Consider the following 144,179-nt stretch of genomic DNA (forward strand, 5'->3'; position numbering starts at 1 on the left):
TCTCTGAGTTCTTAAAATGCTACCATTTTGTTTAAAGATGATGATTTCTTTCAAGATTAAAACAATTATTTAACTGCCAAGAATAAATAATTCCATGACTCAATACCAATATAATTATCTTCCCAGATCTGGTTTCCTAACTAATATTCATAATCAAAATACCCGTTGTTTAAGCAAAATTAAGATTTGATTGATTGCTTGACGATATTCTCATTCAAATCCATTTCTTTCCAGTCCTAATTTTGTTTCTTGTATTTGCTTTGCACTGAATTTTTGTGGTTTAAATAGCCCGTTTAACATGACCACTTTCAAACAAGATCATAAATTCTCATAAAAGCAAACTATGGAATTCATAATCATAGCTCTTGGCCGCCACCTAAAGGTTTCTTTTTTGTTTTATTTTACATAAGACCTACTGTGCATTCCATTTATAACAAAACCGTTGCCTGCAACATCACATGTTTTCACATAAGTATAGGGTAAAGAGACTTATTTCACAATGTCTTTTCACTTTTGTATACTTGTATCAGCAGCCAATATAATTATATCCACTTCTCAATCTATTTGGTACTCAAAGGCAATTTAAACTAGGGCCTCTGAGTGGTTTGAAATTTTCCATTCATTCAAGAAATAGTTTGTCCTTATTATGTATCACTCCCACTCCTAGGTCCATCTTAGAAATAAAAATATTTAAATCATGGTTTCTGGCTTCAAGAAAAATGTCCCAGATACTGATGTTTTAAGAAACTGGCTTCTCTTTTGTCATAATCTGTATTAGAATTATCATTAATTGGATGCCATAGAGTAAATCAAGGAGAAGCCTGAACAAAGAGAAATGTTTCTCATTTCCAACTTTCCAAGGTAAATGCAATTAAACTCATGTTTACTGAACAATTGCTGAATGTAATGTATATGCTAAACTCTTTGAATTCCACAGAAAACATAAATAACAGGTGTAACCTCTTGATTATATTTAAGGGTAAATAAGATATCAGAATTAATAATTGACCTGTTCCATATCCTATTCTCACTCCCTTTATTCGCCTCCTAAGAAACACCTGATTGATTCAGGCAAAATATCTCCAACTCCCTACTTGTATTCTTTTTTTGTTTGTTTTGTTTTGTTTTGTTTTGTTTTTTTGCGGTACGCAGGCCACTCACTGCCGTGGCCTTTCCCGTTGTGGAGCACAGGCTCTGGACGCACAGGCCCAGCGGCCATGGCCCATGGGCCCAGCCGCTCTGTGGCATGTGGGATCCTCCTTTACCGGGGCACGAACCCGTGTTCCCTGCATCGGCAGGCGAACTCTCAACCACTGTGCCACCAGGGAAGCCCCCTACTTGTATTGTGACGAAGTCATGTTTGGAGACTGAAATAAATGCCATACGATATCATAGTGAAAAGTTAGGTATAAGCTCTACAAACTTCTCATTTCAAAATTCATATGAATAAAGCATCTATGAACTACCCAAGTTGTTCCCAAACTTGTAGACATGTTTTATTAGCATGTATACTTACCACTATGGATTTTATGTATTTATCCCTTGACCTATTTATAGACCACTAATCATTAATTCATCAATTCAAAAAATATTTAGTAGGTGTGTCAGGCACTCACCATTGTCAGTGTTCAATAAAACAGACCTCTTTGCCCTCATGGGGTTTGTGAAGAAGATGAAAGAAAGACAGAAAGGAAGGGAGAAAGAAAGGGAGAGAGGGAGGGAGGGAGGGAGGGAGGGAGGGAGGAAGGAAGGAAGGAAGGAAGGAAGGAAGGAAGGAAGGAAGGAAGGAGCTATAAAGGAACTTAAACTTAACACACTGTACTGTGATAGAGAATAATGTTGAGGGGAGACAGACTTTCATCAGGGTAATAAAGAAAAGTTTCTAAGGGGAGGCAGTATTCAAAATGAGACCTGAAGAATAAGGAGCCAGCTCTGCCAAGAACAGAGAAAGAGGCAGAGGGAATTGTCTATGATGAGGTCAAAATACAAAGAGAGGGCCACGGGATACAGAGCTGAATGAGCAAAGGGGAGTTTTGTGAGATGGGAATGGAGAAGTAACAAGGAACCCAATCATGCAGGGCCTTGAGAGCCAGGGTAAGGACGCTGGGTTTTACTTGAAGTAGAATGGAAATCTACAGTAACAGATTAGAGAAGTAATCTGATCTGATGGCTGCATGAAGAAGGGGTTGGAATGGGCCAAGGGAAGAGAGAGACAGTTAATAGTCTATTACAGAAGTACAAATGGGAGAGATGATGGTGACATGGACAAGGGTGGTGGCAGTGGAGGCAAGAGAAATGAACACACTGGAGATGAATTTTGGAGCTAAATTCAATAAGATTTGGTGGTGTTAAATGACCCCTTGCTTCTGCTGTTCCCTCCCAGGTTGTTAACATTTGCTGATATGAATATAACTGAAATGCTGATATAGTTCTCCATGTTAGACTTAGACTTCTAATTTAGATTTTACGTCAAATGTGAGCTTTAAATTTAGTAAAAAAAATTTTAAGAGGGCTTCCCTGGTGGCGTAGTGGTTGAGAGTCTGCCTGCCAATGCAGGGGACACGGGTTCTTGCCCCGGTCCGGGAAGATCCCACATGCCGCGGAGCAGCTGGGCCCATGAGCCATGGCCGCTGAGCCTGCGCGTCCAGAGCCTGTGCTCCGCAACGGGAGAGGCCACAACAGTGAGAGGCCCGCGTACCGCAAAAACAAACAAACAAACAAAAACAAATTTTTTAAGAAAATATTTTAATAGAATGACCTATTTGTACATCAATAAACACTTATTATCTAGCATTTTCTGCATATGAGGCAATCTACAAAAATTAATTTTATGAATAATGGAAGTTTATTTACTAAAAGCACCAAAGCTTAGTTCATTTTAACCACTTAGAAGAATTTTTTCTAAAATTGTTAAATATTTCCCTGATCTCTTAAATAGAATATATTTAAAATAAGTTAAGCTTTTCAAAAACTCTGGGTCACCATGATGAAAAATAGCTGCTGTACCTAGTGGTACCCCTAAAAAAAGTGAGATATAAAAGTGGGTCTGGGGCTTCCCTGGTGGCGCAGTGGTTGAGAGTCCGCCTGCCGATGCAGGGGACACGGGTTCATGCCCCGGTCCGGGAGGATCTCATCACATGCCACAGAGCAGCTGGGCCCGTGAGCCATGGCCGCTGAGCCTGCGCGTCCGGAGCCTGTGCTCCGCAACGGGAGAGGCCAGAACAGTGCGAGGCCCGCGTACCGCAAAAACAAACAAACAGAAAAACAAAACAAACAAAAAAAGTGGGTCTCCTCTACTCTGAAAAACTGAAAACTATTCTGCTTTTAAATAATTACATTTTGTGTTATTGTCGTCTCAGCTGTCCTAGTCCTCATTGTGCCAAACTGTAGACATCCACTTCTGACCCATTCTAACACGATGCTTTTCTTTGGCTGTAAGCTCGGAAACCTGCTACTAGACTTTCATGCAAGTTAACAGTATGTAGACTTCAAGTAAAGTATGAACTTTTGTATTCTATTTTGACTGTACAGAGGCTTTGTTAACATGCTGTTTTCTCAAGTATATTTTAGGTCACTGAAGTTGCTTGATCAGCAAAATTTAGAACAGGGAAATGTCCCTATACTAGCATTTTATTTCCCACATTTTTCATGATGCTTCTTGAATATGGTATTCACATTATCACATACATTATCATTTTAAGTATCTGCAAAGGATCCTTCCTTATGACACAACTTCAACTACATCATTATAAACATTGTTTTTTTTTGTTTGATGCCAAAAGTATAGTTTTAAATGTAACATAAAAGCACATAAAATTTGACCGTAAGACTACACTAAAAAAAAATCCCAAATCTCTTGACTTGGATTATAATGTTATCTCTTTCCTTTTTTCATTTTGCCATGCATGGAAACTAAACAAACGTTCACAAAATCCCAATTAGCAACACTAATTTCAAAGTGTCTCTTGACAAATAATATGTGCAGATTACAAACCCAAAGATATGTTTGAAGCAGCTCTTCTAAATAGCCACATTCCTCTCTCTATATCACCACCTTGTTTCATGGAAGAAAATGTGTAAATGTGTAATGGAAATGTGTAAATGATTAAAGGATCTGTATAAACAAAGAACATTCTTAACACGCATAAGAATTATTTTGAGGACTTATTGAAAAATCAGATACCAGATGCCTAAAGCTGACCTGAGAAATGAGAGTCCTTGAGAGAGAGGTCTAGAAATTAGTATTTGAAACAAGAATTCCCCAGCTTATTGATATAGGTGTTCCATAGAACAATCTTTAGTTAGCATTGTCATAGACACCAGGTAATCAATCCTAAACAATCTGCCTTTGTATTTTCCAAAGATGACTGTACCAATGCATACCATCCTATATGCTCTTCCTATAAGGTGACATTGGCATCTCTTCACCAAAAGATGGGGTTTACGTTCCTTTTTCTTGAATCTGGGCAGACTTTTGGCTACAGTGGAAATGATGTTATGTGACTCCCAAGACCAATTCATAAAATGCAATACAGCTTCCACCTAATTTTCCTGGGACGCTTGTCCTTGGAATCCAGCCATCATGCTGTGAGAAAGCCAAGCAGCCACATGGAAAGGCCACATGAAGGTTTCGCAGCCATAGCTCCCACTGAAGCCCCCATTGACAGCAAGGCATCGACCACCAGACATGTGAGTGAACCTTTAGATGATTCTGGTTCCCTGCTTTTTGGCCACCACAGTAGAGCAAAATCAAGGCCTCTCACCCAGCCATGGCCAAATTTCAGCTTTGTGAATAGAATTAATGTTGTCACTGTTCTAAGTCACTAAGTTGTACGGCAGTTTTTATACAGCAATAAATAACCAGAACAATTCAAAATATTACGTGGCTTCCTCAGATGAAACATAAAGCCTCAGATAAATCTTCACACATGCCAGTTTCCATTTAAGGATTTCAAATTCTATCCAGCCAGGTCTCCCCAGGTCCCAGACCTGCTTGCTAGGTCTCGCTTTAGTTTATTGCCTAGACCTCTGGTTCTCAACCAGGAGTGATTTTTGCCCCTCAGGAGACCTTTGGCAGTGTCTGGACACAGTTAACTGTTGTCACGACTGGGGAGGAAATGCAATTGGCATCTAGTGGGTAAAAGCTAAGGATGTCGGTAAACACTGCAGTGCACAGCACAGCGCCTCCTCCCCAAAACAAAGAATTATCAAGCCTAAATAGGAGACTGAGAAACTTGCACCTAGACCTGGCCCAGCAGTGAGGTACTCCATACTTACCTGTGATTCTCTTCATTATATAGGTATGGAGTTCTCAACCAGGAGTTGAGGAAAAGGGGTGGGTGGGGGCACTAGAGTTGGAACATCAGGATTATCTGTAAAGATTTTCAACTTACACAAGTGAGCCTATGGTGCTTAAAACTGGCTACAAATTAGAATAATTTATCAGTTCTTTTCCTTTTGAAATACCAACTGTATTTAAATACCAGCTCAATCCCCAACTCTAAAGATTCTGATTCAAAAAATGCTGGAAAGGCAGTAGTATTTAAAAACTACTTAGGTGATTCTAATGTGTAGAATATTAGCCCCTTCAACTGGAGATTATGACTCCTAACTTGAGGAGAAGTATTTGCGGAGTCTAAAGAGTAAAACTGTAAAATACTTACAGGTGATTCTGCTGGCACCCCTCTTCCTCTCCCCCCACTGAGAACCTTTGGCCTAAGTGCTCTCCTGAACTTACCTGCCATGTTATGGCAAGAAAAGGACCTGTGCCAGACTCTCACTTCACTCTCCTTCAGTCCCTTCTTTGGGACTGAAGCAAATCCTAAGGCTCAGTAAATGCTTCGTAGGCCAGTAATAAGCACCACTTAGTAAATGCTGAACAGCCAATTCAAGTATAATAGGATCACTCTGCTTCACACCTCTCCACCAATAAAATCAGCTCTATTTACTAGATTTTCCATTAGAAGCCTGAGGTAGATATAAAAATATCGGTCAATATTCTTAGAATTTTACCACTTGGATGTCAAGCTACACCAAATAGTTTATACGATTTACAAAGTTCAAGATGAGACTGAAGTTGTTGATGGGATGTTATCATGCTGAGTCAGATTCATCTCCTTCTATATAGAACTTGTCTTGCCCCATCCCCCCAAAAAGCCATTAGCTAGGCAAATGCATTGTCATCTGCCTCAGATGCTAAGCAGATGAAAGTCTGCTCATTAAAAAAAATGAGTTGGGTGGAGAAGGGAAAAATGTGAAATAGGCTATTATTATAGTAATTACTTTGGCAAAAATGTGTTATTTCATCATGACAATAATCTTTTCTGAACATGTTATTATTACATTTATGGTAAAAAGAAAAAAATCAAAACTATGTTTTTCTTTTAAAAATGTATTTGTTGAAGGAAAACACCAATTGAATAAATTAAATTTCTCAATAATAATCAAGTTCTAACTTTTCTGTTTTTAATTCTTTCCCATTAAACCCAAAGCCAGAAAGAATCTTTAATGTGTTTTGTTACTTAGTAAAATTATTTTTCACCCTCCTCAAAACATAAATGTATGTGTATTTTAATATGTCCTTAAATCTTCTGTCCTTGGGCCTAAAATAGGTAAGAGAAAACCAAAACAGAGTAAGGTTTTTGGAATGAGTTTTCAAGCTCTGGGATCCTTCTAAAAGAAGTTTGTATGGCAATTATGCTTTGAGTTGTTACACCTCTCCCTTCTCTAGAGACATATTGTTAGCTATGTGGGTAAAATGAACTTTAAGTTCTTCAAACTCTTGTTATCTTCTCAGCTTGCTAGTACTCAAAAGAATACTTATAAATAGTTTCTTAAAGGTGTTAGGCCTTCTTAAAGGTCTTACTGAATACTTTATGTAAATAACAAAACCTGTTGTTGACCAGTTGTATGTACATCTTTGCTTGAGCATGTCCCTAATACTGTCTTCAGTGTCCATGATGGAGGCAATATTGTTATTTAGTTTCAGGACCTAAAACCAGCTAGGCAGGATCTAGTTTCATAAAAGTATATCTGTTTTAACAGGAGAGAAGCTGTTATAATTCTAAACCACTTCCTGCAGGCTGAGTAAAACACAGAGAGAAGAGGCACAGTGGAAAGCGGTGAGGGCCAGGACACAGAACAGGTAACAGGTAATCACTATTTGGTAAAAGGAACTGTGAAAAGATTGTCAGTAATTTTACTTACGCCAAATTCCATTGGCCATAATGTAGTTCCTGCTGCATTGATATTAAATGTTTGGTTGATGCTAAGGAAATAAAGAATTGGAGGTTGGGCACTGCCCCTTTGTCCATAAGCCACTAGTGCAGGGATCACAAAGTTAAATGTCCACAGGACTCAGGCATGTAACAGATATGAGCAAATCCTGTCTAGGTATATGAAAAGCAGTAACATGATTGGAGTGAAAAATGGTAATTGACTCTCAGAAAGACAACAGAGAATGGTGAAGACTGTAGCAAACTGGAGAGCCTGGGCTCCTTAGGGGGCAGCTAATATGCAGTTCCAGCTCATTGCCTTGCAGAAATGTAAGCCTAGTCGTGCCTAATATTCTCATTGTTCAATAGAAGCTGAAAGTAGGATTTTATGAAATCTCTTGATTTTAAAACATTTGGCAAAAAATCAATAATTTTTTAAACCACTCTATGGGCAGATAGTATGAGGGCCAAACAAAATGTGTTCATATTTGATTCTGAAACTTGTGTTTCACAGTCAGGAAGATCCAGGAAATCCAAGCAAATAATTAGGAGTATATTTGAGAGGAAAGGGACCTCAGCTAGCAGCAATACAAAAGCTCAACGATTAGCAAAGATGTGAAGCTCAGACTAAGAAGCAATTCTCAAGTTTCTTTGGCTAATCTTGCCAAGATAGATTATGACTACCTTAATAAAGCCAATCTCCTTTCCCTTGGCCATTTGACCTCCTTTAAAGCTAAATGTGTTAGATATTTTCCATTCACCCATCCAGTTCCCTTCTCTACCCTCTTTGTGTCCCAGGAAGCTAGCCAGTGTAGATTGCATTAAAGGGTTGCTTCCTCTCTGGATTACACCGTGTTTGTTTGGCCCATCTGGGGCACTGACAGGAGTTTGGAGAGTAGGAAGAGATGGACATCAGGGCATTTATTTGCTCTGCTTTTTCTCTGCTGGTTCACTGATTAGCTCCTTTCTTCCCATCTGGAGGCTCTCTATTATACAGATCCTCCATGCCCTTTGTGTGTGTGTGTTTCTTGAAATACTCCCTCTTCTTGACCCTCAAGACAAGGGTCCTAAGGGTTCCCCACTGTTATAAGGCTTAGGGGACTACACCATCACTTGTTCCCTTCCATAAAACCTGCCCTGCAGGCTTCAACTACCCAGCTTAACTCTGCTTTCTATTTCCTTCTGGGAGCCTGCCTTAAGATGCCATTTCCAAGGACACAATCATTCCCCATTTCTCTGCCCTGAGGTGCCAGCCTTTCTGGACTCCACTACCACCTGGCTTAGGGATGAGCTTTGCCAATTGTGTGTCTTGATCAGAAATCAGAGAAGGGGAAAAGAATGAAGTAGGGGTAGTTATTCTTCCTGTCCCTCCCTGAAGATGACCTCAGGCTGGCTGTGACTCTTCAACAAAGGTGACAGAACTTGTCAGGTGATATCCACACACTAAGTACTTCTGGGTTCCAGTGATGCACCCTTCTTTTGCCCTTTGAAGACTAAGGAAAGCGACGTGTCTCCCCATGGTTTCTAACTCAAGGATACAGCACTATTACAAAACCCCATCACTATGTTTGCGAATAGCCCCTTTATTGTCAAATTCTCTTCAAATTACCCAGTTTGAGCATACCATCTATTTCACTGCCAAGAATCTAGTAGAATCAAGGAGCATATTTAAGTAAACTCATTTGGGAATAATATATAACATAGAAAGATATTCCTGAAAAATCTATATTAACAAAACTGGTAAGTCCAGTATGAACAAAGCTACATAAAAATAAAACAAATGAAATTCACCATGAAAATGTAATACGTCCTTCACATTTTCTGTTATAAAAACACACTACAGGGCTTCCCTGGTGGCGCAGTGGTTGAGAGTCCGCCTGCCGATGCAGGGGACACGGGTTCATGCCCCGGTCCGGGAAGATCCCACATGCCGCAGAGCGGCTAGGGCCGTGAGCCATGGCCGCTGAGCCTGCGCATCCGGAGCCTGTGCCCCGCAATGGGAGAGGCCACAACAGTGAGAGGCCCACGTACCGCAAACAAACAGAAAACACATTACATTTTTAATAAAAAATTTCCTTTAAAAATTACTTAAAAGTGAAAGACACTTTAGATTATGCCTACAGGAATCCAGAAAGATGTAGAAGTGGAATTAGAAATAATTCTTGAGAATAAAGTAGGACAAAAGAGAAGGAAAAGGAGAAAAAAATGCCCCGCTGAGGAAAAAGCCTATGGAAAAAACAAGTAAAAGTGCTTGTACAAAAATCAGGATTCTGTTCTGTACAGCATGTAGGTGAAGTTGAGAAGAGGGGAGAAACATGCCATTGAAAGTGGTACCCAGAATGTGATTTGGGACCAGAATATTCAGGGTTTCATAGTTGAAGCTAATGGTCTCTTTCATGGCCTGCAGAGAGGTTGGGAATGGCATAAGATGAATCATAGATGGGTTTAAGAAAAGGATAACAAGTTTATTTTTATTTTCTTTAATTTAAAAACTTTTCCCTCTTTGCACAGTTTTATTTATTTTTTTATTGAAGTATAGTTGATTTACAATGTTGTGTTAGTTTTGGCTTGTACAGCAAAGTGATTCAGATATATATATATATGTATATTATAAATATATAATATATATACATATTCTTTTTCAGATTCCTTTCCCTTATAGGTTATTACAAAGTACTGAATATAGTTTCCTGTACAGTAGCTCCTTGCTGGTTATCTATTTTACATATAGTAGTGGGCATATGTTGATTCCAAACTCCTAATTTATCCCTCCCCTGACTTGCCCCTTTGGTAACCATAAGTTTGTTTTCCGTGTCTATAGGTCTATTTCTGTTTTGTACATAAGTTCATTTGTATCACTTTTTAGATTCCAAATATTAGCAATATCATATAATATTTGTCTTTGTCTGGCTTACTTCACTTAGTATGATAATCTCTAAGGCCATCCATGTTGCTACAAATACCATTATTTCATTCTTTTTTATGGCTGAGTAATATTCCATTGTATAATATATACCACATCTCCTTTACCCATTCATCTGTTGATGGACATTTAGGTGGTTCCATGTCTTTGCTACTGTAAATAGTGCTGCTATGAACATTGGGGTAAACGTATCCTTTCGAATTATGGTTTTCTCCAGATATATGCCCAGGAGTGAGATCACAGGATCATATGTTAGCTCTATTTTTAGTTTTTTAAGGAACCTGTATACTGTTCTCCATAGTGGCTGCACTAATTTACATTCCACCAACACTGTAGGAAAGTTCCTTTTTCTCCACACCCTCTCCACCATTTATTATTTGTAGACTTTTTGATCCTGGCCATTCTCATTGGTGTGAGGTGATACCTCATTGTAGCTTTGAATTGCATTTCTCTAGTAATTGGCTACGTTGAGCATCTTTTCATGTGCCTTTTGGTCATCTGTATGTCTTCTTTGGAGAAATGTCTTTTCAGATCTTCTGCCCGTTTTTTGATTGGGCTGTTTGTTTTTTTGCTTTTGAGCTGCCTGAATTGTTTATATATTTTGGAGATTAATCCTTTGTCAGTTGCATCATTTGCAAATATTTTCTCCCATTCTGTAGGCAGTCTTGTCATTTTATTTATGGTTTCCTCTGCTGTGCAAAAGCTTTTAAGTTTAATTAGGTCCCATTTGTTTACTTTTGTTTTTATTTCCATTACCGGGAGGTGGATCCAAAAAGACATTGCTGCGATTTATGTCAAAGAGTGTTCTGCTATGTTTTCCTCTGGCAATTTTATAGTATCCAGTCTTACATTTAGGTATTTAATCCATTTTGTATTTATTTTTGTATATGGTGTTAGGGAATGTTCTACTTTCATTCTTTTACACGTAGCTGTCCAGTTTTTCCAGCACCACTTATTGAAGATACTGTCTGTTCTCCCTTGTATATTCTTGCCTCCTTTGTCATAGATTAATTGACCACAGGTGTGTGTGTTTATTTCTGGGCTTTCTGTCCTGTTCTATTGATCTATATGACTGTTTTTGTGCCAGGACTATACTGTTTTGATGACTGTAGTTTTGTAGTATAGTATAAAGTCAGGGAGCCTGATTCCTCCAGCTCCATTTTCCATGCAGATGGAAAGCAAAAAAAAGCTGGAGTAGCAATGCTTATATCAGACAAGATAGACTTTAAAATAAAGGCTGTTACAAGAGACAAAGAAGGACACTACATCATGATCAAGGGATCAATCCAAGAGGAAGACATAACAATTTAAATATATATGCACCCAACATAGGAGCAACTCAGTATATAAGGCAAATGTTAACAGGCATAAAAGGAGAAATTGACAGTAGCACAATAACAGTGGGGGACTTTAATATACCACTTACACCAATGGACAGATCATCTAGACAGAAAATCAATAAGGGAACACAGGCCTTAAATGACACATTAGACCAGATGAACTTAATTGATATTTATAGAGCATTCCACCTGAGAGCAGCAGAATACACATTCTTTTCAAGTACACAGGGAACATTTTCCAGGATAGATCACATGCTGAGCCACAAAAAAAGCCTTAGTAAATTTAAGAAAATTGAAATCATATCAAGCATCTTTTCCAACCACAATGCCTATGAGATTAGAAATCAATTACAAGAAAAAAACTCTAAAATCACAAACATGAGGAGGCTAAACAATATGCTACTAAACAACCAGTGGATCACTGATGAAATCAAAGAGTAAATCAAGAAATACCTAGAGACAAATGAAAATGAAAACTTGACCATCCAAAACCTATGGGATGCAGCAAAAGCAGTTCTAAGAGGGAAGTTTATAGTGATACAAGCTTACCTCAGGAATCAAGAAAAATCTGAAATAAGCAACCTAACCTTACACCTAAAGAAACCAGAGAAAGAAGAACAACAAAAAAACAAAATTAGTAGAAAGATAGAAATCATAAAGCTCAGAGCAGAAATAAATAAAATAGAGACCAAACATATAAATAAATAAAATAAAAAAGATCAATGAAACTAAAAGCTGGTTCTTTGAAAAGATAAATAAAATTGATAAACCTTTAGCCAGATCATCAAGGAAAAAAAGGGAAGGGCCCAAATCAATAAAATCAGAAATGAAAAAGAGGCATTACAACTGATACTGCAGAAATCCAAAGACCATAAGAGTGTAGTATAAGTAACTATATGCCAACAAGATGAACAAGCTAGAAGTAATGGACAAATTCTTAGAAAGGTACAATCCCCCAAGACTGAACCAGGAAGAAAGAGAAAATATGAACAGACAAATTACAAGTACTGTAATTGAATCCGTGATTTTAAAATTCCCAACAAACAAAAGTCCAGGACCAGATGGCTTCACAGGCAAATTATACCAAACATTTAGAGAAGAATTAACACCTATCCCTCTAAAACTATTTCAAAAAATTGCAGAGGGAGAAACACTTCTGAACTCATTCTATGAGGTCACCATCACCCTGATACCAAAACCAGACAAAGATATCACAAAAAAAGAAAGTTACAGGCTGATACCACTGATGAACACAGATGCAAAAATCCTCCCCAAAATATCAGCAAACTGAATCTAAACTGCATTACAGGGTCATACACCATGATCAAGTGGGATTTATCGCAGGGATGTAAGGATTTTTCAATATCCACACATCAATCAGTGTGATAAACCACATTAACAAGTTGAAGAATAAAAAACATGTGATCATCTCAATAGATGCAGAAAAAGCTTTTGATAACATTCAACATCCATTTATGATAAAAACTCTCCAGAAAGTGCGTACAGAGAAAGCATACCTCAACATAATAAAGGCCATGTATGACAAAACCACAGCTAACATCATTCTCAATGGTGAAAAGCTGAAAGCATTTCCTCTAAGATCAGGAACAAGACAAGGATGCCCACTCTAGCCACTTTTATTCAACATAGTTTCAGAAGTCCTAGCCACAGTAATCAGATAAGAAAAAGAAATAAAAGGAATTCAAATTGGAAAAGAAGAAGTAGAACTGTCATTGTTTGCAGATGACATGATACTAAACATAGAAAACCCTAAAGATGCTCCCAGAAAACTACTAGAGCTCAATGCATTCAGTAAATTTGCAGGATACAAAAGTAATATAAAGAAACTGGTTGCATTTCTACACACTAACAACAAAAGATGAGAAAGAGGAATTAAGGAAACAATCCCATTTACCATCACATCAAAAAGAATAAAATACCTAGGAATAAACCTACCTAAGGAGGCAAAAGACCTGTACTCAGAAAACTACAAGACACTTATGAAAGAAACTGAAGATGACACAATCAGCTGGAAAGATATACCGTGTTCTTGGATTGGAAGAATCAATATTGTGAAACTGAGTACACTACCCAAGGCAATCTACAGATTCAACGCAATCCTTATCAAATTACCAATGGCATTTTTACAGAACTAGAACAAAAGTTTTAAAATTTGTATGGAAACACAAAGGACCCCAAATAGCCAGAGTAATCTTTAGGAAGGATAACAAGTTTAGATTTGTATTTTGGAAGGAAAACTCTCATAGCACTGTGGCAATGAGATGGCTGGGAGTTCAAGATAAGGATGAGAAAAGCCTGAACTAAGGCAGCAGTAAAGAAATAAAATAGGAAGGAAAAGACTGCAGACGCTTCACTAAGGTGGGATTAATAAAATTTGTTAACTAATGAAAGACAGGGGTTATACAGTACATATCTTTAAGAGAGAACAGTAATACCTAGGGCACACCTAAAATCTTGATAATATTCTTTGCTACTCTAGCTTTAAAAAGCATTCTTCTAGTGACCAAAATATCGTTTGCATTTTTTGTTGTTGTTGTGATTTCTATCATACTGAAATGTGCATCTTTATAAATAACTTTATTATATTTCTGAATCTTTAGGGGGCTAATTTTCCAGATATAAAATCAGTGTTTCAGATATTTTAAAGATTTATTACATGGTGTCAATGGATTGTAAGAAAGTTTGAGCCAATTTATCATTCTAAGATTAATGAGTTTCTATTTCAGCCTTCTATTGTTAGATTAAGTATTGTCATTTAAAAATTCTTTGAGCATTTAATGGGTAAAAATGGCATCTCAGTTTTTTAATTAGTATTTTTTGGATAGCTGATGGCACTGAACTGCCATGTTTTTAAGCATTTGTATTTCCTATCCTTGAATCATATGCTGATGCTTTCTGCATATATTTATCTATTGCAGACTAAATGTTTTCTTATCCATTTGTACGGACATATTCTGTGTTAAGTATTTTTACCCTTTTTTGAAATATTTATAAACACCTAAGTTTTAAAGAAATCATATCAAATTTGTTGATCTGTTCTTTTGAAATTGCATACATTATTTTTACATTTAGAAAGAACTTTTATTACCAACACCAGAAAACAATTGTATGTATATAGTTTTGAAGTTTTACACTAAGCTCTTTAATCCATCATGAATACATTTTGGTATAAAGTAAGTTTCTAGTATAAAATAGGTAAGCAACAGGATATATTCTACAGCCCATGGACATATAGCCATTATTTTGTAATAACTTCAAATGGAGTATAATATATAAAAATATTGAATCACTATGGTGTACACATGAAACTAATATAATACTGTAAATCAACTATACTTAAGAAAAAAAGAGAAAAAAGGCTTAGTTACAGATGGAAAAATAAAAAAATAAAATAAATTTCAAATTCATGTTGGATGTTTTCCAAATAACTCACATTGTCCCATCACTATTTATTAAATTTATTATTCTCTCTGCATTGATATTCAAAGCATATCTTATGTTATATTAAATCATCATTGATAGTAGAGTCAACAGCTGAGCTATTCTATTTACCAACTCAGTCATCTTTTTTTTTTATTATTATATATTACTCCCAAATCAGATTATAATATCTTTGAGAAAAGGGACTGGGTTTTACTAATGCTTGTATTTTCCATAGGACCTATCACTTTACACATAGTAAACGTTCAATAAATATTGACATATCTATTAAATGAATGTTTAAATTGAATATCCTGTGCCTAATTTACAAAGAATTTCCTCACCATGTTAAAAGGTCACATTCTTCAAGGTGAAACATGAAGTAATTTTGAAATTGGAGAACAGGGCTGAGAATGGAAGCATTCCAAGTATAAAAATGCCATGTGAATTTGATTAGAATAATTTAAATTTTGTAGTGACTTCATTCTCCAGAGGCGATGTGATCATGAGAAAATACTGAGAGAATTTTAGTCGTGGGCTTACTCTGAATTACTGAAGTTCAGAAAGCCCTTTAGCTGTATAATGATGTGCAAATCAGTCCACATACCACCATGGCTCAACAGATGAACTATGTCAATGGTGAAATGTTGTCTTTATAATGTCTGCTGATACCTTTATTTGGGAGAACCAGCTGTGGATCCTTAACATTGTTATACATTTAGAGTACTGAGCAATAAAGCAATGATATTTAAAACATATTACATATTCATTTCCCCTCCTAAGTATAAGTTTAAACATGCTAAATTTTAAATAAAAGGCAGTATTAAGTATGTTGTCCCTGTCATGTACAAATATGTGAAGCTTTCATATAGTTAGCTTTCTGTCAAACTATACAGGATGACTTCAGGCTGAAAAGATTGCGGAACAATCTTTTTGATTAAGGAGACATAAAACTAGGCTGTCATAAAGAATGCTAGGATTACAGGCTTCTATATAAAGACATGCTCACTACAGCTATTAATGTGGGTAAAGAATTGTATAGTTACCAGAAAAGGAAAGTTATGTATTCAGCAAAACCAAAGATATTTGATGTTATTTTTATGACAATATGCAAGTCTTGAAATAAGTATTTATGCATTTTCAATGTTGTTTACATTGTGAAATTAAAGTAACCTAAATTACCATCCCAAAAACCCTTGGGATAATGTATGGTGAATTCTAACATGTTTCATTCTCCTTTGATTCTCATAATAATCTTACTTAGTAGTGTGTGTGTGTGTGTGTGTGTGTGTGTGTGTGTGTGTGTGCACGTGTTAATAGACTTTACTTTTTATAGTAGTTTTACGTTCCCAGCAAAATTGATGGAAAAGTACAGAGTTCCCTTTTGCTCCCTACCCGCCCATATTTTGCTTCCCCCACTATCAAAACCCCATACCACAGCAGTACGCTTAAAACAATGGATGAACCTACACTGACATACCATTATCACCCAAAGTCCATAGTTTACATTAGAGTTCACTCTGGATGTTGTACATTCTATGGGTTTTAACAATTGTACAATGACATATATCCACCACTGCAGTATTATACAGAGTATAATTCTCCTGTGCTCCATCGATTTACCCTTCCCTCCCCTCTTAACCTGGCAACCATCTTTTTCCTGTCTCCGTACTTTCGCCTTTTCTAGAATATCATATAGTTGGAATCATAGAGTATGTAGCCTTTTCGCATTGCCTTCTTTTACTTAGCAACATACGTTTAACTTTTCCCCATGTCTTTTCATGGCTTGATAGCTCAGTTCTTTTTAGTGCTGAATAATATTCCATTGTCTGGATGTACCCCCTTGTATTTATCCATTCACCTCCTGAAGGACATCCCGGTTGCTTCCAACTTTTAGCAATTATAAATAAAGCTGCCGTAAACGTCCCAAGTGCAGATTTTTGTGTGGAGATAAGTTTTCAACTCCTTTTGGTAAATACCAAAGAGTGCAAGTGATGGATTATATGGTAACAGTGTGTTCAGTTTTGTAAGAAATCACCACTCTTCTAAAATGGCTGCAACATTTTGCATTCCCCCCAATACGAGTGAGGGTCCCTGTTACTCTACATCCTCACCAGCATTTGGTAGTGTCAGTGTTTGGGATTTTGGCCATTCTAATAGAAGTGTAGTAGTATCTTGTTTTAATTTGCAATTTTGGTAGCTATTTTAATTTTATCACTGTATAAATGAATAAACTCAATCTCAGTGAAGTTAAATAACTTGCCCATGATTCTACACTACTAAGTAGCAGATTAAAAATTAGTTTGTACAGATTCCAAAGCCCTTGGTGCTTTTTATTCTGCAGGTTGCCTTATAGCTAGACAAGAATAAAATTCAAATTCACACACAGAGAACACCATAGAGTAGTTTCCAGGCTCATTATTACTCGTTTTAGTTTAGGTTCCTCCAGAAGAGGACCCTGAGACAAGAAAGTATCAGGGAACAGTGGAGAAAGGAAGGAGGGAAAGGCAGTGAATGAAGGATGTTTGAATACAGTTATCCCTGTGGGCAACTACAGCTTACTCCTACAGGGAACCTAGGGAAACAGTGCTCAGTATTACTCAAAATATAGCGTGTGACAGAACCAGTCCTTGAACTGTTTAAGACGCACCCAGGAAAAAGAATATATAAAAAGTAAAAGTAAGTACTTAGAAACTTTGATAACAACTTGACATTTTTGTAACTTCCATTTTTCTTTTTTTTCAAATTTATTTTATCATTCATTTTTGTCCACATTGGGTCTTTGTTGCTACGCGTGGGCTTTCTCTAGTTGCGGTGAGCGGGGGCTACTTTTCATTGTTGTGCACAGGCTTCTCATTGTGGTGGCTTCTCTTGTTGCAGAGCATGGGCTCTAGGCATGTGGGCTTCAGTAGTTGTGGGACACAAGCTCAGTAGTTGTGGCATGCGGGCTTAGTTGCTCCACGGCATGTGGGATCTTCCCGGACCATGGCTTGAACCCATGTCCCCTGCATTGGTAGGTGGATTCTTAACCACTGTGCCACCAGGGAAGCCCCAACATCCATTTTTCTAAAAATTCGTTTTATTTTTTTCCAATCCATGATGGATTGAAAATGAAAAACTGGTCCAAAAATAGTTTGAGAAGCACTAGTATGGAACACAAGGCCCAAAATGATTCCTTTCAAGGAGCAAGGGAGCTGGGGTATTCATACCTCACTTCCCATCAGGTCAGTCCTTGGTTGAGACAGTGTCCAGAAGTGTTCATTTCCCAGCACTTCTGCCTGGGTGGAATGAAGTGGTATGCCCAGAGGGACACATGAATGTCAACAGTAGTGTCTACTACAAACTTTGTCAATGAAAAATTTCACTAAGCTAATTAATCTAAACATCATCACATCTCTATAATCATACTGATAATCAGTTAAAGGCTAAATAAGCATTAATTTGCTATGTGCTATATATAGAAGGATAACAGAAAGCTAGAATTTGACTATGCACAGATAAAATGTTTCATTCAAAAGCACCCATGAAAATAACTAATATTGTCAACCAAAGCATTGGTTAGTGGGTAGGGTAGCTAAATTAAAGCTACATCATTACCTAAAATTCAACTGTAATGCAAAGCAGTAGTCCATGGAATTCAGGATATGTGAGTAATGAGCATCTGTCACTTTACAGGGCTTCCTTCATCAACCTAAGATAATTTTGTGTCATCTTGTTGGAAAATAGTATTTTATTTTCCACTAAGGAAGCCAAAGGCAAAAAGAGCTCCTCCTTCCTTCTCTCCACTCCCAGAAAGCCAGGGGACTGGCATGTGATGAAAGTTCTGAAAATTAGATATTCTCAACCAGGATTCTGAATCTTAAGCAAGTGGTCCAAAGATGAAAGGATGATTAGAGAGCATTCTTATTTTTTGGAGACTTACTGCTACTGCTTACGCCTTCCTTGGTTTCTGGCCTTATTTAATCTTGGTCTCTCAGCCTCCTGCTAATTCTGTGAGCTCCCAATTTACTTCCAATAGTTTCCTTTTCTTACTTATGACAGTTACAGTCTGACTCTTACTTGAAACCAAAAGTCATCACTGATATGAGGTGGTGGTGAAGAATCAGAGCTCTGATTCATGCTTGCTCAGTAATTCTCTTGAAGAAGTGAGGTCAGCCTCTTCATCAACCTGGTTTTTAGTTTCCACATTTCTACAGTAGTATTAGTTCAGCAGTGTGCTTTATGTAAAATTAGTCTGTGAGATGTTCTCTGAATAAAGGATTCTTCCTTTGGAGAATCCAGTTGCATGTTAGCCTATTTAAGTTCCTAAAAAATTGTCCAGCAAAGGATTTAACTTAACTTTAACCCAGCATTTCCTAAACTTAATCATGGAAGTCTTATTTCTGAAAATATTAACATCTCACACAGTTATTCATCCATAGAATACCTTGGAAAGAGGCATTGGCTCCAGCAGTTCATTTTTCTTTGACTTTGCACCTGACACTGGAGTTTATCACTAAGCACACATGAGGCCTTTGAGGAGTCTCTGCATTAATCCATTATGGCAGGGGTTCTTAAACCACAGTAAATAAAGAAGTATTTGAGAAGTTTGTAATAATGCATATTGCTGGACATCACACCAAATCTACGAATTCAGAATCTCCTGGAATAGAGTAAGGAATCACTCTACAGGTGACTATGTTGTAGGCAGTCCTCAGTTCACAGTATGAGGAACACTACTTTCTGTAAATTACCTCCTGGTGGCTTACATTCTTTATCATTGGAAGAATCTAGAAGTCATAGTCATAATACTATATCCCACTGGCTTGATCATTCAGATCATTCATCTCCTAAAAGCTGTAGATGAAGCAAGTTCGTAGACAACTTGTGAACATCAGCTTAAAACCTCTGTATAAAACTTTGAAAATCTCTGATCCAACTTCAGAAAGATACAATATTAAAATGTGAATATGGTTTTAGCTGTAACTATGGGGTCAATAATTTGGACAAAATCTACTTAAAGGTTGAACACACACTAAAAGGAGCAGTCAGTCTCTCAGATGTCTCTCTCACTCCTGTTAACTGTCTATAGCTTATTCATTTCTCACCATAAACTATTAGTGAGAAATCAAGGTTAAAGGAGTAGTAGGTCAGAAACTTAATTCATCCAATTTTATGACTTATTAGCAACTAAAAGATTCTGATGATAGGAAGCCTGAAATGAATAGCTAAAATGTTATTTTTAGACTATCTGTGAATTTCACTTGCTCTCATTAACACAAATGATGAAAAATCACCTGTCAGAAATTTCAAAGCAAGACAGCAGAACACGAAAGAAACAAAAATTACTCAAGTCACCATCTTCTGGAACATTTTTTCTCTGTTAGAATTCTTCAGGTAATATATGAAGAGAATAATACTACATTTCTTCACAATATCCTGTACATTTTCTTACAGGAAAAAGGACGAGTTGTGGTGAAATTTTTGTTGTTGTTGTTGGAAACAAGCAAACTTTTTGCTCCTGGGCCACTAGTTATATTTACTGTAAGAAACCCTTACAGATGATTTGGAAGACTCGGGAGAATTCCCTTTTGTCTTTGTAATACAGCCCCAAATGTATAGATAATTTGTTAGTAAATAATTTGCAATCATAGTCTCACAGCTGCAATATTCTCTTATTTTATTTTGATAATCGGAATTATAACCTCTTTGCAACGGGGGAGTGACAATATATGGAGGTGTGCTTATTCTTCAACATCTCCATAAAACTGGTATACTGACAGATATTTGCATGGGCTTCATATAACACAACACAGAATTCTTTCTTTCCAAAGGGCTTCAAAATTTACAAGCTTACCGATTTACAAGCTTTGTTTTATTCCTCTTGCTACACAGTTGTTTTGGCTTAGTATATAGAATATATCAACATCTAACAATATAGAGTTTAAGAAATTTGTACATACCTTATCATATTTCACAGTTACTTTCATTATTTGCATACATTTATTTTATTTAATATTGTAACTTCCATTTACATTTCCAATACTAAGAATTAAAAATGTCATAAAACTCTGATGTGATAGTCACTCAACAATGCAGAGTGTACTTACACATACATCCTTATAGGGATTATGGATTGACCTTTTTTCTTTATTGTAGCACTGCACTGTCTCAAGGGTGGCTGCATTCCTTAGGGTTGTGAACTAATCTCTGGAGAATACACATGCTGCCTCACTGAAGAGTCACTAATCAAAGCCTGAATATGTTCCTTTTGTGTTCAAATTTCAAATCCTCATCCCCACTCCAGCCATTTTTCAGGATCCTTCCTTTAAGACCACCGAAAGCAAAACTATAGCTGTTCAAACTTGGAACTAAGGAAAGAAAATAAAAAATGAAGCTGGGCTGGATTTAATTCTATATAGAGTACATTGCCAAGAGTGGAATTACGTTTACAAGCATCAGTTTTTTCAGGTTTGGGTCATTCATTTGGTCTCTCAAAAGGACCTGCTTTGTAGATCCAGGGCACTTGTAATTTTCCACCTGCGTTCCTGGTTTGCTTAGCTAAGCCTGTGGGCCCCAACGTGCAGTCCACACCTGAAAAGGGGGAGTTTTTAATGTCGTGGTTTATTAACCAGGTACTTTCCATTCACTCAGTTAACAATTAGAAAACAGAAAGAAAGAAAAATAAAGAGCGAGAAAGCCTCCTACTTGTTTTTTTACTCCAAATATGGAGATGGAAACTATTAAACAAATAAGAAGGAGGGAAACTCCCGCATATTTCACCTTGACCTGGCTGGAATGCTCTGATGCCTGTAAGAGGCGGTGCTCTATGGAAGATATCGGGCAGGCTGCTAGTGGAAAAATGAGAGGTCAGACTTTACCACGGGGAACCTCTCCTGCCCCTAGAGGAAAAAGAGAACCATCAGCCTGTGTTTCAGATTGGAAACAGCGCCTTGTTTTCAATCCGGGGGACTGGGTTCCCTCCCTCGACGTAACGTCGTAGGAATGGGACCCAAGAAGGCGCGCGGCTTCCCCGACAGTTGCCGGGCTTAACACCCGCTCCAGGCTTGAACCGATATTTCTGAGCTGCCAACAGGCAGAACGGCCCTCCCACCTCCTCTCTTTAGTCTCACTCTTCTGCTCCGCCGCCCTTTGTAACTTCTTTGTTCCGTTTATTTGGAAGGTGACGCTTAAGGTCAAAAGATCCACCGTGACTGGCAAAAGCCCAGAGCCACCACCAGACCCTGGGAAGAGCAGGGCTGTCCACCTCAAGGGCTGAGGCTCGGAGTGGAGAAGGAGCCGTGAGAAATTTCAGCTGCAACTCCGGGTACAGCCCCTGCGGACCGGCCCAACTCTCCAAGGGTTGGGGAGACGACGGTCTCGGGGTGGGGCAAAGGGTGAGCTCCGAACTCTGCCAGCAAAGTGGGCAGTGCTCACCAGCGAAACAGAGGGTGTTGGGGGACGGGGAAAGGTGCCTGGACTCCACGTAGTCTGTGGCAGCTGCCGAGCAGTGAGTATCTCCCAACAAAGGAACGCGCAGCTTCGGGGTCAGAGGCTGGGGTTTGCGCACAGCTGCCAGTCTTGCTGAGCTAGTCTCCGCGCCACCTAGGCGAGCGTTGGGATGTAGGGATTCGGAGAGGAGGGGGAAAGAGAACACGGTGTGAGATTCCTGCTGCGCGGCTACGCATCAGGAGTTCTTGTGAACGATGGGAATGGCAACTCTCAGAGCCAAGGGGAGGAAAAAGAGCTGGAGTGAGCAAAACAAAGAGCGAGTGTGGGCCGCGGTGACTTCATGCCTCACCAATGTCCCGCCCACGCTGCTCCGAGCTGTTGCTGCAGCCCGAGCCTCCGCGGCAAGGAACTGTGTAGCGTGGGGCGGTTTCCTAGCAACTCGCAGCCCGAACGCGCCTAGCTAGCCGCACTTTGGGAGCCCCAACCCTCCCTCCCCACCCCAGCGGGGCCGGGGCAGGACCATTCCTCCCCCGCCCCTCGCCAGCCTCGCCTCCTTCTCATCCTCTCCGGGGTGCATCCCAGAGCGCGACAGCTGTCCCGGCTCCGGACGGCGGGACGCCTGAGCAGCACACTGGAGCCAAAAGGACGAGGGCACGAAGCACCCGCCCCCGTGAAGCCAGGCTCCTGCACCCCTGGGGGACCTCTCCTCCTGCGCTCGCGGCCGTGCGCTCCACTCCCGGTCAAGCAGGGAGCTGCGATGCCTCACTCGGTGTCCGCGGGCGCCGGCGGGGGCTTCTAGGCGCTCCGGGGCCGCCTCCCCCTGCTGCTGGCACATCAAGCTTCCTCCCTCGCCAACCAGGACGCTGCCTCTTCGACTTTGCCCGCTGCTCAGCTGACGAGGCTGCAAAGTTGCAATTAAGTGAAGTTGGCTTCCCTGCCCACCTGTGGAAGAAGCTCGACCTCATTGATGCGCCATCGACTTTTTTCCCCTTCGGCCTCGCCAGCGTCCCCTCCCACAGAGGCAGCATCACCCACTGAATGTACATTAGGCTGGTTTTTCCCCCCAGCTTCGGGCTTTGTTTGGGTTTGATTGTGTTTGGCTCTTCGCTAAGCTGATTTATGCAGCAGAAGCCCCATCGGCTGGAGAGAGACAAAAGCTCTTTTCTTTGTCCCAGAGCGGGCTGCGGAGCCTTTGCTCGCGTCGCCGCCCCGGGCCTTTGGCCGTCAGAGGAGGTGCTTCTCGCGGAGATCGCGGGACCAGCCGTGCGGAGCTGGGAGGGCCGCGGGGGCCCTGAAATGCCGAGCTGTGCTCAGGCCGCCGTACCTGCATCGTTTGCTCCGAGCCGCGGGGTCCGCCTGCCGGGCCTGCTGGAAACGTCCTAGCAACACTTGGCACTTCGCGCCCGGGAGCGCGAGCGCGCATCCGGTTAGCAGCCAGGCGGCGGGCGCGGTGCAGTGCGGGCTGCTTTGCATTATGTGCCGCTCGGCCCTGGCTTTTTTTACTGCCACATTAGTCTGCCTGCAAAACTGCAGGCCAGGTCCTGCCCCATTCCTCCGGGCGGCCTGGGTGTTTTCAGTTGTTCTTGGACTGGGCCAAAGTGGTAAGTTGTTTTGTTTTCTTTTGTTTTCTTCCCTTCCTCAAAGGTCTTGGGCTGTCACGAAGAGCATCCCGGCCAGGTAAGCGGCCCGGTGACAGCCTCCATCTGCAGAGAACTTCAGAAGGGTGGGTGTGTGGCGCCGTTCTCCGTTGCAGGTGGCTCGAGGGAGGCCAGGTGTCAAGCGTTTCCTCCCTAGAGGGACAGCAATAACTGATTACCTGAGGAGACCCTGTGTATTGCTGAGGGAGGCAGTAATAGCATGGAAGTTTGGGAGGGTGGTGGGCCGTATTTACAGAAGCCCGTTTAGGGGTTCTGCCCCGTCCTTGAAGGCATCCTCCTTGAAAGCATCCTCCTTGAAGGCATCCTTGAAGATGCTCCCCATCTTTCTAGTATGTGGGTCCACTAACCCCTAGCTTGCATTTGATTCAAGCCTGAGGATAAATTGGTATAATGAGAGTGAGCGTTCTGTTTTTGAGTCCATGAAAGAAAAGGATAGCTGCACACAAGTTTCCTCTACCATAGTGCTCAGCTTGAATGACTTAAACATATATGAAGAATATTCTTGCTTTAAGTCACTGTTTTTTCAGCTCAAGAAACAATTCCTAGCTAACTCATCCCTCAGTGAGATCAATCCTTGAGACCGAGACCCTGAGACAGAACCCGAGAGCAGGATTGACACCTTTCAGTCCAGGCAAGCCACTTTTGTCAGAACTACCTGATTTGGAGAGGATACTTCTTTATATAGGATATTGTCCCCTCATTTTACAAATCACAAAGAGAAGCTCAAGTCAAATAGTGTATGAAAAGGTGCTTTGGCACTTGTGAATTAGATGCAAATTTAAGGTGGCAGTACTGGATTGTTAGCAAACAGTAAGACATAAAGTAAGTGATAATAATAATCATGAATTTAGGATGAGTTCTTATTGGTATTAAATGTACGCCAAATATTTATTTTTGCCAATGCAATGATTATTGCCATACTTTTTGGAACACGTTTACTTTATCTGTGTTTGGTCATTGAGACTTAAATTCTATTAGAGCCTTTCTCTGGCCTCTCCTGTTGAAGGAGAGTTGTAATTGTTCTGTATACTAAAATGTTCTCCTATGCTTTGAATTGATGAGCCAAATTTCTGCCTGAAGCTAATTAAAACCATCAAGTCATAACCTTATAAATAAGGGTTTATAATGGAAACATGCTAGCTTCACTTATTGGTTGCATACACAGCTGTCTAATATTGGTTTCCAAAGAAGATTTATCCAACTGTGTGAAATGAGAGCAGTTAGAGTTAATTTTTATCTTGTGGCTCTTTTTTGGCTTATAAGTTGATTTCAAAATAAGTGAAACTTAAGGCAAAGGAAAAAGTAACATTATCAATTATCGGTTAAGTGACACCACTGAGCATAACTCCATCCTGTGTCAATAAGTGACAAAGTATTTTTCTGGATTTAGTAAATACATACACACGCACATACACTAGTAAGATGACCAAAACTCGTGTCAACAGAGTATATTTTGTTCCCAATACTTAGGCAAAAGAAAAAGTGCTACTTGCCCCCAGATTTTGCTAGTAATTGTGAGTTTTTAAAAAATATTCATTGTGTTTGTAAAGATTAGTCAAGTTCTCGTGTAATAGCATTGTATTTCCATCCAGTGACTGTAGCTGATTTGAAGCAAATATTATGAATGAGCTCTCTTGCACCTGCAGTTGTGAAAAGGGAATGCTTATCTGAAATCAGAACAAGGCATCCTTTTCCTAGTCTCTGTCAATATACAAAGATTTCTGATGTATACTGGTTTGCACTGCAGTTAAAAACATGCAAAAAATTTAAATTATTGCCAGTACAACTCAGAAAATTAGAGATCAGCGTAAACTGTTGTACTTTTGTGATATAGTTACAAGTCTCAAATTATATGTCTTCACAGTACAAATTAGATGCTTAAAGCAGAATAGGAATTTAGGTATCACTTACAAAGGAAATCTTGTTCCCTTGCTCAGTAGTTTACACCAAGGAAATGTTGAGGGCAATAAAGCCACACAAAAGAAACCATAAACAGCACAACTTTGGGTTTAATTTTTGAAGTAGAATTTACAGGTCCCAAATACATAGTGGACTTTTAATAATGAATATATAGTGAGAAAGGGGGATGTTATTAATAAAATCTGAACATTATTCTGATCTAGAAAAAAAATTATTGGAGTTTGTTTTTCAACTTTCCTTGGTGGAAATTACCGACAATCAGAGAAACAGTAACACTATAAAATGGTTAATGAGTAACTGGAAAACACTAGAGAATACCTAATGGTTAATATTTGAAGAGCTAATGTACTAACACTGCTGTTTCTACATTTGCTAGTTTTGAAAGGCTAAAAATCTTTTTAACCTAAATTTTTATATAGCAACATAAGAGTGACAAATTTCAGAAACTACCATTTCTTTTTGGAAAGTGGTAACTATTGCGCTGAAATTTCACCTTCTGTGCATAATCAACTATTTATTCTTTTACATAACAATCAACTGGATTAGCATTGTTTTATAAGTGTAGTATATTACCTCAGAACATGTTTTATAGAATAAGTTTCAGAATTCTTTATGCTTACCTAAAGTGAGAGGATATTTAAGAGAACCAACGCTTCATTTTTAAAAATCCAGTTTTCCAAATTATTTGCACAATAAGCATCCAAATTAATTCTATCTTAAAGCAACTGAGATACTTTCCGATAAAAAAGCTTGTACTGTATATGAAAAGGCTATGTTTGTGCTGTATATTTTCAAATCATACCAGCAAAGTAGGTGATATGATTTGAAAAATGACATAAAAATTCCTGTGCCCCTGAACAGTTCTTTCACCTGTTACCAAATTATCAAAATTTTCACCATTTAATGGATTTCTTTGGATTAAGCATGGTATTGACACTATGTTTCTTCTAATTTTTAACTTTATATTACGGACATTTTCAAACACACAGAGAAGAAGAAAGAATGGTGTAAGGAATCACCACAGACCCATCACCCAGCTTCATCAACTATCAACTGAAGCCCAACTTCTTTCATGTCTTCCCCCACGCATTTCATTTCCTTCCCCCAAGAAGACTATTTTGAAGCAAATGTCTCATATCATTTTGTCCTAAAATATATCAGTAAATCAAAATACTACTGGAGGAGAAGCACGCTTCATTAATTCCCATAACACGAATTTTTTTAGCTAAAATTTAGGGCCACAAGAACGTCCACTATCTTTAAAGGGAGGAATGCGGAAGTGAGGGAGGCAAGCAAAGGCAAAGACAGTTTCAAGTATTTGCTTCTCAGTGGTTCTATTATATAGCTCCATTAAAAATATTCTTTAAAAAGTATGCATGCATATGAAAAAGAAAAAATACAGACAAATGTAATTACTTTATTGAGTGGAATCACAGCAAGTATACCTTGTTTGAGTTTCAGTTTTAAGGAATGTTCCCCCTGTCTCTTGCACCATCAGTTTTCTCCTCTCTGCTAGATCATTTGCAGCATATGCATATCCATACATGCTGTAATAGCTCTCATCTTCTATTTCTGTCTCCTTTGTAGCAAAAATTCTTGAAAGAGTTGTCCATACTTGCTATCTCCAATTCTCCTCACCTTCTCTTTTAATCCATTGCTCAGGATTTCTTTACTATCCCTGAAGTTACACCACTCTGTTAAGATCAGTGACCTTCCTATTGTCAATCCGATGGTCAGTTCATTGTCTTCATCCTTCTTGACCTACCATCTGTCGGCGAGTTGACACTGTTGATCACTCCCACCTTTGAAACACTTCTTTCCTTGGCTTCCTGGACCCACATTCTCTTGGTTTAAGCTCCTTCTCCATCCCTGATGTTGGTTCTTTCTCATGTCCCAACCTCCAAATATAGGAGTGGCCCAGGATTCAGCCCTCAGATGTTCTCTTCTAGATATATACTGGTCTCAGGTGGACTGATCAGGTCTTGGGTATTAAATACCATTTCTATGCTGACAACTCCAGTCCTGCCCTCTCATCTCATCTCCAGAGGGTCTAGCAAACTGCCTATTCAACATCTCCACTGTATGTCTAAAGGCAAAGTTAACCCTAACATAGTCAAAACCAAACTTCCAATTTTCTCCCTCAGGTTTGCTCCTTTCACACACTTATTCATCTCAGTAAGCGATGTCAGTCTTCCAGTAGTTTGGGATAACACTTTGGCAGCACCCTTGATTTCTCTGTTTCTCCCACATTCCATGGTCAGTTCACCACCTCAATTGCCTAAAAAGCTGATTTTGCTGTGATTTTCTTTCGTCCACTCAGATTTGATAAAAGTTGAGTTGAATTAATACCATAACTTTTTTTTTTTTAAGTATAGGATATCTTCAAGTGGTAGAGCCATATATAGCACTCTGAAGAATAAGAGGACTGACCAGGTAGAAAAAGATCTTAGAATAATATTAACCAGCTGATATTTTTTTAAATGTATGTTTAAGTCTTAAAGATATATTATTTATTCATGAATATATATACCTATTAAGCTAATTAAGCCTTGATTGGACTGAAAACAAAATTAGTAACTTTAATAAAACAAGGAAAGTCAGAGGATATAGTTTAGAAGAGAAAGGGACACTATTGAATAGGATTTAATGTAGACAGTTAACAAGATAATCAGTTTTCAGTCCAATTTGATATTTTTATGAGACATAAGAAATAACATGATATAGCAACAGTATATTGCCTTTTCAATTTTCCTGTACTCCATTTTGAATGAACCTTCCTTGAAGCAAATAAAGTATTTGAGATAATCTGGTCTGTGTTTTTTAACAGCCTTTTCTGCCCCACCTGCTAAATTAGATTTATCCAGGTATAGTTTATGTTAAATTTTCACTTTGTTCACCACTCCTCTCCCCCAGGGCCATTCTATTGATCACTAGATGGATCTCAGAGGGTACAGTTTTTATCTAAAGTTCTTTAAACTTTAATAAATGGGGCCTGATATGAGACCATCCAGTTTTCTTAAAAAGTAATAAACTGTTTGCCTTGTGATATAGTCTTTCTCTTGTTTGTACTTATTAAGGAAAGATGCTCAAAGCATCCTCTTTGAAAGTGCCTGTTGTATAGCATTCTCAGTCATTTAAATGATGTCTTTTCACTGGTTTGATAGGTCTCAGTGATAGGTCTCAATGAGTAACTTATATAAAAATTATGTTATTTTTGATATTATTGAATCTTACCTTAACAAAGTGACATAAGGAAATAGTCTTTTTATATGTTCATTGAACGACCTGACAACATTCATAACCAATCCTGTATTGTTTATGCTCAGTCCTTCTTGGTCCTCAGAACTCTAGTCCCTGTTGCAGCCCAAGTCTACACATTTAGAGGAGTTTTGCCAGCATGAGGACTGTGAGGCCCTATGTATCTTCTCCAGTTATATATGAAATGTATTCTGTAAGCTATTTATTGATTATAAAAGAAGCCATAGAAAAAATATTTTATGCTTATGCATATTGCATTTTATTAAATTGAACAATTAAATACTGAGCTTCTTAAGTAGGTGACCTAACTGCTAATCTCTAAAAATGTAACTTTTCCAGTTGTATCCTAAAGATGTCATATAAGTATGGCTTCTATATGTAGTGGAAAGAAAGTGCAATGCTCATGTAATTTCACAAACAACTGGGTAGCTCTCTCTCTGTGCCATGCACTGATATAAATGATTTACCACATTAATTTAACCTTCATACTAACACTATGAGAGAGGTAGAATTGTTATTCCTGTTATAGAAATGAGGAAACTGAAGCACAGAGGAGATAAGTAACTCACTGAAAATCACCTAGCTAGTAAGTAGAAAAGATGGGATCTGAACTCGGTTATGCTGCGTCATACTTGATTTAAAAAGTTTCTAGATGTTGAAGTTATACATTCAGTGTGACTGTCAGATAGAGGACCTTCATGAGGAGGCCCATGGCATATTTGGAAAAAGGCCTTTCATTCATCCCCTTTCTTAATTGTTGGTGTGCAAAGGTGAATTGTGGTGGAAATCTGGGTGTTTCAGAGTTGTCCAGGAGGCAAGGAAACGATGGCCATAGGTAACATGCATGTGAGAGCACGGAAGCCTAGGAACAGAGTTTGGACCTCCTTCCCTGGAGATTGCTGGGCTATGCCATGTAATGCTGTTACCCTCACGGAGTAACTGCAGCGAGGAGGATAAAGATTTGTGAATCAGGGCATGGTGAAAACATACCTCCTGTGGAGGCAAATACTCTCAACCTCATATACACCTCACTATGGTTGTTTTCATATGGGAGTAAGAAAGGGCGAGAAGACATGTGGCCTTACGGGCATAAACTGGAGTGAAACTCTGCCTCCCACAGGATTTCCGATGTGTTACAAATGTGTTTGACTTGTGGTTATAAGAAAGGAAAAGAGAAAGACATTGAGCTACTAAGTAGCTGGTAACCAGTTCAGTCAGTGTTCAAAGGGACAAAATCATGGTACAAGGCATCACACCATTGATCAACATAGGGCTCAAAGCATTCCTAGCCATTTGGAGCCACTCTATTATATAGCTTGATACTCTATGTTGTTTAATATATTCATATTATTTTTTCTCCATGCATTTTTACAAAGTAAGTGTTTTTTTGGCTGTTAAATATTTACAGTGATTAGCCATAGCCGGTAGTCTACCAATATTGGTCATTTAGAGCATGGCATTTCCAGTATATGCCAGGCTCAAGGCGTCTACTGCTGTACTTTCTTCAGGCAGAAGTTTTTGCTCTGTTGTATGTGTGTGTGTGTGAATGATTTCAGTTTTATAACTATTTGACAGCAGTGGTTAGTTCACATCTATATGGACTGTCTATAGATTTCTGAAAGTGGTGACAGATTTATAGGTTATCCACATATAGAGCTTGTTTAGTGAATCTTCACCCTTGTTTCCCACATATGGATATGGTATAGGACATTCCTTATTCCTTTGGCTCAGACAGCTTTGTTAAACTTCGTGTCAATGTACACATCTGGAGTTCCCACCTCCTTCATGGCAAACTTCCAGATCTCTTTGAGTGTCCAAGGGCCATGCTTCTTTTAAGGCCTACTCCATATATGCACAGGTAAATGCTGATGGTTTATTCTCTGTTCATCACCTCATTGATGGAAGAATGGCCCTTTCTCCTCACCTCTCTTTTCCGTGGGAGCCATCCAAAGAGTGCAAGAGATTGTGACTCTTCGGGAAAGAGTTTAATGCTGAGACATCAAAGGCTCTATCTAAGCACTAAGAATACAGCAGAGAGCAAAACAAAGTCCCTGCTCTCATGATGCTTACATTCTAACTGAAGAAGACAAATACATGTATATATACATGTGTATATATGCATGATATATATGATATACAATTTATCACATGTGACATATATCATACATACACATGTGTATATATATATGTGTGTGTGTGTGTGTGTGTGTGAATATATATGGTAAAAAGAAGAAAAAATAAAGCAGAGTGAGGGAACTGACCTGAGAGGGACTGGACAGTCTACTATTATATACAGGATAATCAGAGTAGGTCATTCTAGTAAGATAACGTTAAATTTCTTAAATTTTTTTCTTTCTATGATACACGTCAGACATTTCACAATCTTTCCTATAGTTTAGCTCCTTCCTGAAAATGGGAGGCAAAAAGATACACTAGGATTTCTAAGCTGTTAGTAATAGGAGTTTTTTTCCCCTTTGCTATTAAAGGTCATCAAATTATCACTTATGGCTAGGAAGAAAAGAGGTGAAAGGTAGTGGGGGGGTGACAAGATGATAAATAAGTGGGTGATTCTAGGTAAGATGACTAAAGGAAAATGGAGATTTTTGTTTTTTAGCATCAACTCTGTCCATAATGGTTTCTCGAATCTATCTGCTCCTTTTAATACAATGCCAATAGAGTAGAGAAAGCCTGAAATAGTCTTCATTCCATGAGGCAAATCTTTTGGCAAAATCTATGAGTGTCCTAACCAGTCTCCATTATTTCAAACCTTTGTCCACACTTTACCTCCCTACTCAGAATCTTCATGGCTTCCATTGTCTTCAGGCTCCTCTGCATGGTATGCAAAGCCCTTCCAGAACATCCCATGCCTAACATTCTGGCTCCTCGTTCAAGTCCTGTCTCCACATCAACCTGTGACCTCCTTGAGAGGAGAAACTGTGCCTGTTGATTCCGCATTTTCAATACCTGGCATGCAATAGGCCCTAATAAATTATTTGAAGTAAATGACTCAGTGAATGAGGTGAGGATAATAGTGATCAGTTTTAAATTGGGCAGCTAAGCAAATAAGCCCTATTCAGCTCTAATCTTCACTAGAATTTGAACTTTAAGAAATACAGTTTTCTTTTGAATGTGAGTTCTACTATAAAAGGTTTAACACCATGAAAGGATGTTTGTTTCTGCATTCCCAGTCCACTCCAAAAAGCAGTCTCTTGACTTGATAGGCAAATCTTTAGCAAAGATCACAATAGAGACTTAGTTTTTTAATCTACTTTTTACAAATTTGTTTTGCTTTCAAATTTCTGTGATAATTATTTTCATTGTTTTTAATTAATATGAAAAGTAATCCTGATCCTTTACCCTCAGTGTGTATTTTAAAATTGATTTCTACTTAGATTATACAAACTGAAATTTGTAGTCATTTTAACCAAATACTAGAAAAAGTAATGAAAAAACAAGATATTCTAATCAATTTAGTCATTATACACTCAGATTTTCTTAAAGCATCTATAGCTTTGTGTCAGACACTGTTCTGGAGTTAAAAGAATAACAATAGTTAACATTTGTAAGGTATTTTCTCTATGCCAGACACACTCCTGTATATATGATAGGAAAATATATCCTTTAATGCCCACAACCCTCTGAGGTATGTACTCTGATAATTCACATTTTATAGGTAATCAAACTAGTTAAAGAGTCATTGAATAACTTCTTCAAGATCTCTTAGCTAATAAGTAATAGAACCAGAATTCAGACCTGCGTGGGTTTGACTCTGTATGCTCAACCTCACAACAGACTATCTTCCAGGGGTATCTTCCAGAGTCTCTATCCCGGGCCTTGGAGGGCCTTGCTCTGGCCCTCTCCACAGGCAAGGAATCCATGGGGCATGCCTGTCCAGAGTCTTCAATTCCCTTCTAGATCATCTTTAGAATTCTCTGCCCAAGCAGCCCCAACCTACTTTCTTTAGACTGTGCCACCCATATGCCAAGCCCGAGGAGAGGGGAAATAAATAGAGCTTGGGCATAAAGGCTGGAGTATCCATGCAGGTAAGTGATAGGCTATTTGCTTTGCAGAATAAACCTAGAAGTGAGAGAGAAGAGGGGCAGCTTGAGGGCTGGAGGAACAACATACACTGCAAAGTTCCCAACCAGAAATCTTAAGAATCTGAAATTCTAAATTCACACCTAGCCTTCTAGGGCACTATCAATGCGTGTTTATCAATGTAGGAAAACAGAACATATTTTACGTAATAGTTTCTTAGCCTGGGTTTTAACTGTTAAATATTTAATCCTGTTATGCCTGCAACGATTTGTATTCTTGCTCCTGTCCTAAAAAAAGTTAGGGACAGATTTGTCTAGTACATTAAATATTACTGGGGGGAGGGTGACAGACAATGAATGCACCATAGATCACTGAATAAAGAGAACTACTTTATGTCGAGGTGCTATTTGGTAAAGCTCTGAGATGTATACAGATTACACTAAATTCTATTTTCCTGAAAAACAGTGTCATACAGAGAGTCTAGTGTATACATTTTTTAATTTAGTTTTACTTTTTATTTCCCCTTATTGGTTTAAAACATGTCACAGAAAAGAACATTTTACTGACATGAATTAGCCAAATTCGGTTGAATTATTCAGCTGGCATATATTTAATATCTATAAGTAAATGAATGTGTGGAAAAAATACTGTCAGACTGCCTTTATGGACTAAAAGGACTATTTTCCAATTTAAATATCAGTCTTTTTTTTTTTCTTTTCCTACAATTCTTTTTTTTTTAATATCTTTATTGGAGTATAATAAATATCAGTCTTAATGTGACCTCCTTTCTGTTTTTACAGCAAGTAAATTACTCTAATTTACATATGAAAGAAAAATGTAATAAAAGTCAAAATGATTTCCATTGGGATTTTATAATTTAATTAAAACAGTCCTACATTTCAACAAAAGTACTAGGATCGATTCTTGCTAGGAAACTACTAATATTAAATAGATATATTAAAATTATCTTCTCTAACTTTAGGAAATTAGTTTAGGAAATACGAATAAGATCATTAAATTAAAATTGCAGTGTTAAATTATAGTGGTCTTATTGGATATATACTCTTAAGATGATTCTAAAGGACACTTTTATTTTCAATGCTGTTATTCAAAGTACTAGAAGTTCATATTTTAAAAAAGCATATAAAGTCTTAAAAAGTGATCTTTCATGCTGACCTTATCAATGAGCCAAACTATCATTACTATAGTTATTTTGAAGAGAGTTGTTACACTCTTTCCCAGGTGTTTTTGTTGTTTTAATCCACTGTTAACAGTTGTCAAAGATAGAGTCTGTTGCCATTCTAGATCAGTACTGGTACAGTTTGATTACTCTGGAGAATTGCCCCAAAAAATCACAGCACCCAGGTAGTACAGAGTGAGGAACGAGAGTAGCAACCAAAGGCTAATTCAAGCTAAAGTCCATGAGAGAGACTGAGTTTGGAAAGACTGGAAATGGGAAAGGCTGGTAATGAAGACAGGAGAATAGCAGATTAGAAATATGTCAGCTCTGAAGAAACGTGCCAAATATTTCTCATTACGTATGTGAGGTGTGCAGTAGCTTTTGGTCAGGGATGTTTTGATATTTTGGACCCAGCCTCCTTCTAGGATTGAAAGAGTTGATATGCCGATGGTAAAATACAGCCACAGTCAAGGTACTGTTGTTCCAAATATACATATGGTAACAGAGTCCTATCCTTGGAATTGAACCACAAACATTTTCCAAGGTACAAGCATGTTTCCTGATTTCAGTGGGGGCCGTATATTCAGTATAATTCCCTAGTAACTGTTGCAGGTACTAGGTAGGGAAAAGATCTTCAATCTTATAGAATGAGGGATGACTACTATGCTCTGAAGGAGCTTTAGAATATTATGAGTTCAAACAAAGAAAATAATTAAAAGAAAAATTCAAAATTCTACAGAACCTTAAGGAAGTACCTTACGGAGTGCCAGACTAGGCATTGTCTTTTTTAATTGCCTACTCAAGTCAGGCTTGGAGGTCAGGCTGGCTACGCCTAATGGTGTAAGGTATTCATTGATTGCAGTAAAACAAAGAATGCAGGAAAGTTTTGGGGTGTGCAGAAATTGCTGTAGAACTCGCTGTTCTAGTTGGAAACAAAGAACTCATTGTAGCAGAACTGAATTATTGGCTGAAAAATGACCTACCTGGTCTCTTTCTTAGTACAAGGCATACCTCCCAAGGTATCACTCTATTGTCTTTTGTGCATTTGGTTTGGATTTATATGGTGAATTGAAGACAACTGAACCATAATTTGCAAAAGAAAACCCTCAAGAAATGATACAAGAGGCTCAAGTTCCAAGAAAATTTATCTGGAAGATGATAACACTGAAAAACACACTCAAGAAGGGAGTCAGTTTCAGGCATCCTGAATTTTGGTTTAAAATGTCCCTTTTGATGAGTGTTTCAACCACAACCGTCTAGAAACAGAGCCCTAAGGTGAAGGACAATGTATATAATCATAGGGCCCAACCCCTGAGGTTGGTAATGGAAACACAAAGATTAAATGTTATTAGTACCAGTCTTTAGTTCAGAGGATATAACTTGTTTGATGCCTCTTGAAGACTTCACGGCCACACGATGCTTGGTGACATCTGATGGGACTAAGACGGGGTGTTAGAAGGGGTGAGGTGTCCTGAATAGGTACCTGTGCCCCAATGAAGACAGCATGACACAGCTGGAGAATAAAGCCCAGCACCCACTGTTAGGGAGCACATGTGTGTTAATATATATGTCCAGGGCCGACCCTTGGCTACTTGCAGGTCAGCATAGCATTGATGCCAGAAATCATTACTCTCTGAGGATAAGACTGCAGGCTAGATCATCTGGTGGTAGACTTACTGGGGTAGAAATCAACTTATGGGCATTATCAGAAGTCAGATATCAGGGCTTTTTGGACAAATCCTGCCTCTCAGAGATGTGTTTGATTTTGAAGTTAAAAAAAGACAAGTGCTGCTTCTGACTGAATTACTTGGCAGTGCAGAAATGTTTCGTCGGTTAGACCTATAACTGGATGTTACACCCCGCTTCCCCACAGGATAGACTTCTCAAATACTGCCCAGATGACATGGGTTTTTTCTCCTACACTGGGCACCTATCAATTCCTTTGGGTTTAATTTTTTTAAAACAGAAAAGCCCATGTACAGAACTTGGGTTTTCTTGGCCCTTTTACTAAATTACATACAGGCATACCTTGGAGATATTTTGGGTTTGATTCCAGAGCACTGCAATAAAGCAAATACTGCAAAAGCAAGTCACATGAAATTTTTCGTTTCCCAGTACATATAGAAGTTATGCTTACACTATACTGTAGACCATTAAGTATGCAAAACCATTATATCTAAAAAAAATAATGTACATACATTAATTAAAAATATTTTATTGCTGAAAAATGCTGTCATCTGAGCCTTCAGTGAGTCATTATCTTTTTGCTTGTGGAGGGTCTTGCCTGGATGTTGATGGCTGCTGACTGATCAGGATGGTGGTTGCTGAAGGTTGGGGTGGTTTTGGCAATTTCTTAAAATAAAACAACAATGAAGTTTGCTGCATCGATGGACTCTTCCTTTCACAAAGGATTTCTCTGTAGCATGCAATGCTGTTTGATCACATCTACCCACAGCAGAACTTCTTTCAAAACTGGAGTCAATCCTCTCAAACCCTGCTGCTGCTTTATCAACTAAGTTTACGTAATATTCTAAGTCCTTTGTCGTCATTTCAACAATCTTCACAGCATCTTCACCAGGAGTAGATTCCATCTCAAGAAACCACTTTCTTTGCTCATCTATGAGAAGCAACTCTTCATCTGTTAAAGTTTTATCATGAGACTGTAGCAATTCACTCACATCTTCAGGCTCCACTTCTAATTTTCTTGTTATTCCCACCACATCTGCAGTTATTCCTCCACTGAAGTCTTGAATCTCTCGAAGTGATTCATGAGGGTTGGAATTAACTTCTTCCACACTTCTGTTAATATTGATATTTTGACCTCTTCCCGTGAATCACAACTGTTCTTAATGGCATCTAGAATGGTTAATCCTTTCCAGAAGGTTTTCAATTGACTTTGCCCAGATCTTTCAGAGGAATCACTATCTATGGCAGCAATAGCCTTATGAAATGTACTTCTTAAATAAAACTCAAAAGTCAAACTTACTCCTTTATCCAGGGGCTGCAGAATGATCTTTTGTTAGCAGGCGTGAAAACAAATTAATCTTGTCCATCTCCATCAAAGCCCTTAGGTGATGAGGTGCATTGTCAGTGAGCAGTAATACTTTGAACAGAATCTTTTTTTCTGAGTAGCTGGTCTCAAAAGTGGGCTTAAAATATTCAGTAAACCATGTCATAAACGGATATGCTCTCATCCAGGCTTTGTTTTTCCATTTATAGAGTACAAGCAGAGTAGATTTAGCATAATTCTTAAGGGCCCTAGGATTTTCCGAATGGTAAATGAACATTGGCTTCAAGTAAAGTTACCAGCTGCATTAGCCCCTAACAAGAGAGTCAGCCTGCCCTCTGAAGCTTTGGAGCCAGGCATTGACTCTTCCTCTGTAGCTATGAAAGTCCTAGATGACATCTTCTTTCAATATAAGGCTATTCTGTCTACACTGAAAATGTGTTGTTTGGTGCAATCACCTTTATTTTAATTATCTTAGCTAGATCTTCTGGATAATTATCTGCAGCTTCTACATGAGCATTTGCTACTTCACCTTGTACTTTTACTTTATGGAGACTGTGTCTTCCCTTAAACCTCATGAACCAACCTCTGCTAGCTTCAAACTTTTCTTCTGCAGCCTCCTCACTTCTCTCAACCTTCACAGAACTGAAGAGAATTAGGGCCTTGCTCTGGATTGGGTTTAGGCTTAAGGGAATATTGTGGCTGGTTTAATCTTCTATCCAGACCACTAAAACTTTCTTCATATCAGCAGTAAGGCTGTTTTGCTTTCCTATCATTTGTGTGTTCACTGGAGCAGCACATTTGATTTCCTTCAAGAACTTTTCCTTTCCATTCACAACTTGGCTAACTGTTTGGCTCACGAGGCCTAGCTTTCGGCCTGTCTCAGCTTTCAACCTGCCTTTCTCACTAAGTTTGATCATTTTTAGCTTTTGATTTAAAGTGAGAGACATAGGACGCTTCCCTCACTTGGCTGCTTAGAGGCCACCACGTGGTTATTAACTGGCCTAATTTCAGTACTCTTGTGTTTCAAGGAATAGGGAGGCCCGAGGAGAGGGAGAGAGATGGAGAAACAGCATGTCAGTGGAGGAGTCAGAACACACTTAATATTTATTAAGTTTGTTGTCTTATATGGGCATGGTTCGTGGTGCCCCAAAACAATTACAATAATAACATCAAAGATCACTGATCACAGATCATAAGAAATATAATAATAATGAAAAAGTTTGTAATATTGTAAGAATTACCAAAATGCTGCACAGAGACATGAAGTGAACAAATACACTTGATGCAGGGTTATCACAAACGTGCAGTTTGCAAAAACACAGTAACTACAGAGCGCAATAAGATGAAGCACAATAAAATGAGGTAAGCCTGTAGATGCTTCTAGCTCTATGTTAAAGAATTCAAGCTCCAGAGTACTCCAGAATTGGGCCTTTGAGTTCTGTGGAGCTGCCATAGTGGCAAATGACCTACTAACTGGTCAATCCACTTTAGGATATTTCCTAGGGGTCTTTATTGACGAGCAGAGAACTAAAACACCCAGAAAAATCCCAAGAAATATGGAATTACCTAAAATTTGGAAGCCTACCTCTACAGCACAGTGGCACTCCTATATATGACTTACCTATGAGGAATTTGGGTTCCCAAGAACTTTACCCTTAATAGCACAAACTCACCTTTCCAAAGCTTTGAGGATGCTATACAGTAATTGGCCTAGGATAGTCTGAATTAGTTGGTTATACAAAGAAGGCTGTTGGATATTGCCCAGATATACAGTGGCCCCCTCCATCCAAAAGATCACAGGAGATACCACATGAACACTGGGAGACTGGCAGGGAATTCTAGAATCTGAGAAGACATTATCAATAATGTATATAACTTAATTTATATGTTAAAAATATATTTTGAAAAAGACCTTTCATTCATCTCCTTTTTCAACTGTTGGTGTGCAAAGGTGAAGTGTGGTGGGAATCTGGGTGTCTCAGGGTTGTTCAGGAGGCAAGTAATCAATGGCCACAGGTACACATGCATGTGAGAGCACAGAAGCCTAGGAACAGAGTTTGGAGTCAGGTTGTCATTTGTTTGGGAATAGAATACAATCTTCCAGGGAAGAAGGGGTAGATAAACTGACCTATCTCTGCACACTCAGTGGATCTGCAAAATGGGTCTGACAGGATAGAGAGGCACTCAAGAGCCTCAGTCATGGTGAGGAAACAGCTCCTATTTACCATTCAAAAATCATATTTGATTATGTATTTTAAAAGGCAGCTTGGGAGTCTTTAGCAGAAGCATAGAGGTTGAACTTGAAAGGGGTGGTTAAGTAACAGAAGACAAAAGGGATATAAGGGCCAAGGGGAAGCTGAGTAGAAAACAGAAGGGTTCAGAGATTAGACCTGGGGTGTTGTATGTTGGGGAATGATTTCATTTTTCTGAATGGGTTGCTGCTGTTTTGCCAACTTTAACTGATCCAGTTGAATGGGCTGACCCCCTGTAGCAACTTAACAGTACTGTGTGATTTTTAACAGACAGTATATATTTGGGAACAAGACAGAATAGAGATGCAATTATGTAAGAAAAGGATCTGGCAAATTCCTCAAGGAAGTTTTTACTGACCCTCCCAGTCTGCCTTTTAGGTGACATCCTCCTCCTATGGTTTGCTGCCATAGCACCTAGCCTGTTCTTTTCACAGCACACTTATTAAGGTTCTGTCATATGTTAGTTTTTGCTATTACTCTAGAAGCTTCACAAGGTAGATAACCTATTCTTAAGACCCTTCACAATGCCATGATTATAGCAGGTATTAAACAATTACCAAATAATTCATGAATGGACAAAGGCCATCCAAATCATTATAACTTCAAATTCCTTAAGAAGTGGAATTTTCTGCTGTGTTCCCAGATGATAATCTTTTCCTCTTTTGACCAAATCTCTGTCCATTCTCTTCCTTCTACTCAAGAAATCTTTTTTTTTTTTTTTTTTTTTTTGCGGTACGCGGGCTTCTCACTCTTGTAGCCTCTCCCGTTGCGGAGCACAGGCTCCGGAAGCGCAGGCCCAGCAGCCATGGCTCACGCGCCCAGCCGCTCCGCGGCATGTGGGATCTTCCCAGACCGGGGCACGAACCTGCGTCCCCTGCATTGGCAGGCGGACTCTCAACCACAGCGCCGCCAGGGAAGCCCAAGAAATCTTTTAATAATACTAACAGTGCTGCCCATGAGAAGGTGAGCAACAGTTATAGTAAAACCCTGGTTACCTACAGTGTATGTGAAATCCATGGTCATTCATAGTTTGATGCTTTCTTTTGAAAACCTTTTAAGGCTGTATTTGTAAACTTTCCTATCTTAGTAAGTACATCATTCAGACTTTGAGATTTGAGAAAAGCCTCACAGTTATCATTCAATCAATAAATCAGAAGGTATTGTTTGAACACCTACTCAGTACATTTGGCATTGTACTAGTTGCTATGGGGACAGAGGAGATGTAAGATATCATGCAGGTGGGATAGCTGAGCTTGGGAACTGTGTGAGTACGTAAAACAAGATAGTGATGTGGGGCCGAGATGGGTGGTCTGGGTCATTAGTGTTGCAGGGCTTTTGACTTCTCCGGAATTGGACAGGATATAGGTCAAGTGTGTCCTGATGCCGAGACAGAACCTCAAAGTACCTTCTAAATATTAATTTTAAATTTTCCTATGCTTCAGCAGAGAATTAAAGTGCAGAGCCTTGATTAACTGAAGGTTTCAACTACTTAGGTTTTACTATACATATGGTTCACCTTTTTAGGTACAATGTATTCCTAGAAACCATCATAAAATGCATCAACATAAAGCAAATCCAGGTTGTGTATCCCTTACCCTAAAGGTATATGTGATTACTTGCATTGTCTTTAGCTATTAGCAGAAAACTGTTAAATGAGTGTATAAAAACAGGAAGAACAGAAATATAAGGATTAATTTATCGAATGAGTAGACTAGGGATATCAAAGTGGCAAAATTCAGAGATAACGTGTCAAAAAAAGAAAGTGTTATGAGTGCTGGGGAGCAGTGCAGAATGGCCAGAGAGAATAAGTGCAGTAACAGGACAAAGCTTCCCCAAGGGGAGGCATCCTGAGCTGAATTCCAGAGTTGACTGAGAGAAGGGGACACAATTGGGAGAAAGTTAACTGAATGATGCAGAAGTAAACACATCAACTCAGAGGGAGAAGGGATTGGGGGAGAGGGCACACACGGGACATTTTGGTCAATGCAGAGGAGACATGCATTCATCTTCTCATTAAACAAATATGTAGTGAGTCTCTATAATGTGCCAGATATTGCTCTAAGTCCTGAAAATAGAGCAGTGGACAAAATAGATAGAAATATCTGCCCACATGTAGTTTATATCCTAATGGGAGGAGCCAGACCATTGACAAAATAAATAGAATGTCCAGCGTGCTAGAGGGTGCTATTTGTCTAGCACCTTCTGTAGTGAAAACAAACGCAGCTGGGGAATAAGCAGCAGTGCTCACACCTTCCTCTCTAGCACTCCTCACTCCCCATCTGAGTCTGTTTTTCTCTACAGAAAGTGCTAGACATATAGCACCTTCTAGAATGCTAGACCTTCTATTTATTTTGTCTATGGTCTGCCTCCTCCCATCAGAATGTGATATCTGAGCCAAGTCCTGGAGGGAAATATGAAAGGATAGCATCTGCCTCAGTGATACGTCACTTGAAAGGAAGAGACTGGCACTTAAACGTGAATTATAATCTAATAGGTTCTATAATTTAAACTAAAATCTAATAAGTGCTAATCATTTAACAAATAATTTTTCAACAATGACTGTGTGGAAAGCATAGTTCAAGATGTATAAGAAACATTAGGAAACAAAAGGACAAAAATCCTTGTCCTCATGAGTCTTATTATTTTGGGGGAAGAGGAAACAAAATAAAAAGTAAACATGGTTATACATAATTACATAGTATGTTAGAAAGTGCTAAGTGCTATGGAAAATAGTAGACCAGGATTAGGGGGATAGGTGGGAGTTGCCATTTTAAATGGATTAGACAGGCTAGACATCATTAAGAAAGGGGATGTCTGAGCCAAGTCTTAAGGGCAGTGAGAGTTAGCCTTGTGGATACTTGGTGGAGGGGATCAGAAAAAAAAGAGAGGCTATCAAGGGATGTAAGAGATGTGACATAGATGGGAAGATGGAAGGAGTGGAGGTGGCAGATTGTTGGTGTCAGGATCCTGGAAGTGAGTGAGATTGAAAGACAGGAGGTAGTGGTCAGAGAGGGTAATATGGGAAATATTGGGATTGTAGAGGGGTTGCAATTACTGGTAATTACAAGGTCTAAAGCTATGACCGTGGCTTAAGCAAGTAGCTAAATCAGAGTGGAGGACAAAATAACTGGAGAAGAGAATGAGGAAGTGGGGCATCTAGGTATTGCAAAGATGTTCTGCATATATACTGAAATTGCCATGAACTGAAATAGTAGTAGTATTGGAGAGTGTGATAAGCAATAAGTCAAAATTCTCTAGAAATGAGAAGGTATCACCCTGGCGTCAGTAAATGCCCGTAGTAATTCAGGGTTTTGAGTGATGTAATCTGAGTTAAGAGTGTCAAAACTGGGAGAAGTGAGAGTGCCCTGGAAGTGGCAATAAGAACTAAGGAGGGCCGCTATCTGCCTCTAGGCCCAGTGTCATGAGGGTCATGGGAGAAACAGCCATTACTCATGAGGTCAGCAAAGGAAGCGAACCTCAGGGGTGATTCAGTTTTCATTAGAGCAAGGAGTGGGAAAATTCATAGAAGAGACCGATATACAGGGAATTCTTCTGGAAATGGGCTAACAATTTTGGAGAGCACAAGAAGAGGGTTTCTGGAGTTGTAAAAGAGCGCAGATGAGGGGAGAAGAGAGATTGTGTACAGCCTAATAGGGATTAGAGGGGCATTTGCAAGTCTTAGACTCCTTGAAGCGACTGAGGTGAACACGGATAAGTCAGATTAGTCTTTGTGAACTCAAGGTAGATAGTGGTGATAAAGCTGTGAGTGGCAAGAGGAAGGTGGATGTTCTGGGGCTTGTTCTTGATTCTATGGAAGGAAGAGAAACGGTCTGAGGAAGCCTGACTTTGTACTGGTGTGAGGATGCTCACGCTACTCAATCTCCTACTGAGCGGGAGATGGACATTTTTTTTGAATGCCTTGGGCTACCTCCTCAGACAATGAGCTGGAGCTGATTATCCGAGACAACGCTTTGGAAGTGAAAGGGTTTATTGAAGACTTTCCAAACTATCTAACCTCATCTCCTCCCTGGGGGAATTTGCTTCTTGCTAAGTATATTTACAAACGTAATATGTAAATTATACCCACACTTGCATAATCTGCAACTAACTGAATAAACAAATAAAACACAACTAAATAAAATACATACAAATAACTATAATTTAATGAAGAATGTAAGAATCACAATGCAAATTCTGTAAGGACTCAAAAGTAGCGAGATAAGCCACACCTGAAAGGAACAGGAAGGAACTGATGGCAGAGATGTAAAAGTAAGATAAGTGTCTTAACTGGATGCTGAAGAACTGGAAGGACTGTAATAGAGGGAAATGCCCAGGATGACTCTTCAGGCAGAGAGAGGAGGCATACATACTGGCCATGACTAGGGCATCAGGGGAGAAGTGAAAGTGAGAGCCATTGAGTTAGATATAGGTGAATTTGTTTGAACTTGACTACTCAGCTGGTGGGAAATCATTGAAGGCTTTTTATCTGATTGTTCAGTAGGGTAGGCAATAATGTATACAGTCAACCCTCCATATCCAGGGGTGTCACATCCCTGGATTCAACCAACCACAGATTGAAAACATTCAGAAAAAAAATTCCAGAAAGTTCCAAAAACAAAACTTGAATTTGCCATATGCTGGCAACTATTTCCATAATATTTACACTGTATTTACAAATATTTACATAGCATTAACATGAAGATTTAAAGTATATGAGAGGATGCGCATAGCTTATATGCAAATACTATGCCATTTTATATTACATAAGGGACTTGAGCATCCGTGGATTTTGGTATGGGGCGGAAGGTCCTGGAACCAACCCCCTGGAGAAACTGAGGAACATCTGTATAAAGTATTTCAGTGGTAGATGCCCAAGGTAAAAGACTGAGAAAATTGTTAACAGTAAAGCAAATGATAAATGAGAGTCTAAACTAGGTTGAAGTCCAATAAGGGAAAGATGAATGCTAAAGATACTGAGGTAAAAGCAAGAAGTATTGGTGACTAACACGTTGCTGGGATTATGGCAGAGGGAGGAGTCAATGTTGACCATAAAGATTTAAAGCAGAATAACTAGGAAAATACTGTAATTAACAGAAATAGGTCAGTCAAGTCAGGAAGAGCTACTGATAGATGGGAAGATGATTTTTATTTGAGACTTGCAGCTTTTGAAGTTCCAGTAGGAACCTACGTGGAATGTCCAGAAGACTGTTGAAAATTCAAGACAGAAACTTGAGTGAGAATTTGGAACTGCAGATACTAAGTTGATGGTCATGTGCAAGCAGATGAGACTTAAAGTCATGTTAGTTCATGAAGCCATCAAGGTATAGAGTTTAGAGAGATGTAAAAACAGCCAGACATAAAAAGAGAATTAGTTGTGGGAATGGGAGAAGTGATAGTGTCCACTCACTGTTAAAAGGCAGAGCACATTTAAACATTACTAAATACTAGCTGCTAGATATAATTAGGAAATTATTGTTTGCCTTTGAGTGAGGAATTCACTAGACAGATAGAGGAAATGATCTTGGCAAGTACGAAACTCTTCTTCCTCTGAAAAGAGAACAAAGACAAATTCGACTTAAAAAAAAAGTAATTTAGATATTCTAGGTAATATAAAGGTAAGGTTGGGTCATATCTTAAGTATGAGGACTTGGCAGAAGCGTTTGGGGATCTGAAGAGAAAGAATTAGAATAGTGAATGTGAGAAACTATGATGGAAAGTCAACAAGAGATGAATCAACAAGGTCTAGGGGTTAGGTGAAATGAGAAAGAAATTTGGAAGAAACAGTGCCCCACAAAGGCAGCTTCAGATGCTAAGGTATAACCTGTTGCTTGGGATGCATAAACACTACTTCTGTTTATTTTCAACTTCATGTTTAGAATTCTTGGCTCAGGAGCCTGCCTTCTGTCCCATCCTCTGGCTCCTCTTGAATTTGTCCTTTATCCTACTTTTGGTCTTTGGGTCTAATAACTCTCTCATGGTTTCATGATCCATTGGCCCCAATAGCTCATGAGAATTCCCTGCTGCAGGCCCCAGGGATTCCCAACAACTCTGTCTAAGGTGGAGGTAGTGAGATGTGGGGTGATTTGGGTGATTTTATGGAATTGGGTAAGCTGAAAATCATGAGCAAGATAATACTTTGTAAAATGTAGAAAAATGTCTGGTGATGATAACAAAGATTGGGAGGAGCATATTAGATACGAGCTGTGAACTTTGAAAGAATAGAAGTTGACACGTTTTGGGAGGCAGAGACTGGGGGAATGGGGGGAGAAGCCTACAAACAGCTAGTGAGAGCAAGAGGATTAAAGCATTGGTTGAAGATTTACCCAAAGAATGATAAACTCTAATAAAGCTGAGTTTTGATGAAGTGGAAGCAACAGCTGGACCATTTGGGGAAATATGGAGACTATGGAACAAGAATTTCATAGGACAATATGGACTATAGATTAGTTTGTGTTATAGTATCAATATAAAATGTCCTAAATTCACCAACTCTTGGTGGTTTTATAAGAGAATATCCTTGTCCTTGGAAAGTACACCTTGAAGATTATGAGGTAAAGTACTGATCATTGATATATGTATGTAGCAAGAAGTACCTAGTCAAATTCCAGCCAATGGAAGTAAACTGGGCAATTAGTTGAAATAGTTTAGGTAATTTAAATGTTATAGAATATTAAATTTCATTCCTATAAGGTAGAGTAAGGTGAAAATTTTAAAATTATAATTCAGAATTTCCTTTTCCTGAGTCCAAAAGTAAAATGAATTTTGTAAGAGACACTGAAGTATTTAGAATCATCTTTGGCTTGAAGATTGAAGTGATTTTATTATAGAGAATGGACTATAAAATATATTATTAATGTGTACTTCAAACTATATTAGTATTAGTGCTAATATTAATACTAATTACTAAGATACTTAATCTTACACTTGGTATTAGTACACACTCCTTTCAATTTTTCATGCTGCTGAAGCCTTGCAAGGAATTCCAAGTAGAATATAAAAAATAATTTTTTAACCTGAAAAAAATTTTTATCATCTCACAGCTGAGCTCAATCTGTTTGAAGGAGCATTACAATAATTTACCCCTCGATCTGAATAGGTTATATAAACCAGGTAAATATAGTATAGGGATAAATGACTTTAGTTAACCACAAATTGATCTGTAAGTCAAAAGATTTATATAATGTGTCATTGGCATACTTTTTAAAAACCACATAAAGTAATTTAATATTTTTATATATATTCTCAAGAAAGGAATATATTTCCCCACTGTGCTCTGATTGTCCTTTATCTAACGAATAATATTCTATCAAAGTTAATTTACAATGCTAATCTTAAATAAACTTTATTGATAAATATTATATCAATAAATCAACCTTACTGATAAAATTTACATCATTTAAAGCGTCAAATGAACAGTTTTTGACAGATGTATAGACCTGCGAAACTAACACTACAAACAACATACAGAACACTTTCATCCCAGCAAAAGTTTGTTTGTACTTCTTTGCTGACAAGGTTAAAACATAAAACAATGAATGATTCCGCATTACAGACAACTGATGAGTAATTGATATATATAACATATAGGGTTGTGGATGACCTTTAAAAACACATCTTTCATATTATAAATTACATCTTAAAATGTCCGCATAAACTAACAGGACTGTACATGCTATAAAGCAAAAGTTTTCCACCAATCGTCATTTTAACTCATACTCTACTTTTTAAAGTGTTTTCACAACACAGTAGATGAATACAGCATATAAAGAGCAGGAGCATTTTCCCTACCTCATCAGCAAGGAAGCAAAACCTCAGCAAAGTTAAATTATGAAGCCAAGGTCTGAGAATAGGCAGTTAGGACAAGAACAAGTTGCTTGCTTCCCTGTTCCAGATTTGGCTTCCAGGGCAGAACTGGAAATTCACAAATGGAAACTGCAACTGCAAACACCATTTCAAGTGCTTCTGCCTAATTAGCATGCAGCCCAGAACTGTCCCCTGGCAAGATATTGGGGAAACACAGTAGTAAAAGGAGAAGCTCTCTCCCTTGCTGAAAAAGTGCCAACCAATCTGATTCAGGCACTTGGTAAGACATTCAAGCTGGGGCTTTGGTGTTAAAACTCAAAGTTTCCTTGTGCTTAGAAATAAAGTGAATTTTGAAAAGGGCACTGAAGTACTTAGGGAAGTCTTTGGCACTGAGGACAGAAAATAATCCTACTGGGGAGAATCTAACATCCTCATCTCTAGAGTGGGACTGATGATAGGAAAGTAATGACATACTACTAGTATGAAAGAATTGTCTTCAGCTACACGGAAATTATTATTGAGTCATCACTTAAGAATTAATAATAGTACTAATTAACAAGGGTTTTAGGTTTTAAATCATACTTCGGTATAATTGTCTTTCTTTATGTTTTTCTCTGTTCTATACAGGACAATGTTTAAGAGAAGAGGCTTTGTAGTCAGAATTGGGTTCACACTTGGTCTCTGTGCTTACTAGCTCTCTGACTTTGAGATGAGACTTTGCCTGAGTTTTAGTTAGTTCCTCATCTTTAAAATGGGCTTAGTAGTGCTTTCCTCATAGGACTTTTATAAATTTTCAGTGAGGTAATACATATAAAGTGCTTGGGACAGGGCCCAAATGAGAGTAATCACTTAATAAATATTTGGGGTTTTTTCCCTAATTTTATCCTATCATATATATAGGTTTGATTTTCAAGTGGCAGAGTCAACTATAGATACCTTTTTGGTCTTTGAAGTGTAATTACAGGAAAACCAAATGCTGAATTAACTAAAATTCACTTTGAGTTTTAATTTATTTTTTTACTTAGAATAAAATTCTTTACAATATAGGGTGTTTCCCTGCTGCTCTAATCAAGTGCACACCTGCAACGTGACTTCAAGATTAAAAGATACAATGAAAAAAATGTATTCCTACTATCCTGGGGCATTTGGGTTTTGACATGAATAGCACTATGATTTTTTTTTTAGGGGGGAGAAAGGAAATTCATACATGCCAAGAGTTGGAGAGGAAAATAGGAAGAGCCCCTAGAACTCTAGTGTGTTAGATTAAAAAACATTATTTAGAGGAACAGAGTGGGAAACCGGTGAATATTTTGGCTTTTATAAAAAGGGAGTGTGCCTCATAAACAGGACAGTTGGAATGTATGGAAAAGTTCCAGTTAAAACAAGACACAAAGCACATGACTAATATTGCTTTTCCAAGTTAGACAAATGCAGCTTTAACCAGAATTTGCCTCAGAGGGGCCTCTGGAGCCCTCCTTGAATCTTGAGATTTTGATCCTTTTTCAAGTTCCAAGTCTGAAGTAGGAAAGCAATATTGAGAGATGCTGTGTTTTTGCCCCTCACCTTTCTTCCTGAGTTTCCCTCGCTTTGTCACAAATTCCCACCAGGTGAGTGAATGTCAGAAGACAAACTGATATGCACAGGCAAAGGAGTAAATGCAAAACTTGATTCGAGCCTCTTCTTGTTGAACTATCTTGTTGAATACCTGCTTGGCCCACCAAAAGAAAATTCACTGTTAGGAAATAATATGAACTGCAAAGTCCTTTTCAAATGCAAATGACAAGTACTCTTTATACTCTTTTGTCTCCTTCCCATTTCAAAGAAGATATAACCTAAAAAACAATCAAACAAATTTCAGCCAGATTTCTGCATTTTACCTATCTTTCAAACCTGACGGTTTGTCCTTAATGTGAAGAGATTCCCTCATCAATAATAACTCATGGGAGCTTCCCTGGTGGCGCAGTGGTTAAGAATCCACCTGCTAATGCAGGGGACACAGGTTCGAGCCCTGGTCTGGGAAGGTCCCACATGCCGCGGAGCAACTAAGCGCGTGCGCCACAACTACTGAGCCTGCGCTCTAGAGCCCGGGAGCCACAACTACTGAGCCCACGTGCCACAACTACTGAAGTCTGAGCGCCTAGAGCCCCTTCTCTGCAACAAGAGAAGCCACCGCAGTGAGAAGCCTGTGCGCCACGAGGAAGCCCACTCGCCACAACTGGAGAGAGCCTGCGTGCAGTAAAGAAGACCCAATGCAGCCAAAAATAAATAAAATAAATTTTTTTAAAAAAGAAATAATAGCTGAGAACTTCTCAACCTGAAGAGAGAACTGGATATGCAAATACATGAAGCTTATAGATCACACTATAAAAAATAATAATAATAATAACTCATGGTATTTTATTTCTCCTTGTACATTTTCTATCACCTGAGCACGGATTGCCTTGTGTATTGTTTTTATTTCTTGTTCTACACACCAAACTACTGTGCATTTAGGGTAACCTGAGGCCTCAGCTTGCCTGAGGAGTTTCAGTTTACACCTGTTTCACCAGTGTAATTAATAGTTCCCCCTTTCAAGTTAAAATTGTTCTGGTATAGAGCATAAATTACACAATCACCGAAGATGGCCTGCAATCAGAACTTTTTCAAAGCAAAGTTGGTTAAAATGTGTGTAAATGAGTCACAATAAAAGTTTCTGATATGATCCCTCCAGACTAGCCTTCTTGATGTGGCCCATTTCAACACAAATGAGTGTCATCAGTGGCTTCACAATGGTTCTTCTTGTAAATTCCATCATGAACTAGAGTTTTGATTTATGCCATCCCAGCGTACTTTAAATACTGACTCATGTTGGGATTGCCCCAAACAGGGCAGGGCAGACTAATGGAATGTGAAGCATTGCCCTGACATTTCTTAACCTGCCCAGTGTTGAAAGTGGCTTTATTTTCCCCGTTTGTGCTCCAAAAATCTTTATGCTAGCATAAAACCCTATTGTACTCACATGATTTTCTGCTATATAACAAGGGAGGTTGAAATTTGTCCCTGAAACGAGGATTACATGTAATAAAAGTCTAATACACCTGGTTAATAAGAAGAAAAGATACTAATGCTATTTCCTAACATTGGCATTATAAGGAAGTTCCTCTCAGTAAGAAGGTACTCAACCTCATAGGGGGATAAAACATTTGCTGAAATGGAATCTGATTTAGATCTCAACAATAAGAAAAAAAAAAGTGAATTTGGTAGTTTTGCATCTGATAAATATAAAATGAAATAGCATTCAAAAGTGCTATTTCAATTCAGTATCATTCTATCACATATTCAGAGTTCTTTAGAAAGAAACTAGCCTTGCTTTAAAATAAATCAGCGGCACTGTACAATATCAGAAGACCAAATGTAAGGAAAAGAAACTTGTCACTAGAGAGTGGCATGGACATATATACACTACCAAACGTAAAATAGATAGCTAGTGGGAAGCAGCTGCATAGCACAGGGAGATCAGCTCGGTGCTTTGTGACCACCTAGAGGGGTGGGATAGGGAGGGTGGGAGGGAGGGAGACGCAAGAGGAAAGAGATATGGGAACATATGTATATGTATAACTGATTCACTTTGTTATAAAGCAGAAACTAACACACCAAGCAATTATACTCCAATAAAGATGTTAAAAAAAAAAGAAATTTGTCACTATAGGTATATTTGGTTTTTTTCACATTTGGAAACATCAAGATGAGGTCATCCAGATGTGAAACATTAAGTAAACATAGTTATATTGCCTTCTGCAATAAATAGGTTTCGGTAAGAAAGATTATTTTAAAATGCATATTCAGGAGCTAGAAAGACCTGAGAAATTAAATTGACAAATCAAACTCAACTTAGAATATCAATTAATCATCCCACATTAATTGAGTGTGTACCAGGTGCTAGGCTCAGACACTGAGAAAAGAAAGAAAATACATGTAAGCACTTGTTTTCTAGGAACTGACAGTCTAGTAGTCTTACTTTTCAAAAGAATAGCAAAACATGAAAAAACACAGTCTCTTTAGGGTGGATGATCTGTTTCATATAAAGTAATGTTATACTTAACATTTCTAAAAAAGCAGTTATATTAATTCTGCTCAAGTCTTTCTCTTATTAATTTTTTTTTCATTTTTTCATTGAGATATAGTTGACATACAATATTGTAAGTTACTGGTGTACAACAGAGTGATTTACAATTTTTAAAGGTTATATTCCTTTTATAGTTATTGTAAAATACTGGTATATTCCCTGTGTTGTACAATATATCTTTCTAGCTTTTTTTTTAATACATAATAGTTTGTAACTCTTAATCCTCTACCTATATCTTGCCCCTCCCCCCTTCTCTCTCCCCACTGGTAACTAATAGTTTGTTCTCTATATCTCTGAGTCTGTTTCCTTTCTGTTATATTCGCTAGTTTGTTTTATTTTATATATTCCACATATAAGTAACATCATACAGTATTTGTCTTTCTCTGACTTATTTCACTTAGTATAATACCCTCCAAGTCCATCCATGTTGTTGCAAATGGCAAAATTTCATTCTTTTTCATGGATGAGTAATATTCCATTGTGTGTGTGTGTGTGTGTGTGTGTGTGTGTGTGTGTGTGTGTGTGTGTGTATACCACATCTTCTATATCCATTCATCTATTGACGGACACTTATGTTCCTTCCATATCTTGGCAACTGTAAATAATGCTGCTATGAACATCTCATTAATTTATATTTTGAATCTCAGATGAAAAACTGTCTGAGGCATTGTGTTCATCTGCTAGTAAGAGGGCCTTTAAAAATAGTGGCTTAAGTAAGATTGGGGTGAATTTTCCTCTTAATGTCAGAAACAGTTCTGAGAGACAACCCAGAAAGGGGGCAGGAACTCCACAGTGATGAGCGGCCTGGGCTTCTTTACTTTTGCCATCTTTACTATTGGCTTCTATGAAAAAGGTTACCTCAAGTATGAAGATTGCTGCTGCTGTTTGAGACATCACATCCATGTTCCAGGCAGGAAGAAGCAGGACAAGCATAAGACAAAAGGGGCCTTCCAGCTGAATCAGCCCTCTTTTTGAAGAACTTTGACAGAAGCCCCATTCAGCAATTTCTGCCTCCTCATCCTAGTCATCACAACTAGTCATATGACCATGTAAGTGAGGCTGGAAAGTGTGATGTTCCAGTTCTTCTCAATGCCATCTTCAGCAAAACTAAGATACTCTTAGTAAAGAACAGGCAGGCAAATAGCAATCTCTGCCTGCTACTCTAATTATTTATCACTCTCTGGGGTAGATCATTTTAGTAGATGTTGCTGGCACCCCATCTGGAATCCTTTTATAGGTTGGCACACCATCCCCAGCTACTGTGAATTCTGGCTGTTAATGGCTCACAAATGCCACCTTCTCAGAATTGGCTTCCACCAAAGCAAACTACATGGCTCAAAGATATCTGGGACTTTAACCTACCCTGACCCCACCCTATGCCCTCCAGGCTGCCTGCAGCCAATGACTGACTGGTATGAGGGTATAAATGTTAGACCACCCTTGCCTCAAGGTGGGATAACTCCATGGTGTCAATTGGGTATGACTTCTGGGTTGGATCAGACTGAGATCAGACTTGGACTGCACCAACATCTTTGCTGAGCACCTTGTCCTGACCTTCTCATCTCACTTCCCTTCTCAAAAATCACTTGCCAAGAATCTCTCTCAGGTTCTTCCTCTGAGGATCTAAGACAATTATTTTTTCTTAGAATCCCCTCACCCTTTTTCCTGAGCCACTATATAAGAATTGAACATTATCATACCACCACCTTTTCTCCAAATACATCTTTAGACTATCAAACCTAATCACTGGAAATACTAACAGGGAGACAAGAAAGAAAGAAAGCCAAGGTGTTTTTCACTAAACATAAATGTAGGTGTATGTTTCTTCAAGTGCAAGTAGAGGCAAAATTATTTAGACAAAATGGTTTTCCCATAAAGGTACTCATTTTCATTTATATGGGCTGAATGCTTATTTGCTACAAGTTCAAAAGAAATTAAGCAGTATGTTAGAGGTAGAGGAGAAAAATTTGCCAATCTAGGCTAGATGCTGCTGCTGGAGAATAGTATTTTCTGAATTATAGTTTAGTAACAAACTACAAATATTAAAGTGAATTTTTTCAACTAATTCTATATGAGCACACTTGAAATATGCACTTGTTGCATAAAAATTATTTTAGTAGTTGAAGTTTTGCCACATAAGTATTATTATAATTATTTTAATTATATCTGCTTCTTTGTCTATTTCAAAAGTAAAATTATGTTTCATGTATCCTGAATACTAATTAAAAGAGGAAATGAAGAACACATAAATGAACAATTCAATTTTGTATTATTTATGTGAACTCCAAGGAAAAAACTAGAAGAAAAAAGAGAAATACCAATAGTTGTATTATTTCTTTGCTCTCCCTGTTTTGAGATACTGCCTCAGGCACTAACTTCCTTGTAATACATTTCTTTTTTTTTTAATATAATATTAGTTACTATTATTAGTTCTTGTTACCTAGATAAAATTTTTTAAACATTTTTATTGGAGTATAATTGCTTTACAATGGTGTGTTAGTTTCTGCTCTATAACAAAGTAAATCAGTTATACATATACATATGTTCCTATATCTCTTCCCTCTTGCATCTCCCTCCCTCTCACTCTCCCTATCCCACGCCTCTAGGTGGTCACAAAGCACCGAGTTGATCTCCCTGTGCTATGCGGCTGCTTCCCACTAGTTATCTATTTGACGTTTGGTAGTGTATATATGGCCATGCCACTCTCTCACTTTGTCACAGCTTACTCTTCCCCCTCCCCATATCCTCAAGTCCATTCTCTAGTAGGTCTGTGTCTTTACTCCCGTCTTACCCCTAGGTTCTTCATGACCTTTTTTTTTTTTCTTACATTCCATATATATGTGTTAGCATACGGTATTTGTTTTTCTCTTTCTGACTTACTTCACTCTGTATGACAGACTCTAGGTCCATCTACCTCACTACAAATATCTCAATTTCATTTCTTTTTATGGCTGAGTAATATTCCATTGTATATATGGGCCACATCTTTATCCATTCATCTGATGATGGACACTTAGGTTGTTTCCATGTCCTGGCTATTGTAAATAGGGCAGCAATGAACATTTTGGTACATGACTCTTTTTGAATTATGGTTTTCTCAGGGTATATGCCCAGTAGTGGGATTGCTGGGTCATATGGTAGTTCTATTTGTAGTTTTTTAAGGAACCTCCATACTGTTCTCCATAGTGGCTGTATCAATTCACATTCCCACCAACAGTGCAAGAGTGTGTTCCCTTTTCTCCACACCCTCTCCAGCATTTATTGTTTCTAGATTTTTTGATGATGGCCATTCTGACCGGTGTGAGATGATACCGCATTGTAGTTTTGATTTGCATTTCTCTAATGATTAATGATGTTGAGCATTCTTTCATGTGTTTGTTGGCAGTCTGTATATCTTCTTTGGAGAAATGTCTACTTAGGTCTTCTGCCCATTTTTGGATTGGGTTGTTTGTTTTTTTGTTATTGAGCTGCATGAGCTGCTTGTAAATCTTGGAGATTAATCCTTTGTCAGTTGCTTCATTTGCAAATATTTTCTCCCATTCTGAGTGTTGTCTTTTGGTCTTGTTTATGGTTTCCTTTGCTGTGCAAAAGCTTTTAAGTTTCATTAGGTCCCATTTGTTTATTTTTGTTTTTATTTCCATTTATCTAGGAGGTGGGTCAAAAAGGATCTTGCTGTGATTTAGAGTCTTCTGTGTATGTTTTCCTCTATGAGTTTGATAGTGTCTGGCCTTACATTTAGGTCTTTAATCCATTTTGAGTTTATTTTTATGTATGGTGTTAGGGAGTGTTCTAATTTCATACTTTTACATGTACCTGTCCAGTTTTCCCAGCACCACTTATTGAAGAGGCTGTCTTTTCTCCACTGTATATTCTTGCCTCCTTTATCAAAGATAAGGTGACCATATGTGCGTGGGTTTATCTCTGGGCAGGTGGACTTTGGGAGCAAGATATATTATTTTTTCCCCTTTCCCTCTTTTTGTGAGTGTGTATGTGTATGCTTCTGTGTGAGATTTTGTCTGTATAGCTTTGCTTTCACCATTTGTCCTAGGGTTCTGTCTGTCTGGTTTTTTGTTACTTTAAAAAAATTTTTTTTCTTAATTATTTTTTATTTTAATAACTTTATTTTATTTTATCCTCTTTCTCTCTATTTTTTCTCCCTTTTATTCTGAGCCATGTGGATGAAAGGCTCTTGGTGCTCCAGCCAGGCATGAGGGCTGTGCCTCTGAGGTGGGAGAGCCAAGTTCAGGACACTGGTCCACAAGAGACCTCCCAGCTCCACATAATATCAAACGGCAAACACCTCCCAGACATCTCCATCTCAACACCAAGACCCAGCTTCACTCAACGACCAGCAAGCTACAGTGCTGGACACCCTATGCCAAACAACTAGCAAGACAGGAACACAACCCCACCCATTAGCAGAGAGGCTGCCTAAAATCATAATAAGGCCACAGACACCCCAAAACACACCACCAGATGTGATCCTGCCCACCAGAGAGACAAGATCCAGCCTCATCCACCAGAACACAGGCACTAGTCCCCTCTACCAGGAAGCCTATACAACCCACTGAACCAACCTTGTAATACATTTCTAAGCTCTTGCACGTTTCCCTACTCAGATCCATCTTTTCCAAAGAGCTTCCCATGCTTCCACCTTTTCTCCCTTGCCCCTTTACTTAATCGCTATTGAAATTTAACTGTGACTTTGGTTCTGTTTCCTGTGCCTGATTTTCAAAGAAGGAGACCTAAACCACCTCCTCCCTCCCTATATTTTTGTAGGGGCCTTTACGAAACAGTTCCTCAGTCAAAACTTGGAATAAGTAGATAATTACAAGTGATTAAAACACGAATCTATTTCTTTAACTTTTATATCAAATGGTAACACATTAAATGTCGTGTATGCAAGAACTTTCAGTAATCAGGTAATGTATTTTGAAGATATCTGTAACATTTACATGACTATGATATACACCTAGAACAAGGAAACCCTGAAGTTATACTCCAAACTTTATTCTACATATACTCAGTTTGCCTGGTTTTGACTGTTATCAAAGTAGAATACATATCCATTATAACAGTGTTTATTTTGTTTTTTTTTAAAGGAAGCAATTTTACATAATTATACAAGTTTAATTTAATTAGTATAGTAAATGCAATTAGGAAGAGGATGCTGTCTGGAAAAAATGCATTTCTGCGTTTTTTACAAATCATTCTGTCTAGGAGTAACAGGAGGATCTAGGATGATTGATTCTAAATACCACGGACGATAATCTTTATCAGTTTTCGGTTCATTCTTCCAGATAACTATGGACATCCTTTAAATTTTGTTGAAATTTTGTGGTGTAGACTTTAGACCATAAAAACATTAGAAATGTTTCCTAGAACTTTCACTTGATCTGATCACATGACTTATGGAAAGCTCCCAAGCTAAACGTTGAAATTTCTACGGTCTTTAGGTTATTTTTTCCTGGTCCATTTTCTTCTTCCTTTCACTTCTGTAGATTAAACACCCTCAAAATAATATTAATAAACATATCATCTAAACAGGATCATTTTTCTTGTAGTTAAATAGACTGAGAAATGTCAGCCTTGGAACCAGGGAAGTATTAACAGAACCAAAGTCTCTGTGTCCCTTGGTCATCATCCTTAGGTGTCTGAAGTTTGAGAACAGAGGTTGGCACTAGAACTTTTAAAAGAAAACAGAAAGCAAAATTCAGAGAGAACAGGGCTTCCCTGGTGGCGCAGTGGTTAAGAATCCGCCTTCCAATGCAGGGGACACGGGTTCGAGCCCTGGTCAGGAAAGTTCCCACATGCCGCGGAGCAACTAATCCCATGCACCACAACTACTGAGCCTGCGCTCTAGAGCCCACGTGACACAACTACTGAGCCCGCATGCCACAACTACTGAAGCCCATGTGCTTAGAGCCCGTGCTCCACAACAAGAGAAACAGCTGCAATGAGAAGCCCGTGCACTGCAACGAAGAGTAGCCCCCGCTCAACGCAACTAAAGAAAGCACACACGCAGCAACGAAGACCCAACACAGCTGAAAATCAATTAATTAATTAATTTAAAAAAAAGATTCAGAGAGAACAGATTTTTGCTTATAAATTCATTATTTACTACATGTGCTATAGACGTAGGAGCCTGACTTGAACTTGAACCAGGTTAACTTAAGACAGAGTCAGACAACCATTTGAAACAAAGACCAAAGTCATAGAATCTGCAGCTTCCCTTCTAGGAGACTGCTGTCTTTTGCCACAGCAAAAGTCCTACCTATTCAGTGAAAGGCTTGCTCAACTCTGATCTGAAATAGACTTAATTCCATTTTCCAGCTGGGTCAAGCTTAAGAGTTGGTAAAGGTCAAGTTAGGTCTGCAAATGTGCTTGACTTCTAGACCTAAACTGATTTGCTTTCTGAGAACGAAACTAAAAAGGTCACTCCTCTTCTGAATACTTTAGGAATAAGCAGGTTTTACAGTTTTGGAGGATAAGCCAGATGGAAGATTTTTAGGTTATGGAGTCTTCATAGTTGGTGACCACACTATAGTAAAGAGAGCCCAAACCTTAGTTTTTTTAGTCCTTGGAATTCTAGGCCAGTGAAGAAAATTCTAGCCCAGTGCAGTGCATCTAGATCAGGGAAGATGTTTTGGATGGTGTATTTTAAAACCTGATGTAAAGCCAAGGACAAAGGATGAAGGGGACAGAAGAGATGGATAATAGAACAATGAGATGTTAAGGAAGAATGCTTTTAGCTTAACTCATTGGTACCTGGGGAAATACAGGGAAGAGTGCTCACTACCACCCCAGTTATTTCAGTTTTCAAAATACATTTTGGTCTAGAATTGCACATACTTCCCAATATCCCAATGCACCTCTCTGCTATGTTTACTTCTCTGTATTCCTCTCTCTCTCTTCACTGCCAACACCCATCCCATGCCACCTCCAGGTCAGAACCGTTTTAAGCCTGTCTTCAAGAATGTTGGGGCAAGTTGAGAGAGAAGGAAAAGAGAAACCAATTAGATGGGGATAGCTAGAGATTTTGTAGACTCTATCCCCTTTCAAACTCCGATGTACATGTGTGATTGGGCACACACACAGTCTTCTTTCATGCCTATTACATTTTTTAAAAAGAGATGAACACAAATGAGAAGAAACAAAATGAGAGGGCAAAGAGACATACTAGGTATCACTGCCTCTGGGGAGCCATCTGTAAACATGCCCTCTTCTCTGACCCCTGCCCTTCCCTCTAAGTAGAGTGAGAAGATCCTCACCATATTCCCATAGTGCATTGGTGATATTTTGTTATGCTTATCACCCTGTATTTTATTGTTTTCTTATACAGTTTTCACCTCACCTGGACTGTGAACTACTTAAAGCCAGGATGTCTATGTTATTTACTGTGAGCGTGTGAGATGGGTAGAATGCTGTGATTTCCCATGTCCTTGGGACATTTCATTGTAAAGGATGGAGTATGGGAAGCATGTGATTGTTCCACTAAAACCTCATGATAAAATAATTTATGACTCTCTCTTTATTATATTTTATGTGTTTAAGTCTGTAATATGAGCCTCTTTTTAATGATCTAAGTAGTAGCTAGAAGGATAAAGGTAAATAGTATCCAGGCACAACTATGTTATTAACACATAACAGACAAGTGTGGGTAGCTATGGAAAAGTGAATTGGTCATAATCTTAAAGTGGTCCAGTCAGAGAAACTAAATTAGGTTAACTAAAACAACCCATTCATTTTAACCACTTTACTTCTAAAATACTGAATCATTGCCATTTTGTCTGGTTCTGATATCCTTCATGCCAAAATAATCAATATTAATGCAGTCAGAATTACCAAGCGAACTACTGTGTATGTCCATCAAGAATGTTTCTCAGAAACTTCATTCACTGTGACTCAATATGGATTTACATGTTGAGATTGAGGTCTGTATATGATTATTTTTACAGAAATATTCTAGATCCAAAAACACCTCATTGGTTCAGATAATATGAACTACAGTGAAACTTTAGCACACGAAAATATTTGGAGGATCCTCTGCCATTGCAACAGAGTTTCAAACGAAACCCCAAAACCTAAAGTCATATTTTTATCACCTTCTTTTCCCTAATTTTATAAAACCAGATGATAGCTATCCAGAAAATACGGTACATATTAATTGCAGTGATCAGGTTAACAATTCCCAAAGAAATTATATATTTTTGATGTCATATACTTAAAACTATGGGTCAGCTTATGTCAGTTTTCAAAATACATTTTGGTCTAGAATTGCACATACTTCCCAATATCAGAGTAAACCGTAATGCCTCATTTTATCCTCCATTACAGAAGACAATAGATGTGCATCTTCGAATGCAGTGTCCTGCACCAAGTGCCTTGCGCTGGGTCCGGAATGTGGATGGTGTGCTCAAGAGGTGTGCCTTTTTCTTTCTTTCCTTTTTTGCTCTTTTCTCTTCTCCTTAAAGTTGACCTTCTTTCTAGCATGATTTCACTGACCTAATATTCTGTGCCTTGAAGATGCATCAGGAAAAAGAAAGATACTGCTGAGCATCAGGAAAATTTTCTTTGGTTTCATGCTTGGAAACAGCATATCTGGCTGAATATAAGTATAACCTTTTTATTAGGAAAATTATGGTAATTTTGAAATGAAGTGCAAACCATTTTATGTTTTCCATCTGTTCTATAGAGAGAGTTGGCAAACACGGATAGTAACTTTTGATAGGTCAGTAGGCTTTGTGCGAAATTCTTGCTGCAGCTTGGGGCATTAGGTTATATATCCAAGTTGGATCGTTGTCTTGTGCTTGCTTATTAAAGAAAAGCAAGCTAATTTATTGTTCCATCTCATTTGTTTTTATTTGAAATACTTGGAGATAAGTGATTTGCTCCATTTCATAACACTGTACATCAGTTCACTGGCTACTTATGCAAAATGGGATGCTTTTCTTTGACATGCGACCCTATTCATGCAATATTGTGTACATTAAATTCTGTTACATGGAGAATAACCAGAAAATGTTTATTCTTCAAAATTTATGTTTTTATAGTCAAATAAAGAGAAACATGTCCTAATAACAAACTTTATAGTAAAACGATTATAATGTGTTCCTTCCTTCTTGGCTCTAAACTTGTATTGAGTTTTTTCGTTTGTTGGTAATCTTCAATCAAAACTACCTTATATAATAAGTTTCAATGAGGAAGCCAACTGCTAATTTGGTTTTTTTTTTTATGAGATTACCTAGGTAACTTTACAATTATTTATGTAGTTCCTGAGAATTGAAACAAACAGACCTTTAATGGCCTTTTGCTTGACATGAAGAGAAATCTCTAGCTTTTGCAGCCTCTGATTTAGATGAAAAAACTGTATCTACCATTAGCTTTCCAATCTCTCCTGTTATTACTTGTCCTTTTATACATCCCCCAAGAGGAAACAGAAATATGAAAAGTAGCAAAGGATGATGGACATTACTTTCTTCTATGCAACAAGTCAGGAAAAAGGCAGGGGAGGGGATCATGAAACAGTAGCCATGTCTTCCGGAAGTAAGCAGCCCTCCTACTGACAGCCCAAAGGCTTCCTGGACATACTCTGGGCTTTATCGGTCAGAAAATCAGATGTCACTCAAAACTAGGCAGTGCTTTGCCAGAACCCATGGAGCCAGGCAATGTCATAGAGAGGACAATTCCACAGTTTCCAGGACCAATCTCATTCCCTCCTATGATCCAAATGACCAGACAGAATTCACTCTTTTCTCTGAGCCTCCCTTTCCGCATCTCTATAATCTTGAGTTTGAAGTTTACTTCCAGTTTTTCCTTGTCAGGTATGTTTAACATTTGTTGATATGTTGATATTTCATGACCCTCACCCAACACTCCGTTTTAGACCTCTACTGCATGACCAAGGAAGATCATTAGAGTTGTGAAGACTGTGCCAACTTAACTTCAGCTCCTGAGAACTTTAGTGACTATAGTTTAGAGGGATTTTCAAAAGATGGTTCAGAAACCCAGTTACCAGCTAAATGCAACACGCCAGCCATATAGAATGTCAGTTTCCAGAGAGCACCCTTCTCCATCTCACACCTCTACTGGCATGAAAAGTCTGGAGAGTCACAGTTATGGGAGGAGCAATGTCAGTCCTGCCACGGAGGAGGGATTTTGTGTATTCAGAGGAATGGGTGGTCAAGTGGAAGGAGGTAAGCCAAGGAGGAAACGTAGGGTGGCTTCCAGAGGTGTCTGCTGTTGGTCCAATCCTCAGAAGGGGATCTCAGAAAACATCCAGAAATGACTTGGCTGTTCATATCCCGAAATATTCTTCTATGTGGTGCAGGGTAGTCTAATTTATGTGTTGACAAAGCAGGCTCTGAAATGCGATCAACTTGGATTCAAATCCCAGTGCCATCCATTTCCAACTACGTAAACTTGGCCATGTTAACCTACCCACTCTGAGCCTCAGTTTTCCCTAGCTCTAAAATGGAAATAATAACTGTAACTATGACACACCGTTGTGAAGTTTAAATGAAACTGTATGTGGAAGGCATTTAGCACACAGGCATTGCTTAAGTTACTATAAGAACTATGGTGAGACTCTAGAGCAATTCATTCAGACTTAGGAAACTAAGAAAATTGCCTGTGTTAAGAATACAACGTCAGGGGAAGCAACCCATGTTAGCACTCAGTCACTGGCCATATCATTAACAGAAGGAGCTGTCCACTCCCTACATGCTGACCTGACACCACTGAAAGGAAAAATGCAATGGTTAATTTTGAAAGATTGCCCACCATTAGTCACATATGCAACTGCTGGTTTTATTTCTCAGCCAGCAAGAGAAGAGGGACAAGAAAGAAAGAGGCATTTTTTTCTCTGTTCATGATTAGAAAAGATAAACATGACCAACTTAAGCCTGGTTTGTATAATTCTCAAAGCTGGTCAAAAGTAAAAGTTCACTAGAAAATTTACACAGAGTATAATCAATTTGTCTGCATTCTTGTGTGGCATGTCAATCTGCCATTCTGTATATTTTGACTTCTCTTTCTCTCCATGCTACATAAAAGGAACTGGAAAATATTTAGGATAGACAAAATTGTATCAATATTACCTAGTTCAATGCCTCATATTCATTTTAACATATGTCAAAGACTGGACATAACATATGTGAAAAAAAAGATGACTTAACGTATGTGAAAGTTTTGAAGACTTCTCCTCCTCTTCTGCCTGATATGTCAGATACAGGTTGTGATTACATAGTCAGAAGTTTACAGGGCAGCCTTGGAGCATAATTAAACCGAAATACAATACAAAGGGCATTCACTGTCAAAAAGGAAGATGAAGGAATTCTTTCATTTCTGTACAGATTGCCATGCTTGGAGGTTAGAAAGACTCAGAAACGAGTAGGAGAAAAACCTTTTCCTATTTATATCTCCAGACTATTACATTAAATGGATGAAAGTAACAATTGATGAGAAGCCAACCAGGGTAACTTTCTAACCTGGGCTTTTCATTCTCAAATAGGTTTTAGACAGCTGGAGTATAAGTTTGCTTGAGTATTTCTTGTAGAAAAAGTAAAATATAAGAATTAGAAGACATTAAAATGACATAAAACACCAAAAGTTAAAAGGGTGTGGTTTCAAATTCTTTTCTTTTATACGGAGTGGAAAGTAGGCCACAGTGGGTAGGGGCAGCATTCCATTCTTTATTTTGATGCCACGATCTTTTCTTCCCTTTTCAAACCTAATTGTCAAATTGGCAATGTTTTTCTAACTTAGTTTTTACAGTAGAGTAAAAACAGCCATGCTGATTCAGACACTGCAAAACAAATGATGTTTTTTTGCCTATTTCAGCAAAATGATTTGACATTTAAAGGTCAAATGGCATAGCTTGATGTATAGTTGCAGTGAATTAACCACCTTCCCCTCTATATACAAATCACAAAATTTCCAGCTGAAAAGAAAAATCAGAGTTATTTGTACTTTATTTCCTTTCCTGATTTGAAGGCTTGCAGTTTTTGCTTAAATTAATTAAATTAAAGCGCATGTGGCCCTTGGTCTGTGGCCTTCATGGGAGGCATGAATGAGCATACATGTACCAAGCCTTATGCGCCCTCAGTATTCCCCAGGCTCTGGGACAGCTGAGATCCCCCATCCAGCCCCTTATATCTAGCAGTACATGCCACCTTTCTCTGAGGAGCTCCAAGTTGTTTAAAAACTAAATCTCACATTCAGAACCTCTAAGTTTTAACAACAGATAGGATAAACTTGGAAATGAGAAATTAAGGCTTTAAACGTTTTAAACTTCAGCAAGCAAGGTCAATAGCAAGGCAAATCGAATTCTTCTATTCCCATGAAGTCATTCACCAATGACACCTGGAGATCTTGACTGAAAAGAACCTATTCTCTCTTGTCTTTTTTTAAAACAAATTTATTTATTTATTTATTTATTTTTGGCTGTGTTGGGTCTTTGTTGCTGTGTGTGGGCTTTTCTCTAGTTGTGGCGAGCGGGGGCTACTCTTCGTTGCAGTGCGCTGCCTTCTCACTGCAGTGGCTTCTCTTGCGGAGCACGGGCTCTAGGCACGTGGACTTCAGTAGTTGTGGCACGTGGGCTCAGTAGTTGTGGCTCCCGGGATCTAGAGCGCAGGCTCAGTATTCGTGGGGCACGGGCTTAGTTGCTCCGCAGCATGTGGGATCTTCCCCGACCAGGGCTCGAACCTGTGTCCCCTGCATTGGCAGGTGGATTCCCAACCACCGTGCCACCAGGGAAGCCCTCTCTTTTGTCTTTTAATTATATTTATATTACAACTGTGCACCACACTCTAATTCAGGATCAGTACTGTAAAGGGTCACATAGTAAAATTTTTTTGCCACATACTATCTCTGTTGTACATTCTTCTTCTCCGTTTTTATTGTTTTACAGCATTTAAAAAATGTAACAAGTATTTTTTAGCACTCAAGCCATACAAAAACAAGGCATGAGCTGTGTTTGTCCCACTGTCTCTAGTTTTCCAACCCTTTTTCTAAATTGAGAGAAGAATTAAATTAAAATCTTTGTATGAATGTTTTTATATTGCCTACCACCATCCCATCTAATTCCTCACCAGTGCCAAGGATCTCCTTATTCATAATTAGTGATCTCATAGTCAAGTAATATTAAACGTGAATATAATCTCTTTTCTCCATAACCCTATGACATTCTGTGCTTCCCCTAAATTTAATGCCTATGATAATTACATTTACTTGCTTAATGGCTGAATTCACTGATGGTCTGTTGACTCTGATAACAGGGACTCTATCTGTCGTGTTCCAGTCTGTATCCTCAGCACCTAACAAACTACTGTCCCTGAGTAAGTATTCAGTCAACATTCTTCGATTGAATGAGTAATTGATCAGAAACCCAGTTCTCTGAATCGGTTAAACTAGATGAGGAATGACTGAATGCCAGATCAAAATAGCCACATCCAGGAAGATCACTAAGCAAATATCCAGCCCATATGTAAGCAAATATCCCAAATAATTCAGGCCAACATTATATATAATAAACTATATTTCTATACTTTTCAATACATTTCCTGTTCTTAGGAAAAAACCTGAATGGTTACATTCAAAAATAAAAATATCAAATCTTTCTCAGTCAAGATAAATTATATTTTAAGCTTGCTCCATTAATTCCAAGTTTAATGGATGGCTATTGGATTACCATCAACTAACCAGTGCTGAATGGTAATGAAAGTTCAAGATTCTGTTCAAAATCAGGAGAATTTGAGCTGCACTTTTTTATCTCCCAGCCTCATTATGAGCATCTTCCTTGGTTTACTGAATTACAGGCTGTTACGTGTATAAGAAGTCGGGGAATTTTTAGTCTAAGAAATATAGATTTCCAATTCATTCTTTTATGAATTTTCAGTACCTAATTAGGCATGTGATTTCTAAGGACTTGCTCTCACATTCCAAACATAATAGTATATAGTAAACATACCAGTTGGGTTCTTTGAGAACTGAAGCTTACATGTGGAACCACACTGAATGGTCTATTTTGGCTAAATTTTCTTTTGGAGCAGTATTTCCAAAGTAAAATATTTAGAAGGAATTAAGTTGGTGTAATTTTAAAGTGATCAGTTAACAATATTTAAAGTACTTAGTTTAAATCTCCTTTTTAATATTCATTTTCTTCTTTCAAAATAACATTTAGAAATTAAAGCTTTATTTAAGACAAATTTGCCAGTATTCTTATTGGAAACATGCAGCTATTCTTAACAGTTGTATAATTTGTACAATATTGGAAGATGGCTTCTTTGCAGTGTTCGTTATGTGGTTTTCTTTGGTTATAACTGAGATGATATGCACTAAAAACATCAGTGATTTTCCTTCTTTTAAACAGGATTTCATTTCAGGTGGATCAAAGAATGAACGTTGTGATATTGTTTCCAATTTAATAAACAAAGGCTGCTCAATTGATTTGATAGAATACCCATCTGTGCATGTAACACCAAGTGAAAATGAAATCAATACCCAGGTGACACCAGGAGAAGTGCTGATTCAGCTACGTCAAGGTATGGTTATTTTCAAATAAATCAATGATGATTCTTCATTTGAAATTATATCTAGCTTTATTTGCTCATATTTAACATTTTATGGCAGGCAGTATTGCTACAGTAGAAATAAGAGTGGGCTCAGAATCAAGAAATCAGAATTCTAGTCTTTCTTATGCCTATAGCTAGCTGTGTGGCCTCGGACACTCTGCAAACCTGACCACACTATATTATAATTATGTGTTTCCAAACTTGATCACATTGTACTGTAATTGTGTTCCTATGCCACTGCCAGCTCTGGAAGAAAGAGAACATGTTTTATTCTACTCTGTTTCTCCAATGCCTAACAGAGTGCTGGCATGTAGTAAGCACTCCATAAGTGTTTGCTGAATTTGTTAGTTGATTAATTAGTAAGAGATGTGAATTAAGCTAAGTCTTAGAGCCTGTGTGATAAGCTTGTAACAGAAAACTATAATTCATAATTATCATAATTAACTTGAGCTGATTTGGCCCCTGAGAGTAACATACGCTTTTCCTCCAATACTTCTCTCATACTTGTCCTTCCACACCACTGTATTGCACATGTAGCAGGCCACTGGAAATTATTCATTTTCTCCACTGCCAGAGAATCCCAATGAACTAACTACATATGGCAAGATAAGTTCAGGTACAAAGATATGCATCACTCAACTAGATACATTTAGTTTTAAGTGGTATGCGATTGCCTTCAAGCCATCATTATTTCATTTTGGGTGGTCTTGTCCTGTCATTAAACTTTTGAATAACCATTATCAACATATGACCTCCCAATTCCAAAGCTGAGCTATTTTTCCCAGACTCTTGGATTACCCAAATAACGAAATCCATTTCTTTCTTGGCCCTAGGCATATTCCCAGCTTCCAATTAAAACTGTGCACTTCACCATATCCAACAATTATACAGCCCAGTATGGACATAAATGAGTGACAGCTGGAAAGGGGTACACAAAAATTAAAGTAACTAGGTTGGTAAGATTATGACACTTGCCACCTTCTATTGCTGCCATAGCAAAATACCACACACTATGTGCCTTAAACAACAGAAATTTATTTTCTCACAGTTCTAGGAGCTAGGAAGTCTAAGATCAAGGTGCTGGCAGATTCGGTTTCTGGGGAGGGAGAGAGAATGACAGACAGACAGAAAAGGAGCTCTCTGTTGTCTACATATAAGGGCACTGAACCCACCATGAGGACCCCACCCTCAGGACCTCATCTATATCTAGTCATCTCCCAAAGGCTCCATCTCCAAACACCATCACATTGTGAGTTAGGGCTTCAACATAGAAATTTGGCTGGGGGCGGGCAGGGAGGGGGCAAAATTCAATCCATAATTCTTGATATATAAAATAATGTTTTCAAAAGCTATGAAATATTTTTAGAAATTAATTATATTTTATACAAGAAAACTGAACTCCAAAAAGTGAAACTGTTTTTATAGGCCAACATCTCTGAACACCTCGCAATAAAATTTAAAATCAATACAAGAGGATAAACAAATATTAAATAATAGAGAAACAAAGAAAAGATTTTCCTAAATAAGTTCTATCTCCAAGAATAAATCAAAACTCTAGTCATAGACTATTTGATAATAACAATAATAACAACACACATCATAACATAATGGTATGTGTTCAAAGTTGCTCTCAGGATAATTCAAAACTTTAAATGCTTTTATTATTAAAGAAGAATGAAGCATCCAGATAAAGGTATAGAAACAACAAAAACAAAATAACCATAAGGAAAACAAGAGGAAGAAATTCATAAGTTAAGAAAAAAAACAAAATGGAATGCAAAATAGAAATAAAAAAGTAAAACGAACGTATAAATCCAAAATCTGGTTATTTGTAAAGCCCAATGAAATAGACAAATTGTTGGCAAAGCTAATTAAGAAAAAAGGACAAAAAGCAAATGACCTGATTATACAGACCATAACCAGAGAAACAAATATTGGGTAAAAAAAAACTTTAAGAGAATATTAAAAATGGTAAAATGCATTAAATGTGGTAAAATATATAAATCGTAATAATAAAGATAATTTTCTAGGAAAATATACATGACTAAAATTGACTCAAGAAGAGGGAAACCCCTAAGAAACCTAATAAAGATACAAGAAGTTAAGAAAATTATAAAAGAAACTCCCCCTAAAAACATTAGGTCTAAAGGATTTCATGGGGAGAAATGATTTCATGTTCCCCTAAACATTTAAGGAACACATTATCCCTATGCTACATGAACTCTTCCATGGTTTTAGAGAAGGCTTAGAAGCTACTCAATTTTTACAAGCTTACCATAACTCTAGTATCAAATCCCTAATAACATTTTAAGAAATCAAATTAAACTGCATGTGATAATAAGGGCAATGTCACCATACAAGTAGATCTAACCTAGGGTAGTTGATTGTCTTAAAATTAATGTATTTTTATCATCTTAGTTTGCCAAAAGAAGAAAAATATATATTGTTATCTCAATAGATGCCAAAAATCATACAAAAGAAATTTAGTATCCATTCCTGCCCAAACCAAAATTGAAGACTACTTTTTTAATATGTATTAAAATCCTTCTGAAAGTTTTACATAAAAGCAATCAGACAAGAAAACCAAGTATGTGTTATCAACATTTTGAAAAGATAAAGCAAAATTATCATTATATTTCTACCTGGAAATCCAGGCAAATCAACGAAAACTAACTATTAAAATTAAAAATAAAAGGCCATGGCAGGAAATTTTTTAAATATTCAAAAATCAATGAATTTCTTATATAGTATTAAATATAACTTAAAAAGGGATCATTTCAAAGCAGCAACCTAAAATGTAAACTGCCTAGTGATAAACTTTCTAAAAAATATGTAGAGTCTATTGTGCTACGTAAAAGACAGTATGAATAGATGCAGAAGAATTTTATGTTCCTGAATAGGGAAACCATATTATAAAAATAACAGTTTTCTATAAATATATTCTAGTAATGTAACAAAATCTAAGTGAATCAATAAATGTAAGACAGTCCCAATCAAATTTAAATGCAGTTTGTTTAAACAAATCTTCAGTGATATTCATTATACATGTATCTATCTATATCTATCTATCTCTCCATATATGTAACAACATATTTATTTAGGATACATTCCTAGGAATAGATTTACTAGGTCATGTGTATTACCAGATTATTCACAAGAAAAATTCATGTCCAGTTAGGCTTTCAAGAGTCAACCTCACCCATTCTCATTCTTTTTAATCTCTTCAATTTGTTAAGTGTAACTAGTCTATTAGCTGTTTTCTTTTGTCTTTTTCCTATTACTAGAAAGCTTGAATATTTTTCTTAAGCTTATTAATTATCTTTATCTCTCCACTTTGTGTGTGATTTGCCCCTCCATACAAATTTGCTTATTTTTCTCACTGAATATTAATTTTCAACAGCTTACAGATGAGGCTTATCATATATTATTTACCTCTAAAAAATGACTAATAGCCTTAAAAAATGTCTTGCTCTTTTTTAAATACTTGAGATTTGAAAATTACAAGGTGCATTTTTTTATACTGGTATGTTACTTTTAAATTTATACACTTAAATGAATTTAGTCTGTTCTCTTCTGTAGACATAATGGTGGCTGAATCCTCCTGAGACTATAAATTAACAGTTCAAAAGTTGGGAAGTTATTTCAGTGCTGTAGATAAGCAATGGCAGTAATGGTAACAAGGCAGGAGAAAAATGGCCAGACTTGAGAGATAATCCGGAGGTTTCATCCCCAGGGATTGGTGATTGATGAGTATGGGAACACCTGGGCTCTGGCTCGAGCATCTAGGTGAGGTGGAGAAGGCTGCTCTTTGTGGAGGGGGTGAGTCTGAGTTCAAACAGACATCTTGAATTAAGGTAGTGACTTACCCATTAGGTGTTCTGGGGAGAGACAGAGTTGGAGATAGAGAAGCTGGAGATGTCAACATGAGGTAGTAAGTGAAGGTAGTATGAATGAGATCATGGGAGTAGGAGAATCAAAACACAAATGCTTAATGTCTATGTCAATCATTATAGGGTTTGATTTTAGTCAATTCCCCAATCCTCATGAATTTCTGTGTGGAAATAGTTACTAACTGTCTAACGTGTATGTTATCTTTCCAACATAGCTATGACAGAACTATATTTTTATAATCTGCATATATAGCAAATAATTATTAAAATAGATTTAATAAGTTCATCTAAAAGTGCATCGTGGCATCAAAGACATGCCAGCTTTGGGGCATAATATATAAAGCTGTATTTTACCAACTCCAGATATACAGGAACCTCATTCCTTACAATGTAAAGTCCTTTGCACCCTAATATATATATAAGAGTTGAGGGTCTGGTATAATGAATACCTAAGTGTAAAATACATTTATTCCCTAATATTAATTTTGATTTATTAGATTTATTTATAGATAACCACTTTATTCTTACCTGATAAAAATTCATGACCTTCAATGTAGCATTTATTAAGGATTTTAAAAAATTTTATTTTTAAAAATAAAAATATTTCCATTATATCATATACTAAGTTTTTAAAGGAATGTTAGGGCTATATAAAATATGTATATAATATATATAATTGAATATTTTAAATGAGATTTTAAAAAGATATTTACTTTTTACTTCTTAAACTATACTTTTTAAAATTTTTACCTATCAATTTTATGGAAAAATAATAACAGAAATAGGTGACTAATCCTAGTTTATGTCCCCTAAGAACAGTGAAATGAAATGAAATCTTTAGGAAGATAAGTGAGAGAAGATAATTCTCGATTTCTGTTTCAGAAGTAATATAATGTATATGACAAGGATGAGTATAATTTGTACTTCACTAATTGAAGAAAAGGTTTCAAACTTGATTCATTTTAATATTTTAAAGAAAAAAAGTTCTTTAGTGTAGCTTAATTTAAAATGTAAGATTTTTCAGGTATTCTTCTTGAATTCAAAACTTTTTTCAAAAAACCTAAAACTATAGAGTCATGCATTTTTCCTCCTCAACACCTGGCACATATCCCCCATTTTATCCCACACAGAAATCCAGAAATGTGCTGGAGTCTGTACCTTGCTGTTTCAAACTAGTCTAATTCTTGGGCCTTCTCCTTCCCCTGCTCAAGGATAATGAATAGAAATTGGCAGCTCTTTCCTCCTGCTACAGTTCTCCATATTTTCTTACGGTTTTTCAGTTTCATCTTATGCAGAATATTTCTTAGTTATCTTTTCTTAATATCCAGTCATGTTTGTTGTAGCCAGCTCTTCAGAGATGCTCACGCCATTATTTGAGTGATTTAAAACTCATTCGAACAACTTTATTTTTTTGGTCTATTCAAACCAATATTGGCAATAGCTCTAAGTAGGTCTCAACTTTCCTCCAAGTCCTCTTTCTTATTCTATGTCACAGACTCTTTTCTTGCCTTTAAAGTTAATCAAAGGAATAGGACTTGAGCCTTTAGAATCTCAAATTATGAGGATGAAGCTTTCCTGGAGATAATGTAAGTGGTGGCATAAATATTTTGGGGGCCAGATGATACTCTTTTCCTCTTATAGAGAGAAACTATTTAAGATCTCCCTAAACTATGGGAAAGAAGTTATAAATATTAGCTTCTTACTGTGGTATATATATGGGCCTTTTGAAATGCTGTATCAAAATATTCTTCCAATATAGTTTAAAGAACATTTATGAGTGGCTATGCATGTACCAAACCCAGAGGCTTCAGAGATAAATAAACAGTTCTTATCCTAATGTTGTTCTATCTAATGTTAGATAGAACAGTTCTATCTATCATCTATTCTAACATTAGAACAGATCTAATGTTAGAATCTAGTAATACTAATGGTAATAATTACTAATGTCTATATATTTACTGTGTACCAAATACTGTGGTAAATATTTTATATGGATCACTGCACTTAGTAGCTCTTACCCACTAAAAGAATCCACCCCCACATAGCTCCTTCTCTCAGAGTAGCATTTAAGACGTTGCTGCTGGAATTTATATCACAGTGGTGATGGCCGCAGATACTGTCTTATTTTTAGATGTGTTTCTTTCTCATTCAATATATTCAAAACCTCTTTAATGTCATCTTCCCTTTGAGCCCAGTGTTGGTGGCACCACAGTAGGAACTGAATGGAGATTTTATCCAGGGACATGGTATCCATGTTCCCATGAAAAGATATTTCTACTGCTTCCAAGAGAAGGTTTCTCCGTCATATATAATTATCCAATCCAAAGCCAACTTGAGAGCATAATGTGGGGAGTGTCTCAGGCTCATGGGCAAAATATGGTAATCTAAGCTTGGCCCCTTCAGCTTCCTCCTTAACAAGCAGAGTGGGGTTTGGGGTCAGCCTATGTAGGGCTGCCCACCTTAAGCTTACTACTTAAAGCTAGAACCTTTTAGGAAACTCAAGTGCCTTGCAGTTTAAAAGTAGTGATTATCATTCTCTCCAGCGATGAGTAAAAGGCCTGTGTACAGAAAGATTCTCCTTTCTCCTTTAGTGAAAACTTGTCTTACTGAGGTGTCAGCCCACGCTGAGGTCTTCAACTGACCCAGGTACATGTGCTAACGCCAGCATCTATGTAATCAAAATAAAGCTACAGCAGCCTGCACCCTCTAACCATGGCCATTTGGCCAGGCTTCCTAAAAGCCTGGCAAGGCTTCCTAAAAGCCCTCTTCTTTGCTGAGGTCAGTGAGACTAGGATTCGCTTGCTAGGCTATGAGCAGCTGACCTGTGCTGAAGGCTCCTGTGTGGCTAGCATTTTACTGGAGCTCCCTGAATAGCTCAGGCCTCCAAGGCCTGTGCTTTTGCTGATGCTATGTAGACTCTGCCTGTTGGCTGAGATAACCAACCAATAATATAACAACTCACACAACACGCTGAATATCTGGTACATTTTTCGATGACTCTATAAAAATAGGCAGCCATTCATCTTTAGACAGAGCCACCATAAACTATAATGATCCATTAAGATGAGAATACCATGTGGCCAGCTCCTAATGCCTTCAGCCATATGTCCAAGTCAACAGTTAAAAAACAACTACACAACTTTAAAAAAATTAAAAATTAAATGCTGACCCACATTAAAATTCAAGCTCCTCCACATGAACCACACTCCCCAATACGCTCCATTTCTATTTCTCATCGATCCAGCCCTATCTACCAGATTCTATCATTCTTCTGAATTAAACTTCTCTACCCAAATTGCAGGACACTTCCACATGGGCAGGATTTTTCACCAGATACTTGGAAAGCAGAGCCAAATATATGTTCACCGGAGGCAGCCCAGCTCCTAAAAAAAAGGAGTGAAAGAATTGACTGGGCTGGGCTATGCAAGCCCAATTTCTCCTCCCAAACTCTTGGGCTGAAAATCCAAGAATGTTATAATAAAGAAGTTTCCTGCATTTAAAGGCTAATTAGGAATAAGTAAATAGCCCCTTTCTCCCATAATTAATAGTACAAACCAAAAAACCTTACTATTTTTAATACATTCCATAATCTGGCTGTATAACATTTGATTTGTGAAGTAAGTTTTAAAATATTGCTATTTTTAAGCATATTAAGACTGAAAATATGATTTGATAAATTGTAAGATTCCTTTAATAAGTAGATCAGGCTACCAATTATGTATACAAATTTGTATTTATTAAAAAATTTTTTACACTCAAAATATTCCCCATGTGCAAATAATTAATGACTTACAAGCATTTGCTTTATTATTTAAAAAAGTAAAATTCACAAACTTCCTCTATTTAAATTGGTAACTTTTCATCATGTACTTTAAAAAGTTAAATACAGAAGTACTAACTCTGTAGGGTACCAAATCCTTGTATGACTTGATAATGGACAGAAAACTAAATAAAACTGTATTGCAAAGACAGTTGTCTTTTGGAGGCTCCAACAATTCTCCTTATGGTGACCCTCTCTACTCATCCAGTTTCTTTGCCCCTGTGATCCCTCTTCAACATATGTTTATCATGCACCCATTATGCATTGGACAAATGCTGTCCCCTACATTGTCTTGGTCCTCAATGTGGCAATGCTGCATATCATTCTTCAGACCACTGTCTCATTTCCTCTTACAACTAACTGTTGGGGAGAATCTAATCAAGTAACATGATGAGGTAGGAATTATTTTGAATAGCTTAATGTACTGCTCAGTACCAGAGTTTTCACATCTCATATGTAAATATACCTTAACCCAAAAGAATGAATCTACACCTGCATCCAATAAGGGGTAAATTTTCTTAGAATACCTTTCTGGCTGTCTTCATATCTAAATGCGACCTGAAAACAAGCACAGACACCTACTCTCTCTTATGATAGAATGCTGCTTGCTGTTTGTCCTATGCTTTACTAGACACTAGAAATACAGGTTCATATGGTGATAAATATATTACCTATTACATTTATGTTGAGCTGGTCTATTTGTTATTATCTCTATCTGCCCTAAAGAATTACGAGAAATGCACTGTAGAAGTTGGAGACTAAGACATTGGTATGTCTGGGATGGTACAGTTTCCAAACTGCCTTGAAATTATTCTGGAATATTCCCAATTTCATTCATTATGCACAAATTTGTGATAATTGTTCTATACCTAAAATGTGACCGGATGATTGATAGCTTAACCTGAGATGTTTAAAATGAATACTATACTATGTTTGTCTTTCTCTGAACTAGGAGCTGAAGCTAATTTTATGCTGAAAATTCATCCTCTGAAGAAATATCCTGTGGATCTTTATTATCTGGTTGATGTCTCAGCATCAATGCACAATAATATTGAAAAATTAAATTCAGTTGGAAATGATTTATCTAGAAAAATGGCATTTTTCTCCCATGACTTCCGCCTTGGATTTGGCTCATACGTTGATAAAACAGTTTCACCATACATTAGTATCCATCCAGAAAGAATTCATAATCAATGCAGGTATCTAATATTTGACGTGGACTTCCTAATGCTAAACAAATTTAAAATCTTATAAAACCTCATTTTGTTTTTAAATCAAAGACTTACTAAATTTTATATTTTTGTTTTAATTAAATGATAAATGAAAATATGTATAGAAGAAGTATGTTTCTATCTGAAAACTTCTGAGACTGAAGGGTGGCTTTTTACTTTATATTTTTTCAAATATCATTCACTTAGTTTCTATTACAAAAAACACAAATAATATTAGTAATTTTGGATAAACCTCCAATAATCAGGCTACTATATATATATATATATATATATATATATATATATATAAAATACATCTTTGAAACTTCTGTATTCCTTTTTTGATTGATCCAAATTTGCTGAATTAAGGTTTATCAAATTTAAAGTACTTATTTTGCCAGTATTGCACCTGTATTTCCATTACTGTATTGTGACTGTTTATAATTACATTGCTTATGATGTGATTTCAAACAAAACTCAGCTAGCACATGGAGGATAGGTAGGTCAAAAGAGAGAATTTGTTTGCTAGAAAGAGCCCTTTTTCTTATCATTTTGGAACAGCATATTCCCTACTATGAAAGGAAAACAGACCTTTAAAATATGAATTTCTCACACGATACTTAGCCTGTTGAATTTTCAGAGAGAACTATAAATGTGTTCAGTTCTTCCTTAACAAAACATTTCATTTTATCGTCTTCTTTCCTACTTTCATGAATTGCCCAGATCACTTTACAGCATATACTCTAATTTACCAAAACAACTTTGCTTTCTGTTGTAGAGGAACAAGACTGATGCCTCTCCACATGGAGCTTCACACACCTTCTCCCTGAATACAAATGCACCTGAGGAATGATCCTCACCTTTGGGGACATTATGGAATTCTCAAAACAATTTTAATGAATTTTGACCATGCATCAATAATTCTACACCAAGCATCACTTTAAAATTAGCAAAATATTTTAAAATATCTAACAGTAGTATAATATTTTAACTAAATTCCTAAAAACATTTCCCAAAAAGTGTTTTTCAGCTGTTCCATGGGCAAATGTGATAGGAAATCACTGTAAATTTTCATCTCCTCTTAAAAATTAACAGTGCATATTAGCATAATAAAAGCCCTTAGGTGTCCTATATTAAACATGTTTAATCTTCTTTATGTTTTGACGACCAAGGCATTATATTGCTACATGCAAAGAAATATTCACCAATATTGAGCTTTTCTCTGATTTTATAAAATACAGATTTTCTCTAATAAAATTTTCTTGGCAAAAATAAAAAAGGTATTCCCTTCTCAAACATCAACCACACACTTTTACTATGACCATGAGTAGTATTTTGGATCTTTGAAGGACGCATAGCAAAATAGAATTTGCATTTCTTCTTTACCCATATAGTGACTACAACTTAGACTGTATGCCTCCCCATGGGTATATCCATGTGCTGTCTTTGACGGAAAACATCACTGAGTTTGAAAAAGCAGTTCACAGACAGAAGATCTCTGGAAATATAGATACACCTGAAGGAGGTTTTGATGCTATGCTTCAGGCAGCTGTCTGTGAGGTAAGAAGTTTCACATTATTGAATATTTGCTCAGATGAAAAACTCTCCAAGAATTTAGGATTTTTCCCTTTGATTTATGGAGTGAAAACATAGCATAGAAGAATACATTCTTCTCCTATCTGTTATTCGTCACCAGTATTATTCATTTTGGTATGTGTTCAGGACAGAGGGGCTAAATTAGGAGAGGGTTATAAATAGGAAAAGATAAAAGGGAAAGAATAACTTATGCACTTGGAAAATCATTTCCAAAAGGGCTGCTCTTTTCACTCACTACTCTCCAAGGAAAAAAACAGAAGTAGCTTGTTGTCCTACTCACATCACAGTGGGCAGTCTGCACTTCATAAACCTGGCTTGTTCTTCCTCTGTGGAACACCAGAAGTCTCTAGCCAGGAGATAGTGTGGTCAAACGGCTGTGGAAGAGGATATACAAATAAAAGTTAATGCTATTTATGAAACAGCACTGAATTTATGCACATCATTCTAGCCTGACTTAATGTTTTAAATTTAATGTTTACTTGAAATGAAGACCATAGTAAAGATCTATGTTATTGTACAAGATCTAATTACATGTTTATTTTAAGAGTCACATTGGATGGCGAAAAGAAGCTAAAAGATTGCTGCTGGTGATGACAGACCAGACATCTCATCTTGCTCTAGATAGCAAATTGGCAGGCATAGTGGTGCCAAATGATGGAAACTGCCATCTGAAAAACAACGTCTACGTCAGATCAACGAGCATGGTAATACAGCAACAGCCTATTAGTAGTTATGACTTTTCTGGTTATAGTATAAGTTTAAATTGGCAATTCAGCTGTCCTTGTACCGAGAAATTACCTAAAGGATCATGATGCAGAGTCAGGATAAGTCATGAAAGACAAGTTACAGAACAATGCAGTCTATAAATTCTGCTCAATAAAATATAAGGCTGAAATACTTTGATAATATCTAGTAGCTGACTCTCTAATATCCTACAAAGCACTGTATAATTTATGAAAATAAGAGTGATAGAAGAGCTTACTTTTTACTCAACTGAAGGACCTTAAAAGGAAAAGAGCATATACATATATGTTAGCCTTACTAGTTTACTTATAACTACTTCTACAGGGTTAGTATTGAAAAACATATTAGAGATTAAGAAGAACGTATTTGGCTTGAGGAATCCTCGCAGTAAAATAGACAGACTCAAAGTAGAGACTAGGGGGAGAAAGGAGTAAAACAAAACCGGCTTTCAATTTTATACCTCACTCCTTCCTTCTGAAGTTTATCTATATTTAAGGGCTCTTTTGTTTAAACAGTGCATATCTGGATTGCTTCCTGAGGGTTAGTTTCGGCTCTGAATCATATATTTAAATTCAATCTCTTAGAACATCTTTCCCAGCATTAGCTATTCTTCATGTAGAAAATAACTGCATAAGGCATCATTTACTTGTGACATGACACCTACTTATACAGGCATGCAAATGTTAGAACAAAAGCTTCCAAACTTTCTCATATTGCGGTACCTAGTGTCTTAGTAATCTTTCCCCTTGTACACGTAGGCAAAACAAGCAAACAAAGAGCCTGACAGTTCTGTTTATTAAGTAGTTAGGTCCAAATAACATAACTATTTGTGTCCTAAAAACTTAGTAGCCAGTTAAAAAAATAATACACGTGAACATCAAAAAACATATGTGTGTGTGTGTGTGTGTGTGTGTATATATATATATGTATAGTTTGTCATTCTTAGTAAATAAGTTACAATGGGAACTTCCCAAGCCTTGGAATCAGACTAGATGTAACCATCCTCACTTCCTGTTCCGCACTGATTTTCATGTTGCCCAGTTTTGCAAAGATATGGCATCATCTAAAACAACAGAGACGAATGTAATGGTAAAGCTGTGAACCACCTCCAGCTAGTAGTTCATGGGTACCTGACAGATGCCACGTATTACTGTGCTTCCCTTAAAAATTCAAGATATTTTGAGGTATCCTGGTGAGTGTACTGCAGTGCTCTAAGGCACCTCATGCACAGTTTGGGAAATGCAATATTAGAAACATATAAATTATGCTGAAATGTGTGTGGTTCCCATGAGTGAAATTTAAATAGTTTAAATTTTGTTAATCTGAAACATTCTACCAGACTTTTTGAAAGTCTAGAGGAGCAACTGTTATTACCGCATAAAACAAGTTCAACCCTTGGTTGGTTTAGATTCTTGAAAGCAGCCTCAACATTTAAAGATTTTTAAAAATAACTAGAATTTGAATTTTAAATTTTAGCATTTGGAGTTATTCCCTTAGTGTCTTTCTCTTTGCTAATTCTCTTCTACTCAGCCACATTTCACTTTGGTAGACCCATCCACTTTAATTAAGTCATTTATTATCTTTCCTTCCATCCAACCTCTTTTAATCTGAGACAGAGTTCTAATTCATTTACTGGGAGTGGAGGAGAAGACAAGAGGAACTATTCTATTGTGAGACAAGTAGAAGCTTTTTTTTTTTTAAAGGGAAAATAATAATCACATTATTCTCAAATTGCATTGCATTATCGTTTTGAAGTTTTGCCAAGTCATTGAAGTCATCGCTCCATAATTGTATTTTAGAGGGTGCTGTTGCTCATATAGGACGGATTCCTTAAGGCAAAGAAATGTTCTCATACTTTTAGACATATGCCATGCCATATAACCTTATGGAAACAAATTATAATTCTGATGGAATTTTACACAGTGTTTGGGCTCTTATGATATCAGGAATTTGGACAAACTATCATGAACTTTATTTGCTCTCTTGAAAATTGTTTTACCTACTTAAAACAATGAACCTTCCACATGTCACTGATATGTATTGAATAAACCAAGGAGTAGTGTGTTTATTAATAGCTTAGAAGAATATTTTTTATCTCATTTATCCCATGTCTGTGTTTTAAGAGATCCTCTTCCTAAGAAGTTCATTCCCTTCATTTCCAGGGACACTGCCCTAAAACAAAAGAAGTTGAAGCATTTTGATTGATTCCTTCACTATGTGTTTATATACACAAGGTGTACGACTGCTCTGAAACCTCCTACATCCAAAGCTACCCTGAGCCTAATAAGCATATGTACCTGCTTATTTTAAAATGACCTCCATTCTCTCCTATTCAGCCATTATAGAGGAATTTAAAAAGGTATTATTTAGACAAGCAATCAAACACTTTGCTTCTTGGCTTTATGTCTAGCAGCCAATACCAGTAATGTTGAATAGTACCTGAGCTTCTTGGGCCAAGACTCTGGTCCTTTCATTTATAAAAGGAAATGATAAAAGATCTTTTACATGTCTAAATTACATGATCCAGAGTTCTACTGCTTATTCACCTAGGTATTTCATGAGGGTCAATGTGAATTCCAGAATTATAACATCTACCCTGTTTTCAGTTTTTATTAACTGAAACCACATATGTACATACAGTATCAGTATACTGCATACAGTACAGTGTATACAGTATGAAATTTATCTTTACAACAACTTGGTAAGGTAGTCATAGTTATCTTTCTTTTATAAACAGAAAAACTGAGGGGAGAAGAAACTAAGAATGTTGACTGAGGACAGACAGCTAAGAAGCTAATAAGTGGCAGAGGTAGGGCTCAATCCAGTTCAATCTTTTATTAAAATCTATATTCTTAACCACTTTGCCACAGTGTCTCAAGGGAAAACTAGAATAAATAGAGCAGTGAAGTTCTTGCTGTAGTTTCTGCTCTAACTTTCTAGTTACAGTCTTACTTATAGAAGAAATAAAGCAGATAATCTGGCCTACTTAAATTACATAACATGATAAAATTTTAAACAGTTTAAGCATTGTTACATTTTATATATGGCCATTGGCAAATAATATTATAGTATTAAATAAATTACCTTTTCCACTGCTTTTTCTCCAGTTGCCAGTAAGAAAAACTTGAGTAGTAATGTAGTTTTATAATTTACCAGTAATAATGCCAGCTTAAAATAAGGATTTGTTTCTAAAATGGTAGAGGTTAGTATAAAAATTGTTAATGGTGTAGAAGACAGGTTAATACTGAGGTCCTAGAATTTCACCCTGTCTCCCTACCCAGATCCTCCAGGGTGATTCCCAACTTCATGCAAAGCCCTCCTCACAACCATTCACCCCATCCTTGGCCAAGAATAACACCAGAGTCTCCAGTAACAATGAAAGGGGCCCAAAGAGCAAATATTTGGAAGAGGCACACAGGTCATGCAATGAACCATTATTAATGGGACTTTCAAATATTGCTGTGACTCTCAGTCCTGATGGAGAGATGCAAATAAGCAAGATCCTACCACACTTCTAATTATATTAGTAGCTCAGGTATGGTGTTTCTTTCTCTGAGCATTTTTTTGTGCCCCATCATATTATGGTCAGTGATTCTTCACCCCTCCTATCATTTAACTCCTCAGAATTCCTTTACTTATTTAGTCTCATGGAAATTACTGATACATAATTATAAGAATAATAACATTAAAATTCTAATATGTCAAAACTAAAGCATATAATAAAAATTTTCACCTTATTTCCTGATTCTTACTTTGTTTTTCTCTGCTTAACACTGCATAAGAAAAACTTTTTAAATTAATTAAAAAGATAAGATCAGTTTAGAGTGTTAGCACCTTTGGGTTTTATGAACATGCACCATCAGGAAAGTAAAGGGAATATCACTCAGGCTAAATGCACCCAGAAAGTTTTAAGTCCATATGCAGCTGATTTTTAAAAAAATATTGTTACAACTTTTAGTTAAAGGTAAAGAGAGAACTTCAGCAAGAGAAAAATAAAGAGTCACATACAAGGGAACACCCATAAGGCTATCAGCTGGTTTTATAGCAGACTTTGCAGGCCAGAAGGGAGTGACATGATATACTTAAAGTGTTGAAAGGAAAAAAACCCCTACAACCTAGGATACTCTATACAGCAAGTCATCATTCAGAATTGAAGGAGAGAGAAAGAGCATCTCAGACAAGCAAAAACTAACAGAGTTAATCAACACTAAACCAAACTTACAAGAAACATTAAAGGGCGTCCTTTAAGTGAAAAAGAAAAGGCTCTAACAAAGAAATAAATTATAGGAAGGGGAAAATGCCACTGGTAAAGGCAGATATATAGTAAAGACAGGGGTTCAACTACCTAAATAAGCTACTACAAAGGTTAAAAGACAAAAATTGTAGAAGCAACTAAAACTACAATAAATAGTTAAGGGATTGATATGAAGATATAAAATATGATATCAAAAACAAAATGTGGAGGGGATAGTAAAAAATGTAGCTCTTTTAGAATGTCCTTGAACTTAAATGACTATCAGTTTAAAACAAGTAGATACAGTTAAAGGTCAAAATATATGAACTTCATGATAACCACAAATCAAAAACCTGCAATAGGCATACAAAAACTAAAAAGAAAAGAGATGAGCTAAAGCACACCACTAAACTAAAGAGAGACTAAAACTAAAAAGACATGAACACAAGCATACAACTAAAGAAAATCATCAAACCACAAGGGGATAGACTAAAACAAGAAGACAAAACAGAGAAACAACCAGAAAAAAGTAACAAAATGTTAATAAGCACATACCTACCAATAATCACTTTAAATGTCAATGGACTAAATGCTCCAATCAAAGGACACAGCGTGGCTGATTGGATAAAAAATAACCCATCTATATGCTGTTTATAAGACACTCACTTGAGAGCTAAAGATACACAGACTGAAGGTAAGGGGTTGATATTCTATGCAAATGGAAACAAAAGAAAGCTGAAGCAGCAGACCCTTATCAGACAAAATAGACTTTAAAACAAAGTCTATAACAAAAGACAAAGAGGGAATTATATACTATATTATGATAAAGGGATCAATACAAGAAGAGATTACACTCATTAACATATATGTGTCCAAAACAGGAATACATATATAAAATATTAACAGAAATAAAGGGAGAAATGGACAGTAATACAATAATAGTAGGGCACTTTAACATCCCAATGACATCAATGGGGAGATCATCCAGACAGAAAATAAATAAGGGAACAGTGGCCTTAAATGAATCATTAGGCCAGTTGGACTTAATAGATATCTACAGGACATTCCATCCAAAACAGCAGCACGCACATTCTTTTCAAGTGTACATGGAGCATTCTCCAGGATAGATCACATGCTTGTCAAAACAAGTCTCAACAAATTTAAGAAAATAGACATTATATCAAGCATCTTTTCTGACCACAATGGCATGAAACTATAGATCATTTATAGAAAGAAAAACAGGAAAAGAACAAACACATGGAGACTAAACAACATGCTACTAAAAAAAACAGTGGTCAATGAAGAAACCAATGAGGAAATCAGAAAATATCTTGAGACAAGGCAAATGAAAATGGAACACAACACTCAAAAATATATGGGGTGCACCAAAAGCAGTTCTAAGAGGGAAGTTAATAGTGATACAGGCCTAACTGAAGAAATAAGAAAAAATTTCAAATAAACAGCCTAACTTACCAACTAAAGGAATTAGAAAAAGAAGAGCAAAGTCCAAAGTCAGCAGAAAGAAGGATATAATAAAGATCAAAGCAGAAATAAATAAAGACACTACCCCCCCAAAAAACAACAGAAAAGATCAATGAAACCAAGAACTTATTTTTTGAAAAGATAAACAAAACTGATAAGTCTTTAACCAGGTTCATTCAGAAAAAAAAAAGAGAGTACCCAAATACACAAGATAAGAAATGAAAGAGAAGCTACTGCTGTTATCACAGAAATACAATCATAAGAGAATACTATGAACAGTTAATGCCAAAAAATTGGACAACCTAGAAGAAATGGATAAATTCCTAGAAACATACAATATTCCAAGACTGAATCAGGAAGAAATAGATAATTTGAATAGACTGATAACTAGTGTTGAAATTGAATCAGTAATCAAAACCTCCCAAACAAAAGTCCAGGACCAAAGGGCTTCACAGGGGAATGCTAACAAACATATAAAGAAGAGTTAATACCTATCTTTCTTAAACTATTTCAAGAAATTGAAGAGGAGGAAACACGTTCAAACTCATTCTATGAAGCCACCATTACCCTGACACCAAAACCAGAGAAATACAGTAAAAAAAAAAGAAAATTATAGGCCAATATGTCTGATGAATATAGATGATTCTATCACTATATGCAGATGACATGATACTGTATATAGAAAACCCTAAAGTCTTCATCAAAAAGCTATTAGCACTAATAAATTAATTCAGTAAAGTTGCAGGATACAAGATTAATATACAAAAATCTATTGCTTTTCTATACACTAATAATGTATTAGTATTATATATTTTCTCAGGAAGAGAAGGTAAGAAAACAATTCCATTTAAAATCACATCAAAAAGAATACAATACCTAGGAATAAACTTAACCAAGGAGGTGAAAGACCTATACTCTGAAAACTATAAAGCACTGATGAAGGAAACTGAAAATGATAAAAAGAAATGGAAAGACATCCCATGCTCTTGGATTGGAAGAATTAATATTGTTTAAATGGCCATTCTACCCAAAGCAATCTACAGATTTAATGCAATCCCTATCAAATTACCAATAACATTTTTCACAGAACTAGAACAAATTATCCTAAAATTTATATGTAACCATGGGAGACCCCCAAATTGCCAAAGAAATCTTGAGAAAAAAGAAGAAAGCTGGAGGCATCATGCTTCCTGACTTCAGACTATACTACAAAGCTACAATAATCAAAACAGTATGGTATTGGCACAACAAGAGCCATAAAGATCAGCTGAACAGAATAGAGAGCCCAGAAATAAGCCCATGCACATATGGTCAATTAATCTATGACAACGGAGGCAAGAATATACAATGGGGAAAAGACAGTCTCTTCAACAAGTGGTGCTGGGAAAACTGGACAGCTACATTCAAAGGAATAAAATTAGAACATTTTTTTCCACACCATATATAAAAATAAACTGAAAATGGATTAAAGACCTAAATGTAAGACCAGAAACCACAAAAGTCCTAGAAGAAAACATAGGGCGTATGGTCTTTGACAAAGATCTTAGCACTATGTTTTTGGACCTGTCTCTTCAGGCAAGGGAAACAAAAGCAAAAATAAACAAATGGGGCCTAATCAAACTTAAAAGCTTTTACACAGCAAAGGAAACCATCAAAAAAATGAAAATGCAACCTACTGAACATGAGAAGATATTTGCAAATGATATGTCCAATAAGGGGGCAATATCCAAAATATATCAACAGCTAATACAACTCAATATCAAAAACACCCTGATTAAAAAAATGGGCAGAAGACCTGAATAGGCATTCTTCCAAAGAAGACATACAGATGGCCAACAGGCATGTGAAAAGATGTTCAACATCATTAATCATCAGGGAAATGCAAATCAAAACCACAATGAGATATCACCTCACACCAGTCAGAATGACCATCATCAAAAAGACCACAAACAATAAATGTCAGTGAGGAATGTAAAGAAAAGGGAACCCTCCAACTTGGAAAACAGTATGGAGGCTACTCAAAAAATTAAAAATAGAACTAACATATGATCCAGCAATTCCACTCCTGGGTATATATATATCTGAAGAAAATGAAAACATTAATTCAAAAAGATCTATGTACACCGATGTTCATAGGAGCAATATGTAAAACAGCCAAGATATGGAAGCAACGTAAGCGTCCATCAACAACTGAATAGATAAAGAAGTTTGTGGTACATATATACAATGGAATATTACTCATCCATAATAAAGAATGAAATTTTGCCATACGCAACAACATGGATGGATATAGAGGGTATTATGCTTAGTAAAATGACTCAGACAGAGAAATACAAATACTGCATATTTTCACTTATATGTGGAATATAAAAAATAAAACAAATGAATGGATATAACAAAACAGAAACAGACTCACAGATACAGAGAACAAGCTAGTGGTTACCAGTGGGGAGCGGGATGGAGGGGGCATGTGAACAATAATGACTTTAATAATAACTTTAGAATAGACCTAATTTTAATGCTTGTCATGCTTGCAGAAAATTACCCAGGAAATTATTTCTGCAAACAATATTTACTTTTTCTTCTTTAAAATTGAAAGCAAAAGTTTCACACAGAATCACCTGAGCTAGGCTCAGAGTAGTCTCATGTTGCTTTTATAGTGCCCCTGAAAATGAGAAAAAATATTGATTTTCCAAAGTGACTCAATAAAACCAAAAATTGATGAAAATACTTATGAAATAGACTGTTCCAAATAAATTATATGTTTGGTTAAGTCATATTTAAGCAGAAAACTTACTACCATTCTCATTGAAAAGCTTACAAAAATGGTTATTCCATGCCCCTCATTCAGTAGCAAGGATATCAAGAATGCAACTGATAGCATGTTTGGCAAGAGCCACAAATTCGAACACTTCAGGAGCCAGGTGCAAAAGGTAAATAAATGAGGCAAGTTAAAGCATATCCAAGAGCCCAGCATTTAGCCTTTAGTAATGGCCTCCAAATGTCTTTTATTAAGCAGTCTTTTATTGAAAGCTGTCTTTTATTAAGCAGCCCTGTGGTATTTGTCCCTTTACACGTAGGGAGCACCACCCAGCCTCCCAGTGAAGTGTAGATATTGTTATTACCTCCATTTTATAAATGAGAAAATGGAAGCACTAAAAGGATCAGGAACTTGTCTGTGGTCACACAGCCCTGCATAGTAGTGCCTAGGTAAATGACAAGCAGTGTGACATCAGGACATGAGCTTCTACTTACCATTAATATGGGCTTAATAATTAGAAAATGGTAAATGAAAGTCTTTACACATGTTAACCCATTTAATTCCCACCATAACCCTGAGAGGTAGATACTAGTATTTATACGTTTTACATATATAGAAACTGTATCATAGAAGGTTAAGACAGATGCCCAGTGTTACATGGCTAGTAATTGCAGAGCCAAGAGTTGAAGGCCCAGGTGGTCTGCTTCCAAGCCCCTGCTCTTGGTATGGCTCTCAACCAGAACGATTTTGCCCTCCAGAGAACATTTCAATGTCCAGAGACATTTTGGTTGTTACAACTGGGGGAGGAGGGAGATACTGGCCTCTTATAGGTAGAGGCCAGGGATGTAGCCAAGTACCCTACAATGCACAGGACAGCCTCACACCCACAACACAAACTGTCCATAGCGCCACTAATGGGAAACATGGGTCTATGCGATTATGACTATGCAGCCATATAGATAGACAAATAGGCCATTGGGAGAGATGGGGACTGACAACACATAAAATCTTCATCTCTAAATAAATCTGTGCTATCACATTGTTTTCATGCTGTCTCTGTCCTCTAAAAAGTGAACTATAAAAAGTAATCCATAACTGAATACTTTTATTTAACCAAGACACTGGTTTTTTGTTTTGTATCTTATTATGATATTCAATGTTTCAAATTCTATATTATCTTATAAGAACTTTTTATAATGAAACTCACTTTTATGGAGAATCTTAAACACTTATTTTCTTGTCACTACACAGGCACATTATTAAAATTCATACATCTCTACATAGTTATCTCTTTAACCGAAACTGTCTCCATTGAATCTTTCTTACCTCATCTTCCCTTCTAACATTTATAAGTTATTTCCCACAAATCACAGTGAAGGTGTTGGTGAAGAAGAAAAATGTGAATGGAATCCTTTTGCCCTTAATTACTTAGCAGCTGCCTTGGCACATTGCTTTCCCTTCTCCCTTCTGCCCCAGAAATGCTTGTTATCTCCATTAATTATTTTCAGAGTTCAGAGAAACAATATGTAATGGGTTAGACAGAGGGGGAGTTAAAGCTGAGGAGCAGTGACGTCACCAGCACAGGACAGCTGGCCGAGAGGGAGTGTTCCTGCTACTGAAATACAAGACATAAAAGATAAAATACTTAAAAGATACTATGCTTCATGGAGGAAAGGGGAAGGGGCTTCAACAATGGCCATTAATCCAAAATTCTCCCATCAACGATGGTTTGTTTAAACATCTATTAAACATTTGTAGTTTTAACAATCTGTCTCGAGGTACTTGGAATTTTCTTTTAAAACATTTCTTTCTAGGCTTAAAAAATGTGTTCTTTTAAGCTTAAAAATCCAACTGACCTTCTTAATGATCTTCGGAGCAAACAAGAACTTTCTAGATTTAAATTTTGTGTGCTTTTGGTCAATGTGACTTCCTGTTTTTGAAAAGGGGAAAGAGATTAAGCAGCCTCCAAAAGCTGCTTACATTTTGGACTGTTCTTTAATATTGATTTTATGTGAGTTAAATGTAAGCTGGTTAAAAACATATGGATTAAATTTTCCTGAAAATATGAATGGTTTTAAAAATTAAGAAGGGGGAATGCTTGGCAAACTGTGATTATTTTTTGTCAAAGCAAAAATATTTGAAAAGTAGTTGTTGCCCTTAAAAAAATATTCCCAATACAGCTAGACTTACCTTCTTTTACTTGTTCTCTTTTTTGTTGTTGTTCTCTTTAATTTACCAGCATTATGCAAACTGTCGTAAGTCTATTTTAAGAGTATGCATATTATTAGAAACAAGGAATAAAAATTTATCTGATAGAACTTATATTTTGGGGATTGTTCTTCTATTACTCTAAAATTATATTCTTAAGAATTGCTGTGGGTAGAATTTTTCTTATGCAAATCCATGTGGTAATACTTTTTATACCCCTTCGTAAATTGGAGTCATATCACATTTAATTGTAGTTCAAGAAAATTTTATTTGTTTCTACAAAGCAATTATAGATTATATAGAAATAAAGGATATTTGTTATGATTATTATCTTAGTCCATTCGGGCTCCTATACCAAAACATCATAAATTAGGTGGCTTATAAACAGCAGAAATTTATTCCTCACAGTTTTTGAGGTTGGTAAGTCCAAGATCAAGGCACTAGAGGATTCGGGGTCTGGTGAGAGCCTACTTTTTGGTTCAAAGACAACACCTCCTAGTTATAACCTCATATGGCAGAAGGTGCAAGGGAACTTTCTCCACTGGCTCTCTTTTATAAGGGCACTAATCCCATTCAAGAGGGCTCTACCTTCAAGACCTAATCACATCCTAAAGGCCCACCTCCTAATATTACATCACCTTGGAGGTTAGGATTTCAATGTATGAATCTGGAAAGCGGGACGTAGATATTCAAATCACACCAGTTACTCATGTTAGTGATGGTAGTTTTAAGCACAAGGCTGTGTCTTATAACTTATTAAACTTATATATATAAGTTTAATAAGTGGGTCAAAGAACTTAGGCTGTAAGTGAAACTAGTAAAATTAGCTCTTTCTAAGTTCATATAGTTGCCAAAATCCAGAAATATTAACCAAGATGGTTTAAACAAACTTTTCCCTTAACAAAAGCACAGTTAGCATTGGAGGGTGAAAGGGGAAACAAAAACTACAGCGTAATCTGAACTTGAATCAGATGATACTAATTAGGCTCAGTCACATGATCCTTGGCTTACACTACTAGGCACCAAAACCAGGTGGGCCCAACTGCAGGTGAAGTTTGACATCATTTCTCTAAAGGTATCTAGAGTTGTTATTTGAGATTGCTTTAATATCTAAAAGAGCATTTATAGAAAGAAAAATATCAAGTACTATGTCTTACTACATAACTTTATATAGCAAATTCCATAGTTGTCAGACTTCTCATATTTACTAAGTTTTATTCCCTTTCTACTCATCCCCTGCTTTCTTTCCCACTACTGCAAAGAGTGTCACAGTTAGAGCTACCTAAGTTTTATATATCAATGTAAGACAGATTTGTAATAAAATATATGTATACATAAAGGACAAAAAAGTATAATGATAATAAGTGGAAAGATCTGTAACCTACACCTTGTATAAGCTCTTGGAAATAAAAATTATAATAACTGCTATTAGCTTTGAGTATATGCAAGAAACTGCTCTAAATAATTCACATACTATTGTTATCTTTCTACTTTTGCCAGCAATCATGGAAGGCAGATACCATTCACATGTTATAGAGGATAGACCTGAAATACAATTTTTATCATAAACTGACAATCCGAGATTTGAATACAGGGTTTTCTTCTTTTAAACAAACTTTGTTCTATGCCATGTTATATATCAAATTTTCATATGTATGTAAATATGTATATATATACATGCATATATCTGCATTTTAAAACTTGTTACTGAATTTCACCTCAGAATGTGATTGTCACTAATAGGTCTCTGTTTCTGAATATTAAATAATCTGTCAATTATATTACTTGGAGTCCAATGTTAATCTAAAGAAGTGCTAAACACTCTTTGTACTATGTTGAATGCAACCCTCTTCGTTTTTCTGAATTTCTAAGGTTTTTATGGAGACTTTGTCTTTAAAATATCCTTAATAATGTTGACGTTGACCTTATTTATTTATTTATTTTTTTGTGGTATGTGGGCCTCTCACCGTTGTGGCCTCTCCCATTGCGGAGCACAGGCTCCGAACGCGCTGGCTCAACAGCCATGGTTCACAGGCCCAGCCGCTCCGCAGCATGTGGGATCTTCCCGGACTGGGGCATGAACCCGTGTCCCCTGCATCGGCAGGCGGACTCTCAACCACTGCGCCACCAGGGAAGCCCTGACCTTATTTTTTAAAAGAATTTAAATGCCTCTAGTAAAATGATAATCCTTCCCAACACAATACATTTTTATGTTAATCATACAGTTTTCCTCATAACAGATGTTTGGAAGTGTGTGGAATTGAGCTACTAAATTTCACTCCCTTCTTTATTTCATTTTCTGTTACAGGAACATCCCTCGTTAGGCCAACTTTCAGAAAAGTTAATAGACAACAACATTAATGTCATATTTGCAGTTCAAGGAAAACAGTTTCACTGGTATAAGGTATGTTAACTCCCAAAATATAAAAATTAAGATGTTTGCATCTATAGTTAAAATTAGAATACTTTTTAGAACCCCAGGTAAGGATTCTGGAGTTATTATACTTTGTACAATCTAAATTTAATACTGTATTAACTAACATAGCCCAGGTGTCCATTCCTCTGGTGAGATGGGGCAGGAGATGCTCTCCTCAACTCCTTGCCTGGGTGGGCAACTCAGGCTCCAGGGCCGGCAGAAATCCTCGTGTGAGGGTCCCACTGAGTTCCCCGGTCAGAGTACTGCAGCTGAGCGGAGTGGCTGCTTGGGACTACTGCTCAGGTGCTGCAGAAAGCCTTCTTGGAATCTGACATGTTATCACTCTGGGACCATTGGCCAGCTACTCCTGATTTGGTCACATGAAGGCTGACTGTTAGAGACTCTGAACTAAAGAGAACCAACACTATTAGCGTATCTCGCACCACCATGAATGCAAGGTATTTCAATTAAGAGTATCAGGAGGACATCTATAAATCCCAGACTGGCATGTGCAAGTTCTGCTGGTGGAATAACCCAATGCATCTGGGTGACCTTTGGAGACAGCTGAGACGGAGCTACAACAGGGCAGTGGCTGACACCCAACTCATAGCCCATCTTCTCCAGCCGTGTGGCTGCCAGGGTCTTGGGGCTCCAGCCGGCTGTAAGGCCCGAGCCTCTGAGATGGGAGAGCTGAATTCAGGACATTGGTCTACCAGAGACCTCCCAGCCCCATGAAATATCAATCGGCGAGAGCTCTCCCAGAGATCCCCATCTCAAAGCTAAAACCCAGCTCCACTCAACGACAAGCAAGGTCCACTGCTGGACACCCCATGCCAAACAATTAGCAAGGCAGGAACACAAACCTACCCATCAACAGAGAGGCTGCCTAACATCATAACAAGTTCACACAAACCCCAAAACACACAACCGGACGTGGTCCTGCCAGAAAGACAAGATCCAGCCTCATCCACCAGAACACAGGCGCTAGTCCCATCCACCAGGAAGCCTACACAACCCATTGAACCGACCTTACCCACTGGGGGCAGACACCAAAAACAACAGGAACTACGAACCTGTAGCCTGCGAAAAGGAGACCCAAAACACAGTAAGTTAAGCAAAATAAGACAGAGAAACACACAGCATATGCAGGAGCAACGTAAAAACACACCAGACCAAACAAATGAAGAGGAAATAGGCAGTCTACCTGAAAAAGAATTCAGAGTAATGATAGTAAAGATGATCCAAGATCTTGGATGAAGATACAATGAAGAAAATACAAGAAATGTTTAACAAGGACCTAGAAGAACTAAAGAGCAAACAAACAAGGATGAACAACACAATAAATGAAATTAAAAATTCTCTAGAAGGAATCAATAGCAGAAACACTGAGGCAGCAGAACAGATAATTGACCTGGAAGATAAAATAGTGGAAATAACTACCACAGAGCAGAGTAAAGAAAAAGGAATGAAAAGAATTCAGGACAGACTCAGAGACCTCTGGGACAAGATTAAATGCATCAACATTCAAATTATAGGGGCCCCATAAGAAGAAGAGAAAAAGAAAGGGAAGGAGAAAATATCTGAAGAAATTATAGTTGAAAACTTCCCTAATATGGGAAAGGGAACAGTCAGTCAAGCCCAGGAAGCACAGAGTCCCATACAGGATAAATCCAAGGAAAACACGCCAAGACACATATTAATCAAGCTATCAAAAATTAAATACAAGGAAAAAATACTAAAAGCAGCAAGGGAAAAACAACAAATAACATACAAGGGAATCCCCATAAGGTTAACAGCTGATCTTTCAGCAGAAACTCTGCAAGCCAAAAGGGACTGCAGGACATATTTAAAGTGATGAAAGAGAAAAAACTATAACCAAGATTACTCTAACCAGCTAGGATCTCATTCAGAATCAACAGAGAAATTAAAACCTTTACAGACAAGCAAAAGCTAAGAGAAACCACCAAACCAGCTTTACAACAAACACTAAAGGAACTTCTCTAGGCAGGAAACACAAGAGAAGGAAAAGACATACAATAACAAACCCAAAACAATTAAAAAAATGGTAATAGAAACATACATATCGATAATTACCTTAAACATAAATGGGTTAAATGCTCCAACCAAAAGACACAGACTGGTTCAATGGATACAAAAACAAGACCCATATATAGGCTGTCTACAAGAGACCTACTTCAGACCTAGGGACACATACAGACTGAAAGTGAGGGGATGGAAAAAGATATTCCATGCAAATGGAAATCAAAAGAAAGATGGAGTAGCAATTCTCATATCAGACAAAATAGACTTTAAAATAAAGACTACTACAAGAGACAAAGAAGGACAGTACATAATGACCAAGAGATCAATCCAAGAAGAAGATATAACAATTGTAAATATTTATGCACCCAACATAGGAGCACCTCAAAACATAAGGCAAATGCTAACAGCCATGAAAGGGGAAATCGACAGTAACACATTCATAGTAGAGGATTTTAACACCCCACTTTCACCAATGGACAGATCATCCAAAATGAAAATAAATAAGGAAACACAAGCTTTAAATGATACATTAAACAAGATGGACTTAATTGATATTTATAGGACACTCCATCCAAAAACAACAGGATACACTTTCTTCTCAAGTGCTCATGGAACATTCTTCAGGATAGATCATATCTTGGGTCACAAATAAAGCCTTGGCAAATTTAAGAAATTTGAAATTCTATCAAGTATCTTTTGAAACCACAATACTATGAGACTAAACATAAAATAAAGGAAAAAATCTGTAAAAAATACAAACACATGGAGGCTAAACAATACACTACTAAATAGCCAAGAGATCACTGAAGAAATCAAAGAGGAAATCAAAAAATACCTAGAAACAAAGGACAATGAAAACACGATGACCCAAAACCTTCGGGATGCAGCAAAATCAGTTCTAAGATGGAAGTTTATAGCAATACAATCCTACCTCAAGAAACAAGAAACATTTCAAATAAACAACTAACCTTACACCTAAAGCAATTAGAGAAAGAAGAACAACAGCAAAAAAAAAACCCAAAGGAGGCAGAAGGAAAGAAATCATAAAGATCAGATCAGAAATAAATGAAAAAGACATGAAGGAAATGATAGCAAAGATCAATGGAAATGAAAGCTGGTTCTTTGAGAAGATAAACAAAATTGATAAACCATTAGCCAGACTCATCAACAAAAAAAAGGGAGAAGACTCAAATAAATAGAATTAGAAATGAAAAAGGAGACGTAACAACTGGCACTGCACAAATGCAAAGTATCATGAGAGCTTACTACAAGCAACTCTATGCCAATAAAATGGACAACCTGGAAGAAATGGACAAATTCTTAGAAAAGCACAACCTTCTCAGACTGAACCAGGAAGAAATAGAAAATATAAACAGACCAATCACAAGCACTGAAATTGAAACTGTGATTAAAAATCTTCCACAAACAAAAGCCCAGGACCAGATTTCTTCACAGGTGAATTGTATCAAACATTTAGAGAAGAGCTAACATCTATCCTTCTCAAACTCTTCCAAAATATAGCAGAGGGAGGAACACTCCCAAACTCATTCTACAAGGTCACCATCACCCTGATAACCAAACCAGACGAAGATGTCACAAAAAAAAGAAAAGTACAGGCGAATATCACTGATGATCATAGATGCAAAAATCCTCAACAAAATATTAGCAAAGAGAATCCAACAGCACTTTAAAAGGATCATACACCCTGATCAAGTAGGGTTTTCCCAGGAATGCAAGGATTCTTCAATATGCAAATCAATCACTGTGATAAACCATATTAAGAAATTGAAGGAGAAAAACCATATGATCATCTCAATAGATGCAGAAAAATCTTTCGACAAAATTCAACACCGATTTATGATAAAACCCTCCAGATAGTAGGCATAGAGGGAACTTACCTCAACATAATAAAGGCCATATACAACAAACCCGCAGCCAACATCGTTCTCAATGGTGAAAAACTGAAACCATTTCCTCTAAGATCAGGAAGAAGACAAGGTTGTCCACTCTCACCACTATTATTCAACACAGTTTTGGAAGTTTTAGCCACAACAAGCAGAGAAGAAAAAGAAATAAAAGGAATCCAAATTGGAAAAGAAGAAGTAAAACTGTCACTGTTTACAGATGACATGATACTATACATAGAGAATCCTAAAGATGCTACCAGAAAACCACTAGAGCTAAACAATGAATTTGGTAAAGTAGCAGGATACAAAATTTAATGCACAGAAATATCTTGCATTCTTATCCACTAATGATGGAATATCGAAAGAGAATTTAAGGAAATACTCCCATTTACCGTTGCAACAAAAAGATAAAATACTTAGGGTTAAACCTACCTAAGGAGACAAAAGACCTGTATGCAGCAAACTATAAGACACTGATGAAAGTAATTAAAGATGATACAAACAGATGGAAAGATATACCATGTTCTTGGATTCAAAGAATCAACATTGTGAAAATGACTATACTACCCAAAGCAATCTACAGATTCAATGCAATCCCTATCAAACTACCAATGGCATTTTTCACAGAACTAGAACAAAAATTTCACAATTTGTATGGAAACACAAAAGACCCTGAATAGCCGAATAGCCAAAGCAATCTTGAGAAAGAAAAACGGAGCTTGAGGAATCAGGCTCCCTTACTTCAGACTATCCTACAAAGCTACAGTAATCAAGACAGTGTGGTACTGCCACAAAAAGAGAAATATAGATCAATGGAACAGGATAGAAAGCCCAGAAATAAACCCACGCACATATGGTCACCTTATCTTTGATAAAGGAGACAAGAATATATAGTGCAGAAAAGACAGCCTCTTCAATAAGTGGTGCTGGGAAAACTGGACAGCTACATGTAAAAGAATGAAATTAGAACACTGCCTAACACCATACACAATAATAAACTCAAAATGGATTAAAGACCTAAATGTAAGGCCAGACACTATAAAACTCTTAGAGGAAAACATAGGCAGAACACTCTATGACATAAATCACCGCAAGATCCTTTTTGACCCACCTCCTAGAGAAAAGGAAATAAAAACAAAAATAAACAAATGGGACCTAATGAAACTTAAAATCTTTTGCACAGCAAAGGAAACCAGAAAGAAGACGAAAAGACAACCCTCAGAATGTGAAAAAATATTTGCAAACGAAGCAAGTGACAAAGAATTAATCTCCAAAATATACAAGCAGCTCATGCAGCTCAATATCAAAAGAACAAAACAAGCCAATCCAAAAATGGGCCGAAAGCCTAAATAGACATTTCTCCAAAGAAGATATACAGATTGCCAACAAACACATGAAAGGATGCTCAACATTACTAATCATTAGAGGAATGCAAGTCAAAACTACAATGAGGTATCACCTCACACCGGTCAGAATGGCCATTATCAAAAAGTCTACAAACAATAAATGCTGGAAAGGGTGTGGAGAAAACAGAACCCTCTTGCACTGTTGGTGGGAATGTAAATTGATACAGTCACTATGGAGAACAGTATGGAGGTTCCTTAAAAAACTACAAATAGAACTACCATACGACCCAGCAATCCCACTACTGTGCATATACCCTGAGAAAACCATAATTCAAAAAGAGTCATGTACCACAATGTTCATTGCAGCTCTATTTACAATAGCCAGGACATGGAAGCAACCTAAGTGTCCATCAATGGATGAATGGATAAAGAAGATGTGGCACATATATACAACGGAATATTACTCTGCCATAAAAAGAAACGAAGTTTTGTTACTTGTAGTGAGGTGGATGGACCTAGAGTCTGTCATACAGAGTGAAGTAAGTCAGAAAGAGAAAAACGAATACCGTATGCTAACACATATGTATGGAATCTAATTTTAAAAAATGGTTCTGAAGAACCTAGGGGCAGGACAGGAGTAAAGACACAGATGTGGAAACTGGACTTGAGGACACAGGGAGAGGGAGTGGTGGGCTGGGATGAGATGAGAAAGTGACATGGACGTTTATAGACTACCAAATGTTGAATGGATGGCTGGTGGGAAGCAGCTGCATAGCACAGGGAGATCAGCTCGGTGCTTTGTGACCACCTAGAGGGGTGGGATAGGGAGGCTGGGAGGGAGATGCAAGAGGGAGAGGATATGGGGATATATGTATACATATGGCTGGTTCACTTTGTTATACAGCAGAAGGTAACACACCATTGTAGAGCAATTATACTCCAATAAAGATGTTGAAATTTTAAAAAAAGTAATGTATACTACACAGGGTCTTAAGTTAGCAGTTAAGTATAAATAAGTATAAATTCTATGTTTGTAACACCTAGAACCAAGTGTGGGCACTGATACTTGGTGTTGTACTGACTGTGACAATAATGGAGGAGACTTTTATCAGGTGAAAAGTAGTTCACACTCCAAGTATACCACTCATGTCCAGAGTTCTGCTTTTTCTAGCCCATGGGCATATCTTTATAATAGATTAGGTTGGGGAATAGCAGCATATTTTAAAATAGCACCAACGTACCTAGGTTTGGTCTAGGTCATCTAGTAAAGGAACAAGAGGAGCCATGGAAGTGGCTAACCCAGTCAAAGCCTTCCTACATAAGACTAATGTTGATTTTGTCCAGTATCTTTTGGGCCAGGTGAGTCCTACAAGCCCAAAAGACGTTTGGCACCTATGTCACTCTGGCAGCACCCAATGGGATTCCCCCTGTCACCCCCAAACCTGTAACTTCTGTGATCCTGCTATAGCTTTCTTTTCACAGTCTTTAAAGTTCTTTTTTCCAGAAAACTCTCTTTTTTTCATTTCTACAATATTGTGATACCCTAATTTTCATTACACATATCTGTTCACTGGGTCTTCTTCATCTCCTTTGTTGTCTTTGCTTCTTCCTTCTACTCCTAACGTCCTTTACTTATTTTTTAATACTTCAGAGAAACTACATTTTCTTTTGGCTTCAACAAATACTTGAACCCATGTTAACTTGCCACAAAGCTGGTGTTCCCTTCAACAATTTCCCTAATACCTGACTACCACGTTTATCATCTGAAAGTGCTACTTAAATTATACCATTTCTTCTCTTAGAAATTTATAGTGAAAATATAAATCCCTGTTTTCCCAAACTTATATACCATGGAACCCCCTTTTTAAGCAAACAACCATTAATATCCACAGAAGTAGGGCTCTGACCCAAATTAAATGCCCGAATCACTTTATTAACAATAGTAACTGCTTCCACTTATTGAGCACTTACTATTGTCAGGCACTGAGTTTATTAACATTAACTCATTTAATACTCTTAAAACTCATAACAATGAGGGCAATATTACTAGTATGCCCATTTTAAAGATGAAGGAAATGCATTTAGGGAAGTTATATACTTCCCCAAACTTTCCTAACAGCCTAAATCCTGTGTTCTTAACCCCTAAGCTTAAATTTCAAATTGAATTTCAACTTACTGTGCAGCTCTTTATTGCTTTTACCTCCTTTTTCTCTGCTATTACTTCTTGATGGTGATATTAGCTCTAGCAGTTTCTCCCTACTCCTTTAAGAAAATTTCCACTGACTGTTAAACCATAAAACCAGGTTTATTATTAATTGAATTGTGTGCAAAGTAAGAGTCAGCAGGTTCTAAAAGCCTGACAGGCTCTGCTAAGAGTCCCGTGTATGCCGTTTCAGTCACCTAATTTGGCTGCTCAGAGATATTTTTATTAATTATCTTTGTTTGGATTGTAACAGCCTCCTAACTCATCTCCCAAATCTATCTTCCACTCGGCTGCAGGATGAGCTATTTGAATCACAGGTGTGAGCACAGTACTCCCCAGAGTAAAATGTTCCAGTGGTTCCCTCTGATCTAGAGGATCAAGTCTTTAATATTGTCTGCGTTAAACTTGTCCCTCCAGTCGTGCTTCTAATCCTCCTGTGTACACACACTCACCAGGCTCTTTCTTTCCTTTGTGACTTTGTTCTTGCTACCTAACTCTCATGCCTGGAAGCCCTTCTCCATCATTACGTGACTCTTACTCATCCTTTAAGACACAGCTCATGAATCACCTCCTCCAGGAAACAGTCCCTGACAACTTTCCCCAGCTCTCAAATGCTTGCTCAGTATCCCTCTCATTAGGGTCTGTACATATGTCTATTGCTTCAGGTGTACGTTGTTTTTTGAAACTGTCATTTATATTCCTGTGAGATCCTTAAGGATGGAAACTATGTGGCATTGCAATTTAGCATTCCCAAAGTGGTATATGGTGGTTAGTTAATCAAGGTTGTATAAATGAATTTTTAAAATATTTAACTGATACATTTTCCCTATTACCTGAGATACCAAATTGTTAGTAACCAAGTAGTAGCTGGCATACAGCAGGAACTTAATGATACTTGTGAATGGTAAAATGAGTATATAAATGTATTTCAAGACTTTTCATAATCTGATTCCATATAAATATGCACCGCACCATTCACTCTAGTCAGACTAGTTTCTTCTCTATCCTTACTTCATCTACAACTTGAGTAAACCTTTAAGCCTTTGCTAATTCTCATTTCTCACTAGGAATACCTAGAGTTGATTCCATAATTATTATGTACCATCCATCAAGAACACCCGCTCCATGAAGCTTCCATTTGTGACTTTGATTTTTTTCTCCTGTCTGGGCAAATATGTCCTAAAGACCATTCCATGGAAAAGTAGTTCTGCAGAATAGTTGTGTATGTTACATGAGAAAAGAGTTTTGTAATTAAGTAAATGTTAGGGAATGCTGCATTTAATAATGCTAAATTATTTCTGAATTGCAGTGGTGTACATTTTGAGTCTCTATGTGGAATAAACCATATGCAGAACTTATCAAACTTATTTGCCCTCAGAACCCTTTTCATTTTAAAATCTCTTGGGACCATGTTCTATGGGAGATAGTTTGGGAAATGCCGGTCTGTGCTTTGAGTTTTAGGTCAGCATGTAACTTGTGAACGCACACACACTCATGCACATACAAATACATACTATTTCAGGAACATATGTTTTGGCTGCTCTGCTTAGTTGCTTATATTTTTCTTGTGTCTCATATTTTTTGATTCATGTAATGACTCACCTTCCACTGATAACTACAGATTTTTAAATATTTGTTGATTGCTAAACCACTGTATACTATTGTCATTAAGTGCAGGTTATTGGTATGTTTTCTAGGATCTTCTACCCCTCTTGCCTGGCACCATTGCTGGTGAAATAGAATCAAAGGCTGCAAACCTCAATAATCTGGTTGTAGAAGCCTATAAGGTATGTATATACTGTACACATTTTTTCAAATAAACTTTTAACCCCAATTTCCATGGCAAGGTACAAACTAATGCCCTATCATCTTGAGAGGAGTGGTGGAAAAAACAGATTAGGAATTAGGAAACTGCGCTTAGCCCTGGCTCTACCACTAACTAGCTATAGAACCTTGGGAAAGTCATTTCAGTTTTCTGTGCTTCACTATGTCTCAATGACACAGTTTACTAAACTCAGGTTGAGTTACAGACTATCTAAATTTCCTTCCTCATCAAATGTTCAGTGAGTCACCAAATCACAGCTATAGAACATACTTTATTACCAAGAAATTTCACAATTTCCAGTGCCATAAAGATAAAGTAATCAATCCACAGTGTTATAAACAGCAACTTTCCAGGGAAAATGAACTATATGAGATACAGAGATTACTAAGAGAACTTTGTTGGGGTCTCCTAGATCAATAACTTGGTTGTTCAATCGTTTACTTTAGCAGTTTTACTAAACTAGTTTGATTAAAAGAATCACCCTAAGAGATACACTACTTTATTGAGATGACAGTTGTATGCTGTCCCCAGTTCGTGTAGAGTGGGTACCAAATGCAAAGATTTAAGAAACATCTGCTCTCTCAATCTAAGTCATTTCTGGATAGAATAATCTCTTTTAAGAAGTTGTAATAATAGTAGCTGTCATTTTAATACCACTAAGAACCAGTTATTTTCCATACATGACCTCATTTAATCCACACAACCAACCTATAAGGCAAGTATTAGTACTCCCACTGTGTATTTGTAGAACTTCAAAGAAGCTAAGCAAATCAATCAAAGGCCAAACAGCTAACAAGCAGAAGCAGCAGCACCAGAACCTAGGTCTTCCTTAATTCTAGCTTCCACGTGCTTCCTCCTGTGTTACACAATCTGTTTTTCTGTTGTTGTTTTTTTCTTTTTTACATAGTGTCTAAAGATATGCCTTATTCTACCCTGAATTTATGCACCATTGATAAACTCTCACTTCCCAAAATTCTCTTTTTCCCTTCCTGACACAGTAGAGTTGAACAGTGTTAAAGTAGCCCAAGCATTGTGAGAAATCGCAGGCTTCTCTTCTCATTTTCTTCATGGAACATCTGCCTTCAACTCAATTACAAAAGAGAAAGGCAGGAAGTAGACACGGGATAGAAAATGAAGGACTTGTTTAAACTTTCTTTTTTTAAAAGGAAAATAAACCTTGCGAGATTTTTTTGTTTTTCTGTTTTTTGCCAAGGAATTTTTCTATATCTGAAGACTATGTTGGATGAAATAAGAAAAGCATCTTTAATTATATTTCTTCTTCACTCTTACGAAACAAAAACAAAAACAAAAAACATTAAGACTGGTGGAGCTTCTTATCAAGGAAAACCAAACCTGTGTACAATTCGTTCCCATCCGAAGTTTGTTCCCAAGTATAATCAAAATAAGAAAGGAGCTTACAGTGTTAGAAGTCATCCTAGTTTTCATAGTATGAACCCATTTATTACCCCAAAGAAAAAATATAAGTCGACAAACTTTCCTGTATCTCAAACTGCACCCATGGAAAGGGAAACAGCAGGGTTTTTTTTCATGTTCTTTATTTGCTAGGATAGGTATGTGATGCATTATCTAATTGCAGTTCTGATTAACCTTAAACAATCTGAATAACAATTTTAATAAAACCAACAAAAACTCTGGCGAAACAATCTCCTTAAGTTGGGATTCTGTTATTATTTTATATATGTCTATACTTTCAAAATTCTTCTGAAATTTCATTTTGTCTTCACAGCTCAACAGAAACTGTTCACAGTTCATTGAAGAAAAAAATAATAAAAATATTTTATTCTAACTTTTAATACTTTGCATTTCCTTTTTAAGACTTTTATAAAATTATATACAAATTTAGTACAGGTGAATGTGATTGCATTTTGTTTTTTATCCTTTACATCTGCATTGCCATTAGAATTAAAACTATATAAAAATCATGACTATAATAACTTAATAGTAATTTAGCTGAAATTAAGACATAAAAAAATTATGTTGAATAAAAAATAATTATACATTAGAAAAAATAAATTCTGCCTCTGTTCCTGTTAGATATTAAAAGACAAGCTTAAGACTGTGTCTGAAACTTAATTTCTTTTTTTTGCGGTACGCGGGCGTCTCACTGTTGTCGCCTCTCCCATTGCGGAGCACAGGCTCCGGACGCGCAGGCTCAGCGGCCATGGCTCACGGGCCCAGCCACTCCGTGGCATGTGGGATCTTCCCAGACCGGGGCACTAACCCATGTCCCCTGCATCGGCAGACGGACTCTCAACCACTGCGCCACCAGGGAAGCCCTGAAACTTAATTTCTTAATCTCAAAACTGGGCAAAATTTTAGATATTTGTCTTCATACCCTGTTTGAAAAACATTGGTTAAACTAGATTAAGGTTTTAAGGGAAGCAGAATTTCAAAAGGGCAAAAAGAACAGTCATGGTATTAGGAACTTCCTTCTGATTTGTCAAACCAACCATATCAATACCATTTGTATACCATTAGAAGTTTCTATTTTTTACTGAAATTGTTTAATTAAGTGATTACAATGTATGAATTCTCTAGTAGATAAAAAATGTGACTAATATAGTCTTACCTTTATTCAAATAAAATTTGAGGAAGTATCTTACTCTAAAGATTTACTACCATAATTCCATGATCAATTATTAATCAGTAAGCACACATCTCTTTATTGATTATACAGTTGAAGAAGAAAAATTACTCAAGTAAAGAATTAGAAACCATGGGGATTTCTTTTTCCTTCACACCCTGCTACTCACTCTTCCCTTAGGTACATACTTCATCTTTTCCCTTTCCTTTTGTTTACAAAAATAAGTTAAGGATTTTTGCATGTGACAGACTCTTAGTTTTATGAGATGAAATTCACACAGATCTACAGAATATATTTAATGTAGCTAGAACTTTTGGAACCCAGAGATTGGATGAAATTAGGATGTGCTTGATACATAATAGGCAATACATACATGGTTTTTGAATGATTATATAAATTAGTGAATAAATGAGCAAATGATTTTCTGCCCAGTAAGGGGCTCTATTTCAGTATTAAGGATTGGAACAAATTTGATTGACATAAGCAAGCACCAGGGATTTGGCAAAAATTCTAGGCCATTCTTGGAGAATTTATAGAGCCATAACTGGCAGGTATTTCTTATACCTACAGTATAGAAATGCCCTCCCAAAAATTTACCTTTCAATTCTGTATCAGTAAGGCAGTTTAGCTTTCATGATAGTCTAAAATGTTTGAAACGGAAATGCTTCTTTAACAGCTGTAAATGTCAGAAGCATGTTCCAGATTTTAAGCTGTCAAGATTTAGCCTCTGTGATGATATATGTATTCTCAATGCTTTATTTAAATTTTACCAAAAAATATAAATGTTATTGGATTAAAATGATTATTTTCCTAACAAGCTGAGTGAGAAATATCTCTGAAGTGATCAAAATGCAGTCATGGAAATATGTGAAAAAATAGAGCCATTTAAATGCAGATAATCCTTCAGTATTTTTTATGTATTTCAAATGTAACTGGGTCATTATGTGGAAACACTGTTTTTAATCGACCTTTTACAGAGACAAACTCTTTGATTTAGTTAAAAATTAAATCTAGAATGACATGATAAACTTGACTCTGTTTTGTTGCTTACATTAGAAACTGCTATAGTATACAACTAAAAAATGTCATCTCTGCAGAAACTCATTTCAGAAGTGAAAGTTCAGGTGGAAAACCAGATAAAAGGCATCTATTTTAACATTACTGCCATCTGTCCAGATGGGAGCAGAAAGCCAGGCACAGACGGATGCGGAAATGTGACAAGCAATGACGAAGTATGTGCATGTGCGTTTTTCCCATTTAAAGTAAACTAAGTTGTTTGGCATGCTTTCTTACAGAAAAATCAAACCATTCAGAAAAACTTTTTTTACTACCGACCTCAAGAATCTCATTTACACTTCAAAGTAACTTTTATTATCTAATCCCTAAGTTCCTACTTCTTGTAACTCCATTGACTGTTTTCTCAAACTCTCTAGCTAAAATAAATAAATATATATCATATTAAATAATTATTTAATAATAATAACTTTAAACTTAGATGACACAGACAGTGAATGTTAGGAAATCATATCTCCTCAAACAAGAAGTGCCTATACTTAGGATGATGATAATACCTTTTTGTTTCAAATCTGAAAATTCTCAGAGTAAATGTGAAAGTTGAAAGTAAAAACGACAGAGAAGAATGCTGTTGATAAAGATTAAGAATTACAAAATCTTTCACTTTGTGATTGTCCCAGTACACTTGTATTAGCTCAATACAATGACCTACGAGGTACGGAAATTTGTTAAGAACAACAACAACAAAAAAAAAGGTGTCATCATTTAACTAAAAAGGAATAAGATATGGAAAAGAGAGATCCGGATATAGCAGCATCAGGAAATAGGACTGGGGAAGATACGGATTCTCCCAGGATTGGCACAATAGAAAGTAAATATACAGAAATATGCTTTTACAAGAAATTCTTGTAGAATGAAGTGATTTTCAGTGAGTCATTTACCTCTTGAGGCATCAGTTGCCTCATTTTTAAATAAACAGCTAGAACTAGAAGATTTCCAATCCTACCTCCATCCATCTCCAAGGTTCTATGATGTTATTATTTTAATATCATGCTATAGACAAAAAGAAAAAGTTATTGAAAGAGATTAAAAATCCTAGTATTCTAAGGTTGAATAAAGGAGAATCTTCCTTCTCTTTAGTTAGAATATAATTTTCTCTCTTGGGAAGTTTAGAATCTGCAGGTAGTATAGTTGTTCCAACAAGCTGTATATTTGAAATTAATTATTTCAAATTCAAATTCTGTAGGCTCCTCCATAATCACTCCTTGAATTTTGTTCAAAAGATATTTTATGCCAGTTTACAAAATACATATTTAATTTCCACTGAATATAGAGAAACTTTGTGCTAGCAAAAGATAGTGCTAAGTTAGTTTCTGAGAAAAGGTTACCTTTTTAGAAGTAGCTCTTTCTTTCAAAATCGATTTTGGCAGAATGGTTTTCCTTACTCCTTACATTTTTTTTCTTTTTCTTTGTCTACATCCCTTTTTTCCCCTCACTTTCAACCAAGTAGTATAAACAGTTTGACTAAGGAAGAGTCATTTGACCACTTAATTATATAAACCCCAAGTTTTGCTCTATTAATATTGGCAGTTGACCACATTATCCTACAGTCTGTTAATCCTTATATTTTTAAAGAGAAAAAACATTTCAAGTCTGACACCAACTGTATTGATTTTAATATAATGAGACTAACTCTAATTCCGAATGGATATATATATAACGTATAAACCTAAATTTAGACCTTTCATATCAGTGTGTATATTTGTGCTAGGCTTTTTGGTTGGGATGGATATCTATCTATCTATATCTATATACACATACATATATATATAGAGAGAGAGCGAGCGTGAATCTCTATATATTCATATATATATCCATCTATATATATCATCCATATCTATTATCATCTATCTATCTATCTATCTAATCTAATTCCATCCCAACCAAAAAGCCTAGCACAAAGTATTTTTAAATTGTAACTTATCTCAGTCTAACATGGAAAAAAAACATGTAACCTTCTTATTTGCCAAAGTACCTGAAGATCATAAGGTGAGTTAACAAATATAAATAGACACACTAAGCCAATCGTGTTGTACAGGAAGGCAAAATAGAGAAAAAGGAAAAATTTGGCAGGAGAAAGACATTCTGTAGTTTGCATGGGGGAAACCAATTCCTGCCAGGCCAGATCCTTAGTTGTGGACTAACATCTTCCAGTGAGACAAATGTATGAACTTTTATTGAGATCTTAAGATCTAAAAGTGAGAATCCTAAATCTTTTTCCCTTGAGTAACATCAGGGAAAGCCCCATATTTTCTTCATTACACCATGTATAAACTAAAATTTAACTCTAAAACTTACTTGGGCCCCTGGAAAACAGAAACAAAATAAAAATTGTTCATTTGAACAATTGTTCATCTCAGGGTTTTAAACCAGTAGAGCAGAAGCTCTTGACTTGACTTTATTTGATCTATCTTTAGTGCCAAATATATTCAGTAACTCCACATGTTAAGGACTGAATCCAGAAAATGGTCTATTCTCTCTCAAGTTTACTAAGAAGTCAGTTGAGGATATAAATTAATGATCGGAAGTAGAGTATACATTTCAAATAGGCTTGAACCCATGTCCATTTAATGCTGTAATACAGGCAAGTCTCAGTCATTGCATCCTTTAACTCTCCAGTTCATTAATTAGGAAATAAATGAAATTAAAAAGGAATGTTATGTCTACATATGAGAATGCATGTGTAATTTATAAATATTAATTTCTATAAGATGGTATATTATTGACTTAAATATTATTAACAGATATAATATTGGTAATAAAAATTATCAAGACATATAAATATATTTTCTTCCTCCCCACCCAAATATTTAGGTTCTTTTCAATGTAACAGTTACAATGGAAAAATGTGATGTCATGGAAGGAAAGAGCTATGCAATAATCAAACCTATTGGTTTCAATGAAACCACTAAAATTCATATACATAGAAACTGCAGCTGTCGGTGTGATGACAGCAGAGGACCTAAAAGAAAGTGTGTAGAAGAAACTTTTCTAGATGCCAAGTGCTTCCAGTGTGATGAGAATAAATGTCATTTTGATGAAGATCAATTTCCTTCTGAAAGTTGCAAGTCACAGAAGGATCAACCTGCTTGCAGCGGTAGAGGAGTTTGTATTTGTGGGAAATGTTTATGTCACAAAATTAAGCTTGGAAAAGTGTATGGAAAATACTGTGAAAAAGATGACTTTTCTTGTCCATATCACCATGGAAATCTGTGTGCTGGTGAGTATAAGTATGTACATGCAGTTATTTATATAGTTATATATTAAACTAGCATATATGTTAAAGTATCTTTAAATCACATCTTTATAATTACCAACTTTGACTATGAATTTAATATTCAAAGTCTGTGAAATTAGGACATAGCTACAGATTTACAGTACATGATTCTGATATTTATAGTTTAAATTATTTTATACAGGAAATATTTAAAAATTAAAACCAAAAGTTAATTGTTATTTTCAAGTATGCCTTGATCTTGTAAAGCCATATACCAGAAAAGGAAATTACTGATAATGTCTGACAGATTTTCTATAATCTGGGTATTCTTCTAGAAGGATCTGATTCATTCTCATACGTGGTTACTCCCTCCATCTTGCTCAGAGGATAGTTAAGCTATAAAAATATACTTTTCATTCATTGTAAAATTCTTAATGCATTATCATAGATGGCATTGTAAATCTGTAGTAATTTAAATTTCTCTAGTTTATTTTTGGAACAACGCCAGCAACAAAACTGTCAAAGGACAGAATTCTTCAAGAAAATGCTGGTTTCATAAGAAATCTAGATTAGGCCCAGAGGCCACACAAAGACCAGATTTAAAAATGAGATAATTTAAAATGAAAATATCAAAAGTACTTTTTGGCTAATTCAGTTTACTGCCACCTAGAGGTTAGATTCTAGAAAATATATGCAACATTTGAAAATTAATACAAAATATTATTTTTAAATGAATTAAGTTTTCTGTGACAGTGTGCTAAATCCACTTATTGTTAAAGCACCTTTTTAAAGTTTGCATTTTGGTAAGCAAATATTAATTAAATTATTGATGAAATTAAATATTTCATTGTAATAAGCATATGGAAAGTAACAAACCTATACAAAATAAATTTTTATTCTTGTGTAAATTAAAAATATGCCCTATATCACATAAATATGTGATGGCAAATTTCCTTTATATTCTATCTTATACACATAATATTTTATATTCTAAACATTTATTCAGCTGTACCTGGTATCTAGGTAGAATGGATTATAGATGACTTTAGAACAAACTGCAATTGTCATCTAATATTTTAGTGTTAATCCTGTTTGGGACAGGGCAGAAAAAGAATTCTGAGATCATCATTTCCCACAGCTGTCAAGCTCTCAATGAACTTTGAAATACACTGAGAATCCCAGTCTCTGTTAATAGTAGAATTAAAAATCAATGCACTGGTCCTTCTATATGACTATGATACTACTGACCTACAGGCAGTTGAGAATCTGCTTTGAATTATTTGTATATAAGTTATAAATGCAAACTGTAGGCTGACAAGCATTTTCTTCACTAGCGTCCTTTGAGAATAAGAACACACGATCACAGATATGCTGGCTAGGATTAGGCATGCAGCCCATATACAGGGAACCGGGTCTGGCAGGCATTTGTTTGGCCTGGATATCATTAGTTCTACATTTAACAAATTGAGCTGATCCAACAGTAGATGCTAAGGAACAGTTACCCTGTGACGTGCTCCACAATAAAAGGAAGGAGGGAGGAAGCCAGGAATTGAGGGAAGGAAGGAAAGGAGGAAGAGAAGGAGGGAGGGAGGAAAAGAGAAGAAAGGAAGGAAAGAAGGAAGGAAGGGAAAGTCTTTGGCCAGATAAGCTTGAAAAACATTTTACAGCCCTGAAAATTTACCCTCTCTTGAAGATTTCTAGTTCACATTAGCATATTAAATCTTGCATACTTCCTGCAGGCTAAAATCCACTTAACTGAGTATAATCAGTGTTCTTCTTCAACTACAACATGCACACACATACCACCTTGCTTTCTTTCTTGCCTTCTCTCATTTAACACCTAATAACACCTCACAGCATACTTTAAGACATGTCCCACAAACCTGCTAAATAATGTGCTGAAGATGTGAAAGGATTACTTCAACTTCCCCAGAGATCTTATCTTTAAACAAGGCACTAGCAGAACTGAAGCACTTAAAAGGGTTTGCCAAATAGACCTTCAAAGTTATCCCAGGCCCTGAGCAATAATGAGTGACTAAGAGAAAAATTATGGAAGCTATTCATAAAATACCCATTTTTCAAATTTCAAATCAGACAACATTACATCAGCCTCTGTAGCTTCTTTATATTTGTCTTTTTAATTTAAAACTGAATGTACAGCGACCTTCAAGTAGTTGGGCAGCCACTGCAGCAGGGCAGAATTCACAATTGTCAGCACAATAGATTACCATGGGGAGATTATCTACAACAGAACAGCTTTGAAAATAGACACTCCTAAGTCCTGGTATTGTTTATGTCAGACAAATAGAAAGTGATGCTGTTTCTATTCACTTGACTGTCAGTGTATTTCCATGGAAATGGAAGGGGAATTCATGTTTGGAAATGCTTCACAAAGTCAGTGACCTCAATAACTTAGGTCTTGGAGTGTCTTTGTTGCAGGGCATGGAGAGTGTGAGGCAGGCAAATGCCAGTGCTTCAGGGGCTGGGAAGGGGATCGGTGCCAGTGCCCAACAGCATCTGTCCAGCACTGTGTCAGTCCAAAAGGCCAAGTGTGTAGTGGAAGAGGCACATGTGTATGTGGCAGGTGTGAGTGCACCGATCCCAGGAGCATCGGCCGCTTCTGTGAACATTGTCCCACATGTCACACAGCCTGCAATGAAAACTGGTATGTGTTTCCTGATTCCAAATATACATAAAGCAGTCCTTCATTATAGTCATGTTCGACCTTTTCTATTTTGCCTACCTTAACCTAAAAGCAGGATCTTCTCCAGATAAATTGTTATCATCACGCTAAAAAAGAACTGAATGAGGAATTTAGGAATTAGAAGACTTAGATTCCAATCTTTGGCCATGCATGAAAATTTATCTAGGTATTCACTGCCTTTTTTGAAATAGGTTTTTTTTTTAAAGAATAATATTCAGTGTTCATAAAGGTTCATTTTTTTTCCCCAGCTTTTTTGAGATATAATTGACATATAACCTCGTGTAAGTTTAAGATGTACGATGTGATGATTTAGGGGCTGCCTGCTTCCCAATTTACTATTAATTAGCTGTTTAATCTAGGGCAAGATTTTTTAAATTCTTTGTGCCTCAGTTTTGTGATATTAAAAGTGAGGATAATAATAATACTGTGGTATAATTCTGTGAGATAATTAAATTAGATGTTCATGCAAAATATACCTAAACCTTTGTACTTGGTGCATAGTAATCATAGAATAAATGTTAGCTGTTATTATTGTTTTATTTTTATTCTTTTAAAGATAAAAAGTGGTGGCTACGAAGCACTCTAGAAAGAAGTGATGGATAAGGGAAAGGTGATGTTAAATAATGGTGGCATTGTTGTTTTGTGCCAATAATTAATTTTCCAATAACAATTTGAGTCCTGCTCAAAGACCACTACTCAGAATATCACTGTGCCTTACAATTTGTTTTATTCAATTTTTAAAAAGACATTCTCAAGTAAAATTTTTTAAATTATACACTGTAGGTTATGTAACACACTAGGAAGATAACGATGGAGTGATGGAGGTATTTCTAATGAACCCAACCAAAATTTGAACTGTATGTTCATTGCTAAATTTTTCTAGTAGTATCATAATATTCATCTTCTAAAACATCTGTGCTAGCTGGTTTTGTTTTTGATTTTGCAGTGAGAGTATCTTATTCATTTCCTAGAGATTTTCTTCTCAGTACAGAAAAATCATTATGTTAATTTTATACATTAAAATATTTTAAGTGGTTAGAATGTAACTTTGCCATGATATTAAATTCAGCCAAGATTACAAATAAATGTCATAGTCTTCTTTCCCAGTTTTACAATTCTGCTGTCCTAAAGCAGTACCCTATTTTATTTTTTACAGAAAATACTATAGGCTACAACCTTTTAAAAAATTAAATGTTTTCACTTCTGTTTCCCCTTACAGGAATTGTATGCAATGCCTTCACCCTCACAATCTGTCTCAAGCTATACTTGATCGGTGTAAAACCTCATGTACTCTCAAGGAACAGCATTATGTGGACCAAACATCAGGTAAACAAAAGGTTAATAATCAAAGTACTGAAGAGTATCTGTAGAGAATCATATTCCCCAAAAAGGCTCATAATCAACCATCCTAAAGAAAGAACTAACTGCTTCAATGTTTTCAACCTCCAAGAAATAGTGCTCTATAAAACCAGCTGAGGATATTTGCCATGGTATGGCTGAATTGCTAGATCTCCCACCTAACAATTAAACTACCATCTAAACTACCCAGCTAAATTCGCATGCTGTGCACCTCCATGGAAGTATACCAAACAGATTTTCTAGAGAGACCTCAGTGAGCCAAGAATAGGAGTTTCCTAGGTAGAGTCCATTTCACCCTTAGAGACAAGGTCTATGGAGCCATCATTACCCTTCACAATCCAAACTTGTTTCCAGTTATAACCTTCCTCATGTCAAACGAACATTTATTTTCATGTTTCAGGTGATGCCAAAAAATTCTAAGTAGCAATGATTTAATTTTGCAAAGTACATAATTTCAAAAGGGCCATTCCTCCCTGATAATTTTCATTCTGATATAAATATAATTTAGGGGTGAATGAATATAAAGGTGACACAATGGAAAGGGTATGGAAATTTTAGTCTGAAGACCTTAGCTTAAGGCATGTCTCCTGACACTAGTAGCTAAGAAATATCAGCCCTCTTACAAAATTTCACTGAGCCTCAGTTTCCTCATCTGTAAAATGGAGATAATAATACTAACCTCAAAGAGTTGTGTGGATTAAATGAGCCAGTGAACATGAAAAAACTTTTTCAGTTAAAAGATGATATATGAATGGAAGAAACATGTGAAAGCTGAGTTCAAAGATCATTTTGGACAAAAGTTCATTAGAACTCAAAAGCCAGCACCCCCATTTTGTTCAGGTTTAAGGTGTTAAACTATATAAGAATTAGAAATGAAGCTTGAAATTATGTATTCATTAAAATGTTCCTACTGCTACTACTATTTCTAGTCTTTCCTCTAACCTGTAAGAATAATTCCAGGTCTTAAAGAGATTGCACAGGAGAATAAACTTTCTCCAGAGTTTTGTTTCGCTCTCCCCTCACATCCACACTAATCTTAGCCCATAATAAATTTGGCTTTGAAAAGAGCCCATGTGCTGCCAGCTGGGGCTGCAGCAATCACACCCCAAAGCCAAGTGCCTTTTCTAATAAATAAAGCTCTTATTGTCAACATGTAATTTATTATGTTAAGGAAACAAACCTATTCTGACCTAAGTGTGGTTACAAAAACTATTCCCTTAAAGCTCCTTAGGAAAAGCCCTTGCTTGACCTAAACTAAGAAAAGAGGCATGGCCAGGGCTAAATTTTTGGCTCCCCAAATTTTGAAATTTAAAAATGCATGCAGATTTGAGTCCCAAAAATGTCCATTAGAAATATTTGTAAAATGTATTAGTAGCTAGGGGGCTACCCTCCCCTTCACAACTATTGTGCAAGGAGAGGGAAAGGGCATTTGTTAGCCACCTCTATTATCTATCCACTTGATCACACTTAAAGGGTGTTCTTTTGGTCTTTCTGGCTAAGCTCCTACTAGGCAAGAAGCCATTAAGTGAGATCAAGCCACGTGCCACCTTAGCTGATTAAGTATTCTAAGTCAGCCAAGGGAAATGAAAGGCATGCATGTCACAAACTTGGGCACCACCAAGGGTACCACTTTTGAACAGAGCATCTTGGATTCTCTCTGCATGTGAGACTATAACAAAGGGAGACTTGCACTTGCATCTGGTGCTTCTATTCCAGTTAGTAGTCCTCCAGCCTCCTTTTAGCATTTCTTTCAAGGAACCTTATCACTATGACCAAGAGAAAACTGGGCTCTAAGTCTTCCCACTTAGAGAAGAGCCCCTGCCCTTGTTACTGAATTCTTGGCGTATTCAAGAGCAATGCTTGGTCATCCCTGGGATTTCAGACACAAATCACTCATGACTGACTGTTCTTCTAAGCCTTGGCAGGTCCCCTCCCAAAAGGCATTCTCAAGGAGACCTTCAGACAGTTAGGTGAAGTCCCCAAAGTCTGGAGGATGCACGGAAAACACATGCTTCTTTAGGCCAGGAGGTAATTTTGTGAGTGTGGGGCAGCTGGTGAGTTCTGTGGAGTACTTGTGTATTATGCAACCATGTTCCTCTTAGATTAGGGTAATACCTCTGGCAGCCACAGAGCCTGCAGATTTTCCAACTAGAGTTTGCCAAAGGTCTAGGGCTAAAACAGAGACCTAGAATGCCCCTCCTCTTAATGTAGCATTTCCTTTTCCAGCTAGTAATTATCTGTTCTTGAAAAAACAAAAAGCAGAATTTTTAGAAGCAAAATAGGATAGATGTGGTTAACAGACAAGTAAAAAATAAACTAATAACAATTGAGGAAAGAGATTTGGGTATTGTCCCAAATTATACACTCCCATTTCCTGGAGAAGCTATGTGTAATAATAATGAAAACTTACACTGCAGTTTCAAAGGAAATATTTATTCATCTATTAAAGTAGTACTGATTTTAGCTTCTGCAGATGTTTACTTTATTTTCCATTACTGATGTGTAACAAATGAGGGGTAAGCATAACAAGAAAAACATACGTTAATGCACGGAGCTGTTAAATAATTTTTTAAATCCTATTTTCCACTTAGTGATCCACACCACACCAAAATACTGTCCCTCTCTCTGTCATGGATAAAATTATATTTGGTTAAGGGATTTGGACATATTCCAGTTAGTTCAAATAAAGAATCAAGCTGCAAAGAAATAATCTTATTGAATACCTTAATTGTGGCTACTCTCCAAAAGAGAGTTTTCTGTTGAAAAGATTTGAATAATAAATGTGTAATAATAATTAGTTTACTTCTTGAATCAACAATGGCAGTCCTCTATTTTGAAAATGTAGATTTGCAAATATCTCTGATCCTACTGAGATGATGAACACTATTTACTTCTAACATTATTGTTAGAACCCTTTGATTTACTCATTCCAGTTTTTTAAACCATTTATTCGTTTGCTTCTTTACAGAATGTTTCTCTAGCCCAAGCTACTTGAGGATATTTTTCATCATCTTCATAGTTACATTCTTGATTGGGTTGCTTAAAGTCCTTATTATTAGACAGGTGATACTACAATGGAATAGTAATAAAGTTAAGTCCTCGGCAGATTACAGGGTGTCAGCCTCAAAAAAGGTCAGTGAATTCTAAAACAGAAATACTTTCAGTATGTTTTTGTCTACTTTCAATATTTAGGCACTTAATTAATGATAATATTTCTTCTCCATCAAGGACAAGTTGATTCTGCAAGGTGTTTGCACAAGAGCAGTAACCTACCGACGTGAGAAACCTGAAGAAATAAAAATGGACATTAGCAAATTAAACACTCATGAAACTTTCAGGTGCAACTTCTAAAAAGATAAAAAAGTACTTTATGGGAAACTGGATTTTTAATGATCGCTCCTAAAAATTATTATTATAAAATAATAATTTTATAAGTCACAGGAGGAGATAAATTTTCTAGATCATGCCAGTTGCTGGTTGTCCACTCGAATGAAGACTGACAAGCATCCTCATCATCATGTGACTCACACTGCTGCTGAATTCTTCAGAGAAAAATGTGTCTTACTACTGTTTGATACTAGTATCATTGTAGCACTTTACTGTAATATATAACTTATTTAGATCAGCATAGAATGTAGATCATCTGAAGAGCACTGATTACACTTTACAGATACCCGCCATTTCTACACTTCCCAGAGAGACAATGCTGTGAGATAGTTTTGGCATTGTGTCACTACAAGGGTACAGTAATCCCTGCACCAAACATGCAGATGAAAAAATAATACGGCAGTTATACTAATGTTGCCAAACACTTTAACAATTGGCAGTGAATAGACAAGAACAGATAGATAAGTAAATGATTAGTGTTTCACTCATTCAAGAGATGAACAGATAAAACCTTAATCTTGAGGGATATTGCTTTTGAAACTAGTTTCATGCATGTGTGTTTGTTTTCTTCTTTTACAAGATGGATATTAATTCTAACATTCTTTCCTCTTCGCCTTTATATTTTGGTTTTCTTTCTTACAGAATAAGTTTATATAATGTCACAGATGACTGGATTAAATAAGTGCTAAGTTACTACTGCCATAAAACCTAATAATAATACAATGTCACTTTATTAGAATACTTTTAAAAGCCGAACATTTAATAAGGGACACTTCAAGTAACATCAAAATTTGAACAGCTTCGTTGTGTGCAGATGTGGAGTTTTATATCTTCTTACCTGGTAAACTGGATGGATTATTTCACCATTTCATTTGTCTAATCATCAGGTTGAAATTCACGAGATATTTAGAAACTCTGTGGAGTTTCTAAGCAAAGTGCCACACTTTTGAGTCTTCTCCAATATTTATTCCAAGTAGATAGTAGCATTTTTCAAATTAAAAGCTAAATTAAGCTATATTAGTTTTGCCCTTCAATGCAGTCTAAGGACATTCTTTCTTTGAATCACCTCAACCTTACTCACCAGAATTCTAAAAGTACACAATTGGAGGAGGATAGACAATATCTTAGAAATAAGCTAATTCACTCTTGTACTTAGTCAGAGAACTGAGGCTCAGCAAGTTTAAATGATTTCTCAAAAACCCCTAAGTGACCAAGTGGCAACATTCAAAGAGAACTATTTTCTTATTGCCAGGCCAGTGTTCACTGAACAATGTCATACTACCTCTTAAATCTTTAAAATAATCAATTGGCAAGTATTTTTAGATGTGATTTACTGAAGTCTTAAGTATAAGAAAATTTCAAAACAAAGCAGAAAAGAGTAATTCAAACAGAATTGTCCATGGTTGGCTTCCAGTCTATCTGCTAATCAGCTTCTAAGAGACTGCAAAATAGCCTAACTAGAGAGAAGTCCATTCACACCATAGCTTGTGTGAACGGCGCCCCCTGGAGTTGTGCAGTGCTCCGTGCTCAGCCAGAGAGCTTGATACAGACAGAGGCCATGAACTTTTATCCTCCCCAACAGGAACTTCCTCACAATTACCATATCCTTACAGACTTATTCAGTCTGATTTTATTGGCTAGAAGTCCAACAGTCCTGTATGCAGTACAGAGCTTTGCCTATGACAACTAAGGAATTTATTTTAAATTCCTTTAAAATGTCTTCTTATAATCAGCTTCCCAGACTTTCTGTCTTCCAGCACTTGAGTTAAAGTGCCAGATATTTGCATTTCGATGAAGACTAAATCCCACTCCATATTCTACCCTAAAGAGGATTTAAAAACATATAATAAGTTGTTCTGCAGCCAACAAACACAATAACTCCATCAGCTGTCCCCTGCAGCCAAGCAATTATGATGCTAGCTTGAACTGTATGTCTTTCCCCAAATGAGAAATCAGCAGCATTGACATAATTCAGTACTGTGACTCACTTATGTAAAATACCTTTGATCACCAAGGATAATGCAAAACTTTTTGAAGCATGCCTGTCACAGCATCCTTTTTAAAAAAGAAAATAAATGGATATTTGACAGCCCCCAAAAAGGAAAAAGTGGAAAATATCCATTCACTGAAATGCTGAAAATTTTAAAACATTTAAAAATTTTAAAACATTATGATGTTCATAAGCTAATTTCTATGTGGGCTGAGTTATCCAAAATAGCATAATAAAATGAAATTCTTAAAATAAAGGGATATATATTCTGACACTCTCACTAGTTTGCACTAATTTATAGTGGAACAAGGCTCTTCTCATAGGAAGGGACAAACTTTCTGATAGGCAGTTCAATGATAGATGATGACTGCAGTTACGCTTGTGATGTCTTGTGTTTTCCTTTTTTACTTAAAGGTCTAATTCTTAAAAGATTTTAGAGCTTACATTTACTTGAATAATTGACATTTTCCTTGTGAGAAAAGAATTAATATTTGACTAGCTAGAATTAATTAAAAGTTAAGGGAAACAGGGTATTCTTAGATTAAATAATTTATGTAAATAAAGCCTATTTTCAACTAATATGAACACAGGAGCCTTTTGAGATTCACTGATATTAAACACGAGTTATGAAACTTTAAATGATTAACAAAGTTAAGAACTTCAACAACACTTCTGGTACGACAGCATTTCTGTGCCCTAAAGTATTTCATGATTTAGAAATGTGCCATATATGCACTACAATATAAGTGTATGCATTTTACTTCTCTGGGGATATCTTTACACTGCAGTGTACATGCATTTATAAGCATCTGATATCTTTTTTTGAAATTTATTAATATTTATGAAGTCTCAGACATTCTCTGAAACACTCAGAAATTCACTAAAACTCTGATTATGTCCTAAATGTTTAATTTAGCTTTGGTTTATAAAGATAAAAAAAAAATCTAAGGTTAAACAGAATAGATCTCTCTGGAGGCAAATTTTTCAAAATTCAAAATTAAAATTAGTGGATGCATCAGATGCAACACTTCACTAAAGAATAAATTTCAAAATTTTTTAATATACACTTAATATCTATTGAAGATATTCTTATGTATGACAATGGGCATCTATAAGATGTTGAAATATGATTATGATGGACTATGAAAATTTTTCTCCTTAGAATTATGTTCCTCCTGTTACCTGATATAGTAAGTTAAACTCAATGGCTTTTCCTTCTTTTCCTTACTCCTGTTCTTTTCTATTCATTTTTCCTAAGAGAGTGCCCCAAAACTTCAAGCTCAATAAGCCTAATTGTGAAAAATAACTGACTGTAATGGTATAATGAAGTTCTTCATTTCCATACATCTCTTAATGATTTTAAAAGTTATTTGAATCTATGCACCTGAACAAAGACCCATTAAAAATGAAGAATTTTAAATTTTTACAACTGTTCGACTTCTTTCAATTTTAAAGGATTTGAGATCTATATATTTTAATAAAAGTATCAAGTGAAACACAACCACTTGGGAGTTCAATCATGTGCATATTATATTGTTTTATTTACTCTTAACATTTAATTTACAACTATCCTTATTTATATCGACCTTAAGAACTCCACTTCATGCAATGCAAACTGAGATATATTTTGAAAGAAATATAAAACTAGCATTCTTTCAGATCATTTCCCTTTTCTCTTATAATTCCTCAATGGTAAATTTATTATGGGTAACTAATTATACATGTTCATATTTCATTAATTCTAAGACATCCACTTTTTAATTTAACATCTCTAAAATGTATCTTACAGTTGTTGACCTCTTAATGCAGTGTTTGAAGTTTTGCTTAAATAAACATTATATTAATTTATCTTTAACCAAATGTTCATGGGTATAGGGACATTCATTTTTGTATAAATATTTAATAACACATTTATGATAACATGTGAAGTCAGTTTTCAGTACATCTGGATCACATACAACTCAACATGGAGCCTAACCATCTGATTATGAGTTCAAATCCTGTAGACCTTTAGGTTATAAAAGCTCTTTCAGCCTCCTACTTATGCTTTACGCTAGTGGCTACAATTTCAGTGAACCCTAACCTAACTGACAAGAATGAGTGAGTTTCTCCCAGGTTTGTTAACAAATTTTTATTCTTTCTATTACTTCCTAAAGAATACTTGCATATGATCATCTCACTTTTAGACAGAATTAACTGGAAAAATATTACATAAAACCATCAGATTTAGATTTTGCATATTTAGGTTTTGCAGCATCTTGTATGTTGTATGTCAATGACAGGAGAAAAATATATAACCAATCAGTGTTGTAGGAAAACTTTCCTTTCAAGTTCTCTTACATTTTTATTCTTTATCATTTCTGTTCTTTTGTTTGACTTTTTTCTTTGGCTCTGATAAATTCAACTTAAGCCCATGTAACAACTGTCATAAAACTGCATATTTAAATTATTTGACTTATATGAAACAATTGTTCAGCTATCTGGGCAGCTGTTAATGAAATATCTGAGAGTAATAACACTACTCTTTTATCTACCTGGATTACTTTTTCCCACAAAAATTTACCTTTGTAAGGCAATTCTATTAATCAGGTTTCTAACCTCCATAACCTATTTCAGTTAAAATCATCTAATCCAACAATAAAAAAACCCAAAACACTGCAGTCATCAAGGATGGAAATTGTATGACTTGTGTAAAAAATCTTTACTAACTTTACACTGTACAACAGATAAATGTGATTTTGATAACAATTCCACACAATAAGTATGGCACATAGATTTTATTAATATTGAATATAAAATATTTTAATTCTAAATTAAAATAAAATATAAATTTGCACATATTAATATAGAAATTCATTTGGTGTATATTTAACATAACTTTAAAACCATTTTACATTTACCAGCTACTTCATTAAAGTTTTTTAAATGTCTGCAAAAAAAGTAGAAATGTTTTTAAATTTCAGTAATATAACCTATGTGTTTCATTTAAGTCCTGCCTTTGTAAAAAAAAATTTTTTAATATAGAGTGTATTTTTAAATTAAAATATTTGAATATAAAATAGTTCTAAGAAAGAAACTATTTCTCATTAAGCAAGTTTCTTATTATTTCTGGCTTTGAATTATACATAAATTTAAATTGCCTTAAATGACATAGAAGATTGGGGAATACGATGATTTCACATTGTATACTATGAGCCTGTTCATATAATTCTGATTGACTACTAACTTTGGTTTATGTATTTATTAAAGAGCTGACACTGTAGTTTGTTGAGATGTTTATTTTTATAACAGAGCTTATAACAGTTATGACAAGGCATTTAATTAATGCATCATTCTGTTTAAAAGTAGGTGTTAACCAATATGAAATTCTATGTTTTAAAATAAAAATGTAAAGATCTAAGTATGCACAGAATGCTTCTTTATTTCTTATTGTGTGCTACATGACTCTCAGCACTGCCAGACAATAGTACATTGTCACACAAGGAAATGTAATAACATTCATACATGGTCATTGGTAGAGGACATTACATAATTCCAAAAAGCTACTACTTCTGGAAAACTGTAGAGCCAATGATAAAGATGTGAGGCCATCCTAATTACTCTATTTCCCTTCAATAGCCACCCAATGGTGAAAGCAGAAGGAATATCCTAATTACAAAAACTGAAAAATTAGCTAAAAGACAAACTGGGCTTTTTCTAGCAGACAAAGGCTTCTACCATCACCCTGATACAAACATATCATGTTCATAATCTTCAACTGCACATTCTCCAGAGCCATATTTAAACAAGTGAAATTTATGGAGTACCCTTGTGTTGTGATTTTCCTTTATTTAATCTAGTGGAAAAACTAAAGCAGATGAGGGAGCACACTGAAAGTTAAATAAGATATGCAGACAGATTTCCTGTCCTTAACGAGTTTTAATAGTTTGAAGGAAAGGATATGTGTAGCATACTATAGATAAAAGGGTTTCACTGGAGAGATCAGATGGAAGCTATCAGGAGGTTTAACAAGGCCTTTGTTTTTGAGGATTCATCCCAGTTGGGTTTGGGCTACAGTCTTTCAGGCTCAGAATACTGATTTTGTTATGAGTGTTGTTTGGCCCCATTTTCCCCTTCCCTCTTTAGCAATAGGACCCACACCCTGAGTTTGAATAGAGCACACAGCTGAGACTTAACTACCCAGACTCCTTTGCAGCTAAATGTGGTTACAGGACTAAATGTTGGCCAGTGGGGCAGATGCGAGAGGAACCCAGGATCTCACTTCCCCTTTCCATGTTTTTGCTATCTCGACCACTAGCGGTGTCTTGGCAAAGGAAACCCTGTGCTGAAATATTCAGAGCTTCCCCTTCAGCCAAGAACTGCTCTCCTCAACTGAACCCTGGTAGGGAAACAATCTGTTTAGCTAAACCATTGCATTTGATGGTATAGCAGATATTTTGTACTCTAATGATGTGTTATTTATATAATTGTCTTACTCCTCAGCGATAATAAATACCATTTCTGTCAATTTTTCAAATAAGGAAAACAACACACATAGAGGTTAAGCACCGTGTATAAATGAACACAGCCAGTAGGTGGCCAAGGCCGGATTCATAGGAAGATCTGTTTTTCATTCCATAAATGACTGATCATATGTTTTATGAGGATAGATTTTTACTAAGTTAATTAGTTTTACTAGTTTAACTATGTCCTTATGAACCAAAAAAAGGTGCAATAAAGTTGAGGAGCTAATATATGTGCAGAAACACTACACAGGAAGAAGTGAATGGAACTTAAAAATGAAAAACAAAATGTTAAGTGCACTCAGATGCTGTAACTAGACTGGAGCAGTCCATGGAGGATAGCATTTGGCCTACGCCTTGCAGGAAAGGTAAGTGTAGCCATGCAGAAAAGCAAGGTCATGGAGAGGTAAGGGAATAGTAAAGTAGAAAAGGGTGGGGATTCCATCCAAGAACATTGAAATCTTGTTGAGATGCAGCACTGGATACTGAAAAACAGTAACCTACAGGTTCTAGTCTATGGAAAGCCTGCTTTCCTGACTAAGAAGTTTGAACTTTGGTTACTAGGAAAAAGCAAGCCCTGAAGTTTTTGCACAGAAAAGTGGTATTACTGGAACTATACATGGTTTGGAATATACTAACATAAACTAAATATAACTTTTAATTAAACATTAATTTTATCCCCTCTAACACTAAATATAAATACCACTTAATAATGTTAAATATTTAATTCTATTAAATGCCATTTAATAATAAATTTAAATACTATTTAATACTAATGTAAAAGAAACTGAAGTATACAAAAGCAGAAAAATTTGAAAATCCAACTTCCTAACGGCAATCACTTTCATATGTAGGCATATTTTCACTTTATTTTTCTATGCACTTTATAGCTTATTATGCAGATAACACATATTTGTGGTAAAACATCTAAAAATACCTTGACATTAAAATTAAAATAAATATTACTCCAATCCAACCACTCAGAGTTGACCATTGCCATATATTATGTGTGCGTGTGTTTGTAACTAAGAAAGAAATATGCTATTAATAGTATGGTATAAAGATATTTTTTCTTCGAAAACATTTCAAACATTTTTCCATGTCAAGATTTAAACTATAGTTTTATTAGGTGAATATAATCCCATCCAAGAATGTGCCACAATCATAGCTCTATGTTCAATGACAAAAAGAATGAGCAAGAAATGATACCAAATATAAAACAATGGTCAACAACTTTAGTATTCAATAGGAGGAGACTGGTTAAGTAAACTGTTTTTGAATGGGAGAGATTTGCACATTTATAATGGCAGAGGAGAGGGAACCAGTGCAGAGAGAAATGTTTATATTGGGATGGTTTGTATTGGTCTAAGGTACAATAGGGGAGCATTTCAAATTATGACAAAGTGGAATCAGTGAAATGAGCTTAGAGAATTTTCGTGAGGAAATAAAGATTTAGACAAAAGTACAAAGGGAGGGAATAAGAGCTACTGCTACAAGGAAAATTAGAGAGAACTTGGAGATTGGCTAGATACAGGTGATAAGGAAAGAATTTAGTTGAACAGAATTCTAATGCCAACTCTGAAAGTCACTACAGACTTCTACCCAAATTGGATAAAACTCCCAATCTGGTCTCACAAACCACATTGTTCTTGCCAGTCCATGACTTTTAGACTAAATTCTAACTTCATCAAAATATTTGGCCAGACAAAACCAAAGCTGCAAATTTTTAAACCATGTCAATGGTCATGCTTTCAGTACTATCAAAATAAGCCTAAGCGCAAGATGAGCAGTATCTCCTTTTAACCTAGTTATTTATATATGAATATTTTGATCATAATCAGAAGTAGTGGTGGGCTGCACAAGAAAAACAAATGGCACCTTGGCTTCCAACTTGGCAATCCTATTTAGCACTTATTTGGACTGGTGCATTATTTCGTACTCAGGGCCCAGTGCTGTTTAGACTTTTTCCAATGAATTGCTTAAAGGTCATAAAAAACTATCTGTCTATAGTGGTGAGAGGAAAACTCTTTCTTTATTGGGCTTTGTCATACTTTGTGCGGTTTTTCCATTGTTATGAGTACAAAATACATTCTAACCATCATTAAAGTCATGAGAGATAATTATCCATTTAAGAAAATCTTAATTTGCCATTAACATTTTTTAAAATATTTTCCCTTATTAAATTAAGAATAATCTATAGGTCCGTGGTTTTCAAAGGGTAGTTCCCAGACCAGTAGCATCAGTGTCACATGAAAACTTGTGAGAAATGCAGATTTTTAGTCTCTACCCCAAATCTTCTGAATCTGAAACTCTGGGAATGGGGCCCAGAGATCTGTGTTTTAACAAGCTCTCTAAGTAATTCTGATGCCTGCCAAAGTTTAAGAACCATTTCCATAAAGAGTAAAAGTTAGCATCAGGAAACCAAAAGCTATAGAATATGCTTACTGGTGCACATAGACGAGTACCTGATACTCAATACTCAGTGCAAGTACTTATTTATTAAGTGTTGAATGAGTCAGTGATGTTCTATTTTCTCTGAGCCCCTCAGACATGTCCCTTTGAAAAGACTGTGCTCAAAATTTGTCTGTCATTTATTATAGCTAAAATCAAAGTAATAAAATGATTGTCTGGTATGTTGTTTACGAAAATAAAATTGACTTCAATTACTTTTTAAAACAAGGCTAACATATCCAGTGTATGTAGAGGCCAACATTAAATATTTTTATTAGCTACAGGCAGTTATCTTTTTTTCTGTCACTTAAACACTGTTCTTCCCAAAAGCTAAATGCATACAGATTTATGTGTGGGTGTATGAGATAGTGGAGGATCTCTACCACTGCCCTAATTAATAGGGAAACTCCTAACATGGTCTGTGGAGTTCCATCTTGGTTAGAGGGCTGAATCTTCTCTTCATATTCTCATGTCCACCAAAGTATACAACTTCTCTCCCTCCTCTCTGTTCAGAGACACTTGCAAGTGTCAAGGTCTATTGGCTGTCTATAGGGAATACAAGTGGGACAGCGATACCAAGGACAGCTGGGTGCAGCATCCCTTCCATTCCACCCACTGGTCACTGGAGTAGAAAACCCTTCTGCTCCCTCTTACTTTGAGGAATCACATTTGTTAACTCTTCTCTAAGAAAAATATCTAAGTCACCCCTTTCTCCCTTACCCCAGATCCAGTTTTATCTCATCCTGAAAAAAAAAAAGTAGCTCTACAGGCATGCATTCAAATTTGTCTCTGGTCCTCTAAATTTTGAACTTATTTTGGTAGTATTTCTGCTTTAGTGTGGACTTGGACAAGGGAAAATAACCTGTACAGTATCAGTGAATAGAAAAAAGGAAAGGAAACATATGCATATGTGTATATAGGGGCAGACAGACCCAAAGAATAAGAAATGGTACTGAGAACTTATTCTGGGGCTCTGGATCCCTCAGGCCAAGGAGGATATAAAGAGAGGGCAGAGACAGGAAGGAATGGATACTGTTAAAAATAATTTTTGAGAGACCCTTTGCCTTGGGTCTCCACTTCAGCTTTCTTTGGGGATAGGAGGGGATATTCCCTCTAACTTGCAGCCTAGTGTGGCTTTAAGGGAACTCTTAGGACCTTTGAAATGTATTCCCTACACTTGGGAGACAGAATTCTGATGCCTAGCTCATGCCAGAAAAAGACGCTTCATCATAGATTAGTGCTCATAACACATAAGGCTGCGGCCTGGGTCTTATCTCCCCCAATGAAAACTAGAGGGGAAGAATGGCAAGTATTAGGTATGTCTGTCCTAATTCTAACCAAGTGTCATTCTTACTCTACAAGTATATAATCATTATATATATATATATATAATTCTCTATTTAATGGCACTTATATATACAATTATATATAATTTGAAACAATAAATAAGTGTCATTTTCTTTCATTTCAAATACCGAAACAATACTATCAGACTCTTCTCAAGAATGATTTTAGGTGTAATTTAAATGCCCTCACCCTGACCAGAGAATTTGAGAACAATGAAAAACATGTATTGAAAACATTTGGAATAATACTGTTTATTATGTTTTTAAAATTACTTAGAGTTTATTTTTAGTGCATTTAATATGCATGAGATTACTTTGTATAAAAAATATTCACCTTAATCTACAGATTGATTTTGCAAATATTGGTTACTTTTCACTTGGCAATTTCCTTGCTTCCTTGGTTTGACTACGGTTTTTATTTTTTAAAAAATAGAAATACAGACTATTATTCAACATTTAAAATGACTACAGTACTCTCTTTTGCCCTTGGATAAATTGTGAAAAGGCCAATTATTAAGCTTCAAGATTTCATTACTTTGTCCTCTGATGACATTGAGTCTATTTGGGTAGAAAAAATATGTACAACTCTTCAAGTCAAAATTGTATGACTAGAATGGTAACTATATACGTCAGCTTTTAAATTTCCTTTACTAATAAAAGAAATATATGCAATTTAAGTTTCTTCCTAGCTCCTCAGTCATTTAGTAAAATAAGCATACATCTTAACTCTCTATTCTGGTAATGAGTAGATAATGGCCTAATTAGTAAGTAATCATTTGAAAACAAGAGTAGATAGAAGAAGAAACCCACACACTTCCAAAGATATGGGGAGAAAGTAAATGCATTCTTTAAAATGATGGTGAGTGAAGGCATCAGTGAGTCTTTATGATGGGTGTAGGTGGTTCAAGAATAAAAGAGACACAAATGGTGAAGAAAAAGTCACAGCAGGAAAAATCTCCATCACTTATCTACCAGCCCTTACACACACACACACACACACACACACACACACACACACACACACACACACAAAAACACATACTCATTCTCATACACACACTTACATATACTACTCTGTATGAGATATGACATGTCATGACATAGCTGCCCAGCATCCCTTTTGGATTTTCTTGCTTTATGTTTAATTTACATGCAATAAAATGCACAAATCTTAAGTTTATAACTTGATGAGTTTTGATAAATGTATACACCTGTATAACCACCATAGAACATTTTTGTCACTTCAAAAGGTTCTTTATGCCCCTTTCCGGTCAATCAATCCCCTTCTTACGATAGTTAATTTTATGTCAACTGGATTGGGACACAGTGCCTAGATATTTAGTCAAGTAGTATTCTGGATATTATTGTAAGAGTGTTTTAGGGTGAGATTTACATTTAAATCAGTGGACTTCAAGTTCTCCATAATGTAGGTGGGCCTCATCCAATCAATTGAAATTGAAGTTGAATCAGTTCTGTCACTGAATCGACTGATTTCTCTTACCATAACCAAACAGCTTTCTTACTTGTAATTTCCCTCAGAATTAACAGACCTTCCCCTGACATTTATCCAAACCCAATCTTCTCATAGCAACTAAGTATGGAAGCTAGCATAATACTTAAATAAATTACCTTTGTTTTTTTAAAAAGTCAGGTTTATTGTAGTATAATTTATCCTATAGAAAAATTTATTCTTTTCAGATGGATCTCAACAAATGCATGTATATCACTGTACAACCACTATCATAATCAAGATACAGAATCATTCCCAAAAGTTTCCAATGCCCCTTTTATAGTCAGTCAATTCTTTCTTATTATCCCCAGCCCCTGGCAACCACTAATCTGATTTCCGTCCCTATAGTCTCCTTTTATCAGAATATCATACAAATGGAATTGTACCGTATATAGCCTTTTGTGTATGGCTCCTTTCACATAGCATAGTGATTTTCAGATTCAACCGTAATGGCACGTATAAGTAATACATATTGCTGAACTGTAAGATTCTACTGTATGAATGTACCACAATTTGATGATCCAATCACTGGTTAATGGGAATTTGGACTACTTCCAGTTTTTAATGATTTTTGAGTGAAACTGCTATAAGCATTCTCATAAAGCCCTTAATGCAGACATATGTTTTGTTTCTCTTGTTTAAAGACCTAGGAGTAGAACTGTTAGGTCAAATGGTTAGTGTATGGTTAACATTATCAGAAACTACCAATCTGTTTTGCAAAGTGGCTGTACCATTTTACAATCCCAGCTGCAACAGATGAGTATTGCAGTTGCTCTGCATCCATGTTAGGACTCTGTAGTGTCAGGTTTTTGGGGGTTTTTTGCAGTACGCGGTCCTCTCACTGTTGTGGCCTCTCCCGTTGTGGAGCACAGGCTCCGGACGCGCAGTCTCAGCGGCCATGGCTCACGGGCCCAGCCGCTCCGCGGCATGTGGGATCTTGCCGGACCAGGGCACGAACCCGCGTCCCTTGCATCGGCAGGCGGACTCTCAACCACTGCGCCAGCAGGGAAGCCCTGTAGTGTCAGGTTTTTAAAAGCCATTCTAGCAGCTGTGTACTGCTCTATCTTGGTTTTAATTTGCACTTGCCTAATGACTAAAGATCTGTAACTTCTTTTCATGTGCTTCTTTACTATCTGTAGTGGCCAACATCCAAGTCTTCCCCACCTTTCGCGCCCCCCCCCACAAATGATCCCTAGATACTGGTATTCACACCTCTATGTACTTCTCCTTAAATTTAATAGGGCTTTGTAACAAATAACAAATAGGATACCATGAAAATGATACAGTGTAACTTCTGAGGCTAGGTCATAAAAGCCACTGTTGCTTCCTCCTTGATGGCTCTTGGCTCACTCACTTCGACGTAAACCAGCTGCCATATAATGATGACATTCAGAAAACCCTATGGAGGGGACTTCCCTTGGCAGTCCAGTGGTTAAGACTCTGCACTTCCACTACAGGGGCCATGGGTTTGATCCCTATTCCGGGAACTAAGATCCCACATGCCGCCTGGTAAGCACAGTGGCCAAAAACAAAAAGCCTAAAGAGAAAACCCTATGGAGAGATCCACATGATAAGGAAGTCAGGCCTCCTGACATTAACCAGCACCAACTTGCCAGCCATGTGAGCCATTGTGAAGGCAGATCCTCAAGCCCCAGTTAAGGCTTCAGATGACTGCAACCCCACCAACATCTTGACTATAAAACAACAAGACCAGTTAAAATGCTCCTCATTTCATGGGCTTCCCTGGTGGCGCAGTGGTTGAGAATCTGCCTGCTAATGCAGGGGACACGGGTTCGAGCCCTGGTCTGGGAGGATCCCACATGCCGTGGAGCAACTAGGCCCGTGAGCCACAACTACTGAGCCTGCGCGTCTGGAGCCTGTGTTCCGCAACAAGAGAAGCCGCGATAGTGAAAGGCCCGCACACCGCGATGAAGAGTGGCCCCCGCTTGCCACAACTAGAGAAAGTCCTCGCACAGAAATGAAGACCCAACACTGCAAAAATTAATGAATTAATTAATAAACTCCTACCCCCAACATCTTCCAAAAAAAAAAGTAAAACCACAGCTTTAAAAAAAAAAATGCTCCTGATTTCTTGAACTACAAAAACTCAGATATCATTATTTTAAGCAACTAGGTTACTTAGTAAATTGTTATGTGATAATTAACACACCATTCATATCTTTTCTTTGGTAAAATGTATGTTCAAGCCTTCAGTCTATTTTTTTTTTTTAATGGGTTGTCTTCTTGTTCTCGAGTTAAAAGATTTCTTTATATACTTTGGGTATAAATCCTTTATAAGATAGGTGTTCTTCAAACGTTTTCTCCCAGATTTTTGGCTTGTTTTCTTTCATCTTCTTAACAGACTCTTTCAAGGAAAGAAATTTCATATTTTGATGCAGTCCAATTTGTCTACTTTTTCTTTCGTGGTTCCTACTTTTGGTGTCATATCTAAGAAATCTTAGCCTAATGAAAGGTCAAAATATTTTTTTCCATATTTCCTTCAGGAAGTTTTATAAATTTAGGCTTTCCTTTTAGATATGCAATCCATTTTTAAGTTTTTTAAAAATACAGTGGAGTTCATTTTTTCAAAGTCTAATTATTCCAGCAACGTTTCTTAGAAAGACTATTCTTTATCCATTAAATAAACTTGGTACCTTTGTAAAAAAAAAAAAAAATCAATTGACTACAGTTGGCTCTCAAACAATGCAGGGATTAGGGGAACTGATCCTTTGCATAGTCTAAAATTTGGACATAATTTATACTCAGCCCTCTGTGTGCATGGTTCCTCCTTGTCTGTGATTCAGTATCTGCAGATTCAACCAACTATGGATCATGTAGTACTGTACTATTTACTACTGAAAAAATCCATCTATAAGTGAACCTGAGCAATTCAAACCCAAATGTTGTTCAAGGGTCAACCATATATGTATGTGGTTCTATTTCTAGACTCTATTCTATTCCATTGGTCTATTTGTTTATCCTTTACCAGTATTTCATTGGCTTTATTACTCTAGCTTTAAAGTATAAATCTTGAAATCAGTATGGATTCTCCAACTTTGTTTTTTCTTTGTCAAAAGTTCTTTGGCTATTCTTGGTACTCTGCTTTCCACACACATTTTAAATTATACATTTTTCAGTTTCTGTAAAAAGGACTGAAGAGGTTTTAATCAGGACTCTATTAACTACACAGATCAAAGTAGTGAGAATTGAAATCTCTTTTTTTTTCTAGTTATGAAGATAAGCCTTCCATTTCTTTTGAATTTTATTTACTTTTTGATAAAGCAGGTTCTTATTAGTTATCCATTTTATACATATTAGTGTATATATGTCAGTCCCAATCTCCCAATTAATCCCACCACCAACTCCCTGCCACTTTCCCCCCTTAGTGTCCATACATTTGTGTTCTACATCTGTGTCTCTATTTCTGCCCTGCAAACCACTTTATCTGTACCATTTTTCTAGGTTCCAAATATATGTGTTAACATACGATATTTCTTTTTCTCTTTCTGACTTACTTTACTCTGTATGACAGTCTCTAGATCCATCCACCTCTCTACAAATGACCCAGTTTCATTCCTTTTTATGGCTGAGTAATATTCCATTGTGTCTATGTACCACATCTTCTTTATCCATTCATCTGTCAACGGACATTTAGGTTGCTTCCATGACCTGGCTATTGTAAATAGTGCTGCAATGAACACTGGGGTGCATGTGTCTTTTTGAATTATGGTTTTCTCAGGGTATATGCCCGTAGTGGGATTGCTGGGTCGTATGGTAATTCTATTTTTAGTTTTTTAAGGAACCTCCGTACTGTTCTCCATAGTAACTGTATCAATTTACATTCCCACCAACAGTGCAAGAGGGTTCCATTTTCTCCACACCCTCTCCAGCATTTGTTGTTTGTAGATTCTCAGATGATGCCCATTCTAACTGGTATGAGGTGATACCTCACTGTAGTTTTGATTTGCATTTCTCTAATAATTAGTTATGTTGAGCAGCTTTTCATGTGCTTCTTGGCCATTTGTATGTCTTTGGAGAAATGTCTACTTAGGTCTTCTGCCCATTTTTTGATTGGGCTGTTGGTTTTTTTAATATTGAGCTACAGGAGCTATTTATATATTTTGGAGATTAATACTTTGTCCATTGATTCGTTTGTAAATATTTTTTCCCATTCTGAGGGTTGTCTTTTCGTCTTCTTTGTAGTTCCCATTGCTTTGCAAAAGCTTTTAAGTTTCATTAGGTCCCATTTGTTTATTCTTGTTTTTATTTCCATTACTCTAGGAGGTGGATCAAAAAAGATCTTGCTATGATTTATGTGAAACAGTGTTCTTCTTATGTTTTCCCCTAAGAGTTTTATAGTGTCCAGTCTTACATTTAGGTCTCTAATCTTTTTTGAGTTTACTTTTGTGTATGGTGTAAGGGAGTGTTCTAATTTCATTCTTTTACATGTAGCTGTCCAATTCTCCCAGAACGACTTACTGAAGAGGCTGTCTTTTCTCCATTGTATATTCTTGCCTCCTTTACCAAAGATAAGGTGACCATAAGTGCGTGGATTTATCTCTGGGCTTTCTATCCTGTTCCATTGATCTATATGTCTGTTTTTGTGTCAGTACCATACTGTCTTGATTACTGTAGCTTTGTAGTATAGCCTGAAGTCAGGGAGTCGGATTCTGCCAGCTCTGTTTATTTCCGTCAAGACTACTTTGGCTATTCGGGGTCTTTTCTGTCTCCATACAAATTTTAAGATTTTTTTGTTCTAGTTCTGTGAAAAATGCCATTGGTAATTTGATAGGGATTGCAATGAATCTGTAGATTGCTTTGGGTAGTATAGTCATTTTCACAATATTGATTCTTCCAATCCAATAACATGGTATATCTCTCCATTTGTTTGTATCATTTTAATTCCTTACATCAGTGTCTTATAGTTTTCTGCATACAGGTCTTTTGTCTGCCTAGGTAGGTTTATTCCTAGGTATTTTATTCTTTTTGTTGCAATGGTAATGGGAGTGTTTCCTTAATTTCTCTTTCAGATTTTTCATCATTAGTGTATAGGAATGCAAGTGATTTCTATGCATTAATTTTGTATCCTGCAACTTTACCAAATTCATTGGTTGGCTCTAGTAGTTTTCTGGTGGCATCCTTACAATTCTCTATGTATAGTATCATGTCATCTGAAAATAGTGACAGTTTTACTTCTTCTTCTCCAATTTGTATTCCTTTTATTTCTTTTGCTTCTCTGATTGTTGTGGCTAGGACTTCCAAAACTATGTTGAATAATACTGGTGAGATTGGACATTCTTGTCTTGTTCCTGATCTTAGAGGAAATGCTTTCAGTTTTTCACCATTGTGAATGATGTTTGCTGTGGGTTTGTCGTCTATGGCCTTTATTATATTGAGGTAGGTTCCCTCTATGCCCACCTTCTGGAGAGTTTTTATCATAAATGGGTGTTGAATTTTGTTGAAAGCTTTTTCTGCATCTATTGAAATGATCATGTGTTTTTTCTTAGTCAATTTGTTAATATGGTGTATCACACTGATTGATTTGCATATATTGAAGAATCCTTGCATCCCTGGGATAAATCCCATTTGATCATGGTGTATGACCCTTTTAATGTGTTGCCGGATTCTGTTTGCTAGTATTTTGTTGAGGACTTTTGCATGTATATTCATCAATGATATTGTCTGAAATTTTCTTTTTTTGTAGTATCTTTCTCTGGTTTTGGTAACAGGGTGATGGTGGCCTCATAGAATGAGTTTGGGAGTATTCCTTCCTCTGTAATTTTTTGGAAGAGTTTGAGAAGGACAGGTGTTATCTCTTCTCTAAATGTTTGATAGAATTCACCTGTGAAGCCATCTGGTCCTGGACTTTTGTTTGTTGGAAGATTTTTAATCACAATTTCAATTTCATTACTTGTGATTGGTCTGTTCATATTTTCTATTTCTTCCTGGTTCAGTCTTGGAAGGTTATACCTTTCTAAGAATTTCTCCATTTCTTCCAGGTTGTCCATTTTATTGGTATAGAGCTGCTCGTAGTAGTCTCTTAGGATGCTTTGTATTTCTGCGATGTCCGTTGTAACTTCTCCTTTTGCATTTCTAATTTTATTGATTTGAGTCCTCTCCCTCTTTTTCTTGATGGGTCTGGCTAAAGGCTTATCAATTTTGTTTATCTTTTCAAAGAACCAGCTTTTATTTTTATTGATCTTTGCTATTGTTTTCTTTGTTTCTATTTCTTTTATTTCTGCTCTGATCTTTATGATTCCTTTCCTTCTACTAACTTTGGGTTTTGTTTGTTGTTCTTTCTCTAGTTCCTTTAGGTATAGGTTAGATTGTTTATTTGAGATGTTTCTTTTTTCTTGAAGTAGGCTTGTATTGCTATAAACTTCCCTCTAAGAACTGCTTTTGCTGCATCCTATAGGTTTTGGATTGTTGTGTTTTCATTGTCATTTGCCTCTAGGTATTTTTTGATTTCCTCTTTGATTTCTTCAGTGATCTTTTGGTTATTTAGTAATGTATTGTTTAGCCTCCATGTGTTTGTGTTTTTTTCATTTTTTTCCGTATAACTGATTTCTAATCTCGTAGCATTGTGGTCAGAAAAAATGCTTGATACAATTTCAATTTTCTTAAAGTTACTGAGGCTTGATTTGTGACCCAAAATTGATCTATCCTGGAGAATGTTCCATGTACACTTGAGAAGAAAGTGTAGTCTGCTGTTTTGGGGTGGAATTTCCTACAAATGTCAATTAAATCTATCTGGTCTATTGTGTCATTTAAAGCTTGTGTTTCCTTATTAATTTTCTGTTTGGATGATCTGTCCATTGGTGTGAGTGAGGTGTTAAAGTCCCCCACTATTATTGTGTTACTGTCAATTTCCTCTTTTATAGCTGTTAGCAGTTGCCTTATGTATTGAGGTGCCCCTATGTTGGGTGCATATGTATTTATAATTGTTATATCTTCTTCTTGGATTGATCCCTTGATCATTATGTAGTGTCCTTCCTTGTCTCTTGTAACATTCTTTATTTTAAAGTCTATTTTATCTGATATGAGAATTGCTACTCCAGCTTTCTTTTGATTTCCATTTGCATGGAATATCTTTTTCCATTCACTCACTATCAGTCTGTATGTGTCCCTAGGTCTGAAGTGGGTCTCTTGTAGACAGCATATATATGGGTCTTGTTTTTGTATCCATTCAGCAAGCCTGTGTCTTTTGGATGGAGCATTTAATCCATTCACGTTTAAGGTAATTATGGATATGTATGTTCCTATGACCATTTTGTTAATATTTTTGGGTTTGTTTTTGTAGGTCCTTTTCTTGTCTTGTGTTTCCCACTTAGAGAAGTTCCTTTAGCATTTGTTGTAGAGCTGGTTTGGTGGTGCTGAATTCTCTTAGCTTTTGCTTGTCTGTAAAGCTTTTGATTTCTCTGTTGAATCTGAATGGGATCCTTGCTGGGTAGAGTAATCTTGGTTGTAGGTTCTTCCCTTTCATCACTTTAAATATATCATGCCACTCCCTTCTACCTTGTAGAGTTTCTGCTGAGAATTCAGCTGTTAACCTTATGGGAGTTCCCTTGTATGTTATTTGTTGTTTTTCCCTTGTTGCTTTCAATAATTTTTCTTGTCCTTAATTTTTGTCAATTTGATTACTATGTGTCTCAGCATGTTTCTCCTTGAGTTTATCCTGCCTGGGACTCTCTGCATTTCCTGGACTTGGGTGGCTATTTCCTTTCCCATGTTAAGGAAGTTTTTGAGTATAATCTCTTCAAATATTTTCTCAGGTCCTTTCTCTCTCTCTTCTCCTTCTGGGACCCCTATAATGCGAATATTGTTGTGTTTAATGTTGTCCCAGAGGTCTCTTAGGCTGTCTTCATTTCTTTTCATTCTTTTTTCTTTATTCTGTTCCGTGGCAGTGAATTCAACCATTCTATCTTCCAGGTCACTTATCCATTTTCGTGCCTCAGTTATTCTGCGTCTGATTCCTTCTAGTGTATTTTTCATTTCAGTTATTGTACTGTTCATCTCTGTTTGTTTGTTCTTTAATTCTTCTAGGTCCGTGTTAAACATTTCTTGCATCTTCTCAATCTTTGCCTCCATTCTTTTTCTGAGGATCTGAATCATCTTCACTATCATTATTCTGAATTCTTTTTCTGGAAGGTTGCCTATCTCCACTTCATTTAGTTGTTTTTCTGGAGTTTTATCTTGTTCCTTCATCTGGTACATAGCCCTCTGCCTTTTCATCTTCTCTTTCTGTGAATGTGGTTTATGTTCCACAGGCAGGATTGTAGTTCTCCTTGCTTCTGCTGTCTGCCCTCTGGTGGATGACGCTATCTAACAGGTTTGTGCAAGTTTCCTGATGGGAGGGACTGGTGGTGGATAGAGCTGGCTGTTGCTCTGGTGGGCAGAGCTCAGTAAAACTTTAATCAGCTTGTCTGCTGATGGGTGGGGCAGGGTTCCCTCCCTGTTGGTTTTTAGCCTGAGGCAACCCAACACTGGAGCTACCTGGGCTCTTTGGTGAGGCTAATGGCGGACTCTGAGAGGGCTCATGCCAAGGAGTACTTCCCAGAACTTCTGTTGCCAGTTTCCTTGTCCTCAAGGTGAGACACAGCCACCCTCCACCTCTGCAGAAGACCCTCCAACACTAGCAGGCAGGTCTGGTTCAGTCTCCTATGGGGTCACTGCTCCTTCCCCTGGGTCCCGATATGCACACTACTTTGTGTGTGCCCTCCAAGAGTGGAGACTCTGTTTCCCCCGTCCTGTCAAAGTACTGCAATCAAATCCCACTAGCCTTCAAAGTCTGATTCTCTAGGAATTCCTCCATCCGTTGCCAGACCCCCAGGTTGGGAAGCCTGCTGTGGGGCTCAGAACCTTCATCCCAGTGAGTGGACTTCTGTGGTATAAGTGTTCTCCAGTTTGTGAGTCACCCACCCAGCAGTCATGCGGTTTGATTTTATTGTGACTGCCCCCCTCCTACCATCTCATTGTGGCTTCTCCTTTGTCTTTGGATGTGGGGTATGTCTTTTGGTGAGTTCCAGTGTCTTCCCGTTGATGATTGTTCAGCAGTTAGTTGTGATTCCGGTGCTCTCGCAAGAGGGAGTGAGCGCACGTCCTTCTACTCCACCATCCTGAACTAATCCGAGAACTGAAATCTTAACAATCTTGATTCCTCTGGTCCATGAACAAGATACAGCTTCAATTAATTAGATGTTCTTTGATTTTTCTCAATGATTTATAGCTTTCAACATACAAATCTTACACAATTTTTTTTTAGATTTATCCCTATGTATTTTATATTTTAATTCAATTTTAATTATACTTTTTATTAATTTCAATTTTAATTTTCCATTATCAGTATAGAAAAATGCAATTGATTTTTGTGTATTAACCTTTTATCTTATGACTTTTCTAAACTCACATCTTAGTGAATGCAATGTTGAACGGAAGTAATTAAAGCATACACTTTTCACTGTCTCCAACTCTTGGGTGAAGGCATTTGGTCTTTCACCATTAAGTTAGTTATGAGCTGTTGGCTTTTATAGTTATGCTCTTTATCAACTTGAGGAAATTCCCTTCTGTTCCACATTTGTTAAGAGTTCCTTCATGATGGTTGTTGACTTTTTCAAATGTCTTTACTACATCTATTGACATGATCATATTTTTTTCCTCATTGATATGGTGATTTACATTAATTGATTTTTTTGAATGTTCAACTAACCTAGCTGTTTGTAAAGACCCCCCACAATATAAACTTACTCTCTATATATTCAGCCAAATTTTGCACAAGGTGCAATCACAAACCCTAAGCTGTGGGACCTCACTATCCTGACTGACTGACACTCATCCTTTGACCCACAATCCTCTTTTCCCTTCACCTATCTGGACCCCTGTCTACTTTCAAGGTCCAGTTCAATTCCACCTCTTCCATGAGCCTTTCTCCAGTTATCTAAGTTCTCTCTCCATGGGCCAATCATTTGAAGATGAGCACTCTTCCAAATTTTTATTATCAAGGAGCAATATCAAGAAAAGGGAGAAATTGCTGGAGGCCAGCAAATGGAGATAAGAGTCAGTGGAGGATAGTAGGGTAGCATAATGTTTGAGTATCACAACTGGTATTTTTCTCCTAGCACAATAACAGAGGGAATTTCTAGTTCTAGTTCTGGGGAGATTCCAGTCATGTTATGCCCATAGATAATCCTCCTCCCACCCTTACTGTTCTTGGAGCAATTCTGAAAGACTGTGCTCATTTTTTTTTTTTGGTGGAACTGCAAAGATAAAGAGAGCCTCCTGTTTCTCTGACAATACTTTGTAAAAATATGGATAAAATAAAGATAAAATGTTGCATATATTTATACAATAAATGCTCAGCAGTACCTTGTATGAAACATTGTGCTAACCTTTGTAGGGGATACAAAGATCAGATCTGTTTGACATATCTGAATTTAAATTACACATAATGCAATTTATGTATACTTATGTTTACTTATTATTTCTTGTGTTGAAATCTCTATTCCTTTGTAGTTCCCCCACCCCAGAAACACACACTCAGCTTCCTTCTACCCATGGAAAAGTGCTATTCAATATACAAATACTAAAATATATGATCACATAAAAACATTATTAACATCAATTTAGCACTATTTTGCATAGGTTTACACAACCAGTTTCATTATCAAACAATTGTGAAATATAATCCTTAATTTGTAAAAATAATTTTGAATATTTTGTCATAATCTTTGACTAGAAAACCCATTTAAAACATAGCAGACTGGTTTTAATAAAAATGAAAAGCACCTTGTTTAAAGCCAGCTTTTAGAATTAAAACCATATGGGAGCTCTGAACTGTGCAGCTTTTGGCTCTGTCAGGATTTCTGTGATGAAACTGGCACCTGTTTTCATGGAAGTATTTTGCCACCTATGCTGTTGGACATTTGCAGCTTTGGCCTTAATAACAGTCTCCAGCTGATTATTAAATTACCTGGGTAAGGAACTGCAAACTGTTAAGTATTTCTTTTTGAAATTTATTTGTCTTAGTATGGCAGACATAGTACAGACTAACTGCAGAAATTGCCAAATGTTGGATTAGCACTACCCCCCTCAGATCAGAATCTTAAGACACAACAGTAAAACTTTGGTGATTTCCATGATCCAAGATGACAAACAAAGAAGAAAGTCTGATACTGTAAATGATAGTGGGGATTTTTCTCCTTTATATTAAAACTCAGCTAATTAAAGTTCAGCTGGAATTTACAGTACTCAGTGGTCAAAATCAGATGTATGACTTGAACTACAAGTCAACTGCATTAAGAGTAATAGACCAGGATACTTGATGAATCCTAGTTTTACATGTTACCCATTTCAAATTCTCTGTGCAAGTCTGAATTCTACCTTGAATAATTTAGGAATCATCTGCACGAGAAAGTCTGTGTGAATAGACTTTCTTCTATCCTTTGAAATAATATTGATTTTCTGCTGTTTTTCTAGCTAAGCCTTGTCAACCTAAAGTAAATAATTTATTAGTTCCAGTAAAGATATGATGGTAAAAGAAGAAACAACATAGAACCGTTTATGAAAGGAATGCTTCAAAAGTCTGCAGCTATGTAGAGTCTTCTTCAGTGCCTATTTATAAGCCATCAATGAAAACCAGTATAGACAGTTCAGAGTATTTGAGCTGAGAGGTAATATAGGAATTACCCAAGGGAAGAGGAATACCTTGTTCACCCTTTGCCAGCTCCTGCAGAGCCATGCCACACTTAGGAGGAAATAACCTCCACAAACAGAAAGAAGTCTTCTCTCAAAGGGATAACCTTTGATCCCTTCCTGTAAGGTGTGTTTGTAAGGTGTGTTTGCTGTATTATTTAAGAATATTCAATTCTCCTATGAAAGACAAGAAAAGCAAATGGAATCAATGAAACTCATGAGAAACATTAAATATATATAGTAAGTATAAAAGTAGCTATGAGACACAGGAGAAACTCATGTTAAGCATAGATAGTAAGTTAGTACCCTGTGAGATTACAAGACACAGATAGAGTAAGAAGAGCATAAGTGATAAATATAGGTGGAGATGGAAAGACCAAAGACACCAAATATTCATATGGCACATGAGACACCAAAGCTTCATATTCTACTAAATATTTATGAGGCAAAAGAGATATCAAATATTTATGAGATACTCAATACTCATGGGATTTAAAATTGCCCCCCACCCATTGGTGACACCCATTCTGGCTCACGTGTCCTCTGCCTAAGACATGCAGATAAAATCTACAACTGCTCTGCAAGCTAATGGGCAAGCTACAGCTGTGGCCAGGAATATTTGCCCCTGTGTCTCTCCTAAAGCACAAGCATTTATTGACTTCAGGCACTTTATATTGGCTGAGTTCCTTGCTCACTCTCAACTCTGGTCCTTGTAATTACCCTGACAGTGGGAATGACTGATGAGGAAGAGAGAAAGATAAGACATAGGAACACTGTATAGCACAGAATTCACATAGTGTGGTCCTTCCAACTCTCTATCCTTTCCTAAATGTATTAACCTACCCCACCTGTTTTCTCTTACTTCTCACTCTATTTTAAGTTGATTCAATAAATCATAAATTTTGATGATTTGAGTTTAGTCTCTGAGTCTTTCTGTTCTGTGACCTCTGGGAAAGCTTCTCTGGTTGTATACTTGCAGGCTTCCATTGAACTGTAATTTCCCTATATGACACCGCATCTCCACCACCTCCAATGTTGACTCTCAGCCTTGCAGTCCTGTTTGGTGTAGAGTATGACAGGTATTTAAGGAATCCAGAAGGATCTCAATGATGCTGTTGAGCTCTCCAGACTTAGACCCTCTTGCTGTCATCTATGCCTAAACAACAAAGCACTTTCCTATACTTGAGACATTTTTTATATGAGTAGATTAATTTTCCTTACATAATCTCCCATTTCTTTCTAACCTTTAGGTTGCCAGTTTTCCATTTTATTAGTTTTGTCATAAATAATTTTTCTATTTTAGATCATTACTGGAGAAATTTTTCACTACATTATTGAGAGTCTTCCTCCCACTCCTGCCCTAGTCACACAGTTTCTTTTTCCACAAACAGCAAATATTTTCAGTTTTTTGAGTAGGAGAAAGTAGATAAAAAAGAATGACTCAAGTCACTCAACCAAATTTAATTTTTACACTGTTCCCAAGTCTGGTAAGGATGAGAGGAAATAATTTAACCAATTTCCATCAAAAAACATTTAAAGTATTTTATTATTAATTGTAAAAATAGTTAAAAGTGGTTTTTTTGGTACTTTGCATTATGTAAAGGAATTTTCAAATTATATGTTTTGATAATCATTGAAACTCCTAGAGAAATTAATATAATACTAGATGTGTGATCACAGGCAAGTTCCTTATCCCCTCTGTGCCTCAGTTTTCTCATCCCACCCATAAAAATGAAAATACCAATAGTACCTATCTCATAAGGTTGTTATAAGTATTAAAATAACTAATGCATGTAAAGTGCTTAGAATAAATGCCTAGTACTTAATCATTTGAATCGCTTCTTTTGTAAATTGTTCATGTCCTTTTATGATTTCTCTATGACATATTCATCTTTAAGAGAATAATGTTGTAAGCATTCACCATTTATAAAAGATGTAAACCAGTTATAAAGATAATACTACTTAGAATTAGACTTTATTGAACTCTTGCCATGTCCCAGGCATTCTGCAAAGTACTTTATCTAGATAATCTCATTTAATACTCAAAACAACCTTATGAGTAGATTCGTTATTATGTCACTTTAACAGATAAGAAAATGGAAACATCGTTATTAATTAGTTTCCCCAAGGTCACGCAGCTATAACATATAGACAAATCTTAAACCAATGAATTTATCCATTTCTGTCTCTAAGGTTCATACTGTTAATATTGTGCTTTAGTGCCCTCAGTCAAAATTTTTTTTTTTTTGGCAGCGCCGTGCAGCATGCAGAATCTTAGTTCCCTGACCAGAGACAGAACCCATGTCCCCTACAGTAGAAGTGCAGAGTCTTAACCACTGGACTGCCAGGGAAGTCCCTATCAAAACTTCTTAAATATTTCACACTCTATAATTTGCCTATTAGCTTTCCTTAATTACGAAACAGAAATGTTTCATTTTATGTAGTAATATCTAACAATGTTTTGTAGTTTCTTTCATTGTTTTAATGATTAGAAAGTCATTTCCCTCCCCAAGATAAGATATTCTGTGATATTTTCTAGTTGCTTTAGAGTGCTTTTAAATAACATTTAATTCATTGATCAATTTGGTATTTATGTTTTTAATATGAAGTTAGGGATAACTTGATTTTCACCTCCAAATAAATAACCAATTGTCCCAGCACCATTCATCACATAATTTGTTCTTTTACTAATATGTGAATTCACTGTAACTACACAAACTGAGGGGCATTCTTGCTTATAAATTTGAATTATGGGAATATGAAAACATACTCTACTATGAAAATGTTAACAAAGCATTATTTGTGCACAAAATTTAATACCTGCACTCTAAATTTAAAATCTCTCAAGAATATGGTAATTCCAAAAAGAGAAGTAGGAAAAAATGATATACCATCTATGTTCCCGTGCTGCATGCTGCCTGAAGCACAGTGTTGTGTATTCCAGTAAATGATGTTCCTGGTCTGTGAAGCCCTGTAACCAGCAACTGGTGAGTTAGTTTGGGCTCCCCCAGAAGCCACATCCCTCACCCCCAAAAATTCGAATGGAGATGGTTTATTTGAGAGGTGATCTGAGGAAACACTGGTAGGGGAATGGGGAATTGAAAGATAAATGGAAAATGACCAAGGAAGAGTGCCTTATCAAACTCTTTATCGGGGCTTCCCTGGTGGCGCAGTGGTTGAGAGTCCACCTGCCGATGCAGGGGCCATGGGTTCATGCCCCGGTCCGGGAAGATCCCACATGCCGCGGAGCGGCTGGGCCCGTGAGCCATGGCCGCTGAGCCTGCGTGTCCGGAGCCTGTGCTCCGCAACGGGAGAGGCCACAACAGTGAGAGGCCCGCGTACCGCACAAAAAAAAAAACAACAAAAAACCTCTTTATCGCTGTGGGCAAAGTTTAAACCTGTCAGTGCAGACCTCACTCCTTGGAGGTGTCTACCCTAGGAATGAGGGAGCTGGAGATTTTATGCAGCAACTCTCATCAGTCTGTGGTTAAAAGTTACTGGCAGTGGTGTTACTTCTTCAACACTTCCAGCTGCCTCTGGAGGCAGACCTTGCTTCAGCAGCCAGATGACGGCGGAGAGAATGGGGGGTGCACTACAATAGTGAGCTCAGGGGACTGGGATAGGGATTTAAGGCTGCTTTCTGCTCCAATGGTAAACAGAAACGCCATTAGTCAGCATTCATCCTGAATGAGTTGCTGAATTATGGGAAATCTTTAGGAATAAGTCCCTTGTGATTGCTTGTGATGGAAGTGTGACTACTTTTTAGGATGATCTATTCATCTACTCTATCCATTCTGTCTATTCTAGGGTGATTATTCTGATCTATTACTCTGTCAATCAACTCTTGCACTGCTTTTTTTTTTTTTAACATCTTTATTGGAGTATAATTGCTTTACAATGGTGTGCTAGTTTCTGCTCTACAACCAAGTGAATCAGCCACACATACACATACATCCCCATATCTCCTCCCTCCTGCGTCTCCCTCCCTCGCACCCTCCCTATCCCACCCCTCCAGGCAGCCACAAAGCACCTAGCTATCTCCCTGTGCTATGAGGTTGCTTCCCACTAGCTATCAGTTTTACATTTGGTAGTGTATATATGTTCATGCCACTCTCTCACTTTGTCCCAGCTCACCCTTCCCCCTCCCCGTCTTGCACTACTTTGATATTTTAATCACAATAGTTAGGCATTTTAGGGCAAATCCCTCCTTTTTATATTTTTCTTCAGAATGTTTTTAGCTAATTTCATTCTTCCAAGTGAAAATCAGAATTTTTGCATGAAGTCCCACACCCACCAAAGAAAGAAATCCTGTCAGTAAATATATTAGGATTTCAAAAATTAATTTAGTAAGAATTAACCTTTAGAAACAAAATCAGTCTTCCTGTACAAATCTGCAAATTCAACTCTTCTTTTATACCTCTCAATATATTGTTGTAGCTTTATTCACAGGACACACAAATGTTTATTCACAGGACACACAAATGTTTTAGAGGATTATTCCTGGATACGTTGTACGGCTTTCATTTTTGCTATTCAGTAAAGAATATCTCACATCCTCTCTTCATTATATCTTTTAGCTAGATATAAAACTGCACATAAGAAAGTCACCGATTCTTAAAAATTCCTCTTATTTTATCTAATCAATTTTTTAAATTCTAAGCATTTTTTGTTATTTTCTTGTGCTGGCTAGGTTATAACCGAATCATCTGTAAAAATGATCATCTCTTCTGTCTTCATAAAATTCTATCATTAAATGTTTGTTCCTTTGAATCAAAGCAATGTCTCTAAGGAGCAACATCCTTCTGGGACATTAAGAACATATTCGGATAGGGAGGGAGGGAGATGCAAGAGGAAAGAGATATGGGGACATATGTATATGTATAACTGATTCACTTTGTTATAAAGCAGAAACCAAAACACTATTGTAAAGCAATTATACTCCAATAAAGATGTTAAAAAAAAAAAAAACAGGGGCATAGTTATGTGAAGAAAGGAATGCTCTCAGTTGTATATTAATGAATATTAAATGCATTATTAATAAATAGGTTTTTTTAACTTAAAAAAACGTATTCGGGTCTTATTAGTTTATTAGTGTGAATTCACTAATCAGATCCTTTATAGGAGGATATTTAATTAAGATAATAACAGGGAAAGGAGAAAATGTACTGGTAGAAAGAAAAGGCTGGGGTTGTTTCTAAGCCTGTGGAGGTAAGATACGAACAAAGCTATTAATCTTGGCTGGGGAAATACCAAAGAAATCTGTTCTGTCTTCTACAATGATAATTAGGGAACGCTCTGATCTCCAGTGGCCTTCCCACTTATCAACCTGGCCCTTGTCCAGGTCTCCATCTAGCTACTGCTTCCACTCCACTTGATGACAAGAAAGAATAGAGCAAAAAATGCTTTGACAAGGAGCTTGGCTCAATACCCACACATTTTCCGAATTGCCTAGGGCTGCATGCTTGGGATATGAAGAGTAGAATATTCTGGATTTCATTATTACACAGCTGGATTATAAAGCATTTTGCTAAGTTTCTGAAAGTATAGAGCTTTATTACTTTTACTCAAGGATACTAAGATATTGAGTATTTTTTCAAAAAGTGCAGAAATTTAACTTACAAAGAGATACCTTTAGGTAGAATATTAGTAGCATTTTAAATAACTGTAAATAACAAGAAGAAAGAAAGTCTCTATCTGCAAATACAAAACTTCTCTCTCACTAAGCACCATTTGATTGAAAATGAGGATGAAAGGAAAGGAGGGAGGGAAGAAAAATGGAAGAAACTCTTACACAACTAGTAATTCCAAGTGATATTTCCAATGAAAGAATCAGATTTAATTCTCATTTCTGTATTTTACTTTGTTTTTCTTTTATCAGTATGCCTTTCTGTAAGCCACCTTCCTGAATATCTTTGAGGAAAAATTACTTTGGAGATTCTCCAGATGGAAGTACAGTTCTGAAAACTAAAATTGTCTGCAAAAATTATCACCTTTAGAAAACGTAAAGCCTTTGCACGTGAAATGACTGACGTGCAAAACTTGTTTTTAGACCCAATGAGCTAAGACTTTACGAAATTATTCAGGAATAGCTTTCATTATTGTCTTTTTGGTAAATGAAATAAGATTAACACAGTCTAATGTTTTGGAAATCATTAAGTAGAAAATGAAAAATCCTGAAACGTAAAGCTAGAAGCACATATTTCTTAATTGGAACCAAGTGAACACCACCTGTTATATTCTTATTCAGTAAAGTCAAACCCTTAAAATCCTGACATAACACTGATGTGCTGGGAAGGTAACAAGTCCTGACTCTAGAGGGAGAAGACAACCGAAGCTTTTTGTTTGAAACCCTCCCAGACCTTGCCCTATGCATCTCTCCCTTTAGCTGGATGTGATTTGTATCCTTTGCTGTAATGAAACTATAATCATAAGTATAGCACTTCCCTGAGTTCTGTGAGTCATCCTAGCAAATTATCAAACGTTGAGGGGGTGGGGGTGGTGAGAATCCCTAAAT

The 144,179-nt window shown here is 36.7% G+C and overlaps 1 protein-coding gene across 1 annotated transcript; it reads left to right on the top strand.

The window, feature by feature from the left end:
* Window positions 1-23,823: 23,823 nt before the first annotated feature.
* On the top strand, window positions 23,824-114,142 carry ITGB8 (integrin subunit beta 8; the record flags this gene model as incomplete). The annotated part of the gene is made up of 14 exons (XM_082661875.1): window positions 23,824-23,950; window positions 59,911-59,996; window positions 65,945-66,116; window positions 74,809-75,055; window positions 76,462-76,627; window positions 77,209-77,367; window positions 90,401-90,496; window positions 99,705-99,794; window positions 103,535-103,669; window positions 106,326-106,731; window positions 109,168-109,393; window positions 110,652-110,758; window positions 113,760-113,923; window positions 114,020-114,142. The coding sequence occupies 14 exons, from the start codon at window positions 23,824-23,826 to the stop codon at window positions 114,140-114,142; spliced, it is 2,304 nt and encodes a 767-aa protein (XP_082518001.1).
* Between the last annotated feature and the right edge of the window lie 30,037 nt (window positions 114,143-144,179).

This window comes from Grampus griseus (assembly GCF_964374135.1).
Source record: "Grampus griseus genome assembly, chromosome: 9".
NCBI classification, from domain to species: domain Eukaryota; kingdom Metazoa; phylum Chordata; class Mammalia; order Artiodactyla; family Delphinidae; genus Grampus; species Grampus griseus.